The sequence below is a fragment of the Magnolia sinica genome, chromosome 14 (assembly GCF_029962835.1).
Source record: "Magnolia sinica isolate HGM2019 chromosome 14, MsV1, whole genome shotgun sequence".
In the NCBI taxonomy this organism is placed as follows: Eukaryota; Viridiplantae; Streptophyta; class Magnoliopsida; order Magnoliales; family Magnoliaceae; genus Magnolia; species Magnolia sinica.
Window position 1 is genome coordinate 15333932 of NC_080586.1, and position 144179 is coordinate 15478110.

Genomic DNA, 144179 nt, shown 5'->3' on the forward strand with positions numbered 1-144179 from the left:
GCCCGGTTGGGAGTGGTGCGAAATGAGTGATTCCCTGAAGCCCGATGGCTTTCATTCGAAAATTGATAATTTCCAGTCGAATCCCCCAGATTTTCCTTAGAAATATCGATAGGCGCATTGGTGTCATCGTCCAGGTCCGTCCAAGCTTTATTGAGATCTCGTTGAATACGAGATGAAGACGCGGTCATGTTTCTGCTTCCTTGGGCGTAGCGGCCTGTTGCTAGGTCTGAACCTACGATCACCGCTAAATCGTCCATTCGTTCTATTCGTTTACCACGTAATCTTTCTGCTCTCGGATGCGACTACATACAAGGAAGAGAGTTGATAAATAGATGATATTCAAATAGATATAAGTAAGAGAGATAATTATAACAAATGTATGTGGTTGAACTAAAATACGTGTTGTGAACGATCGTAACCTTGAGGTAATCTTCCCAAACTTCGTCAGGTGCTGTGACAACCATTCGCTCACTGTCCCACCCAAAACCACTTGCGGCTAGCATATCTTTTATTTCGTTGTACACTCTTATGATATCGCAATCGGCTTTGGACGTTTTGCCAATTTAAAGTAATTTCAGTCCTCCTAGAAACCTCCTCAGCGGCCGCATGATATGCTTCTCTCTTAAATCCATTATCTGCCTTTCGGCCTAAAGCTATTTGCTCAATCAAGATATCGAACATTATCTGATCCATTGTTCGGGTCCACTTAATTTTTGCGGCTCACGATAGAGGCTCAGCAAGCGATTTCACAGTCTTCGCACGCGGAGAAGAACACGTCGGACAAACCGGAGTTCTCATCGGGGACGGCGTCGATGTTGGTGTACTGCTTACCCAATTGTCAGACATTCCACCTCATTATACATGGACAAATGGTTATTAACAGAAAATAAGTTAATGTGTACAATTCTACTACCAAATATATTCGACATGAAGACTAAACAATTGTATCAAGAAAATATGTTATATCAAAATGACAGGGTGCCAACTCGAATATAATTTCTTATACATGTATACAAAGTGTTTTAAATGACTCTCTCATCAGTCAAAGTATTTATGAAATAAAATTCTCTTATCTATTCCTACTATTTAGTTGGGCGTCCGCCCACATGCGCTCTGCAATTTGATTACGAGCTCTCATCCAGGCATCTTTCTCCCGCTAGGTCACCTGAACTAGCCATTGCCGCTCATCCATTGTTGGTACCTCATTTGGTGTAGGATTACTCTCAGAGTCGCCCACAGATATACCAACATCCTGTAAATCTTGGTCCGTTTCGTCTTCCCGACGAATGAAATTATGTAGCACACAACATGCTACTACAATCTTGACTTGTGTTTCAAATGGATATTACGCGGCTGTCTTTAAAATAGAAAATCTGCCATTCATTACACGGAAACAACGCTCAATTGCATTACGCAATTACGCATGTTGGTAGTTAAATAACTCATTTATATTCATAGGTGCTCTCCCAGTTCGATACTCTTGCAGATGGTATCGAACGCCGGGATAAGGCGCCATGAAGCCAGGTGAGTGAGCGTATCCCGCGTCGACGACGAAATATTTTCCTCCATTATGTTAAAGTTGTGGTTTTGGTATTAGTGTGTTGAGAATGATGTTACGGTGGAAAACATTGCTAACTATTGGTGAAAATTGATTACCTTGTGGGACGAGTAGTGGATCATCACTTCGAGTCAAAGCGTTATGTAGGACCCTTGCATCTGAAGCAGAACCCTCCCACCCAGCTAGCACGTATATAAATGTCATGTCAAAGGAACAAGCAGCAAGTACATTTTGAGACACGATACCCTTCCTGTTGCGAAAGCTTGGGTGCTGAGATGCTTCCATATGAGTGGGAATATGCGTCCCATCAATTGCACCAACACAATCATATCCGGCATTATGTCGAATTTCATTCATAAGACAATATGTAACATGTTAACTTATTCCATAATAACAACGAAAGAGTCCTACATAAAAAATGATACCTGAAAATAAGTAGCCCAGTAGGGATTTGATTGGATCTCAGCGGGGGTGTCAATACCGACCTGTTTATATATATATATATATATGATTTTACTTTTGGCTTTTCTGTGAAATGATCTGGAAAGAAGTAGAAATTCCTATTTATATGAAAGAAACGAGATTGTTTCTCATATGGGCCATGACAGGCAGGGTTACAGACAACAAAATGCCCCATCTGGCACATTCCACAGAAGCAACACCCACCTTTCACAATTCCAAATCTTTCATTCATCTGTTGAAATTAAGAAGTTCCCCAGCAGCCAATCATGAAAATCTGGTTTTTGGCCCGCAAATGAATGGTGGGAAGAAAAAAGAAAAAAGAATAAGAAACCCCAAATCAGTGGTAACGGATGAAGCGGCTTACCTTTGGTTTCACTGATCCTGGTTTCAGCACAAGGAGACCTCTTCTCCCTGTCCACATAACCATTGCCTGTAGGGGTATAAATCGACGAAGGATTCCCGCCATTTCTGCCATTATCCACCTCCATTATCATCTAGGAACTTCACGTCTTGCTGCGGCCATACTCTGAAGACCTATCACTACGGGACGATGGCCTCGAGAAGTCTTCCGAAATCCCTCCGAATCTCGCCCGCTGGATCGCCGAATCCCACCCCCAATCCCGCGCCTCTTTTTAAGGATACTGGAAGTTTAAGCAAAGACGGTGGCTAGGTTGCCCAAATAGATGTGGGATGGAATAGGGGAGGATTTTACAATCCTACCCCTCCTAATCCATTGTAAGCCAAATGCCCAAACAGGCCCTTAGCCTGATTCAAAAGTTCTGTGGCCCCACGAATATTTCAACTGTAGACGTTTAATCTTAACTTTTTCGGCCCACTTGAGTATTTGATGCGGTTCATTTTTGGCCTAATGTTATGAAATGAGCTCAAAAAACGGATGGACGGAGTAGATTTCTCAAAAACATCACAGTGGGCCCACGTAGGATCCCAGCGCAGGAACTTCTTGCGCGTCCAGCATTGGGTAGCCGTAAGACTCCGCTGTTAGTTGTCCACCGTTTAAAAAAATGATGGTGACTTGTTATTCTCTGCTGTGGCAGAGGCACTGATGTACAGATATCCAGATCATCTAAATTGCAGAAGAACGTTGTGGATGGAACATGTATATAAAATTCCATTGATCAATCAATCCTAACCACCCAATTAATTGCTATCAAATGGATGGTTAAAAGTAAGAATGAGTGGTCAAAATTCGAAGGAAAATATAGGAAAGTTGATAATATACTGTCAACGAAATTTCGGTAAAGCTACATCTAGAAGTGCTGGTTCAGCGATTTGGACAGTTTGGATTGCCATGAAATTATGCCACGCGTACATTTGAACAGTCACCACCATTTATAATAAATGGTGAAAGACTTACGGCAGCGTCCGTTGAGCATTAGACCGATTCCCTCTTCCTAACCCTAAAACCCTCTCCTCCAAAACCCCTCCTAAGTCTGAAATACCATTCCTTTTCAGCGCCAAACCAAAAAACGAAAAAAAGGAAACAAACGAAGAACACGAAAAAGCAGAGAATTTCAATTCCTGATTTCAACAAAATCCCAAAGAAAAGAAATGGCCCGTCTCCAACACGTAAGAAACCTCATTCTCTTTTATAAATTTGATTTGATTTGAATTGATTTTTTTTTTTTTTTTTTTGGGGGGGGGGGGGGGGAACTTGGGAGACTGAAACTTATATATTATTCTGTGGTGAATTGGATATATAAGAGGAGGAGAAAGAAGACATTCATCAAACCTGTGGTGAAGAAGCCGAGTGTCGATCACGTGACGGGCGATAAGATCCCGAAGAGCTTCGTCTTCTCCCGAGGAAAGCTCCCAGGCCCGCTGAAGCAGCTCGAATTGGATTTGCGCAAGTTGATGCTCCCGCACACCGCTCTCAATCTCAAGGTTTTATCATTTTGTTTCTATTTTCAATTGTCTTTCACGTTGTTCATTTCGCCATTTTAGTCCATTTGCATTCACGGCTTCGTGTTGTTAAGTTTTTTTTTATTTTTTTTTACATGAATATGATTCGTTTGAGATGTGTTTGGATGGAATATCGGATCGGATTGCAATTATTATTGTAGGGGTTGTGTTTGGATGCATAAGTGGGTTGAATTACGAATGGTTAGTTCAAAGAAGACGAATTGACTGCATTTTGATAACATTTCATAGTATTTATTAGGGGTGCACATGGTTTGGTTCGGTCTGGTTCTGGGGTGAAACCGGAACTGTACCATTCCTAACGGTTCCTGGAAAATTTGAACCAGAACTGGACCGTTTGCACCCTAGAACCGAATCGGAACCGGACAGTAAAAACCGGTTCGGTTCTACGGTTCTGGGCTTTTTATAATCCAGCCCAATTGCATGTTTATTTATTTATGATCCAGCCCATGTCCATTCGTGTTGTGATCCATTTGATTAATGGTCTATATATCGTCTTATAATCCAGCCCATGAGAGAGATGAGAATGGGGGTTGGGCGGTGTGAGGTGCCTGAGTGATTAGAGTTTTTTATTTTTATTTTTTACTTTTTATGTTTAATTTTTTAAAGTATTTATGGACTGGATGGTCCGGTTCCAAGTTCGGTTCTATGGTCCAGTTCACGGTCCAGTTCCAGGTTCGGTTCCTAGTTCGGTTCTATGGTCCGGTTCACGGTCTGATTTGGTTCTACAGAACGCCAAAACCAAAAACCGAACCGAACTAACCGGTTCTTCGATTTTCAAAACTGAAACTGGAACCGGTGCACTTCAAAACCGGACCAAACCGTGCAGTTTGGTCAGTTCCAGTCCGGTTTACCGGTTCTATCGGTTCCATGTACGCCCCTAGTATTTATAGTCATAGTGACAAATGTTGTTCCTGGATAATTCTTGGCCTGGAAGTTTCTTGGGGGATTTTTAAATTTTGAGGTTTTTCTTGGGATATTATCAGATAAATCTTGCCAGAAATTAAAATAATTGAAATATTTATTGTCAATTAATAAATAAATTTACCATTCTTTGAGTTAATATCAGAACAAAAATGCGATATTTTAAAATTTATCATTAGTTTGAAAATCTCATGATAATATTGTGATAACATCGTTTAGTGTATTTTTTGCAATGTTATTGTCATGACCCAGAATGTAATGCATGACCTTGGTTGAGATCATATAATTCTTCGAGCACGCGAGTATGTTATACAAACTCATATATGTCAGGACATGCATGTTCGGAACATGCTTATATGCATGCATGCTCGCTCTCAGGTGTACATGTTCAATGCATCATGACTATGAGTGTGTTAATCACATATCAGTTGAGCTTGGTTTGTGTGCTCAAGGAATAACGGCATCCTTGTTGACTTGGTTCACAGAGGTGGAATTTTTGTCAGTTGCACTCCCTAAGATTTGTTAAGGGAATAACCAAGTAGTGAATAACTGAGTACTAAGCATCTCTTTTGTAAAAAAAAGGGAGACATTGATGAACTTGTTGAATGTGGTAGACGTGTGCGTTTGTATGTTTCTTTCTTTTCGACATTGCTAACCCAAGTTATTGTTGTGTTTGCTTTCCCCTGCCAGGAAAAGAAACGGAATAATCTCAAGGACTTTTTGAATGTCGCGGGGCCTATGGGTGTCACACATTTTCTGATGTTGTCAAAGACAGAAAGTGCACCCTATCTTAGAGTTGCAAGGGCCCCACAAGGACCAACACTTACATTCAAAATACATGAATACTCATTGGCAATTGATGTTGCTCATTCCCAGGCCCGGCCAAGATGTCCTCCAGAGCTATTCAAAAACTCCCCTCTGGTATGCTTTTAGCACAATCATAAAATTTGCTTTCTGTCATGCTTTGCATACATGATGGCATGTATTACATTCACCAAGTTGTAGTCTTTTGCGTTCAGATTTCTCCCCATTTACTGCATATTCTTATAAATTTATGTATCACTGTGTGGTTTGAAGTTCCCATTTCCAAGGCCCAACATGATAATCTAACATGAAATTGCATTTGGGATATGTTTGGGACAATCCTATACATATCTCACATGTGACTTCCGAAAGAAAGAACGGAAATGAAACCTGCATTGTGTAATGCGGAATTCCATTTTCCATGGCACTTCAAATGCCAAGCCTACCTTGTTTGCTCATACATGCCACCGCATGACTTGGTGGTACATCCAAATGCACCATAATGCATTGTTATAAGATGGGTGTGTATTTTCCTGTCATTCTTACATGGTTTTCTGCTGAAACTGTTTGGGAACATTACTTGCAGATTGTCCTTTCTGGTTTTGGGACTGGCGATCAACATCTGAAGCTCACAACAATAATGTTTCAGAATATATTTCCAGCCATTGATATTAATACTGTCAGTATTAGAACAATTACTTCAACAAATACCTTTCTGATTGTTTACTCTCCGCGTTTCTTCTTTGTTATATTTCTGTGCTTTGCATTTCATGACTCTCCTTCTTGAATTGCAGGTCAAGCTTTCCTCATGCCAGCGAATCGTTTTGCTTAATTATGATAAAGAAACTAAGCTCATCGATTTTCGGCATTATTCCATCAGAGTACAGCCTGTGGGTGTCTCTCGTAGGATTAGAAAATTCGTGCTGAACCATCAAGTACCAGATTTGAGGAGTCTTCAAGATGTTAGCGACTTTGTTACAAAGTAAGATCTCTTGCATCCATTGAATATCAACTTCATAGAAGTGAACGTGTGCTGATGTAGTATAGGAAATAAAAAGGATGCGTGGATTCGATGATTTGTGGATTTGATATGATGTGTTTCTAGGGCCCTGCCTTACTAGTGGGGAGCAGCTAAGAATGCTTCGTAGGTCAGTTCATTAGTTGAAATGCCCTTGCTACATTTTAACAAGTGGGGACATTCATTCTAGAATAAAACTATGGCAATTACTTGTATCATCCATTTCGACATTTAGAAAAAGGGTTGGGCCGGTAAACCTATTTTCCACTAGTTCCTAAGTGGTGGATGACTCATCCACCGATGCACATTGAATGAATGTATAATGATTCAGGCTGTCCAAATTGTGGTTGGAGATATCCCAAAACCCACTATATGATTCTAACCATCCAATTGAGGGTTGGTCATCAAATTGAGAGCTAAGAAGTATAAAGATCGGTGGTCCAACTTCAATGGCCAATGTCATGTGATTAAGATCATCCCTGCACTTTGATTTTTGGGCTATGCTCCATCCACAATGTGGCCCACAAGTTGGGGGCCTGAATTGACGAATTTAAGAAAATGATAGAAACACACATGATCGTTTAGCCATAAAAGAGAGTGTGGTAACTGTGATCGTTGTATGCTCCTGTATGGTAGTCGAATCATAAAAAAGTTAAAACCACTTTGTGCGGAGTAACTTGTATGCTCGTATATTGTTACTTGTTGAAAATTATTGAGGACAATCAAACTAAAATTTATGCTTGATCAAATCTTCTATTCTTGCTATCATTAAGATATTTCCCAGTTGGTCTAATGAACATCTTGCATGTTTGCTTTCTTTATGAATAAGAGGCTTGTCGATGCTAACCATGTTTATTTTCATACTCTGGCTTGCATGTATGGTTTTGCCACTGGTTTACAGAGCTGCCCCTCTATTTTAAGTTTCTTTATTGTGGTAACTTATGTTTCTGAAGCAAAATACTTTTGCATTGAGGAATTTGGCATTACTAAGTTCCATCTGATCATGTTACCTCATACCTATGTGCTAACGATGCTCGACTTATCAAAAAATTGCCATGTTGATATGAACACACGTGGACACAACCATTAGGCAAAAACATCTATTTATATTTTTTTCATTGCTGTTTCCTACAATTTGTGTGCTATTTGTATGGGATTTGTTTTACTTCTTTATGTCTGTTTGGTTGCTGCATAAAAATAATTCATCTCATTTTAGTTAACAGTAATTATTGTTAGAGATCATACTCTATATAAATTATGGCTTATCAAGATTATTTTTAACCCTTACCAAAATTTATAATTCATAATTACTGTTTACTAAAATGGGTTCGACTCCCCTCCCTGGCATTACCCGATGCACGTATACCCGATGCACGTGGTTGCGCGTGATTGCGTGCATCCATAGGGAATAGTCTTGCCTCAAAAAGGGGGCCGGGACACCCTTTGTTGTCAAAAAGAGAGAGAGAGAGAGAGAGAGAGAGAGAGAGAGAGAGAGAGAGAGAGCTTGATTTTAAGTGGCAACCAAACAGGACCTTAGATTTTTTTTATTTTTATTTTTTAGAGAGAGAGAGAGAGAGAGAGAGAGAGAGAGAGAGAGAGAGAGAACTTGATTTTAAGTGGCAACCAAACAGGACCGTAGATTTTTTTATTTTTATTTTTTTCTCTATATGGTATGCTTTAATGAGCTAATACTTATGCAATAGTACTTTTGTTTGGACATGTCGGACTGTCATGTTCTCTACAGTCCACCATGTCTGTCCCACACTGGATGTGTTGATGTCCGAGTTATGTGGCCTCATGTCATCTAATGAGCTGGTCTAACTTTTTTGTCCTCCATAAAGGGCTGGTTATGGATCAGAAAGTGAAGCAGATGACGAAGCCGCAACAGTAAATCTGGAAAGTGATCTTGGTAGAGTAAACCGGGCTTCCACAAAAAGTGCGGTCAAACTTCAAGAGATTGGACCGCGGATGACACTCCAACTAATGAAAGTCGAGGAAGGATTATGTTCCGGAGGCATCATATTCAACGAATATGGTAAATTTTTTATTCCTTGTATACTGAATGCAGTTATGCAATTCGTTTTGATTGAGCACCCAAACACTCCCTTAATTATTCAAACACCTGATTATTTGTGGATATGTTATGATTTCACCACATTGGTATTATGCATCCAACGGACCTTGCTTTCTTCTAAAATTTCTCATATGCCACCATACTGCCTTTTCAGGAAGCGGAGGTGCACCAAAGAATCAGGAAGTACTGGAAGAAGATTAGTTCTTGCTAATTAATCATCTTTTCATATCAAGAAAAGCACACACCGCAGGAAAACTGGCAGCATCTTCTTCCATGATTTTTTCCAGGAGTGTTTAGGCATGGCAGCCATGTTCATGTTTTTGAGGAATTGTAGCCATACTCTTCTAAAGTATGATATATCAATACAGATTCATGAACCGATTGGACGCATGGCAGGCAGATAGAATATAACCAAACAGTTCAAATTCTGGGCACTGCGGATGGGTTCGAGCCAAAGATCACATTCATTGGAGGATTGTAACCAGCTGATGGATAGACATTTATGCGCCAAATGTCAGTTGTTGATTGTTTTTTGTTCTAGCCATCCTTCGATCGGCACCAAGCAGACGGCTGTATGTCTGTAGGGCCCACAATTTGGATGGTTGAGGTTGATGGACATCAATGGCAAGGATTGATTGGAATATGCTAAATAGAAATTTTCTATCTTTTATATAAGAGTCTAGTAAATGAACCCCACTTGCTATGCACAAGTGGGAAGGAAGAGATGGGAATACTTTAACCAGGCCCGTGAGTAAGATGGATTAGAAGGGGGCCATGCAGCTCTAGTGCTCTTTGGCATGCGAGATCCGGGCCATTCATCAGACAGGACCTTGGTGAAATGCTCTGGTCCCAAAGTCAGTTGTACGCTCATGGATATGCGAATAGGATGAAGGGATGGTTAGAAATAACCAACATTCCATATTCAATTGACCACAGGCCATTAGATTAGATAATGGACTGCAAGAGTAAAAATGGTCTTACAGTGCATTCAGCAGGCCATAATTTGAATGGCTGCAATCACCCGATCAGGGCAATGGTGGGGCCACGTTCAATTCCTTGTTGGTCCCTCTACCAAGTGGGCCACTGATTATAAAGTACCAAGAATTCACACTGGATCATCATCATCTTAGGGGGGGCATGTTTGGGTGTTAGTGAGAACAGAGTTTCAATGCATTTTTTATCAGGCCCCAATGGCATTAGTGTCTGTGGGAAGCATACCAATAACTGGATATGATATGATATTAAGGTTGTAGCCCTCTCATATGGTTGTAGCCCTCTCAGTGAAATTTCAGTAGAATGAAGGCAATTTGATGGACGGTTTGAATTTTTTAACACGCGGTCGATAGACAGTTGATCTCGGCTTTTGCTATCCCATTCTTTGAAAATAAAAATTGGGATCGATCTCGACTTTGCTATCCCATTCTTTGAAAATAAAAACAAAAATTGGGACAGCAGCTTTCCCTGACAAATAGCACCACCTGCCCATAGGGCTGTACACGAGTTGAGCTAGCTTGAACAGCTTGCTCGACTCGGCTCGAGTCAACTCGGATTGAAGGGCCGACTCGGGGTGAGTCAAGCTCATTTTTAAAAACTCGATTTGAAATTGAGCCAAGTTCAAGCATGGTGCAGATCAACTCGACTCGAAGCTCGAGCTTGAGTATTACACACACACACACACACACAAAACCCAACTGGACACTCTCTTTCCCCCATTCCCTCTCTTTCTTTTACCCAGCCCACCAGTTGCCATCCCATGCCCAACCCAACTTGTCTCAGCCCACTCGGCGACTACTCTCAACCTGCGCCCAATATATAATTTCAGATTTATTGATTTTTTATTTTTGATTTGGGTTGGGTAATGGGTTGGGTTGGGTCGGTTGGGCACTGGGTTGGGTCGGGTTGGGCGGTGGGTTGAGTCGGGTGCGGGTTTGGGTCGGGGGGATCGACTCGACTCGAGGTAAACTCAACTCGAAAGCTTTGGCAAACAAGCCAAGCTTCAATGTTGAGCTCGAGCTCAAACTCGAGTATAGCACGGATGAGTCAAGCTGAGCGTGCCCCACCTCGACTCGACTCGGCTCGATGTACAACCCTACCTGCCCAATTACTAAGGGGACGTTTGGCGTAGGGTATTAGATGGGATTAGGTGGGATAGAATTGCATTTGGTCCTATGCAACTTCCAACCACCATTTGGGGAGGATGAGAAAGGTTGGGATTAGGTGGGATGGAATTGCATTTGGTTCCATGCGGGATTTCCGTGGATTTTCAAATCCACTACACATGTGGGCCCCATATTGATGTATGTGTTTGTCCATGCTGTCCATCCATATACACCATTTACATGTGATATTTTGGTTATATATGTGTACAAGTGAACGACATCCGTTGTGAATTTGGTCCGTTGATTACAATTCCATGGTCCACCAAACAGGATTTTGCTTAATTCAGTGTTTTCCGGTAGTAATAATTTTATCCCAAACATGGGGTTGGATGGCTAAAATACTATGGTATTTCCAGACATGCAATCCTTATGCAATAACGATGTTAATCCCATATAATACAATTTAATACCATTTTATTCCATGGACCAAGCATGCACAAAAAGAAAGAAAGAAAGAAAAAATAAGCCAGACCTCTTCTTTGGTTATATTAATTTTATATTTCTATTTTAACATAACATTTCTATTGAATATTTATTTGAATCTTTCTTTATTCATTTTATCAAGCTCTTGAACCAATTACAAAAAGGCGACGGCCAACACTTTTTCATGACATCAAATATCATCTCAAAGATCTTCTCCTTGGACCTCATTATCAGTAAGTAGAGACACCAACTCCGGATCAATCTGGAGTGGTGGGTGGGATTAAAATCTCCCACCACACACCATGAGCTAAAAGGGTAGTGCATATTAACAACAACTAGACTGCATGGAAAAAAAAAAAAAAAACATTATTCGAATGTCGAACCTCAAAATTCTCTTTCCCCCAGCTTTGCTGATCAATGACTTGAATTCATTGATATTCTTTCTTTTGTACAATTTTACAGTTTTAGCAACTAGCAACTACTTCTGATATAGTAGTTGCCCATGTTTTCTCCTTCAGTTTCCTGCTAGAAAGGGAGCCATCCCTGCCATTTATGGTGGGAGTGTGAAAATCTCCTCCAAACTAAAAAAAAAGAAGCTACATAGGTATTTGTCAACCTTAAGGCTGTGTTTGGAAAGCACTATTGAATTGAATTGCGATAACAAGTTCCAATGCTGAATTGTAAGTCTTAATGAGGCAGTTCATGTACACGCCCACATGTGTGTGCCGTCGTGGAAAATAGAGGTTTGAGATCCGATTCATCCATCAGATGGGCATTACTGGATGTCATGGCCCAAGAATCAGGTCTGGTCTAATAGCTGAGAAAAGAACTTGGTTGAAGTTTTCTATCCTGTCTATCTGATTCTAACATCATGGTGCACCTGCTGACTGGACTGACTTTATTTTTGGGTGAGACCCATCTGATGGACAGCTTGGATATTGCGCCTGTTTGCCACACTGGATTTATTTTTGGGTGAGAACATCTATGTAGTGAGACCCACCTCATGGACAGCTTGGATATTGCACCTGTTTGCCACACTGGAATATGTGGTGGCATGTAGATGTATGCTTAGAAATCACAGAAACTAAAACAAATTATCTTTTTTTTTTGGATTCTTTTCCACAGATTTCCTTATCCACAGTTTCCTCAGATGTTGAGTTTTCCTTCACAAATCTACTTCTTGGGTATATGCACCAATTGAACTAGTTATTGCAATTCAATTGGATAGTGCATCCAAACGCTGCCTAACACTAGATGCATATCAGATAAACTCACCTTGATCAATCCAGTCTCAGTCCCACATAAAACAATGTCGTTTGCGGTGAGTAGACTTGTTATCCTGCTGCCTGCTGATAATCTTCCCACTTTCTGATGCTTTCCTCTCAACCATATCTGATTTCGTATAAAACCGTTTCGAAGACTTGAAAATAAAACACACATACAAACACAACTAATATATCTGATTCTCTAAAAATGCAACTGATGAATCACCTGAACAATGCTTGGTGATGAGCTGCAATTCAAGTACATGAAGTCCTCTGAAACTGACAATGCCAACACATTTTTTTGTTTGGCCGTTGCGGTTGAGACTTGGGCCCCGCCGTGCCTTCTCCATTCCTGCATTCTTTCTCCAATCAGTGCATGAATTGCATCGAATGTCCAGTGTAACAATTTTTTTGAAATGTACCTTGATACGTGACCCCTCAACCATGTCAGTTGCACTGTACAACCAATCTTTGTACAGGAGAATCGAATTGATGGGCCTTTTTTGCATCCACCAGCCCTTTGTGGGCCCTTTGATCTCTCGTGTCTGATCGGTTGTTGCATCTACCTCCTGAAAAAGAGTTGAGCTTCATACACAGAAGAAGTCTGATGGTTACTTGCCCGAATAGGACTTCGAATCCTACTCTCCCCTTAGACAAGAAATCTGGGTTGATCATCCGGTGGGCCCGTGTGTAAAGTGGCCAAAAATAGGATGATCTGGTCATACGTAGCCCATACTGCATAAGTGAAATTGACCTATCATCTACATTCAACATACACATGTGGTCCACCTGATAACTGGACTGACCTTATTTCCAGGCTACAGAAAATAGAATGTGGGGCCAACCTGATGAACGACCCAGGTCTCATGCACATGTGGGCATTGCCCTCATAGCTGGGCTGTCGTATATGGTACCTGAATACCAGACCTACCTGTATGCTTGAATCTGTGCAGCCAAGGTAAATCTTACCCTGAGCCACAGCCATGCAATTCACATGTTTACTCCTACAAATAACTCGGACGGCTCTTGATGCATCACATGCCTGAAAAACAATCGTTCGCCATGTTATCAATGTGTATACTTCAATTACTCTGCACACGGCCCGCCATATGCGAGAAAGAATGTGCATCTCAAACTGGTCATGAAGAGGCTATGACAGCACTTCATGTATGCCTCAATGAAGACCATCCAAATCGTGGGTCCCATTTTTTGTAGAAAATATCCTGGAAATCGCAGTGATCTGATGGTTGTAGCCATCCAATAGGTGGGACACTTAAAGAAGATGGTCAGCTATCCAAATTCAATAGGATAAATATTTGGCTAGATCATCCAGTCAATGTGACTTTTGGGCACTCTCCATCCATGCGGGACCCACAGGTTGCTAGGCCTGGATTGACATACATGTATGCCACATGTATGGTGGACATTTCCATCATTCGATAAATGATGTCCAATGGCCAATGCAGACAAGAGTCTTAGCCCAATCATGGAAAAGGGTCATAGAACAAGTGCAACAACTGATTTCTCTATCACTACATTTGTTCCTTCCTATGTAGAACATCTCCCTTGTTTGGGAATAAGCTGGGGAATGGAAAACCCAGGTAAATGGACAGAACCAAACTCAGTTTCTGGGGAAAGTAGGCAAATGGGTGGTCAAGATTAGCATTCCCCAGCGACAAAATAGCCCCATGCACTTCAAATAAAAGTATACTATGGATTGACGACTTGTCTGAGTTGACTTAGATTCGGTTGAGTCCCATCCAGTTCAGCACCACAAGTCAGTAGTGAAAATAGGCTCGATTCGGAGAAGTCACCCCCTGACTCAGTCGAGTCACGACTCCAAGTCGCCGAGTCTTAAAACCATGAATTACACTGCAAAGGAATATCATCTTACCTTTAGACCCTGGCTCGGCATAATGGCGAAGATTGTTTGGCCATATGTATCTATTCTTTGAATTGGTTCCTTCATTTCTATCACTTCGACGCACTTCAATTTCCTCTTTGCTGTCTTCCAAACCTACAGAAGGAATATAGAGTACATGGATTTGTAAGAAAATTCAAACAAACGACACCTTTAAGTTCTATCATTGTCCAAGAAAGATAGTGAAACTAACTACCTTGATAGTTTTATCTGCAGAACCACTTAAAAGGGCATCTCCTGGCTCATAGAGGGCGAAGCATGTCACCGCCTTTTTATGCTCCTTAAACTCCCATACGAGCTTCGTCGTTTGCCCTTTGATGTCCCACACCTATATAAATTACACTTGAATGTCTAAGTACCATATTTTCCGTAAGACTAAGGGCATGTTTGGATGCATTACTGAATCAAATTACAATTACTAGTCTAATATGGTGGAAGCAACCACATTATAACTTCCTCAGCAGTTGTATTGAGGATTCGGGCTCCAAATTGCAGTTACGTACTTTCAAGTGCGACTTGAATTGAAAAGAGATGCAATTTGTGGGATGACTTCCTTGCCGTGAATACCAGAAACATCATTATTTTTTGTAACCTCCTGACTCGACTGAACACTCGCAATTCAATTCACTTGGGCATCCAAATGGAGCCTAGGGAATGAATTCCAACCAAGCTTTATCGTTCTAAAAAGATGAAACCACAATTGATTTTTGTGATGGGCCAGATGGATGAGGGCACCAAAACATTATTCCATGCTTCTGGTCTAAGTTGCCCGTGAATGGTCATGAGTGTTAGCATCCAACACCAATAGAAAGTGTTTGGCAATCCACAAGAAACAGGATTCATGGGTTCAATATCTTATATGACACTTGGGTTGTAATGGATTATGTAATGGAAAGCTATAATGGGTTAGGTAAATGTAATGTTGTATCTTTTTTATATAAAATGTTTCTATTGAAAAGGATGGGATACAAACTTAGGTAAATGTAGACTTATATCATGTAATATTAATGTAGTGGGTGCATGGAGAACGAGAAAAGATAATTGTCCGCTTCTCAAGAATAGCCCTTAAATTCACAAGGAAAGAGAAAATCTCTAAAATGAAAATACAATTGATATTATTGAATGAAAAATGTTGCTTATAATGTACTTGATGACCTTAAAAGCAAATGAGGCCCTGGACTCCGAGTTTGACTCAAATTAGGAAATTTTCCTGAAATAGTAGAAATTACTAAAATAGTAAAAAGTCATATGATCCTTCCCATACTCATAAACGATTCTAAGATGACGAAAACCTTAAAAATATAAAAATGAAATTTACTAAAATATTAAGTTTTAACTTAAAACCCAATTTTGACCCCTGAAATGATTGAATTTTGTGAAGATATTTAGAGGCTAATGAACCTTGGGTGATTGGCCAAGACAGAGATCTTGTTGGTAGCTTTCCAACAACATATCATACGTCTGAAATGGGTAACGTCACAAAGTTATGGCCTTCAGAAGCTATAATGTGCATTTAGGCCATTTTGCCCAATCAGGGCCCGTCTGGTCAGATTTTGTGCAATCCCGGCTCTCCTTTGAGTTGTCCTTGGTAAAACATTTAGATAAAAAATTTAAATAAAGAAAATGGCGGGATACAAAGTTGTCCAAAATGCATACACTTTTGAATGTTTAGATGAGTCCATTCTATTTGAGTGATTAGACTGCAACGGAGCTCTTCCTTACGCAGGCTTCGGTGGGGTTTGCCACACAATCTTTAAGTTATGAAGATTAAAGAAAGTGCTCTACTCAAACATGTGTTCCATACCTTGATTGAGCCATCTGAGTGTCCACTGTAAAGCTGTCCTTTGTAGAATATGAGAGCATTTGTGGCTCCGATCCCATTGTGGCCCACCTCCAGTATTTGTGTATGGACACAAGACACATGCTGCTCTTACCATTATAACATGACATGGATCACTCAAAAAACTATAATGATGAAGATGTCACAATAACAGAAATAATGAGTGGATGCCTGAAGAAATGATAAGGCGAGTAAATAGACTCACCGATTCCATGGGAAGGAAATAATCTGCTACTTTCAGTAATTCATCAGCCATCCAGGTGATGCCGGAAAGGCGTCTAAGTGATTCCCGTACTGCCTCTGAGACATTCATGAGGCTTTGCATGCCTACATGTAAAAACCCACCCGAAAAATCATGAGGCTGCATTGATATCTTGATCAGATATAGTAGGCGGTGGAACCATATTCCATGTTTGGATGCTCGATTGAATTGAACGATGATAAGTCAATTAAGTAGAAAAGACTAAGTGGTACATAATAAGAAACTAGGCCCCAAATTGCAATTAAAATCATTTAGGCCCACCTTGAAAGGATGGAATGCAATTGTCGTTATGAATTAAATAATTGCAGCCCCATTTAAACCATTCTACTACATCGAATTGGTTTATTGAAATTCGATTCAATGGAGCATCCAAACAAACCATAAAACAATGGAAGCATCCATGTTTACAACAGATCATGTTTTTCTACATATATCGCCTCCAACATGTATAATGTTTTACTATTCCATACATGAGGATGACTCTATATTCACAAATTGACTTTTAGGGCCTGTTTGGGTGCCACTTAAAAATGAGTTCATCTTATTTTAGTTAATCGTAATTATGTATTGGAGATCATGGTTGTTGGTTATCTAACTAATTACGATTAACTAAAATGAGATGAACTCGTTTTTAATTGGCACCCAAACAGTCTCTAATGCAAATTTGCTACTTAAACATTATATTATCAACATGCCATCTTTTAAATGTATCTACTTACCTTTACCAGAAGCATACTTGTACACACATAGACATGCCAGAAGTTTTTCTTCCAGATCCGATCCCGGATGCAGAAAATGCACTATTCCATTCAACAAGGTCTCGCGGACCGAATATCCAAGACAACTTGGATCCATTATGGCAACTTCACATCCAAGCCAGGAAATTGCTATGAGACAATCCCGTGAAACACTCCTTGTATTGCTTCTGAGTCCCTTCTCCAATGTGTGGAAGACCGGATTCCCTATTTTAATAATGCTTCTTGCAACCTTGCTACAGCATGGATCTATTCCAGCATCCTGCAGGAAGTGCTAAGGAATGTAAATGCGATTTATGGGAAACTTCTTCATCATGAATACTAAGGAAGTTTATTATGGTTCGATCATTTTCACTTAAGTGAACTAGTTATCACAATTAAAATCTATGGTGTGTCCAAATGCCACCTAAACAAATAGATTTGATCTACATGGGGTTTATCTAGACGGGAGAATGATCCTATAGGGTCCACTTGAGTTTCACAATGGCCTGATTTTTGGGCTATCCTTTCATCCACAAGGTTTGCACATGATGAACTGTCGCCCCACACACACACACACACACACACACAAACCTATAATGGGAGTCCACTCTCCACTCTTTCCCAACATATGGCCCACCAGAGTGTCTGATCAGCCTATTTTTGGGATATAGGGTGAAGTTGAGGTGGTGCACCTGATGGAAAGAACAGATGTCATACAGATACCACAGTGGGCCCCCACTGATGTCGACACTATGTGATCATTCCCCATCTAGATGATATAGTTAGTGGTAGCTGTTGGCTATAAATTACACTAAGCGAAATCATGCTGCTGATTACCTTTAGGCATTGATCTGACCAATCAATGTTTCTGATCATGTTCTTATGATACATGGACGTTAGACCTGTTTTCTTGAGTAGCCATGCCACTGTGTATGATTCTCCTGTCCAAGCATAAGTCCCTCCAAGATTTGAAAGAATAAAAGCAGATAATGCCTGTGTATCAGGACTTTCTTCAGATGCAACTGACTCTAGGAGGGCCTCTATGGCCTCTTCTCTGAATATACTCTTGCCAAAGGAATCTTCCTGTGAAAACAACAACGACCCGAATTTCCAATGATGTGAATTGAATGATCAGTCTGGGATACTTCATATGTACGATTGGATGGGATTGGCCCCATTGTGGATAGACCATGCCCCAAAAATCTCCCCAATAGAAAACCATTACTCTTCAACTGGTGGCCTGCAAATAGATGTTAAAATGTCCACAATAAGGCCTTGTAGTTTTTTTTTTTTTTAATGGCATGGTCCATCCACAATGAGGCCCATCAAATCAAAGGTCTGGAATGGATAACCAAAACAAAATTGGGTCCCACAAATTTGATAATATTCTCCCTTTCAAGAAAGTAAATGGGCTTGAACTTGTATATTTCAACATTGTCAATCAAATGCAAGATATACTAGGGTAGAGTAAACAATACCATCATGTCTAGTTGAAGCAAGAGATTTGCAGCGAATAGTTGGTGCATCATTTGGGCTTGTTGGATGCAGGCCATCAATGTGTGCATGATGTTGATATTCCCCACTCGTCGTATCTGATGCAATAGGCTAGTAGCCGATGACCTGTAACAAATGAACGATGGATCTCAGAAGGAGATGTGGATGTTTTCTTTTCTTCTTCGCCTCCTCTACACATGCAAGCACACAAATGCACACAAACCCAATTTGCATGGACGTATGTCAGCATCGGGCATGGACACCAGGACTAGACAAATTTGAATGGTAACTCGCAAGGAAAGAGAAAATCTCTAAATGAAAATACAATTGATATTATTGAATGAAAAATGTTGCTTATAATGTACTTGATGACCTTAAAAGCAAATGAGGCCCTGGACTCCGAGTTTGACTCAAATTAGGAAATTTTCCTGAAATAGTAGAAATTACTAAAATAGTAAAAAGTCATATGATCCTTCCCATACTCATAAACGATTCTAAGATGACGAAAACCTTAAAAATATAAAAATGAAATTTACTAAAATATTAAGTTTTAACTTAAAACCCAATTTTGACCCCTGAAATGATTGAATTTTGTGAAGATATTTAGGGGCTAATGAACCTTGGGTGATTGGCCAAGATAGAGATCTTGTTGGTAGCTTTCCAACAACATATCATACACCTGAAATGGGTAACGTCACAAAGTTATGGCCTTCAGAAGCTATAATGTGCATTTAGGCCATTTTGCCCAATCAGGGCCTGTCTGGTCAGATTTTGTGCAATCCCGGCTCTCCTTTGAGTTGTCCTTGGTAAAACATTTAGATAAAAAATTTAAATGAAGAAAATGTCGGGATACAAAGTTGTCCAAAATGCATACACTTTTGAATGTTTAGATGAGTCCATTCTATTTGAGTGATTAGACTGCAACGGAGCTCTTCCTTACGCAGGCTTCGCTGGGGTTTGCCACACAATCTTTAAGTTACGAAGATTAAAGAAAGTGCTCTACTCAAACATGTGTTCCATACCTTGATTGAGCCATCTGAGTGTCCACTGTAAAGCTGTCCTTTGTAGAATATGAGAGCATTTGTGGCTCCGATCCCATTGTGGCCCACCTCCAGTATTTGTGTATGGACACAAGACACATGCTGCTCTTACCATTATAACATGACATGGATCACTCAAAAAACTATAATGATGAAGATGTCACAATAACAGAAATAATGAGTGGATGCCTGAAGAAATGATAAAGCGAGTAAACAGACTCACCGATTCCGTGGGAAGGAAATAATCTGCTACTTTCAGTAATTCATCGGCCATCCAGGTGATGCCGGAAAGGCGTCTAAGTGATTCCCGTACTGCCTCTGAGACATTCATGAGGCTTTGCATGCCTACATGTAAAAACCCACCCGAAAAATCATGAGGCTGCATTGATATCTTGATCAGATATAGTAGGCGGTGGAACCATATTCCATGTTTGGATGCTCGATTGAATTGAACGATGATAAGTCAATTAAGTAGAAAAGACTAAGTGGTACATAATAAGAAACTAGGCCCCAAATTGCAATTAAAATCATTTAGGCCCACCTTGAAAGGATGGAATGCAATTGTCGTTATGAATTAAATAATTGCAGCCCCATTTAAACCATTCTACTACATCGAATTGGTTTATTGAAATTCGATTCAATGGAGCATCCAAACAAACCATAAAACAATGGAAGCATCCATGTTTACAACAGATCATGTTTTTCTACATATATCGCCTCCAACATGTATAATGTTTTACTATTCCATACATGAGGATGACTCTATATTCACAAATTGACTTTTAGGGCCTGTTTGGGTGCCACTTAAAAATGAGTTCATCTTATTTTAGTTAATCGTAATTATGTATTGGAGATCATGGTTGTTGGTTATCTAACTAATTACGATTAACTAAAATGAGATGAACTCGTTTTTAATTGGCACCCAAACAGTCTCTAATGCAAATTTGCTACTTAAACATTATATTATCAACATGCCATCTTTTAAATGTATCTACTTACCTTTACCAGAAGCATACTTGTACACACATAGACATGCCAGAAGTTTTTCTTCCAGATCCGATCCCGGATGCAGAAAATGCACTATTCCATTCAACAAGGTCTCGCGGACCGAATATCCAAGACAACTTGGATCCATTATGGCAACTTCACATCCAAGCCAGGAAATTGCTATGAGACAATCCCGTGAAACACTCCTTGTATTGCTTCTGAGTCCCTTCTCCAATGTGTGGAAGACCGGATTCCCTATTTTAATAATGCTTCTTGCAACCTTGCTACAGCATGGATCTATTCCAGCATCCTGCAGGAAGTGCTAAGGAATGTAAATGCGATTTATGGGAAACTTCTTCATCATGAATACTAAGGAAGTTTATTATGGTTCGATCATTTTCACTTAAGTGAACTAGTTATCACAATTAAAATCTATGGTGTGTCCAAATGCCACCTAAACAAATAGATTTGATCTACATGGGGTTTATCTAGACGGGAGAATGATCCTATAGGGTCCACTTGAGTTTCACAATGGCCTGATTTTTGGGCTATCCTTTCATCCACAAGGTTTGCACATGATGAACTGTCGCCCCACACACACACACACACACACACACAAACCTATAATGGGAGTCCACTCTCCACTCTTTCCCGACATATGGCCCACCAGAGTGTCTGATCAGCCTATTTTTGGGATATAGGGTGAAGTTGAGGTGGTGCACCTGATGGAAAGAACAGATGTCATACAGATACCACAGTGGGGCCCCACTGATGTCGACACTATGTGATCATTCCCCATCTAGATGATATAGTTAGTGGTAGCTGTTGGCTATAAATTACACTAAGCGAAATCATGCTGCTGATAACCTTTAGGCATTGATCTGACCAATCAATGTTTCTGATCATGTTCTTATGATACATGGACGTTAGACCTGTTTTCTTGAGTAGCCATGCCACTGTGTATGATTCTCCTGTCCAAGCATAAGTCCCTCCAAGATTTGAAAGAATAAAAGCAGATAATGCCTGTGTATCAGGACTTTCTTCAGATGCAACTGACTCTAGGAGGGCCTCTATGGCCTCTTCTCTGAATATACTCTTGCCAAAGGAATCTTCCTGTGAAAACAACAACGACCCGAATTTCCAATGATGTGAATTGAATGATCAATCTGGGATGCTTCATATGTACGATTGGATGGGATTGGCCCCATTGTGGATAGACCATGCCCCAAAAATCTCCCCAATAGAAAACCATTACTCTTCAACTGGTGGCCTGCAAATAGATGTTAAAATGTCCACAATGAGGCCTTGTAGTTTTTTTTTTTTTAATGGCATGGTCCATCGACAATGAGGCCCATCAAATCAAAGGTCTGGAATGGATAACCAAAACAAAATTGGGTCCCACAAATTTGATAATATTCTCCCTTTCAAGAAAGTAAATGGGCTTGAACTTGTATATTTCAACATTGTCAATCAAATGCAAGATATACTAGGGTAGAGTAAACAATACCATCATGTCTAGTTGAAGCAAGAGATTTGCTGCGAATAGTTGGTGCATCATTTGGGCTTGTTGGATGCAGGCCATCAATGTGTGCATGATGTTGATATTCCCCACTCGTCGTATCTGATGCAATAGACTAGTAGCCGATGACCTGTAACAAATGAACGATGGATCTCAGAAGGAGATGTGGATGTTTTCTTTTCTTCTTCGCCTCCTCTACACATGCAAGCACACAAATGCACACAAACCCAATTTGCATGGACGTATGTCAGCATCGGGCATGGACACCAGGACTAGACAAATTTGAATGGTCCATAGCAGTATAGGTGTTTATAACTGCTTGAAATTCATACATGATTTCCTAAGATTTTAATGTGTGTGATGTTTCTTGTTGTGAAATGTGTAGCAGTCGTATTTCCGGAAGGGAAGAATGCATATCCGATACATCGGATCAATGCACAATGGTGGAGCTTAATTGGAATACGAATGAGGGCGCAAACTACCAGAGTGACACCATCTTAGTCCAAAATGGTGGAGCTTAATTGGAATACGAATGTCAACTTAAGCCAGTGTTTGGATGCACTATTTTGTGTGTGTGTGTGTGTGTGTGTGTGTGTGTGTGTGTGTGTGTGAATTGCAATAACTAGTTCAATGAAAAATAACTATCAATATTGAGGGGCTACGACATACATCGCGTTGAATTACTTTTTAAGTTGGACTTGAAAGAAATGCAACAGCAATTTGAGGGCTGTCTTTACAATTTGGTTACTCCCACGTAATGAAATATGCTGTGGCAATTCTATTTGATATTGCATCCAAACGCAGCCTAATATCCAGCTCCAACAATATTGGAAGCTTCTGTTTTCTATTTATACCACAATGGAAGGTTCTATATGAAGTAACATATAATCCCATGGCAGGAAGCATTGACACATACCGTGGGATGCGAAGGATTTCATGAAAAAATTCAAGAGCGGCGAACTTGGCGTGCCTCTTGTTGCTTCTTAGGAGATGGAGAAATGTAGCTACAGGAGCAACTTGAGCCAGATAATTCCTACATTTCGCATCGAACCTCATGCAGCTGATGAGAATACCTGCCAAAGAAGCGCCTTCTTCCAAATTCTTGTGTCTTGCAACATTCACGAGTCTGGAAAGAACCTGAGGAGAACTAATCACTTCCAAATGCATGTTGCTCGTTGCATAATCAAGCTTAGTTACCAACGCTTCGATCATCATTATCGATGCTGCAGTAGGTGTCAGTGGAAGTGATATGGGCCCCACGTAGCTGTTTGAATTGCACGCAGCCTCCACCAGCAACGATAGAAGTTCTAAATCTTTTATTTCCGTAGGTGATGGATTTAGCAAGTAGATAAGAACAGCAGCCTCATGAACATTTCGCTTTAGAGCATTGCCCAAATCACACAAGTATGAATTCTTTCTCTTGATGTCTTCGATGATAGAATGGTTTTCCGATATTAGAACCAAGAGTATAGCAATCAATGCCCTTACGATTTTGTCTTCTTTCGAAGTCGAAATAACATCGAGCAATTGGGAAAGGATCACCTCTTTTAACAAACCATATTTCATTCCCGTTTTACTGTTTACTATTTCCCTCACGATCGAAACTTCTAATCCCGCATCTTCACATTTTCTAAGCCCTTCCGAGAAGCACAGGTTCGAAATTGCTTTCTCAAATCTTCCCAGCATTTCCATATGATCGTCATTTCCATGATACAAACTTACTTCACTTGGGTTCTTTTCACTATTTGAAAACTCTGCCTTTTCCCTCGCAGATTTTCGCTGACCACCCAATTTAGACAATCTATAGTCGAAAGATCTGGAACTATTGGATGGTGATCTTTGATGCATGGCCCCATCATCTATGCAGCAACTATGGAAGGAAGCTAAATCTGTATCACTTGGATCCATGAAAGATAGATTTATATCATTCTCAGAACCATGTGATCTGCTAGAAAAGAAATAGCTGGTGTTCAAATCATAGGATTCTTCATGCACTGGGAATCTGGGAGCTTCAGGTGGAGACATTTCTACACACTCCAGCAATGAGATTGATCCATGACCGAGCAGTTTCCTGTACAAGTTCGGCCAACTGAATATAAAGATATGTTTATGGAAGAAATCACTTCAATAGAACTAATGCTTTGATGTATCATGAACATACCTGCTACCAATTTCAGATGCAAGAAGGTTTGCATCCATCGTCCGAATCTTCTCTAACATGTCATTGTCATGAATCTTCTCCTGGTACAGAGAAAGGAACTAGTGATTTTGAGGAATGTTAGTTGTTGAAATAGTCTGAAATGGAAGAATTACGGTTCCTTCAGTTTAACAAGGCTCCCATTTCTATACATATCAGGCCCAAGATCTGGTGATCCAGGCTTCTATCATATGGGGCCCACCTCAGATGGGGGATGCATCTGAACTCCTCCCAAATTGGAAGATGCTAACCACCTTTGATCAGCGACCAAAAAATGGATGGTTATGAGGGAAAAAATACAGCAACTGTCCAAATTGAATGGGGAAATGACCAACAATTGAAGGGTTTGGATCTTCACATTTGAGAGAGTTTTGGAGCATCCCCACCCAACATGGTCCCAATACTTATGGAATTTCAAGCCTCAGCAAACTGAATCTTTACGGAGACTCAAGGCACCAGAATCATCTCTAATTTGTCGCTGCTCCAGAATAGAAATAAACAACTTCCTATCTACAAATATGATCTTATAAAATAAAGAATGTGGATTGCTTTTAATATCATCTTCAAACAATGACCTCAAAATCACTTCCTTCTGCAGAATTGATGCATGAATGAATGGAAATCGATGTATCTGATTGAGACTCCTTCAGCATATCCTGGAGGCATTTGATAATCTTACGCTCTCCGATCGTGTCTGAATGGTACATTTCATCTGATTCTGCATCATGACATTTTCCATCCACCATGAGAAAAGCTTTCTTTTTCTCTGTGACAACTAGTCGATCTTCTTCATTGGTGTTTTCTTGAAGATCCAGACGAGGAATCATGCCAGCCTGCATTAATTCCCAAATCGTCAATTAAAAATAGTAAGACCCCACGACTGCAAATGCTGTAGATATGATGTGGGTGAATACGACAGGAGAAAACCATGATTTTCATTGTGTTCTTATTGAAGAGAACAAGCTTAGACATCCTAAGACGAGAATAAGTAGCAATTTACAGGTCTAGGTAGAGATTGGATGCAGAGCGGAATAGTGGTTTGTGGGACTCATGAGCTAATAAGGTATAATTTGAATTTCGGGCGGCGTGAAAAATGGAACCTGTATCAAGAGGGATCCCATTTTCCAATTTTTGCTATCTGAAATGACAAGAGAGACATATACGGAAGGGTCCTGAAACATATCTTGTTTGTTTTCAATGATAGTGAATCATGTTGAGATTGTGAGCTAGGAACTTCCTAACTGCAATCTGATTTTGATAGTGTATCTGTATCGAAGAAGAATAATTCAATGCTTACATCATGGAAAATCGGCCAGGTGGTTACTTGTTCATCTGAGTCTGAATGTTTAGAGCTTGCTGGATTCTTGTACCTGTTCATGAAACGCAATCGATAATGAGAAATTGTCATAATTTCAGACATTAAATTGGCGCATGCTTCGAGCCAAGATTTTGCTTGAATGAAGAAATTTCAAGTTTTATTTTATTTTATTTTAAATCAGAGCAAATTAAAAGAAGAAATAGAGAAAATGGAGATTGGGAGATCCACAAATCGTCCGAGTTCGAAACTGGTTCTACTTGCAATGTTCTGGTCAAGTTGAACTGTATGGTCCTGAGCAGAAGTCTCCCAACTTCATACATGTGGGGCCCATTGTTTGGTGATCCAGACTGTTGATCGATGCTGCCCACTATTGATGGTGATGTTCCAAATACCTACCAGATCCGAAGATCTGAACACTTCAATCTTTGACCCTTTTCCCCTGGAATGTGTCATTGCCACTTTCTTTCCTGTCTTTTCTAGGCCACTAATCCAAAGATTAGGATCTCCCAACCCCGTAGATTTTTAGGCCATTCGCCATCCAAAGAGGAGCCCATCGGATCAATGGTAGGAATCACCATGGGTCTCACATATGCAGAATCGGACGCCTCAGAAAACTGGACATCTGTATCCACCATGTTCATGAAGCTATCATTCGAAAACCGAATCCCAGATTCAAAAAACTAAAGAAACATTCAAAAAAAAAAGGTGACTTACCAAGAATCAGATGATTCTAATTCATGGGTACAAGCATCTGCACATCGCTGCAACCATTGAGGAGTCTCTCCATACAAAACCACCCGATAATACATCATCCAATCCTTGTATCTCCTCGCCATCTGCTTCGTCAAATCATCGATCGCATCCTCTCGAAATCCCACAACAGACTTTGAGTGAATTCCTCCCTGACCACCCATTTCCTCATTTCCGCCCACAATCCGATTAAGAAAGAGAAATTCCCAAAGCTCAGGTGCAAATTCTCTCCGAACATGGCGCGGCGAAACCAACACCGCCTGCAGAAAGTGCAGCGTCATTTGCCATTCATCCCCTTCAAGCTTCCAAATCAACGAGAGGTAGAAATATGCACAGCAAACCAAGTACCTGTTTGAAATCCCACCCGTGCTTCCGTATTCTTCTAGCAGAGCAGGGATTTGAAGCATTTTCTCTGCATTCTTCAGATATGTAGCTCTGTCTTCTTGGGTCACAGCCCGAATTGCGGATTCCACATTCTCGATGCCCCAGTAAAGATTCGACAGGACTGCTTGCTCGGAGAATTCGAAGAACTCCTGTTTCTGAATCTTGAGCTTGGAATTGCAATTCAATTGGAGACGTTTTTGGGTCTCGGAATCTTCGAGGAATTGAAGGATGTGGCGGTCGACTGAAAGTACTAGAACCCGAATGGAATTGAGATCGAATCGATTTTGGTTTTGGGCTATTGGGGAGATTGAAGTGGAGATGGAAGCCATGGTAGTTGGAGAGATGTTAGTTGCATGAGAAGATAAAGAGAGAGAGAGAGAGAGAGAGAGAGAGAGAGAGAGAGAGAGAGAGAGAGAGAGATTGCAGAAAATGGAGGGAAGAGAACGTGGGTTGGAATGAATTCTCGTGACTACCTTAGCCAAAATCCAAAGATTCTCGGTCCCGCCAAACGGGCTGTTGTTGCAGCTACAGGCCAAAGAAACTGACCGTTGCTTTCATTCAACATTGGATTACTCTGTGAGTTCACCATCTATTAAGTTGTGGTGATTGATCCACTGTATCCCTGCAGCGTTAATTTACGTCAATCCAGACCGTCCAAATTGCATGTATGTGCGGATGGACGGATATCTGATGGAACATTGATAGTACGATTCTAAGCATTGAGCTGTGTCCATCAAATGGACGGTTGGAAAGAAAATGATCAGCGATCTAAATTCAACCGAGGAAGCCAGGTAGTTGATCAGTGTTAGTTTTCGTGGTCTGTCTGCGATTTGAGCGATGTAGATGCATGCCACGTGTATGGTGGATTAGGCACTACCATTTAAGAAGAACGTCCACTACTTTCACATTGGCATAGTTGTAACACAATCCAGACCGTGCAAATCTCTGATCCAACGGTGAACATAACATTAACTTAAAAATTATACTATGAAGAAACTGTTAACCATCTGATTTTTTTCCTTCCAATTTGGACCATTCACTTTCTTCTTTTAATTGGACGGTTAGGATTACATGATCAGTCTGTTTTCAGACATATGCTCCATCAACAATGGGACCCACCACTTTCAAATATGGGACTAAACTAAGATGGGAGCCTCCTCCTTTTCATCTTTCAGCGAATTACTGGGAGTTACCAGACAATCCATCTCCTTAGATGTGGCGCACGTGTGCAAGATCCGGACCGTTAATCTTATATCCCAGACCAATCTGTGAAGATTACAGCGGAAGGATGTTCATAGACACCCATTGGAAGACTTCTATCCATAAAATCCCAACCGCTGGTTATCACATTTTCTAACCATCCATTTGTAATCCGCTTCAATCAGTGGCTAAGATCATATAACTGCATGTTTTAAACCCATCCCTGTAGTATTGAGTAGATGAATGGTACAGATCTATTCCACGTGTCTTCAGAGATGAGAAATGGAGTGTTGGATACAAGGGACAATATAAAACACTTGGGCACTAGGGGTAATTTGGTAATTTTATTGCAAAACTCGGATGGATAAAGCCCACGGGTAACGCGGAGTGATTTGATAGTCCGGGAGCGCATGATGCTTGATACGCAGGCACTCAGAAATTATATATGTCGCATAAATTATCTCGAATTAAAATGTGGGACCCACTGTATATAAATCATAGCCTCAATAAGATCGGTTAAAAAATACTAACCACTTATTCGAGGACACGTGGTTGTTGTGATAGGATCATTGTATGTTATTCATTTTAAACCGTCCAATAAAGGTCCATCAATCCGATCATAAAATAATCAAATGAATGTAATTTTTGGTTAACGGTATATCTAAAGTGGGCCCCGTTATTTGGACGGTTAATTTTGAATTACGTGAATGCCACGATGCAATTTTGAAGTAATTTATAAGTGCACGTGTGTCATCCATTACAGTCCGCAAAAGTTTATTGGATTTGGGAGATGTGGATGGTGGGTAATCTACTCATCACTTTCTGAAAGTCATTGAGGTGGGTCCCACGAACGAAATCTCCTCGGGAAGAGAGGATCCTATGTGTCTGGGGACACGGGAGGTACTGCTCTCAATTTCAATGCTGCACGCATGCCATTCACGGACAAGATCGGAACCATTGATTTGACAGATCTGTTTCAACAATCATAGCCCTTTAATCTGGAGCACACAAAAAGACAGAAGAAAGAAAATACGGCTTGAATTTAGAAAGTTTCAGTTATTAGTATTCTTGTTATTTCACTCTTGTTTCACCTCATTTGTGCCAAATTTGAATACGTGGCTTAATTCAAATCAAATAACTATGACCAAGTGTTAGGATTGGTAAATAGTTAAGAAATCGATTATATATAACCGAGTTCTAATAAAATTAGTTGTGTTCAACCACTTGCCCAATATTACTTAAAATAATTAAGTGATTGTCAAAATGTAGGATTTATTTTCTTAAAATAGATCATACATTTGACTTATGTATGAAATGACTTTTTTTTTTCCTTGGTATGAATGAAACAAGGAAACATTCTTACAATAAGTAATTAATTACAACTGTAGAACACCTTTTTAGATGAATAACTTTGCTTAATACTTGAATTAATTATAACATGTAAGTATAAACTCAAATTATAAATAAAATTAACAACTATTTAACTATTGATACGAATTATATTAAGAAATATAAATGTAAGGTAAAGATAGAAATTACACTAAAGAATGTAAATTACAGATAATTGAAATATAACTGAAAGGTAAATTTGATTTGGTTGTGTTGGTATGAAATGATTTTTTATGTTGAATTTATTTGATATTTATAACTTTAACCTAACCATGTAAATTCTTTTAATGTTTTTATGTTGTGATAATTGCTATAATTGTTTTAGCATTATTGATACTTAGGAGCTTTTTTGGTTTTTTTTTTTTTTTTTTAACTTGCCACTTTTATAAATATCTGCTCCAAGTTTTCTTGTTGGCTTGACCACGTTATACTCGGCCACTATCGCTTTATGGAAGATGTGACATTGCTCGATAAATACTAGCTATATACTCACAAAATCCTTTACAAATATCTCCACAGTTCTTAAATATATTATGCAACTTGTGTAAAATTATATGTCTCTCTTTAATTGATTCTTGGAGGAATGGACAAAAATAGAGTACAACAATTAGATGTCCATAGTCCAATCTACTCAACCTTTTAGTAGTGTCCAATCAACAAAAGAACTCACGGGGGGACATGAATGGCCTGCAGTGCAATATGTGGAGCCACCACAATAATGTACGTCTTATATCTGCACTGTCCGTATGAGCCCAAACATGAGGCGGATCCACAGATCATGTAGACCACACCATAGGAAAATAGTATGGATTGAAGGCCCGCCATTAAAACTTCCTATGGGCCACATAAGTTTTGGATCAAGTTGAAAGTTGTATTTCACTTCGCCCATGTGGTACCTTCATGGGACTCACCTCATGAACAAGTTGGATGGCAAACAATCTTTACTGTGGGTCTTAAAAAGGCCTCAATAAGTGGGCTCACCATCCTATTGTTTCCTGTAGTGTGGTCTACTTGAGTTTTCTTACTACCTCACATCTCATGCCCTAAAATGAGAGGGAAGAATGGACTGCGTGGATATAACATATACATCACATTGGGCCCCACAGAACTTAATGCTACAGGAACGAACACAGATTAGGTGAACCCCCATCCAGCCAGGTGAGTGCAGCCCTGACCATGGGATCCATTTGGATGTATGTGTTGTATATTTGCAGTGTCCATCAGTTTTACCATCTTATATTTTAAGGCATGGTCCAAAAATGAAGCAGATACAAATCTCCAAGACTGAATTATTATGTTAAAAACTTCCCAAGGGCCACAAAATTTTTGGATTAGCCTGATGTTTGGGTTTTCCGTTCATCCAAGTCCGTGTGACCTTATCAATAGGTTTTTTGAGAAGCTTTTAATGGTGGGTGCTCAATGGCCACCGTTGGCGGTGGTGTAATACGCCTGAGTTTTATTTCTTCCTTCATTTTTAGGACCAAGCTCTAAATGAGCTAAAAAACTGATGTACAGCATGTATATATGACACATACATCAACGTGGGCCCACAGTGATTTATGTGTCTTACATCTACCGTGATTTATGTGTCTTACATCTATGCCGTTAATCTGTTTTGATAGCTCATTTTAGGCATGATCTCATAAATGAAGCAGATTCAAATCTCAGGTGGACCATACCACAGGAAACAGTAGTGATGGACAATTAAAAACTTATTGTGGATCACAAAAGTTTTGGATCAAGTTAATATTTCTGTAGTCCATCATCCAGGTCTTTGTCACCTTATCAATAGGTTGGTTGGCGAATAAACATTCCGGTGGCCATCAAGAAGTTTTTAATGGTGGGTATTCAATCACCACTGCTTCCTGTAGTGTGGTCCACCTGAGATTTAGATCTGCTTCATTTTTTTCTATACCATGCTCCAAAATGAGCTTTCAAAAGGACGGACGGCGTGAGTGTAAGGTACATACATCACGGTGGGGCCCACAGTCAAGGATCCACCGTAGCCAAGTCCAATAAATGTAGCTTGTACCCTTGACCCTCTAAGCTGGGCTCTGATATAGATGGGCCAGAGCCCGAGAGATGCACCGATAGGATTCTCCTAGCAAACAAATCATTGGTCTGCAAATGAACGGTGGAAGAAACCTTTTTTCCCCATCTATCCTTTAACTGGTAACCAAATAAAGGGCTAGGATTTTTTACTCGCGCATGCCATTTCCTTTTCTCTTTTTTTATTTTTATTTTTATTTATTTTTTAATTATTATTTATGACAATTATAGAGATGTTTTTTTTTTTTATCTTTTATTTTCTACGTGAGTCATTCGCGCAAGGAGAGATTGAAGATCTGAATTGAACCACGTGCCTACATACCACGTGGACAAGATCCATTCCACTCATTAGATTGGCCCAACCTTCACCACGCCCTAGCCTACAAATCATGCCAATCCATCCATCATATGGGCCACACTAATATGATTAAAACGAGGAACTCTTCAGAGATCACCAACAGCCTACATACGAGCATACCAATGTGGCCCATCTAAATGAAAGGATCTCACACAAGTGGGCCACATTGGCATGTGTGCCACGATTGAGCTCTTCAACCTCTCCCTTTCATATACACGTGGTACTTTTGTCATTTTCATAGAAAGGACGGAATGGACATTTCCACAACCTGTCAGTGAGCGTGACCGAAGGGATGGGACCAATCTATTATTGAACGGTTGTCATTAGTACGAGCAAATATCACACATCCAAAGGCTAAAAAATGACAGACACTAGGCCCTCAAAATATCCAAATTCCATCATGAGAAAACTTTGATTCTCTGGCTCAGCGTCATGGATGATACTCGGGCGCTCAGAAATTACTTAGAAATTGCATGCATGGCATAAAACTAATTCAAATTAAACTGTTCCATACCATGGGCCCCAGTTTTTAGATGTGTCATGAACCAAAGATTAAGATTATTTGACTATCTAATTACCAGATTAGTGGAAATTTATTGGACGGTTGAATTTAAAAATACCCAACGGTCCAATTAAAACAAACGAGGATCCAAGAACGGATCTGACTTAGCGACATTGGGTTCCACAATTTAGTTGGTTTAGTCTGGGTTAACGCATACCACGTGTACAATTTCAGGGTGGCTGAGTATCAAGTGTCATTTGTTGGCAGAGTATTAAATTAATTTCCCTCTTACGTGGAAGCACGTACAAATATTCTGTTACATGATCACATGCATCACCTTTTATACGATTGGTCTTTTCCTCCAACGTGTCACTGGTTCAAGGAATCCAACCCGTGAAAAAGGTAGGTCCCACCATGAAGATATGATCATTGGTTGGGGTGCACTTCTATATTGAAAGACACTGTTAGCCGTCCATTGATTTGTAAATTAGGCCTGAGATGAGTGGATAAATACACAGGAAAGAAAGGGCTGTCACGATATCCGGAAACGGATTGGCTACTCCCCCATGATGTATGTGTTTCATCCATGCCGTCCATCTATTTTTCTTGATCATTTTGTGGTAGAAGACCAAAAATAAGGTACATCCCAATCTCAAGTGGACCACAGTATAGGAAACGGTGTTGAATGAACGTCGACCGTTAAAAAAATTTTGGGGGCCATAAAAGTTTTGGATCAAGCTGATCTTCATTTTTTTCACCTTCATCTAGGTCTGCATGACTTAATCAATATATTGGATGTCAAATAAAAAGTACAGCGGGCCTTAGGAGGATTTTAACGGTGGATATCTAATCACTATTGTTTTCCTGTAGTGTGGCCTACCTAGACTTATATTCCTCTCTTTTTTGGTGCCAAGCCGTAAAATTATTTTTAAAAAATGGATGAACGGAATGGATGAAACAAATACATCATGGTGGGGCCCACGGATCATCGACCATCAGCCACCGGGCTAGTGGCAGGGGGAGTAGACAATCTGTTTCCACAATATCTGTTTGGATTCGTGTATAAGGTGAGATTGTATCATATTATAAGGTTTGATGTCATGTTTGCAATGTTTGGTTTGGAGTGTATATGCGTTGTATCCCATGCGCGCGAATACATATTGTTTCCAAAAAATCGAAACAACGGTATAGTATTGTCAGTTGGCACTGTTGCCATCATTACTCCTGAATCAATGCACTGTATTCGCTTCTCGAGAGACATTTACGATGACTGAATGGAGTTATCTCGCAGGAGAAAAGAAGAGATCTCTACACCAGCGGCCTCTTTAGGCGTTAATATGTGCTGCATGTCGTCATTCCTTACAGTTCCTTCTCCTCCGAAGGCTGATTTCAACTTCCACTGTGCAGTATAACCTTCTTCTTCGTTGCAGATTGCAAATCGTGCCAGAACATCCCATATTGTCCGGTGGAAGGGCGACCCTATAGGTATGAATCTTATTCCTTTGGATGGTACTACGATACATCTAACCTATAACCATGACCGTATCTAGGCAAACCTTTTGTATCGCCCTCTTCGAGTGCGAAAATTCTGAAGGAGGATGGCATGTATACGCTCTGGCGTATACACCTCTATCTGTCAAACCCTTATTCCCTGTCCAGCTACGCCCATGTCGTCGATGGGGAGAAAATGAGGAAAATCTCAACAAGAGAGAATCCTACTTGAAATTTTTGAAAGGACAGGTGCATATCTTCCTGCAACCAGGTAGGGTGTGATGCTATCAGTGGGTTGCTGATATTTTGATATTTCGAATGCTTCTGTTTATAAAAACCTTGAATCGTATCATCTCTTAAAAACCTTCTCTATTTGGAAAATTTTCAGTTCTCCTAAGGCTCTGCTACTTTCGGTTAATCTGTCTAGGGTATAACTCTTCCAAAATCGTTTTTCCGGACATCTGCACTATTTTTTACTGCATATTATGGAGTTATGATGGCCATTTGAAGATGAATCTCTCTTCATGACATTTTTTCCTTTTTCAGCAACATATTCCTTGCTAACTGTCAGGATTATCAATGGAAGATGTTCACTAATAACATTGTTCTATGCATATTTAGAAGTTTGGTAGGAACTCTGATTTGAATCAATTATCCTCTGAGAATATGTTTTTTTTCATTCACCATTTTCTACATTTCTAAATCAAGGCATGCGTGCTATGAGAGCTCAGTTTTAAACTGTCATCTCCTTAATCAAATATTTTTATCGCTGAATCGAACCCTAACCCCTATAACAAATCATGCGCCGATGTAGCCATTATAAGTCTTGCAGCCCTCAGTGCAAAATTTCCAACTCTCTAAGATCTCTTTGTCAGATAACAGGCATGTCATTACTGATTTTGAAATACTGTTTTTATCAGAATGTATAATGTTCATTGACAACTACCTCAATCATATTATTAATATGTATATTAGAATCATTAAGGGCCTGTTTGGATACCTGTAAGTCACTTATAGGTAAGTCAATTATAGGTGAAAGTCACTTACATGGGCCTGTTTAGATGCTTGTAAGTGAGTTACAGGGAAGTGACTTTTCACACCCATCCCCCTGCAGGTTTTTGGTAGATTTGCCTGTGAGTGACTTACAGGTTGTAAACAGATATTGATATGATGTCTGTACGAACTGTGAGGGTGATGCATCTATGCTTGTATATGTTGTAATCAGGGTGATACTTGTTGAAGACCCTGAACAGTTCTGAATTCTAATTTGGATAACTAACTGTAAGCAAATATTCATATATAAAAATCACCATACATGAATATTCATGTGTACAGTAAATAACTATAAACAGATATTTGCCTTTGTTTATTTTACTATAAACATATATTCATGTTTGCTGTCAAATCTGTATTGGGATGGTCACATGATAGCTTAATTATCTGTGAACAAATACTAATGCATCAAGCTCTACAAACAAAGAATGTTGTAAGTATACCTGAAAATGAAGCTTCATGATTGGATGTGTAACTGTATATTAATTGAAACAGAAACTGTATATTAATATTGATATGGTTTGCATAAAAATAGATGCATGATAAACAGTTCAATTTTATCTGTACTGCCTGTCATACATCATTTTCATACATTTAATATAAATTTTACGTATTCATTGTAATTTCCATTAGATAAATTTCATCTCTAATAGTTTTATGGCTTCTGATAGTGCCGAAAATAGTGATGAAAAGTCATCTGCTAGTGAATGGACTGAAAGTGAAGTAGCTGCTGCATTAACAGCCATTGCAGCCTCTGCATGTGTAATGGGCGCAATAGAATATTATCGCTGTTAATGTATTAAGACAAAGTATAAGGATTGTCACATTGAGAGGGATAGATTTGTCAATGACATAATAAGAATAAGCGATGTTGATTGTCTCGCACAACTGAGAATGGGTAGGGACAATTTCTTCGAATTATGCTTATTGTTGAGAGATCGGAAACTCCTATCCGATACCAGAAGATGTAGTATGGAAGAGCAGGTTGTAATGTTCTTACATACAGTTGGACACAATGTACGTAATCGTGTGATTGGTAATCGATTTACAAGATCTAGTGAGACTATAAGCAGACACTTTACTAGGGTGTTGGATGCAATTATCGGTTTGTACCCAAAATATGTGAAGTTTCCACACACCCAAAGAAATATCCCACAATCCTTTATGGAGTGCATACTTTCAGGTAATATTATACAAGTGTTAGATGTCAATGGTAAGAATTTTAATTCGTAAAAAGATTAAATTGATCATGTGGCACACGTTTGATTGTAGGACTGCATCGGGGCCCTATATAGCACCCATATACCGGCTTATTTGTCAAGAGAAACGATCTCAACTTTCAGAAATAGGAAAGGATATCTGTCTCCAAATGTTCTTGCTGCATGTAACTTTGATATGAAATTTGTGCATGTGCTTACTGGTTGGGATGACTCTGCATCCGATGCACGTGTCCTGCAAAATGCATTAATCTGTCACCCTGACTGTTTTCTTATTCCTCATGATAACATATATAGGGGGTGTTAATTTACATTTTAGGAGTTTATGTATGAAACATAACTGAAATCTTGACATGTAATGTGTAGGAAAATATTATGTCGTTGATGCTGGATATGCACATACGCCCGGGTTTATGGCCCTTTATCGAGGTGTGCGATATCATTTGAATGAGTTCCGAACTGGAAGGAAGCCCGCCAATAAAAAAGAACTTTTCAATTATTGCCACGTCCAGTTGCGAAATGTCATAGAGCGGTCTTTTGGGCTTTTAAAGGGCCACTTTCCTATTCTACGTACTCTTCCTCAGTTCAAGTTTAAAACACAAGTAAAAATTGTTATAGCTTGTTGTGTCATTCATAATTTCATCCGTGTTAGTGGTGATGATAGATTGGCTGAGGTACTAGAAGACAGTGGAGACAGTATAGAGGATGTTGCACCATCCCCTGTAGATATATCTGCAATGGAGGAAGGACGAGCTTTATCTCAGGTGACGAACCATTGTCGGGAAGAGTGGGCGAGGAAGAGAGACGAGATAGCTGAGAGAATGTGGAATGACGGTCTTCTACGCACCAGACAATGTATTTAGTTTTCATTGGTTATGTACTCATCTGCTATGTTTATAGCAGGAATATTTCAATACATATTTACTTTTACTGTGAATTTTGTAATAGGATAGCTTATATAATCTTTTCATGTTTCATTATGAATTAATACTTTTGTGGATTAACTGTATGCTCCTGTCATATTGCTATTAATATGTTTTGCTTCAGAGCTACTTGAATCTATTTCTATAGATTTAAACATCTGACCTTGGTGATGTAACATACAGACACTTTCATACAGGCAGCATAATCAATATGTCAATATTTCTTGGTATGTCATCACTCAATATTTGGGCTGAGAAACTGTATGTTTACCAATTGCAGAGAAAATGAAGAAGAGGTTTTACGTAGTGTTTGAGGGAAGAACGCCCAACATATACGAGACGTGAGAAGAGTGCAAAGCTCAAGTTCATGGATTCAGTGGATGCAAACATAAGTCATTCATAATTTATGAAGATGCCATGCTTGCATGGAATCAACACAAGGTTGGATGAAACGTTTACAACTATTCGTAGGTTATAATAATTCGAATTTCCATGATTGATATACATATCTTACAATCATATTATTAAAGGAGATTATGCATTGTTTACTATATTATTCAAGCCACTGCCATCGGTAGATTTGCGGACGAAACAGATGGAACTCGGAATGTTGGTGCATCAACTACTACCGCGACGATGGATAGCGGGACATGTGTAGCTACACCCATAAAGCCAACTGTAATTGGTGACAATGGTTCTGAAGATGGTAATGAAGAAAGGGTGGGACCTGATGGTCCAGGAAACGAACCCGTAATCGATTGTTCGCTTATTGGTTTGCTACTTGGTCTCTTCATATTGTTTGCGGCTGCTGGGGAGTTTTTTTCTCTTTATTTACGTGAATGTCCGTAGAAGCGGATAATCCTTTGCATCTGTATAAATTTTTGAATTGGAGGACTATTTAAAAGTATGTAATTAAAGATATCTCTTTTGGAATTTTCCTTTTTTATATGTAAAAAAAAAATTGTTTTTGTTGTTTTATTTTTTGGAACTTTCAATATCATCTCCTTCTGATCAATGGTAAATTTCAGGGTTCTTTCCACTTTCGTATAATCTCTCCCTTCTCTCTTTAATATTGTATGACACGATAGTGCCCCAGATCATGACCAGTCAATTCTTCAATGAACGATGGGGGGCGTGGATGACATCCGACCTATACATGGGGTCCACATATCATAGATATGGCAATCTCGGTCTGCCACATTTTCATGTCCTTATCTGTATGGAGACGTGGTCGCAGGGTGTTGCCCCACTGGTAACCAAGGTGGGCCTCATTGTCATGTTGATTCACAGTTCAGCGGTGACAATCTAATATGGAATGATGATAAGCTTTAAAATCTTACCACAATTAAGCACCTCGTACTGTTAATACATGAAATGCATGGATGGATGGGTAAGATCTTTCAATGATGGACCTTTTCGATGGAACGGATTGATTGAATCAAATAATGGTGGGTATGAGTTTCTATGATATAACAGAAAAGTTTCATACGTCAAACAGGCCACTTGACCCAATTAAGATTGTACAATATGCAGACACAATACGCCATATTCAAACATTGATCTGTATAACGTATTGTATACTATGCCAAACAATACCTCCTATCCAAATATTGATTAGTATCTGATTGATTTGGATGTATTCTGAAAACCGTTTAATGTATACATAAATAGTACCCAAATATAATACAATATAATACTATACGTGAATCCAAACAGGCCCTTTTGATTTGTGGGTCACAAATAGGTCTATACATAAGTCAAGCTAGCTTAAAAAGCTCGCTCGACTCGGCTCGACTCAACTTAGATTGACTCGGCTTGAAAGGCCGACTCAAGGCGAGTCAAGCTTGTTTATTAAAGCTCGAGTTGAGTTCAAGCTAAGTTCAACCATGGTGTATTTCAACTCGACTCGACTCGGCTCAAGTAATAAATTTTAATAATATATATTATATATATTATATTAATATTATATATATATATATATATATATATATATATATATATATATATATATATATATATATATATATATATTTATATATATATATATTTATTAAAAAAGAAAACTAAATTTTGTAAAAAAAAAAACTACCTGACCCTACCCATCCCCATTCCCTCTTTTTCTTTCCCTTACCCTACCGAGGTAAACTCGACTCGACTCGAACCACTAGCTCGACTCAAGCTCGACTCGAAAGCTTTGGTAAACAAGCGAATCCAAACAGGCCCTAAAGTACATTTCTCATTCACGGGAAAGAAAGCGCTGTAAGTGCAAAGTTCACGTACGCAAAGTCAAATATGGAAGTGGTTTGGGTACAACCCCCGCTTGTACCGAGCTCGGGACAGGCTGGGGCTCTGAGGAGCCACCGTGATGTATGGATTTTATCCACACCGTCCATCCATTCTGTCATATTATTTTAGATTATAAGCCTAAAAGTTAAGTAAATCCATGGCTCAAATTGATCCTAAAATTTTGTGTCCCAGGAAGTTTTTAATGGTTAGCATCATCATCCCTCCTATTTGTTTCTTGTGGTGTGGTCCACTTAAACTTTCGATCTGCTTTATTTTTGGGTTCATCCCTCCTGAAATGAGCTGCCAACATGGATGAAGGGCACACGTTAAAACAAATATATCATGGTGGCACCCACATGGCACCAACCAATAACGACGAAGATACACGCAGGGTTAGTATGCAATCTGCATCATGCAGGCGGGGACGACTGGGATAGATTGGTACTACCCCTCTTATGCAAGACATGGAGTGCACACACAATGTCATGCAATTTGATCAGCTACAGGTAGCTATCAGATATAGGCTCACATGGATGCAGTTTGACTAGTCATCCCAGCACCAGTGGCTGTATAAGTTTTGATGTATGTGTTTTATCCCCACGCTCCATCCACTTTGCTAACTCATTTTCGGGCATGAACCCAAATCAAAGCATATCCAAATCAAGGATAATGGTATTGGATGCGGGTTTTCTTCAAGTGCCTGTCACAGGAATTTCCTGTGCTACGATGCTATTTGTGGTATACTGTGATGTTTGTGAGAAATCCACCCTGTCCATATATTTTGTAAGATCATTTCAGGACATATGACCAAAAATGGGGAGAATTCAAACCTCGAGTGGGTCATACAAGATGGAAGATTGGGGAAAGATTTTTCTACCATTGAAACCTTCCCGGGCTCCATGTTGATGTTTATATGCTATCCAAACCATTTACAAAGTCATTCTTAATGAGATGAAGTAAAATCACAAAAAACTTAGCTTCATAAAAAGCTTTTGTAAATTTTGGAGTAAGAGAAGCTACTTTAGCCAACCAACTCGTCTATATCGGGTCGGCCACGTTGGATTTGTGAGATTCCATCAGATTGACGGTCAAAAGACTTTTATTTTCATTTTTTTTTACTATAAATAGTCAATTTTTATTCTATCATAACTTTTGATCATTTTAGGGGTTTTTTTTTTGTTAGCTTGTTAGTACCCACCACTGTTAGTTCACACATCACTGTTGGCCACCCCCCCCACTAGGGAATCGATACCAAGACCTCAGTGTCAAAACAAGGTATCTTTCACTCAGTCTACCACTTGAGCTATGGATCAATGTGAAAAGGGCTTTAAAAAATTAGGAGAATAACGTGGTTAGGCCAAATTGGACACTTACTATTTTTGGCCGAAAACCATGAAGTCTAGTAAAAACAAAAACAAAATGGATTTTCGATCGTCGACCTAATAGAATCTCGCAAAATAATTAGGTTGGTTGGCTAAAGTAGCTTCTCCTATCCCAAAATGATATATGGCATGTCGAGTAACTCATTCTGGTTTACGAGATACACCAATTTCCAACAACGAGTGGTGGGGCCAAAATGGCGCACCCCCGCCGATTTAGTCCAGCGGGCAGCGGGGCTGCCGCAGAATCGGCGCGACCTCGCCAATTCTGGACATAATTTGGCGGGACCCTATCAGAATTTTCTGCGATTTTTTTTTTTTTTTTTTGTGGTTGACTTCAAAAAATCATTTCCCTCAATATAACTACGATTGGAGTGATTCAAAACCCAGATTGAAGTTAATAAGTCTAGTTTTATATAAAAATAAATAACTAATAAAATAAAAATTTTAATATACTTAATTATAGGATATATTGACAACTGTCCAAAAATCAATAGTTTCAGACAGCTTTTACTTCTAAAATTTTAATAATTTTTCTACAACTCCAAATGAAATGAAATTTTGTGGGATGATTTTAAAATTAATGATAAAATATTATAAAAAATTTAAAAATGACTCAGTAACTAAAAATATAGAAAATATTACAATGAATAGATGCATTTTGGAATTATACAGAAAATCATTAGTTTTGAACAGTTGGTACTTTCGAACTTTTTATAATTTTTATGAAACTTCAAATGAAATGAAATTTTATAAAATAAAAGTCAATTATATATATATATATATATATATATATATATATATATATATATATATATATATATATATATATAGTAACTAAAAATGACAAATATATTACAAACAATAGACGAGTTGGATATGAATTAAAATGAGAACTCTCTTTAACTAAAACCCGAAAGACAATCTTATAAATGTAAAACTCGAACTTCTTAATAAATTTTGATATTTTCCAAATGTCTAGAATAATCGAACTATAGAATTACGGAACCATACACCTGTAAAGCATTCGTAGCTTAATCCAATTCTCATTCCTAGATGACTACCAATGGACTCACTGCTTTGACTGAGCAGAAGGTTAGGATCCACCAGGACTAGAAAGGGATACGTCGAGCCATCTACCTTGGTCAGGTAGATGATTGACGTATCAGATTCAAGCCCATTACAACTGTCTCTCCATGTTGACCGAACACTGAAAACAAATATTTTTACTCTAGATAGAGGGGAACCATCATCATGAATCCAAATCTTTTAAAAAATTTGTAGTAAACCATCTGGGTGAAAAAGTTTTAAGGGGGTTAGACTGCAATAAGCCAGACTAGCATAGTTAGTATATACCCTACTATACATATTAACGTGAAATCAACGAAACTTAGGTGTATGAAATTAAAATATCTTTACCTATTTACATTAGGAAATTTCGAGGACGAAATTATTTTTAAGGGGGTAGATTGTTACGTCCTGAATTTTCACTATTTTGGATTGCTGAAAATCCTTAAATAGGTAAAACTAACCTATGTCATTACTTACTGACCCTTGATGTTCGAGATAAGCCTATACATATGTGATATCAATAAAGAACATTATGAATTCAATTAATCGACCATAGAAAGGTAACAAATCTGCGCAATCACTTAAGCATCGAGTTCAGCCTATGATTTGTTCACATAGGGCACAAATCTAGCCAACCTATCACTGAATAATCAAGATGACCACAACTAAATTAAAGACATAACTAAAACTGAGACAACTAGGGGCGGATCTTAATTAATAAACCAAATCAACCTAATTACTCATTTAACTTAAGAACCAACAGTTTAGAGTGATCATAATTGAATCACCATTTTCGTTAATTGTGAATAGGCCACACTATGGACATAGTTAATCAAAACCCCAATCATTGCACACAAGAAATCTTGATACCTAATTCATTCTAAAAATTTCTTGATTATCCAAACGAGCTAGACCACTCGTTAGTGGGCTACTAGTTTCGAAACTATAGAATAATGTTCATCTCAATAGGATTAACGTCCATCATGAGTGGCAAATTAAGATAGTACCTAGAACCGCACAACTTGAGCCAGAGGCCGAGTGCTTGAAATGCGCAAATACCTAATACTGAAACCTAAAACTTAAGTGAAATGAACCTCCCACTCTTTCACGAAGTTGTGGCTCTTCGACCATTAGATCGCAACCAAACTTGAGGTATGAGTTAAAGATATTTCTCTGCTCATATCCGTATAACCGTGGCCCCGATCGAACACTGATAGTTGTCGATTGCAAGTAGGGTCCCCGCGGTTGACTTCCCGAATTTTCACGACCAGAGTATGTACTCGTGCCCGAGGAAACCAGGTGTTAATATTGTAAAGTGAGAATGTCCCAAGGACTTGCCCTGAGATTTTCTCCTATCGACATCACATTCAAATACACTTTAGATGGAAACCAGCCATAAGAATGATATTAACTGTCTTCCTTATCCCAAAAGAAAATAATCAAATTGTCAAAGGCTCTCATAATAGGAGCACAACATAAATTCCATGAATAGCAGAAACGCAAGTAAAACTAAATTCCTATCCTCTACTTTATTCGTCGTGTTCTTCCTCAAGTTGGTGATCCTTAGGTTCTTCCATCTGTTCGTCACCTGCATCATCTATACGGTTGGGAGAGGGTCAATGCCCTACTCATAGTGATGGTCATCCTTCAAGATTAACAATAATTCAAAAGATTCATAAAAAGAAAATGATGAAATGATACGTCTCGTACTCCACTAATACATGAGATATCAGCATGCGCAATCTGCCTACAAGAGGTGCAATGCCTAGTATAGTGTGTGCGGCTCATCATACATAGTGATCATCACGATGTGAAGTATAATTCATAGGACACCCGGCTCGACCCGCATCCCATAACTACGGATATTCGCCGGCATGGCCAACACTAACGTGGATTTATGCGAACGTCTCAAGGCAACACAACACGCGGTTGGGGGATTTACGTAACACGATGTGTTCATGGAGCGACTATTTGCGACATCCAATCCTGAAAAGTTGATGTAACACATATACCGATTTACATACATCGATTTGTGCACCACGCCAGCCAACCCACGGAATTACGTGCCGACCAAGAGGGCCGCTACCCGTAATGCATTACGTCCATGATAAGATAATCGAATCACTAGTCATGATACCTTACATCACCTGCACTTACAGAAATAAATTGAATTATAAAACATATAACTGAATTTGAATCATGAAGAATATCAACTGAATTATGAAGGTTTTGGAATAACAGGACACATGCCCGTGCCTTAAAGATAGACGGCACAAGGCCAATAAAATAAGAGAAGAGTGACAATGGTCAACTCAAATATAAAGAGGAGTGGCAGAGTCATCTCAAATATAGAGACGAGTGGCAGAGCCAACTCAATAATTGATGAGGCAGGGCAAGGCTTGCATCCATGGCCTCGCATAAATGCAGAGAAATTCTCTTTGTGGTTGACATCATGTCATAATCCCAAAAGGGCCAATAATATAACATAAATTACTTGAGAGGATAATTCCCAGAGGACATGTAAACATGAAATACAGAATAATCCACATTAATTCATATTGTAAAAGGCACTAAAGAGGCCAATAATTGATGGTGAAACATATGACAACGTGTAAGATTCGGGTAATACGAAAAAGGCCAGATTAAATACATGTGAAGGCGAGATCAAAACCATAAAGTTATGTATTAAACTAGGATGAATTTAATAGCTTAAATTAATGTAAGCTCAAAGGATAAAACCCTCACCTTCGATTGTCTGCTCGCTCCTTTAATCCCTACTTAAACGTCCGATCACACTTTATGGATTTATCCTCGTCCTAGTATACATGGTTAGGTATAAATTAGATTTCCATAGCATTGTTTAAGGGAATACCTCATTTTTAAATTCCGATTCTGATCGTGCCATCAGACACGCTGACCCGCCGAGTCGACTCGGTTTTGACTCGGTAAGCCTTTCACACGTATTACCATTTTAGAAACAAGAAAAAAAGAAGAAAATCTGAAAAGGAAGAAGAATGGAAGGGAGTCGGGAACCTGTCTGCTTCTTCAGATTCGGAATGTCTTCAGCAACTCCGAATTCGGCTAGGAAGAAGGTAAATCTCTTTCTTCTGATGGATCTTGCGGACACCCGATTCCTCTCCCGTTTCTTCCTTTCCCTCTCTCTCTTGCTGTTTCTCTTTCCTTGCTTTTTCTCTTCTTTCTTTCCTTTCTTTCCTTTCTTTCTTCTTTCTTCTCTTCTTTCTTTCCTTTCTTTCTTTCTTCTTCTCTTCTTTCTTCCCTGCTGGACGGCAGAAGCCTGTGCGGTTGGAGCTGCTACTCGGCTGACAGATCTCTCTCTCTTTCTTTCTTTATTTCTTTCCGTCTTCTCCCTTGGCTACTGAGATCCACATGAATTTATAGGGTGGGTTGCATGTGACATATCCTTCCAACAAAACCTTCCGCGGGTCGGATTCGCCCCGCACTCTGTTTCTGCGCAGCGTACTATCTTGCGCTTCTCCCGCGTTTGGCGCGGATGGCATGCCAATCCGACCGATCCGACTTCACAGGGACCGTAGGAACTCCCTTTCCCAACGTTTGGTCGGTCTGGATCACCACATTGGTTCCGGTCTGATCCCGTTTCTCGCCGGTTGATTCGGGTTATCCGGACGCACGTTCTAGCGCAGCAAAAAGGCTGTTGTGATTGGCCCGTGCGCGTGTATAGGCGCATGAGACTAGCATGGTTCTGACTGTTCCGAACCCATATACACGATGGACGGTCTGGATTAGCTTCATGGGCCCTGATGGTGGCCCACAGCATCTTTCGAAATGGACAGGGTGCGTCCGTTACGTGCGGCGAAAACAGGGGCTCGGTTTTGATCGGGTCAGCGCTCGCTGACCGATCCTCTTGAGACAGTGCACAACGGGTGCACCATGGTGGTGTACGCGTACACACATGTGGGGTCTACTATGACCACTGTATGAGAGATCTACTCCGTCCATCCATTTCTCCATGTAATTTAGGGCGTTGATCCTTCGATTGAAGTATATCCAAGAGTCAGGTGGCTCCAAAAGTTGATGGTTAGTGGTTGATCTATTGATCAAGCCACTTATGTAATGATTTAAGAGATGAAATTTGGCATGAATGGCTAATTCATGATTCCTAGGCATGCCATAAGACTACACGCTGATCGGATGATGGAGAATTTCATGGTTTGGGATTCAGTGGCCTAGGTCAATGGGAATTAGGTAATTATTGCTGACCTAAGTGCATTATGAAATCTAATAGGTCTTCATGGTAGTAGGCATGTTCCTAAGTAATTCTTAAAATAATTTTCGTCTAATTTACTATTGATAAAGAGTTATTTACTGATTTAGTCAAAAGAAGGTACATGTTATGTTGAATCTTATGGTAACGTTCGAAGACTTTCGATGCTCGAGTATTGAAAAGTTCAGGGCGTTACAGTCGGTCCTTAAGGCATTCAATCTCCACCAAAATTGGACTGATTGCTCATCTACGATGGGGCACCTGCCCCATGACACAGATGAGCTAATGGGCCACTGAAGGAGCCTTGTGGACCAAAATTCAGCCCACTAGGGGCATGTATGTTAAGAAAAGGGCCCTCAGGGCTGTTTCGACATAAAATTCAGACTATTTAAGGCCTAAAATTTCACTCTCTCACTCCCATCCGAATTTCTAATTGCAAGGGAGTGAAGGAGAGGGGAGAAGAGAAGGTGGGAACTCTTTAGGGAGTTGATTTGGGGGATTTTCTCCCTGTCGGAGCCTGCGACCACGCCTCGCCATAGAGAGTGGCTCGACAATGATAAAGAGGTAATCCCCTAACTCCCTTTTGAATTTGAGCTTTGCGGGCTGTCGCATGCGCCCTTACGAGCTAACCTATTCGACACAGGGCATCAATCCACCAATCGCTCGGTCGGTATCCTAGGTGCGGCACAGGAGAATCGTTGAATTTTCCCTAGGTGCAAACCATTACCTTTAAGTTGTCAATTATTAAACCTATGCCGCAAATAATGATTGTGTAGTGAATTTGTGTTCAAATGCAAATCAGTGAACACCCCTTGATTGATTGTCCTCAACAAATTGTCAACCATACTTAGTGTAGCTGAACTTTGAACCAATACTTGAATAGATAGAGCTTACTAAAATGCCTGCCCATGTATTCTACATTTACTCTAATACATGCATTTTTATTTTAATGTTGTAAATTCTGTGATAATTGTGTATTGTAGCCGCATGTCCATTTGATTGTCCATATTAACCGGAATATCCTGAATTTCTGACAAGTATGTTCGCCTATTCCTGAAATAGAATGTGTTTGTAACGTGCCATAAAATTTTAGCATATTTGTCAATTGGGTTAGTTAACAAATTGGAAAAACTCACGAGGACAGCCTTATTGGATCGGCTGCCCTGGATAAATCCGACCGATTCAGTCCGAAGATGGACAACCGGAAGTAGCTGGACTACACGAGACGCTTGCACCCAGTGCTGGTTGCGCCGGAGTTCACCTGAGTCAATTGAATTAGTCCACTAGCTGGCTAACCATGTGTGTTCATCATGTATGATCATGCTGGTTTGATGAGTTCTCATGAGAATTGGTGCACAACAAATTAGAATATATAAAATTGGTGTGTGATATTAGGGTTGAAGGTCAGGCGGGTTGGGTCAGGTTGGTGCTCAACCCTAGTCCAACCCAAGGATCCTATACCTCAACACTAACCCAACCCAACCCAACCTCGGGTTTGGGAATTCTCAACCCAAGCTCAATCCAAGCGGGCTCGGTCCGCTGGATACATGCTAATATTTTCGTTATTACATTAGTTTATTATATTTCAAATTTTCAATGTCTTGTTTTTTGTATCTATAATTTTATTAATTATATATGTAATTATTTATTATAAATAACTTCATTTTTTCTAAACAAACAAGCTAAAATATAGGGCAACTGCTCTAAAAGTCGTGTTATGTAGCACGCAATCTATTTGGGAGAGAGAAATCCGGCGTATCTTGTTAGCTTGAGTCATAAAAAATAATGTGGACCAATGAGACCCGACGACATTGGAATTTCTTGTGCCTTCAACACATATGATCCACACTCAATTATAATTTTAAGTAACTTATATATCCATCGGGTTTGGGTTGGGTCGGGCAACCCGAGACCTTAACCCGAGCCCGACCCAAGTTTTATTAGGTTGGTGTTTGTATAGCCCAAGCCCAAGACTGGACCCGATACATCTTGCCCGAGCCCAACCCAATGTTGGGTCGGTCAGGTTGAACCCGCCCAACTTTCAGCCCTAAGTGAAATTGCATAGGTGGATTATGTTAAAGTTAGCTGGACAATATGAGCAAAATTTCTTGCCCATCTAGGCAATTCAATAGATGGGGACATCTCTTGAATGTCCCATCTACTTCCCAACCTTTTATCGTTATTAACAATTCATATAATGTTCTAAAGGATATCAGCATTCTTTTTCATTTTTGTTGGAAGGTTACCTATCCAAGACGTGAAAAATCTGTTGAGTGTTCCGGATTGATGAGCATATGCATGGATTATGCATGCACACTGGTCACATATTAGACTGGAATCGAATGAACGTGAAATATGGACACTCCTCATCTATGGATTTAATTAGAGCTCAAAATTATGGAGATCTGATTATCCTAACTGTTTGGTCATAATCATATGTTCAGCATAAATTTCTTGTGGTCATCTGATTAAAATACTGCCCCAAAAAATGAATCAGTTGGATTGTTAAAAAACCTTACGGTGGACCTTAGGAAGCTTTTAGTGGTGGGCGTTCAATGACCACATGGTCCACCTAAAATTTGTATCTTCATCATTTTTGGAGACTTCTATGTAGGCTAGGCCTCAGGCGAGAGAGAGAGAGAGAGAGAGAGAGAGAGAGAGCTGGCTGATAAGGTAGTTGTAGTATTTGATGCCTTTTTCTTTTACTCCTTTGCTTAGCCTTCTATTAATAAGCATTTTCTATCATAAGATTAGATGGCTTACAATGATACTTTCAAATATTATGAAGGTTGGCATGCATGTATTCAAATATTGTATACAAACTATATATATCCATAATTCAAGTGGTAGATTGAGTGAAGATAACTTTGTTTCTACGGTGAGGTCTTAATATGATTGTCAAATTGGGTTTGTGCTAATATATTAATCCGAAAAAAAAAAAAAAACACTCTATACAAATGCTAACGATCAACGTTTAGCGCAGAAAAGCAATCCCCCGTATATCGGTTCTTCGGGCAAACCACTGCAAATCATCCGCTGGTTGTCCCGCCCATCAAGAAGAGGGGAGATGATTATGACTGTGGGGCCCACCTTGATAATGTGTTGCATATCCACGCCGTCCATCCGATTTTAAAGATAATTTTAAGACATTACGAAAAAAAATTAAGGGGATCCAAATATCATATGGAACACACCACAGGAAACAGTGGTGATTGAACACCTAACATTAAAAATTTCCCGGGCCAACCGTAAGCATATCTATAATGCTTATTTTCTATCCAACCTGTTGATATTGTCAATCAGATCTGGATGAAGGGAAAATACAAAGATCATCTTGATCCAAAACTTTTGAGGCCTTAAAAAGGGTTTTAAGGTCATTCACCACTTTTTTTAGTGGTGTGGTCCAAGGGAGATTTAGATCAGCTTAATATTTAGGAAAACGTCCTAAAATGGGCTGGGAAAACGGATGGGCCGCATGGATACACAAAATAATTATCAAGGTGGCCCCACACAGTAAGGGTAACGCCTAAGCCGCGAAGAGGGAGGGGAATCCCCACAACGACGGTTGTACGCAGCGTGTACAGCACCCGAGCTATGATGGCCCAACAGTGTAAATTTTGTAACATCCGATACATCCATCAGGTGAAGTCTCATATCTTAACCGTACAGATCAAACAACACGGGTGGGACCCACAGAGGCATTGTAAGTATTTCGATCCAAGCAATGGAAAGGAGCCACGTGGGCATACATCACAGGACAGTCTTCCCGCCAGAGTCACTTGTATAAAATGCAAGCACGAGGCCTATCCTTCTCATCTAGCAATCTAACTCTCTCTCTCTCTCTCTCTCTCTCTAGCAATCAACGGATCTCTCTCTCATCTCTGGAATTCTCAACATCTTTTGGAAGGTCGATCCTTTGCTCTTCTTCTGTTCTCATATCATCCTGCTTACAATCTCTTCTTTGTGATTCTGTGTTTTTCCTTTAAGTCTTTTTCTATCTGCTATCTGATCTTGGAATACTTGTGTTCTTCTTTTATCCTGTTTGAATTCAGTGATCTTTGATGATTTTTACTGATAATCTTCAATCTTTTTGAGCATTTTCAAGCTGTGACCGGTTGATACTAGTTCCGGGTGCACCATGGTGGTGTACGCGTACACACATGTGGGGTCTACTATGACCACTGTATGAGAGATCTACTCTGTCCATCCATTTCTCCATGTAATTTAGGGCGTTGATCCTTCGATTGAAGTATATCCAAGAGTCAGGTGGCCCCAAAAGTTGATGGTTAGTAGTTGATCTGTCGATCAAGCCACTTATGTAATGATTTAAGAGATGAAATTTGGCATGAATGGCTAATTCATGATTCCTAGGCATGCTATAAGACTACACGCTGATCGGATGATGGAGAATTTCATGGTTTGGGATTCAGTGGCCTAGGTCAATGGGAATTAGGTAATTATTGCTGACCTAAGTGCATTATGAAATCTAATAGGTCTTCATGGTAGTAGGCATGTTCCCAAGTAATTCTTAAAATAATTTTTGTCTAATTTACTATTGATAAAGAGTTATTTACTGATTTAGTCAAAAGAAGGTACATGTTATGTTGAATCTTATGGTAACGTTCGAGGACTTTTGATGCTCGAGTATTGAAAAGTTCGGGGCGTTACAGTGCAGGACAAGGATGCCCCTGCATCAAAATTGGACTAATCACTCATCCTACGATGGGGCACCTGCCCCATGGCACAGATGAGCCAATGGGCCCCTGAAAGAGCCCTGTGAGCCAAAAATCAGCCCACTAGGGGCATGCATGTTAGGAAAAGGGCCCTTAGGGCCATTTAGACATAAAATTCAGACTATTTAAGACATAAAATTTCACTTTCTCACTCCCATCCGAATTTCTAATTGTAAGGGAGTGAGGGAGAGGGTAGAAGAGAAGGCGGGAGCTTTTTAGGGAGTTGATTTGGGGGATTTTCCCCCTGTCGGAGCCCACGACCACGCCTCGCCGTAGAGAGCGGCTCGACGATGATAAAGAGGTAAACCCCTAACCCCTTTTGAATTTGAGCTTTGCGGGCTATCGCATGCGCCCTTACGAGCTAACCTATTCGACACAGGGCGTCAATCCACCAATCGCTCAGTCGGTATCCTAGGTGCGGCACAGGAGAATCGTTGAATTTTCTCTAGGTGCAAACCATTACCTTTAGGTTCTCAATTATTAAACCTATGCCGCAAATAATGATTATGTAGTGAATTTGTGATCGAATGCAAATCAGTGAACACCCCTTGATTGATTGTCCTCAACGAATTGTGAACCATACTTAGTGTAGCTGAACTTTGAACCAATGCTTGAATAGATAGAGCTTACTAAAATGCCTGCCCATTTATTCTACATTTACCCTGATATATGCATTTTTATTTTAATGTTGTAAATTCTGTAATAATTTGTATTGCAGCCGCATGTCCATTTGATTGTCCATATTAACCGGAATATCCTGAATTTCTGACAAGTATGTTCGCCTATTCCTGAAATAGAATGTGTTTGTAACGTGCTATAAAATTTTAGCATATTGGTCAATTGGGTTAGTTAACAAATTGGAAAAACTCACGAGGATAGCCTTATTGGATCGGCTGCCCTAGACAAATCCGACCGATTCAGTCCGAAGATGGACAACTGGAAGTAACTGGACTACACGAGACACTTGCACCCAGTGCTGGTTGCGCCATAGTTCACCTGAGTCAACCGAATTAGTCCACTAGCTGGCTAACCATGTGTGTTCACAATGTATGATCATGCCTGTTTGATGAGTTCTCATGAGAATTGGTGCACAACAAATTAGAATATATAAAATTGGTGTGATATTAGGGCTGAAGGTCAGGCGGGTTGGGTCGGGTTGGTGCTCAACCCTAGTCCAACCCAAGGATCCTATACCTCGACCTTAACCCAACCCAACCCAACCCAACCCAACCTCTGGTTGGGAATTCTCAACCCAAGCTCAATCCAAGCGGGCTCGGTCCAGTGGATACATGCTAATATTTTCGTTATTACATTAGTTTATTATATTTCAAATTTTCAATGTCTTGTTTTTTGTATCTATAATTTTATTAATTATATATGTAATTATTTATTATAAATAACTTCATTTTTTCTAAACAAACAAGCTAAAATATAGGGCAACTACTCTAAAAGTCGTGTTGTGTAACACGCAATCTATTTGGGAGAGAGAAATCCGGCGTTTCTTGTTAGCTTGAGTCATAAAAAATTATGTGGACCAATGAGACCCGATGGCACTGGAATTTCTTGTGCCTTCAACACATATGATCTACACTCAATTATAATTTTAAATAACTTATATATCCATCGGGTTTGGGTTGGGTCGGGCAACCCAAGACCTTAACTCGAGCCCGACCCAAGTTTTATTAGGTTGGTGTTTGTATAGCCCAAGCCCAAGACTGGACCGATACATCTTGCCCGAGCCCAACCCAATGTTGGGCCGGTCAGGTTGAACCCGCCCAACTTTCAGCCCTATGTGAAATTGCATAGGTGGATTATGTTAAAGTTAGCTGGACAATATGAGCAAAATTTCTTGCCCATCTAGGCAATTCAATAGATGGGGCATCTCTTGAATGTCCCATCTACTTCCAAACCTTTTATCGTTATTAACAATTCATATAATGTTCTACAGGATATCAGCATTCTTTTTCATTTTTGTTGGCAGGTTACCTATCCAAGATGTGAAAAATCTGTTGGGTGTTCCGGATTGATGAGCATATGCATGGATTATGCATGCACACTGGTCACATATTAGACTGGAGTCGAATGAACGTGAAATATGGACACTCCTCATCTATGGATTTAATTAGAGCTCAAAATTATGGAGATCTGATTATCCTAACTGTTTGGTCATAATCATATGTTCAGCATAAATTTCTTGTGGTCATCTCAGCCTGGCCTGAGAGAGAGAGAGAGAGAGAGAGAGAGAGAGAGAGAGAGAGAGAGAGAGAGAGAGAGAGAGAGAGAGCTGGCTGATAAGGTAGTTGTAGTATTTGATGCCTTTTTCTTTTACTCCTTTGCTTAGTCTTCTATTAATAAGCATTTTCTATCATAAGATTAGATGGCTTAAAATGATACTTTCAAATATTATGAAGGTTGGCATGCATGTATTCAAATATTGTATACAAACTATATATATCCATAATTCAAGTGGTAGATTGAGTGAAGATAACTTTGTTTCTACGGTGAGGTCTTAATATGATTGTCAAATTGGGTTTGTGCTAATATATTAATCCGAAAAAAAAAAAAAAAACACTCTATACAAATGCTAACGATCAACGTTTCGCGCAGAAAAGCAATCCCCCGTATATCGGTTCTTCAGGCAAACCACTGCAAATCATCCCCTGGTGTCCCGCCCATCAAGAAGAGGGGAGATGATTATGACTGTGGGGCCCACCTTGATAATGTGTTGCATATCCACGCTGTCCATCCGATTTTAAAGATAATTTTAAGACATTATGAAAAAAATTAAGGCGATCCAAATATCAGATGGACCACACCACAGGAAACAGTGGTGATTGAACACCTAACATTAAAAATTTCCCGGGCCAACCGTAAGCATATCTATAATGCTTATTTTCTATCCAACCTGTTGATATTGTCAATCAGATCTGGATGAAGGGAAAATACAAATATCATCTTGATCCAAAACTTTTGTGGCCTAAAAAAGGTTTTTAAGGTCATTCACCACTTTTTTTAGTGGTGTGGTCAACAGGAGATTTAGATCAGCTTAATCTTTAGGAAAACGTCCTAAAATGGGCTGGGAAAACGGATGGGCGGCATGGATACACAAAATAATTATCAAGGTGGCCCCCACACGGTAAGGGTAACACCTAAGCCGCGAAGAGGGAGGGGAATCCCCCACAACGACGGTTGTACGCAGCGTGTACAGCACCCGAGCTATGATGGCCCAACAGTGTAAATTTTGTAACATCCGCTACATCCATCAGGTGAAGTCTCATATCTTAGCCGTACAGATCAAACAACACGGGTGGGACCCACAAAGGCATTGTAAGTATTTCGATCCAAGCAATGGAAAGGAGCCACGTGGGCATACAGCACAGGACAGTCTTCCCGCCCGAGGCACTTGTATAAAATGCAAGAACGACGCCTATCCTTCTCATCTAGCAATCTCTCTCTCTCTCTCTCTCTCTCTCTCTCTCTCTCTCTCTCTCTCTCTCTCTCTCTCTCAAGCAATCAACGGATCTCTCTCTCATCTCTGGAATTCTAAACATCTTTTGGAAGGTCGATCCTTTGCTCTTCTTCTGTTGTCATATCATCATGCTTACAATCTCTTCTTTGTTATTCTGTGTTTTTCCTTTCAGTCTTTTTCTATCTGCTATCTGATCTTGGAATACTTGTGTTCTTCTTTCGTCCTGTTTGAATTCAGTGATCTTTGATGATTTTTACTGATAATCTTCAATCTTTTTGAGCATTTTCAAGCTGTGACCGGTTAGATACTAGTTCTTGAAAACAATCTCGATTGATTGATTTTTTTATGCTTCTTTATTATCCAATCTTAGAAGACTTCGATTTGAGTAGTTTCTTTTTTAAAATAATCTTCTATTCAATTCACTGCAGCGATTTTTAGCTGCAAACGATTTGATTACTGTCCTTTCAAACCGAATCCAAGAGAATCTATTGACAGAAGCAATTTAAAGCATCTGAGTTTTCTTGATTTGCCTTCTTGTAAACATAATTTCGAAAACCATTTGCCAGCAATTAGGAATTTCAAAAAGGGGAATCCCTCAGTGGGTAGAGATGTTAGAGGAATCTGCACAAATGACAAATTACCTCATCCTAGAAGTTCAAAAATGTACTGTCAAGTTGTTGAACCAAATTCTTGAGAATCTGTAGAAGCATTTTCTAGCATCTGAATTTTCTTTCTTTCTCTTCTCGTAAACAGAATTTCAAAACCCTTCATAAGATTCTCCCATTTTTTTGGCAATAGTTTCTAAGGTCTGTTTTCTTTACCCAATTGCTATGAAATCAGTAGGCTCTTTTTTAATATTTTGATTTTCTTGGAAATGGAATTTCAAAAATCTTTACAAGATTCTGCTTCTTTATTTATTTACCTTTTTTAAAAAAAAGAAAATGAGTATTAGTTGTTGATAAGCTATGTTTTTATTTGATTTTCTTTTTTATTTTCTCTTTTAAATTCGTTGCAGACTTTTTGTTTGATTTCTTTTTGTGCAATCTCTGGGGTATATCACGCTTTTGTCTGATCTCTCTTAATTTTTGTCTATCTTCTTATGATTTTGTGTTGCTATTTTCAGGCAAACATAGATACATATCTCGTATCAATGGCCAAACATCACATTATATTTCTTCTCTTCACATTCATCTTCTGGGCAGTACTGTTTTCTGAAACATCAGCAGTGACCGATCCTTTGGATGGTAATTTGAATATGTTTATTGCTTCTCTTTTTATTGTTTGTATATATATGTATATATATATTTGTGAAAGTTTTGATAGATCATTTGGGAGATTATCCTAACTTGAAAGGGTGAAAGGCTGGCACTTCTAAAGATTACTGAAATGAAAGCATGTCCTCTGCCTGGGCCATGTGGATCAGTGTAATACCCACTTCACGAGGTAGGCCCATGGCCTGCTCATGGTGAGACCTACCTCTTGAGTGTTGGGCCATTCCAGGCATCCATATGCATCGGTCAATGAATCCACTTGCGTAGTCGAGAAGAATCTCTGGTAGAAGTTCACCACTGTTTTTGAGATAGTAGCAACCAATCCTCCTTAACGCGGCACACATACTGCTATTCCAACCATCCAAACTGTGGGGCACACTATGGTGGAGGATTTCTTGAAAATCATACTATTTGGCAATCCTAGCCATCTGATTGGTAGGTGGTTAAAAGAAACAGAGCGAGTATTACCAATTCAACGACATATATCAGATAGTTATTATCATCTGCTCAGTCTCGTTTACGGTTTTACTCCATCCGAGATCAGCTCAGTGATTTGGCTGGTCTGAATTTCTATACATGTGTATGGTGGAAGAGATCACCATTTTTGAGATGGTAGTGAACTATAACAGGAGTCTAGCCCCTATTAGTCCCGGTAAGGAATCATAATCACCCTCATCTAAGTCTTATCCCAACTAATTGGGGTTGGCTACATAAATCTTGTCCTGCTATTCCACTCTACCAAGGACATATCGTCCAGTCCCAGTAAGGATCTGCTGTGAAAATACCACACAGGTATGCTGGCTTTTTTTTTTGTCTGCCAGAAATGATGATGTGTTGTGGCTCATAAGCCGTTAGTGTTTTTTGCTGCATGTGTATTATGTATCTGGGAAGAGGAACCACATGATACTTGACCCAGTGGAAACCACGGTAGGATTGGGTTTTAGTTTTGTACAAATGGGGAGTTTTTCAGAGATCAAGACTATTGGTTTGTTCTGTCTACAAACTGTAAGATCCTAGCCACCAAACATGAACATTTTTTCAGAAGAATATGCGGGCTGTTTTTGTGTTTGTCCTCGACAGTCTATTTTCAGGCAATAGAATGAAGGTCAAGAATTTAGGATTGTTCCATTTAGGAGGTTTTTGGGGCATGTTCCATACATGGCAGGGCCAATTGTCAAGATTACTAAACCAAGGGCCTTGACCAGGATAGCTGTTTTTTTTTATTTTTTGCCTAGCAGAAGTGGGGTCTGTGGACAAGTTACAAACCAGTTCTGCTGCATTCTGCCATGGACATATCATGGCCCAAAGTCTTCCTAATAGGCAGTCCTAATCTTTGCATTTGTGATTGGCCCATGAATTGCAAAGAAGTGAAATAAAGTAACATTCCACATTCGAGTTTCGACTGAAAAAAGGGTCCACATGGGCTGTCAGGATCTTCCAACCTGAGGGAGATTTTTTGGACATCATCTGTCCAAGATGGGCCCAAATGGACAAATTGACCCCACCGGTACTACTGAACCATGGGCTCTATTTGTGGAAACTGAAATCCTAGAGAATACTGTGCATAATAATGTCTAAAGACGAAATGGAATTCTCACACTTCTTTTTCTTAGTACAGAAATTCTCACACTTCCAATCAGCATATCAAATGGAATTCCTGAGTTACCCCTTCTCTTTTCTCATTGCAGTCGCAACTCTGCAGGGCCTTTACATCTCCCTAAACTTCCCACCCCAACTCACTGGATGGAAATTTGTAGGTGGTGACCCCTGTGGAGAAAGCTGGGAAGGAATCAAATGCTCTGGAGATGCCATCCAATCCATGTAACACATCACCTTTTGTTCTTATCTTTGTCCTCAATTTCTCTTCTTGTGCAAACTGTTTTTACTTCTATTTCCTCAACAGCAAAATTTGTGGGCTACAAATCACTGGAACGATGGCTTTCGAGCTTGCTAACCTCCGATCACTTGAGGAACTGTAAGTGGTTTTGGCAGCAGTTGTATGCAAATCCGTTTCCTTTTGCTCCCAATTTATAGAAATTCATCTTGTAGCCCCGACCCAATACAATTCTAACGTACATCTAATTTCATCTAAAAGTGCGTCTAAGTTCATCCAAGTGTATTTAATATCCTCCATGTTCATCTACACATGTGGGATGAGCTTAGCTTCACTTGGATGAAGTTAAATGCACTTTATAAGTTAAGCCTACCAGGCAAAGCTTTTTATTTTATTTGGTTCCATTTATCTTTACTAATTCAAAAATATTCTTCCCTTGTACAGGGATGTTAGTAACAATAGCATTCATGGCGTAATTCCTTTATTTTTGCCCCCCAGTGCAACCCATATGTAAGATGTCTATAACTTTTTACGGCTTCCTTTTCCTATATAGGATTTAATCTTTTTTATTTTTTTTATTTTATTTGAATCTCAATTCCAAGATATTTTTTTTCTTTCTTCCTGCAATGTAGAAACCTGGCATTCAATCGGCTGAGACAGAATATTCCTTTCTCCTTATCTTCCTTGAAATCTCTCCGTTATTTGTAAGTTCTTGTAATGAGTGAGGGTGTTAAATTCTCTAGTTTATGAGTAGCCAGCTCATATTTGCCAACCAATCTTTTTTCCGAGTGCAGGAATCTGAGTCACAATTCCCTCTCTGGTTCCATTGGGGACATATTTACTGGTCTGGAGAATCTAAAACAAATGTAAGATTTCATTTGCTGACTTTGTTATGTAGATGAAATAGATGGAAATTATTTTGGCCTGAAATATTATCGCATGTATTAATTTTAGAAAAAAAGAATAAAATGATTTCACGAGAAAACTGTTACCCACAGCAGTCAGTTTCGGTGCACTTCTACCGACATAATTTCATTGATTAAACTATAGGGTTAAATGATATTTTTTCTTCGATCCCCACCATACATGTGCCATGCGTACAGTGATTATAACTGTACCCTCCAGTGGGCCCACCGTGGATGGACTAACTTTCAGAAATCACATTAATTGGACAAGCATAACAGCCAGTTTAATTTACTTTTAAACTGTGACCATACATGGCAGGGCCCATTGAGTGTATGGTTCTGATAACATATCCATAGATGGTATAGTGGGGAGTTGGGAGAAGCATTATTCTGGTTGGACTCAGGCAACACCTTAATGGTCTTCTAAAGTGTAAATTATTTTTCAGGGATTTATCCTACAACAGTTTCACAGGAAAGCTGCCCATTTCATTTGTTTCCTTGACGAGTCTTACTGCTCTGTAAGTATGCTAATGGGCTAAGTTCCTTCAATCTATACATTTTTTTATTTTTTTTATTTTGGATTGTGAGTTATATACCATTAACCATCCATGGTTAATTCTGTCAGTGACCTGCAGAACAACCAATTTACTGGATCAGTTAACTTCCTTGCTGGTCTCCCTCTATCATACCTGTATGTCTTGAACTAAGTGTCTTACTTTATATGGATTGTCTATTCTTCAACACTTTTTAATCCTAAGTACACAGTTCTGATTTTAACTGCTCTAAGTTTCAGAAACATTCGAAACAACTACTTCAGCGGTGTTGTTCCTAAGCAGTTTGAACTCATTTCAAATCTCAGGTAATAAGAGTAGGCATTTTATGAATTTATGATGCTTATTTCTTATGTTTCTTTTACGAATCCGATATCCAATCTCCTGTTTCTCACTAATTAATCTCCATGTTTCTTATTAGTATTGAGAGAAATATGTTTGCAACCAACATTGTCCGTCCACCGCCAAATATCACTCCTGATAACAGGCCGAGCAGTCAGAACATCAGTACTTCCACATCAACTAAGAATGATAGCCATCAACAGAAAGGGTTGGGGCGTGGGTCAATAATTGGGGCAACTGCATTCCTAGTAACCTGTGTAGCAGCTCTTGTCATAATACACCTGCATATATCCTGCAAATGTGGGCTTGACTGGCTAGTGTGCTGCTTCAGGTCTCCGCTCTCTCTTCTGATCAGTCCGTCAAATGGTGGTAGGAATTTTTTCCCCTTCTCTTTGATCTTTTAAATGAAAACTTAAATTACTCTTTAAATGTGCCTTGATTCTATTGATTTGTAATGCCTTAGCATTTAGTCTCTATTAAAATTCGTGAATGTTTTTTTCCTTTGAAGGGAAATGTTTGAATAGATAGAATAGCGGTTCCCATCGGTTTTTGTATCTTGTAGCTTCAGTGATTGGCTTCTCTTTTGCAGCACAAACAGAGAGCCCAGAGCAATCATCTGTTGATTTTTCTTCTCTAGCCAGTCCAAGTCCTCTGCCCACCATTCCCTGATTTGTTATTATATAGTTCAACGGCAGGAGATCAGCAGTGTCTGGTGAAGTGGGCTGGTAGCTGCTTGTATGATATTGAATCTCTTAACAGAATGGTCGATCCTGCAATCTAGGGCCAATGCACCTCCAAGTCTTTGTCCCAATTCGCAGATGTCATCAGCTGTTGTATTCAGGTACACTTCAATACCAACTTCTTTCGCAATCCACACCAAGACTCTTGGTGAAAACAACCCTCCATTTTTTTTATATTTTAAAATTCACTCTTATTGACATGTGGTCCTTGTCTCAACCAGCCCCAGCCAGATTTCAGACCTCCAATGTCTCAGGTTTCTGAAATGCTGGTTTGTGTGCTTCACCAAACAGAATCCAGCGGACATGACTGAGATGAGATGCCTTTGATGTCTTCATTGCAGACGGCCCAAATTGATACACCATGTAAGCAATTATACAGTTTTTTAAAGACTATATAAATTTATAGGATGTTGAATTGATGCATCCAACAAAACCAAAATAAAATATACAGTTCAGAGGGTGAAATTTTATGGTGATGTGCCATTTCTTGAATGATTTCAATGGTCTGAATTTTTACCGCGCAAGTTAGATCAATTTGAGTTTATCCTATCTCGTCGACTCTCTATGATGCAGGAATAAAAATGGGTATGTCGCAAGGCAATGCGTTGAGTTGAAGAAACGGATCAAGAGCGTTATAAATAGGTGATTTGATTAGTAGGCCCAGCCTAAGCCAGAAAAGAATTGTTGGGACCTGGCCCGACCTGGCCTGGCTAGAAAACCGAAAAATTCCTCTTTCCCACTTAAATGTTCCTGATCTATCCATTGATCAAGTGGGCCTCACCTGCACAAAGAAATATATACTCAGAGGAATGAAATCAATGGTTTTCATTCAAGTTGCATGGGTTGCCTAAAATTGGGGTGGATTAAATCAGTTGAGCACATGCTTGGCCTGAAAATTAATCGGCCCATCCATGCTAAGTCCCCTTGCCCATAGGCCATGCTAACAGGTCCAAGTCTCATCTAAATCTTGGTTGGGCTCTTTGGATTGCCTGGCCCATTGTCAGTCATATGTAGAAAGCCCATCAGCCTAGCCCGAACCCTCGGTAGGGTTTTCAGTGTTATTTTTTGAATGCCTCATGCACAAATGTCATATTTTAACTTTAACAACAAACCTACATATATATATTTTTTTACTTAGCATACTTTTGTGGCTCAATTGAGGATTGGACTGACCAGGTTTTCTGGACACAATAAATGCGCGAAGAGAACACATGGCAGCCTCTTTTGGATCGTAAAGCACAACCCAACCCAACCCTAGAAGTTACTATGGAACTTAATGTCACTAAGGGGGCGTTTGGATTGTAAAGCTATTTATGCCTCAAGTAGCTTATTTTGATTTATACTTATTAATTTAAAGTGATCAATCAACTTTAAGTAAAAAAAACAAAATTACTTATACTTGATCTTAAACCAAACTTACTTATCTTAAATAAGTTACTTTTTTTTTCTTTTTTCTTTTTTTAAAAACACATGCACACACACCCACATTCACGCCATAGTGGGATTTCACCACCTGTGGATACTCGAACCCTTGACCAGGTGTTGAAACTCCTGAGAGTCTACCACCGGAGCAAGACTAAGGATCCTCTTAAATAAGTTACTTATCTACTAATGTAAGTAAGAAAAGTAACTTATTTGGTGATATCCAAACTGGCCCTAAGTCACTATCCCACAATCCTATTGCTTGAATGGTATGTTATTCTTGGAATTTTAAAATAAAATTTAAAAAAAAAAAAAAAAAAACCCATTGGATATTTTCATTTTTAGCTGTCCAATAAATGTCCACCAATCCAATAGTCAAATAACAAAATAAGCAAAAATTTTAGCATTTTTTATGCAATTTCTAAATAGCTAAGCTTCAGTGTATCATCCATCACAAGCTCGCTTCGTAGTTATTTTAAAGAATAGAGGGATTTTGACATATAAAACCCTCTGTTTTGATTCACTATAACAGAAGTCCCACTTCTATAACTATTCCAAAATGTGCTTCCATTTATTTTAGATATAGTAAAAAAGCACACCAATTTTCACTTTGACTAACAAGAAAGTGACTAAAATGACTCTTGGGGGATAGAAATGGGTATTTTGTGCATGGAAATGATGTTAGGACATGAGCTCAAAAATCAAGTAAATTCAAATCTCAAGGGGGCATTTTGGTCATATACAAAATATGTAACTGATTCGTTTGGCAAACTGATGTAGGGGCTTTTATTACTGATGACACGAAAGATAGGGGCTTATATGGGAATTTCATTATATCAACAAGGGAGGGTTTTTTATGGCAATAGAACAAAAGTTAGAGGGTTTTATGTATAAATAGAAGTGGACCATACCATCATGCATCGCTCGGAGTTCAGCCATGTTATTGGATCCCTCCCCATAGCCTATGGAAAATGCAAAGATGAGGTTCCCATTGGCATCTCTACATATACCACCTCCTCCAGATAGCCCCAGATTCCCTTTTGTTGACCCATCCACATTCAATTTTGTAACGCCCTGAATTTCGGAGGTCGAGTAGTGCCCGACTCTCGAATTTTTGGGTGTCACTTATGCTTCACGAAAGTGAATGATTTGGATTTATTTGGTTGGTGTATGAGCATTCAAGGAATTAATGGATCATGCAAGTATACTGAAGTAAGCGTAACTTAAACCTTAAGATTCGACTAGCAAAATGATGTGCATTCAATCAGCTCACAGGACTGTGTTCCGGCAAAATAAATATAGTCCAAAAAATATACAAAATGTTCCTGCCCTATGACCCTATTGTTGGCCCTAGGGCAAACTATAGCGACCCGCCCAGTAGCTGGAAGTACGAGAGTTCCTCCTCTGAGTCTATGGACGCCTCGTCCAGTGCGTAAGACTCTGTGATAACTACATCTAAGATAGGATCTGGTTGGCGTTTTAAAACACCATCCCAGAGTGGGAGTGAGTGATCAACTCAGTGGTTCCATTAACATCAAGTTACACAAATTATCAAATTCACATGCACAATTAATGAAAATCAACTTAAACATATAGTCCCTAGATACATTTATTAATGCACACGCATGCAATCATGATATGATGCATGCCCTAGCCATCCAACACTCCCTTATAGCGACTCTAACTTCACATTCGCAAATGACCAACACTCTCTCATCATACGACCTTAACTGCCGAGTCGTGACACCTAGCTAATGCAATGCGTCAAATGGTCATGTTAGCCGGGTGTTTAGTTAAGTCCGTTCGTCCAACGAGGTTGGAAAAATTGAGGCACTCCCACGAAATCAAAGGCCCTAACCCGATCACGAGGCCCAGGACTGCTGTGGCGGCCTCATGCCTGCGACCCTTAATCTATCTGGGTTTGTCACTCGCAATTGAGCTCATACGAAAGGCGGGATTGTAGACTGAATTTTGATTGCCTAAATTTCTTGCTTCATATAGGGAAAAAAGTTTGGAGGTTTAGGAGTTTAAATATTTCTGTTATTGATCAATGATACTTGACACATATCATTGTTTAAGATATATGGCATCAGTTAATAATGTGATTGCTGATTCATACCTGAGGCAGTGGACATTGACTGACAAAGACCCGAATTGGTTCAGTTTGATCCATATAGTTCTTTTAAGTGTACACCAGGAAATCTTTGTTGAGTGTATGGACCTCTGTGTACCATGATTAGGATTGTTGATTAGTTGGGCCACCATTTTAATGGGCCATATGCCAAAAAGCAAGGTCATCAGTTGTGATAGCCATCCGATCAAAATCAATAACCTGAAAAAAGGGATTTTTTAATCTAAAAATAAGCGAAGGTCTACATTCATCAGTCGAGACTAACAGCAATTTGAGATGGCATTTCCCTAGTGGCAGTGGCGTCAACTGTGCAATTTGAATAAGACTCTCAATTGGCCTGGCCTGAACAATTCAAAATTCAGGCCCAAGACAAACCTAGGCCTGGCCGATTGACAATCCTTATTTTGAGGTCAGGGCTTCCAACTTCACTTTTCTATCCAGACAAAAACCTTGCGACAATAGGACTAAGAGTTGTCCCATAAACTATGATTTTGCTCTATCAGCTGTCAATGTGGTGATCAAAAGACAAAAGAGAAAAGATGCAAACCACAACACAGATTTGTGTGGTGTGGTTCCCTTTCGGCATGTCCACGGATTCACACCGATCCACTATGCTCAATGGCAAAAACAAAGTAGCAGCTCTCAATACAATGACCTCTCTCTTTCTCGCAACAGAATATATATTACCCCAAGATGAACTAGGGTTTACATAAAACATTGTGCAATTATGAAATTGCCACGACAGTGCAATCTGGATAAGCAATACATCTCTAATGATCAGGCTCCACTGATCCTAACACATGCCATGTGTAGGGTGGTGATCACGTTGCAGGAATTCTATAAAGCATGCGTCATAATAACATTGCTCTAAATGTATAGCTGTATCTACATCTTTTTCTGTTATGTATTTGTTATATTATTTGCCTCATGTGATTATTTGTGTTATCACCTAAGTTATTGGTTGAAGGGTTGTGTAATAATAGACCGTGCAATTCTTATGCAGTCTATATATAAAGATGCAATGACCGGTACTGCATTATAATCACTTACCTACATCTGTCCATATATGCATGTATATATTTATGGACACACAGACAAGTACATAAACTTCCAATGTCTTTCCTTTCCTAATAGAAGATCTTTGCCATCCATGACAGATACAGATGGTTTGTGAAGTCGTGTACATACATGTCCTGTGTCTTGTGGCGATTGCAATTGTTGTAGACAGAAGCTATGTAAGCTATGACAACTATAATGTTGATGATTAAGCCGATAATTTCCTTGTCAATACAAGCAAAAGTTCATCCCCAAACCATGCCTACATGTTTCCTTTCACATGGCTTTCCTTATGCATACATGATACGTCCAGTGTTCGAAATATTGGTATCGCACAATGTATTGTACCCTTGGGATACAGATACGTATTGGTTATCGCACGGGATATATCGTTTGTATCGCATAGTTTATTCCACTTTTTGGGAAACATGGGGAAACATTAGCAAAATGGTTGAATTTTTTTATGAAACTTTAGGGATTATTTAAAAAGACCTTAATGCACACTTTTAAATCATAAAATATCAAAAAAGAAGTGCACATAATAAATTTCCTTTGTATAAGGGACTAAGTTATATTTTATCTGATTAAACTAAGGTAAATATATTTAAATATGATGCATACCATTTATAAATGTATAAAGATTTGTATGAAAATGAGTCACATCCAAATATCAATTGGAATTCATTTTAACATGTCATTTTAGGGCATGGGCCGAAAAATAAGGCAGATCTAAATCTGAGGTGGACCACAACACAAATAATAGTGTTCATTGAATGATTACCATTGAACTATTTTGGGCCTATAATTTTTTTTGGATAAAGCTAATATTTATGTTTTCCCATCCAGGTTTGTCAAACCTCATGGATAGATTGGATGGCAAATAAACATTACGGTGGGCCCTAAAAAGCTTCAATGGTGGACATCATTGCCACCACATTTTCTTGTAGTATGGTACACTAGATCTTTTATCTATCTCCTTTTTGGGCTCATGCCTTAAAATTACTTATGAAAATGGATAGAGGGTGTGGATTGGCTGGTGTACCATACAAAGTATGGGCATGTGTCGTGCCAAGATGGGACGTGGATTTCCTACTAAATCCTTTCGCAGAAGTGGGGCACACTGTGATGTTTGTGAGAAATCTACTCCATCCATCAGTTTTGTGAGATTATTTTAAGACTTAAGGCAAAAATTGAGTAGGATCCAAGACTCAAGTGGGCTGCAATAAAGAAAAAGGTGGGTAGGGAAATTCCTACCGTTGAAACCTTCCTGGGTCGACAGTGATGTTTACATTCCATCCATACCGTTCATTACGTCATCACTACTAGGATGAATTGAATACCCAAATATTAGACTGATTCAAAACCTGTGGCCCCACGAATATTTCAATTGTGGACCTTCAATCCTCATGTTTTCGGCCTACTTTAGTCTTGGATCCGGCTCATTTTTGGCCCTATGTCTTAAAATGTGTTCAAAAACGGATGGACAGAGTGGATTTCTCACAAACATCACGGTGGAACCTACCTAAGTTTTCAGCGCATGAACTTCATGCGAAGCCCAACGTCCACAAAATCAGATTGCGTACTGAGTCACTCTGCGCTTTTATCGTACCAAGTAAACTCAGTTGGACCCACTGTGAATGTATGTGGCTTATCCACACCATCCATCCACTTTTACTGCTAATTTTAGGGGTTTATACCAAAATTGAAGTAAATCCAAAGCTCAAGTGGACCATTACACAGGAAACAGTGTGCAATAATGATTTCCACCGTTGAAACCTTCCTAGGGTCCAAAGTAATTTTTATTTGTCATCCAACCTGTTCATAAGATGACAAAGACATGGATGAAGAGAAACCACAAACATCAGCTTGATCCAAAACTTCTTTGGCCTCCAAAAAATTTTCAATGGTAGAGGTTCAATCAAAATGTTTCCTGTGGTGTGGTCCAGTTGAGATTTTAATTTGCTTCATTTTTGGGATCAAGCCATAAAATTATCTTTTAACATGGATTAGTGGAGTGGATAAAATAAAAAAAATAACAGTGGACCCCACACAGTTTACTCAGTACGCTAGGGGTACTGAGTTACTCAGTACGCAATCCGCTTCCGTAGGAGATCAGAGTTACATGGCCCCACCAATAATGTATTTATTATATCCACACCGTTCATCCATTTGGAGAGATCATTTGAGATCACGAACCTAAAAATGAGTGACATCCAAACCTCAATTGGACCACACCACAAATAGCAGTGAGGACAATGATTCTCACCGTTATAACATTCGTAGGGTCCACCATAATGTTTGTTTTCCATCCAATCTGTTCATGAGGTCACAAAGACCTTGATGAATAGGAAAAACAAATATCATACGATCCAAAACTTTTGCGACCCCAAAAGGGTTTCAATGGTGGACGTTCAATATCGATCCCGTGGCTTTTTTCCAATGTGGTCCACTTGATATTTGGATCTATCTTATTTTTCGGATAAAGCCTTACGAGGAGCTCGCCAAATGGACGAACGGTTTGGATATAATATATACCTCATGATGGGACCCACATAACTTGGTGACGTCAACACGTCAGTGACGTGCGATGCACCAGCCTGTCCGCTTCTTTTGCATAAGGGCTCAGGGCCCTTTTTTTTCGAAGCAGAGAGGGTTCCGGTCCGGAACCCTAAAATCTCTCCCAAATGCCGATTATTTCGACGATTTCGGCGGATTTTGCGGCCAAATCTCTCCAAATCAGAGGCTTCGATTCAAATGGCCCACCAAACACAGCTTCCGATCAGGCGATCTTCTTTACGGGTACCGAAATTTACCGTTGAAAGTTTTTCTTTTTTCTTTTCTTTTTTTTTTTTTCATTTTTTTCGGATAATGATGCTCTCCCAGGTGCGATATCGACGATAATATCGGCCGATATCTGAAGTTTTGGATTTTCGGTATCTTCCGGGGGTTATCGGAGGAGTTTCGTCTCGCTAGGGCCTGATACCGGTAATATCGGCCGATATATCGGCCGATAGTATCGATATTTCGAACACTGGTTGTTCCTTTCGCCCCTCAAAGCCCAAATACCTACAAGCACCTCCTCCCTGCCATGCTAGGAAGAGACTTTCAATGAATTCCAATATCATCCACTCCATCCTAAAGCTTTCTAAGAACCTCACCCACACTTCTCTAGGAAAGGACCATGCACAAAAAAATGGTCAACCAATTCCACATCCTACGTAGACATGACGTGGATATTGGGAATGATTGCTACAACAAAATTGACCTTTACCGGCGGTCAGCGGCCTTTACTGGTGATTGTGCTGGACGCCGCTTCTTGTAAGCACTAACACAAAAAGGGTTAAAAGCTACGGATAAAATCCGTAGGTTATAATTCGTAGCCATTGGTTTCAAAGAAATAGCTACAGATCAAATTTGTAGCTATAGAACGAATCACTACGACTTAAATCCCTCGGGAGTGTGGGAACAACACTAAATGAGACAACTCATGAAATTCCCTAGGTGGCCTGATCCAAAAATCTGGTAGGCCTTGATAAAGTGGAAACTCCAATGCCTTTGATTTGCCTCCCAACACTAATATATACACCACATACACCCAATTTCATTTCAAGTTAACAGCATATAAGCACACAAACATGCAAAGCAACCATATCTCACCTGAACATGAGATTGTGAGTATCCACCATTACCACTGACTTTACTTTGCCAAACACTCCCTGCAACGAAAAGAAAAATATAATAAAAGGACTTAGTGAATAAGAGAAAATGGATACAAACTTTAGTAGGTCCACAAAAGATCATATGAACACAACAGTTGCCAGCATGACATGTATTTTCATTACCCAAGGTTGTGTGCGCGGATTTGATTCTTTAAAGAACAAATGCTTGACAGCCAAATCAAGAACAACAAGGTTCAAGTTGAAACAAAACTTTTGCATGATAAGGGGTGGAAATCTGCCTCTTTAACTTACAAATTTAAAAGAACGAAAAAAAGAAAAAAAGAAAAAAAAAAGAGAGCAATCGAACAAAAAAAAGAAAAAAGAAAAAAAGAAGAAGACCAACCCAGACAGATAATTCTATAATTCTTATAAAGGAAAACTCTAGATACATGAAATTTGAGATTCAATCAGATGTCCAAATGCACCTTACTTCAGAATATTTATGTGATCCTCATTTTTCCTGGAATTGATTTAGGAAGCTGTGAACATCAGTAAGAAAACTAATTCATAGTTCAGAAAAGTACAAGTTAATCCATTTCGCAGTCCTTTTGAAAGATAACTGAGTTGACTAACGAAGGCAATGAACAGTCTTTAAACAAGTGTGAACTTTCATTGATGTAATTTCATGAAAATCAATACCCAACCATCACAAGCTAAATGCCAATTTCGCTCTTCACATGAACTTCTCACAAAAAATTGCCACATTCACAGAAAATTTCCATCATTCGACAAAAAGCCATTGCCTAATTGGAAAAAAGCTAAGTCAATTCGTGTCTATAAGAAATTCCAAAATGTCAAGCCCAGTTCTTAAAAATCACAACCTAAATCCATCATATCATGATTCAAGCATCCACACAAAACACAAAAAACAACAACAGGTGTCAAATCGAAGGGAATGCCCACCATTAGGCAAAATTGAAGAGGACCATTACCAAAATTAATTAAAATTTTCTGCATAAATTTCCATAACAATTGCACAAATTTCTATCTTTAAAAATTTTGAAAAGAGCATTGTGTTTGGCTAACAATTGCCACTATATGAAAGACATTGACAGTATGGAGGCCAAATTCAAAAGGCAATGAGGCCCTTCTAGTATGGAGGTTGTCTTTAAAGATGGCTTAGGCTAAATACAAGTATGTTTCTTGGGCCTATCTTGAGCTAAGCATAATTCAAAAACTTGATAACTTGACTTGAAAGCCTAGTTCATCCATGCATTGGCCTCACCTGATGCACAACTTATACATCCACTGTAAGTGCCAAGTTAGCCAACAGTGCGGCATATGTAGAGGTACTTCTGGGCTCATGTAAGTCTACGTTAATTTCTTTTACATGAATACTGTCCGGATGCATATTAAAATGAATTCAAATAATTAGTTGAATAAAGTGATAACCAAATTGCAAGTAACTTTCTTAGCATTCGTATTGAGGAATTGAGCTACAAATTGCTACCAAATCATTTCAAATCTGACTTCAATGAAACACAACTGCAATTTGAGGCTGCTTCCTATTATGCATACTAAAAAGCATAAACAACATAATTTGGACACCAAAAATATTTATAAAAAAAAAATCACTCTATCTGGCAATCATATTTTCTGTGGAAACACAAATTGGATTACCTGCATACAATGAAACCACCGTGACAACCTGCAGCCTTGCTCAAAGTTCTGATGCATATACCCACATCATTCTCGCAATCAAACTGCTCTGCCACTCCACCATGCTTGCCACAAACTAGTGTCCCATGGGCTTGAAGAAACTCCTAGTAAATGTCAGTGTATCAGATCAATCACTGTTTTGTATGGCACAATCATGCAGCTCTAATTGGAATTGAAAGCCACACTTACATCATCAATGACCAATAAAAATCCATGCTTCTTCCGAAGCTCCACAAGTTCAATCACAGGTGCAAAATCTCCATCCATACTAAACAAGCTGCATAATAAGAAAAACCACAGTAGCTTATATAACAAAAATACAATATACCCATTCAAGTGCCTGTGTCAAAACAGTTACAAGCAAGCATGTTCAATGGGATTTTAGCAAAATCAGACACATAATTGATGTACATAACTGGGAAAACAAGTGCCTGTAAACTGGGTTGAGTGAAGAATACTGATGTATGATAAAGTTGAGATGCATTTTCAAAAAGGAATTATATTACAGATGTGCTGCGTAATAAATGCCATCTTCCACGCATTGTTAGTGCTACAGCATGCAAGTGTGAATGCATGTATGTGCTTGTGCTATATACTATTAATTCTTCATCAAGAGTTGCATCTGTATCAAGACCTACATCTTTTGTGCACTTTTTCCTCCTGCGTTCTTGCTACTTTCTTGATCAAATTACAGTCAAAGAAACAAAGATGTCAAAATTGGGAGACGGAGAAGTTTGTAATTAATATGGGTTAGGCCAACCAGGTTCAAGTTGAGCTAACCCAAGTGGCATCTATACCTGTTGTCGTCTAAGAATCAAGTGCATTATTATAGCAAAGGTGTGTCAAGATAGGCTGAGTACACGAGTCACCTAAAAGTGGCACCCGCTGGAATGTTTTCTGCACAGAACAAGAAAAGATGCATGCGATTATTTGAAAAGAAAACACATTTAAAAAAAAAAAAAAAAGAATTTGAGAAAACAAAGTACAAAACTTACAAACAGCAAGAGCTTGCATGAGTCATATCACTTCTGGAATCTTTCCAGCAAGCTTCTTTCTGTGAAGAGACCTAATAATAGAAAGAATTTAATAATCCAGAGACTCATTAAAATCGCATTGTATTGCATCCAAACAACTTCGAGGATGGAGAATTTGAAAGACAGCCCAAACAATGGACGAAGTCTTTAAAAGCTTCGCAAAGACTTAATGCTCTTTCTTAATATTTAGGAGTCTTTCATAGTTTCCGAGGTCCAAGTCAACCTTCAAAGTGGCTGAGGAGATTTGGGCTTTTTCCCTAGAAAATTTCACTTTATACCTTTTCATCTTTTTTATCTTTGTTCCATAGGGGAGGTGATGAGAAGGTCACCTCCTGCACAATTGCTAGAATCAGATTACGACCCAAAGCATTCTCTAAAGCAGTAGGGGTTAAAAAAAAAAAAAAAAAATCAAAGAAAAGAAAATACAAACAATACAAGATTTACATGGGCTGCATGCAACATAGGGAATGGTGTAAAATCATGCTCTAAATACTTTAAAATTCACATGATTTTGGCCACATGAGTATTAGAATGTCCAGATTTATGGGGAATCCATTAATCCGTAGATGAATTGATTCGATGGCATACAGCACCATTGTGGCCCACATTGATGGTCAAAGTTTGTAGATGTGGTGCCCATGGTTGGTCTCCATTGTGTGATACTCAAAGCACGTGCTAGCAACTTGCTAATTGAATCAGCCTATTTTGACAACCGGTGAGATGTATGCCACATTCTCATGTGTTGGGATGTCTGTTTATCTATTGAATTAGCAAACCTTTACAAGAAGGGTGTAGCCATGAAAGATGAAAGCTCACCTTTCCTCCAAAATGGAAGACGAGAGCCAAGAGAACAACAGTTGGAATTCCCACAATGTAGAAAGCTCTGAGGTTAATGAGAGCACCGGTCTTTTGCCACCCGCATCCTATAACAGGCTATGACTTATTCCAATTGAGAATCTTCACAAACATGAAAGTGAAAATGACTGAAAGCTACTATAAATATAATTGTCATGAGCATAAATCTAGAACTCACTAAGTCTTCTTCTTTTTTTTTTCTTTTTTTTTTTTTTTTGGAGAAGGTGGGCAATTGCCACCGGCATTGTATTGATGAGACAATGTACATCCATTCGAACGAGGCCACGAAGAACAAAAACACGTTTGGGCCCCGACTATCATATATTGAAAGCAAATACAAAGCTAGAAAGAAGGAGAGAGGCGGGGGGCAGCCGCAACTATCCAGTAGATTCAATATATAAGGAAGTGGACGAGGGGCAGGATGGACGGAGGAGGGGCGAGGTTACCCAACTCCCTTCTTAAGTTTTTGGCGTCTGATTTGGCCCATTCCTGTTTTGTCTAGAATGAGGTTCCCTCTAATGAGACAGGGAAGATCTGAGGAGCTAAGATACAGTCTGTCAGGGGCACCACTGCTAGCCAAGTTGGCAAGGCCGTCCGCCACAGAGTTTCCTTCACGGAGTATATGAGAGAAGCAAAGGTTCAGGGGTCGGGATAGCTGGTGTATATACCCTAGGTGATACCAAAGGTTCCAGCCGCATGAAGAGGAAGAGCTAGAGGCTGCGTTCAATAGGGTACGGGAGTCTGTTTCAACAATGATGGAGGATAGCCTCATGTCTTTGCAAAGATGGATGACGTCAACCATGGCTCGCGCTTCCGCGACCATATTGGAAACTTGACCGAACTGATTGTGGAAGGCAAAAATCATATTACCCTGGTAGTTGCAACACATGCCTCCCCCTCCCCCAGCACCAGGGTTGCCCTTGGCAGATCCGTCAACGTTCAGTTTGATCCAGTTCTCAGGAGGTCTAATTCATTTGACAACAGTAGCCATCATAGGAGTAGAGGGAAGAGAAGGAATCGCTCCAAAAACACTGAGGACTAACGTTTGCCATCTTGAATGATCGACGTTAGGGAGGAGAGTACCTATCTCAATAAGCCAATCGGATATTCTGATGATGGTGGCGTCAGCCTTAAAAGTTCCTGTTATTGAATCTAGCCCCATTCTTGCCATTCCAAATTTCTGAGATTATAATGGATGGGGCCAAACCTAAAAGAAGCCGACGTAGGGAGGATGTGGAGGTGGCTGATATCCATTGATGAATTCTAGTGTGTACATATTGGTTCTAAGTGAGTGGCATTGGAAAAGGGAGGCGAAGTGGGTCCAGACTGCAGAGGCAATCTTGTTATGGGAGAAGAGGTGGTGAAGATCTTTGAAATGAGGATCGGGGGGGGGGGGGGGGGGGGTAGCGTTGCTGATGGGGGGAGAGTGATTAGGGTTGGAAGAAAGGGTGGGGTTGGGTAGAGGGGAAACTCTGGCAAGATGGGATGGAGGTTAGATAGGATGGGACCCAAGAAGAGGCCTGGATGGGTGGGCTTGATGGGAATAGTTGCTGTAGGGAGGGCTGACATTGCGGACAGTAGTTGGTTTGGACCATGGGGAGAGGCCGGACGAGGATCCTGCTGCGCGGGAGCTGATGCAGGAGAAGAACTGCTGAGGCTAGTTAGTTGGCTAATGTTAGAGGGATGCTGGCTAGAAGAAGATGGGAAAAGAGGCATGCATGGCTGCCTGACGTTGCTTGTTGTACAATTGGACAGAGAGGAAGGGTTGGGCACTAAATGCAGGGAGTGAAGAGGGAGAGGCTACCGTAGATCAGCAGCAGGTTGCTGAGCAGGAAGGATGCTGGGAAATGGGTTAGATTCTGCACTCAAAGGGGGGAGAGGAGAGGCCTGCTGGGGTGAGACGTAGAGGCCAGAGCATTTGATATATTGGGCTGCGTGCTGACGATTGAAGCCTGCTGGTAGGGAGTTTGAGGGGAGGGATCGACGGCAGGAGAGTTCAGATGTTCACAGCATACGCATTTGGATGCAAGGGTAATCCCAAAGCGCTGGACAGTAGCATTAACTGGAACTGCCATGTGCATGACCTTCCAGTAAAAAATGGCAATATTGAGAGGAATGTACTTGTTCCAGGCCCAAGTGGCCCATCTTTGCTTAGGCTTCGATGCGCAAAGATTGGCCCAGGCTAATTTGAGAGAGAATTTCCCAGCTGAGGAGAGATTCCAACTAAGCTTGTCCATTCTGTCAAATTTGATTATGACGCGTTCTATGATAGATTGGATGGCCTAAGGGGGCAAGAGGTTCGCTGCTTAGGTCGAGTTCCAGCTGCCTGAAGAATCTCAGAAATCGGAGACAAGCATGTCTCTAAGCGGAGGCTAGGGAGGACAAGTAGCCGCACCAATGAGAAGGCCCTTGCCTGTCCAATTTTGAAGCCAAAACTTAACATTCCCGATGCCAATCAGCCATCTAGAGTTAAGGATGCAGAAATGCAAATTGTTGCTGATGTCTTTCCATAGACTAGAACCGCTGCTCCTGCCAGAGCGGAATGAGAGGATGGGAATACATAGATATTTAGCTCAAATAAGTCTGGCCCATTGGGAGTTCCCCAGAATAAGACGCCAAGCCATCTTGCAGTGGAAGGCTTACATGGCGTCACGCATTCGACGAATCCCTAGACCACCCTCTGAGGTTGGGTAGCAAATCGCTTTCCAGCTAACCCAGTGACATCGTTTGGATTCCTCTGAAGATCCCCAGAAGAAAGAAGCCAGGGACTTCTCTATGTGTTGGATGGCTCTTTTTGGGATGTTGACTGCGGAGAGGATAAGTGTGGGCATACTAGCAAGAACATGCTGAATTAAAACCAGCTTTGCGGCCTGATAGAGGAGTTTTTCCTTCCAACCGGTGATTTTGTGTTCGATCTTCTGAATGAGGGGCAGCATGTGGCGAAATCGGATCCTCCCTTTGAGCATAGGGACGCCAAGATATGTGATGGGAAGGGAGGATAGCTGAAAACTAGAGATTCTCTCTATATGCCTGGCTCTATTAGGAGTAACTCTCTTAGGAATGATGAAGTTGCTCTTGGAGGAGCTGATTTTCTACCCCGATGCATTTTCGTAGGATCTGATGAATGCTAGCGGCGAGCAGACTAAGGAAAGCTTGCCATTCAAGAATATAATGGTGTCATCAGCAAAAAGAAGATGAGATACGATGGGGCAGCTTCTTGGGAGATTATAGGGGAGGCATCTCCCCGACTAAAAAAGGAAGTTGAGGCCTCGATTGAGGACCTCCGCCGCAATAATGAAAATGGCTGGGGAGAGTGGGTCTCCTTGATGGAGGCCCCTCAATGATGGGAAGAAACCATGCGGCTTTCCATTGATGATGATGGAGAACCAGCATCCTTCCCAACATTGCCTGGCCAGCTGGACCCAAGTCGGATGAAAGCCAAATTTAAGGAGGACGGCGCAGATGAAGGGTCACTCCATCCTATCATATGCTTTTTCCATGTCCAACCTGATAATGATGTTGCCACCATGGGCTCTACGGTCAATGTCACTGGCCACTTCCGAAGCTATAGAAATACTCTCAATAATGGATCGATTCTTGACGAAGGCACTTTGTTCTTCAGATATGATGGAAAGAAGAATCTTGGACAGCCTGGTTGCTAATATTTTGGATAAGATCTTGTAGATGTAGTTGCACAAACTGATGAGTCGATAATCAGGGAAAGTAGAGGCGTTTTTCTTTTTGGGATGAGGAATAAGGACGAACAACCAAAGGATGTCAGTATGGTGCCTCCCTGGAAGAATTCCATGGTGACATCTTCGATGTCGCCATGGACAATGTCCCAGCAAGAGGAGAAGAATGAGCCCGTGAAGCGGTCTGGGCCAAGCGCGCTGTTGGCTGGAATTGCGAAAACAACCTCGTTTACTTCGTCCAGGCTGGGTGGGCGCAGGAGGATCTCATTCATATGATGGGAAACAAGGGTGGGGATGCATTCAAGAAGGCTGAAAGGAGGTTGGGTGGCCCTGGACTTGAAGAGGTCCGCATAGAATCTGACCGCCTCATCACCGATCTCATTGTCTGAGGAGATGGTGGAGCCAAAGGGAAGATGGATGGACTTGATAGCTAAACTCCTCCTGTCGAGTACGAAGGCGTGGAAGAACTGAGTGTTCCGATCCCCCTCCTTTAGCCTAGAGATTCTGGATTTCTGTTTCTAGAAAATCTCTTCCAGGAGGAGGGCCTTCTTGGGGGACGCTTAGGCTTGATTGAGGTTGATCCTGTCATCCTTCGATCTAGAAAGGAGGAGTTGAGCTTCGGCATAAGTAACTCCGTCTTCCGCCATCTTGACATTCTGAAAGACATTCCCAAAAACCTGGGAATTCCAAACTCTCAAGGTCGACTTTAGCCTTTTCATTTTCAGAAACAGCTTGACCATGGGCGTGGCCTGAATATCTAGCTGCCATGAATCGTGAACTAGGGAAAGAAAGCCATCATGATGAATCCACATATTCTGGAATTTAAAGGGCCTGGGATTGGTACCTGTTGAGTCTTTAAGGGAAAGGAGTAATGGGGAGTGATCCGAGAATACCTGAGGTAGGTGTTTGACTTTGCTGTTTGGGAATGCTTGAAGCCAGGCAGTTTTAAACAACATCCTGTCAAGCTTGGCCCATCAACGATTCTACCCCGATCTATTGTTGCACCATGTGTATTTCGATCCAGTGAACCCGATATCTATCGAACCAACGTCCCCAATAGTTGCTTTAAATTCTTCCAAACTTTTGATATTCAGAGATTGGCTGTCGATTCTCTCATCCAGGCTACTAGTGGTGTTGAAATCACCACAGACTAGCCACAGGCCATGTTGGGAATTAGATGTGGAGATGATTTCGTCCCATAGGTGGATTCTCTCTGATCTGTTGCAAGCAACGTATACGACTAAAAGGAGGATGGATTGGTCGCTGTCTTCGATAGAAATACGGAGAGTGACACACTGATTTGTAGCCGCGATTGTCTGGAGGTGGAACGGGGGGCTGGAGAGAATCCAAATCTTCCCTCCAGCCGAGTCTTCAATTATGGACTGATGGTAGCCCAGCTTAGCTGCAACCTAAGCCTTTTTACCGGGGCGAACCATGGGCTCTTGCAGCAATAGGATGGCTATCTTGTGGATACGGACTAGTCTTCTGAGGTGCCAAAGGGTTGGGGCATTGCCAGCACCACGCACGTTCCATGAGAGGATGTCATGCATTGGATTCCCCTCCTTTGGCAGTGGCCCTTTTCCTAATTTTTGCTAGATTGAAGCTTCGCTTGATCGAATCCTTTCTCTTCTTAATGGTCGAGCAGATATCTGCTAATGTCGGGGAGGGAGCACGTGAATATTGGTTTGGATGCCCATCGATGTCCACCCAAGGCTCTAGCTCCCCCTTAACAATGCAAGTTGGAATAGGAGAATCAGGTGGTTCAGACTGAGAGTTTGAGATGTACTCTGAAAGGGAATTTTCTTCATCTGTTTCTGAGTTTTTGGCTGAGGAGAAGTTATCCAAATTGCAGGGCCAGCTCCACCTCCCTTGATTATCTATCCTGTTATCTTTAGTCCTGCAGATTTGAGCAGAAACCTCCAAGTGCTGGGACATGCTAGCCTCAGCTGATAGATGAGATTGAGTAGGGTGGCGGGGTAAGCTGGGATGTGGTTCTAGCTGGGAGTTGTGAAAATCTAGCCCTACTGGCGAGGTGGCAACGGTGGGAGAGAGAAATGGTTGATGTGGGTTAGGGCCTGGGGTGTGATGAGGCAAGGGTTGGGAGTATGAGGAGGTATGCATTGGCAGCGTTGGACTTACTGGGTGAAGGGTGGAGGGATTTGGGATCATGGGGTCAAGTGGAGGGTATGGAATTATGCATTTAGGTGATCGGGTGCCATGTGGGTTATTGGTGCCTTGCTAGGAGCATCGGTAGATCGGGTTAAAGGATGAGCAGAGGATGGGGATGGGGGAGGCTGTTGGGAATGGTTGGGTTGTGGATTAGCCATTAGGAGGGTTGGACTAGCTAGGTGGGTGGTGGAGGGATATGGGGCCATGGTGAGTACAATGGGGTCGCATTGAGTGGTGGGGGCCTGGCGTGGGACATCTGGATGGAGAGTTGGGTGCAAGTGTTGGTCGTTAGAGGGAGTGGGGTGCATATGGTTGGACTGATTTGGATTGTGATAGGTGGATGTGGGAGCTTGGCTGGCTTGGATGATCGGATGGCCCGGGAGCATGGGTAGAGCATGAGATTGTCTTTCCAGGTTGGGTGAGGCATTGCATCGAACAGCTAGTGGGCATGGTTTGTCCTGGGTAAGTTGATTGACGAGAAGATTTCGGTCGGTTGGGGTGGGGTTGTATGGCTGATGGGGGAGATGAGAGAGTCTTGGGTCAAGGACGGGTGTTCAATGGAGGTGATGATTGGAAAAGATAAGTCGTCGACTTCGAGATCCAGGACCGAAGTGATTGGACCTAGGTTGGGGATGATCTTCACTCGGGCAAACATGAGGAAGGCTGAGGATAGGGAGAGTTGGTCGCATTCCACCACAACTCCATAGAAACCCGCTATCTGTTCAAAGGTGTGCCTGCACCACGCATCGATGGGAATATCCTGGATGCGGATCCAGGTGCCTTTGTTGGTAGAGACTGCCGATGGCACCCAAGGAGATATTGAGCTGAGGCCCATGGAATCATGAAGAGAGGAATCACTCAGAAAATCTAGGGCTTCCTGCCTGGATTGAAAGGTGAAGAGGAAGGTTTGGCTTGAAACCCTGGCCACATCAACCTTCGATGCGCCATATCGGGCTAGTCTTAGGGCATCAATAAGATGGATGATAGAGCAAGAGGGAGACGAGGCCACCCCTATGAGGGCCGAAGCTAGTCGTCTTCTCCCATTGTGGGGATGATAGAACTCACTAAGTCGACTTAGTTGAATTCCCACATTGATGATCAAAGTTTGAAATTCCAATGGAAATAAAGAAGCAGTTGGAAGCTGAAAACTTCAACAATGCTTCCAAAGCATCACCAAAAAACAGGGGCTAGAAAAGAACATTCACTTTGTCTCCAACGCAATGTCTGACATTCAAAAACCAATTTAGAATATCAATATTTTCTTCCGAGCAAGCCACTCTTGTAAAAACATAGAACAAACTGTATATCAAATGAAATGAAACTCTGACAGAACACTTAATAATCTATCTGAAACACATCCTAAGCAAAGTAACTAAGGTCAGGGGTGTTAAGTAAGAATGAATGCCATGTCAGTTGTACCTATTGCAGAAACACCACTGAACCTTTCTTACGGAATAATAGGCGAGAGAATTCTAGGTACTTATGTTAGAGTAATAAAGTCCCTTGATATACATTGATACACTACACTCTGACAGCCTAAGCTTTTAGGAGTAAATGGTTGTTTGAAATGGTATCAGAGCAGAAGGTCCTATGTTTGAATCTCGAGAGCAGCAAATATGCCTCGCTAATATTTTATTCTCCAACGGGGGGTCAGGAAAAATCAGGTCTGGCCCAAGGACCAGGAAATCAAGCCCGGCCTATTTATGGTGTGAGTGTCCCTCCACCCTTCTCAGTAAGTTCCCGTGCGAAGTTCCCACCCCGCACGTGCAGGGGGGTGTTAGAGTAATAAAGTCCCTTGATATACATTGAGACACCACACTCTAACAGTTTAAGCTTTTAGGAGTAAATGGTTGTTTGACAACTTAAATAATAAATCTTGTATTGAAAGAAGCCAAGCCAACAGTTACAGTGTATTTCAGGAAACTTTTTAGCATATGCTGGGTGTTTGGCACTCATATCAGCTGACTTCGGTTATCCTTGATATCAAACCGTAATGTCGTGCATTCAATGAGAGAGAAGTATGCTAGAACTCCCCACAATACATACATTGTGAAATTGTACAATTGATCAATCAGGTGCACAATAGAGAAGCAAAGAGTTAAATTTAAAAAAAGAAATAAAAAATGAGTAGAAATACCGAGGGGGACACCTAAAGAGTAGGTCATCTCGTTTTAGCCGACAATAAATATATATAGAGAGATCTTGATCTCTAATTCATATTGAGTTCATGTTAACAGTATGTATATAAGATTAAGATCTCGAATCCATAATTACTGATAACTAAGATCAGATAATTAAAAGTTTCTACCAAATAGCAATTCAATTCAAACAGGTATCCAAGTGCATCCTAAGCTAATGAAAGCTCCCAAACCTTTGAACTGAAGAGCTTTAACTTCAGCTCCAGGTCACAGTATCACCAGCAAGCTTGCAAGGAACTATGGCTAGATGCACAAAGATGAACTCAATTAAGAGCTAAAGCTTTTCAACCTCTCATTGTGCGGGCATGGTCGTGTGAGATTAGATGAACTCAATTAAGAGCCCTACTCCACTATACCCAACTAGTTGCAGATGGTATCTTTGTCATTTGATACAGATTCTTCTAATGCCTCCTGAAGTAGGGAAAACGGAGGGGAGATCTACAATTGAAAAAACAGGTATCTAACTATTGTGTAACAGAGTAGAGGTAGACCCTGAACTGAATAAAAAATAATATAAGCATGGGTGCATAAATGTGATTTTCGATATATATATATATATATATGGGAAAAGGTACTATGCGCTCGAGCTGATGGGACCGCCCCATGACGTCGAGCTGTTTGGGCCCCACCGTGATGCGTTTCGAACATCTACCCCATCAGTCAGATGCACCATTCCATCGTGGGCCTAGGTCTCAAAAATCAAGTCAATCCGTGACTTGTGTGGGCCACACCACATATAGAAGTGGAGAGGGGCCGTGCACAATTAAAACATTCATAATCATTTTTTGGGCCCACCGAGATGTGGTTTGCAAATCCAGCCCATCCATTATGTGTGTCCCACTTGGATGAGGCTTCAGACCAAGTTTCAGCAGCATTCAAAACTCAGGTGGGCCCCACCAAGTGCTTTTATATGTTTTTGGCATGTCTTCACATGATTTTAGATGGTATGGCCCACCTGAGTTCCGTATACCGCTGATTTTTGGGATATCACATAATTTAGAGGGGACCCATCAAATGCACGGTGTTGATGGTCAACACGCATCACGGTGGGGCCCACACAGCTCGACCTCACGGAAGCTTATCGTGAGTTCGAGTGCATAGTACCTTTTCCCTATATATATATATATATATATATATATATATATATATATATATCGACTTAATTGGACATGCCCATGTATTTAGCTCCTTTTTCCATTCTTAAAACTAGCTTTTGGGTCATGCCTGGTTGGTTGAGCCCAAGCTAATTACAATTAAATGGGTTGGTTGGGCATGGACTTGGTAAATTCTGAACGGGTCGGCTTGGGCCATATTGTAATGGGCTGTGGCTTGGTTGCGGCCTAAGACCAATGCACATCATGGCTAAAAATCAGGACCCAGTTTGGTGGTCCAACAAGCCACTTCCTCTAGGGTCTGTTTGGGTAAAAAATCAGAATTAAGCCTAATCATGATTCTAGCAAACTCCATGCACTTTACATCATACTTGCAGCCATGTTCAGGTTCATCTAGAACTTTAGAAAATGTAATGGAAAAGTGCTACTTAAGCATGGAGAATTTGACATAAAAGGCATGGGTCTAAAAGACTTAAAATCATGTTTTGCGGGATCCCCTGCCAAACAAAGCCTCGGGAAGTAGGCCAATTCCCATTAACGGAAAGTGAGTTCCAAAGTAGGCATTTGGGGGATGACGGTATGTGCGTAGGGCCTCACTAGGTAAGTGTCTTGATCCTCAAATGATGGGCCCATGCAAATGCAGAACCAGATTTCCATCACTCAAACTCCCTTCCGGTGGCTGCTGAGAGCTCTCCGGCAGCTCCTTCACTAGCCGATTCCTATCAATCCCCAAAACCATAACCCTAGACTTACCACTCACTCCAAAATCCTCCAACTCAACCCCTCCATTCCCCTCTGCGATAGCTCTCAGGGCAATCTCAACAACCAAGATGGGACTTGCCTCCCCACCAAGCTCAAGGAGCATCACCTTCTCAACCGGCGTGGCCAATGGATCGCCCTCCAGCTTCCTAAGCACCGCAGTTGAGTCGACTACTGTGAATGGGATGCGCTCCAGCAGGCAAACGACAACCATGGACCAAACAATAGATAGCGGATCCGCATCTCCATCATCATCCAATGGCTTCTTATCACTGTCAGATCACCGGGGTTGCTGAGGTGGATCGGATGAGGGTTTAACAGCAAGGGATTGGAGTTTTAGATCGCGGCGAGGGGTGAAAGGTCAGTTTTCGAAGGCATTTATAAGGTTAGGGTTAGGGTTGGGGTTAGGGTTTGGAGTGTAGGATCGACTGTTGAAGGAAGAGATGAGCTGGAGGGAGAGATAGAAGGAGGAGACGAGGTTGGGAATGAGGGATTGGAGGGAGGAGATGAGGTGGTGCTGGTGGAGCCGTCGATTCTTAATCCGATCCTGGATTTGCTTGTTAGACAGCTCACATGCCTTGTATAACTAGTATACCTTGTATAGTTTATTTTCATAGATAGAAGATTCTGAGTTTATTGTTTTCCTTGTATAGATGTTTATAATCTCTATATATTCAACCCCATTGGGTTGTCTCAAATATAGAAAACCTTTTGGTTTCACAGTTTACATGGTATCAGAGCCCTACTGATCCAAATCCAGCCACCCCATCGTCACCGGCACCACCACCTGTCAGATCCGACCATCCCTGCGTCCGGTCATCATCTCTGCTGCGTCCGGCCCCATCCTTGCTACGTCCGGCCCCATCCCTGCTTGATTGTCCAATATTCCAGATCCAGATCCAGTGCCCCTGCTCGATTTTCCTGCTCCAGATCCAGATCCAGATCCAACGCCCCTGCTCGATTTTCCTGCTCCAGATCCAACGCCCCTGCTCGATTTTCCTGCTCCAGATCAAGATCCTGCAACCCTACTCGATTTTCCAATTTTCCAGATCCAGATCCAGCGCCCCTACTCGATTTTCCAGATCCAGATCCAGATCCAGCGCCCTTGCTCGATTTAAAAGATCAAGATCCAACGCCCCTGTTGCCTCTGTTGCTGATTGCTTCCGATCTCTCTTTTCCAGATCCAAAGCTCCTATTGCTGTTGCTATTCCGCCTTGGGTATCTCCTGCTATACGGTACTTCTACGACCTTCTTCTACTTCAACTCCTTGCATGCTTTACATTACTTCAAATCAATGGACAAGAACTCGTCACGTACAGAGGCCCCACGTTGTAGTTTTGATGGTACCAACTATTCTCTATGGGCCATCCATTTTCAGAACTTCCTCAAGGGTCGTGGTTTGTGGGGACTAATTGATGGATCTGTTACTATCCCCACTTCCACAGATGCCGACAAATTAGCTGATTGGGAAATGAACAATGGACGGATTATTACCTGGATTCTCGATTCTGTCGATCAGTCCATTGTTGTTGGCCTCATACCTCATCGCACTGCTAAGATAATGTGGGAGCATCTCCAGACAATTTATCAACAGAGTAATGCGGCCCGGTTATACCGCCTGGAACAGGATCTCATTAACCTTACTCAGGGTGACGACAGTATTCAATCATTTTACTCCAAAATTGTCACAATTTGGACTGAGATAACCATGATGGATCCAACATTTCCTCATGACTTTAAGATATTCCAAACTATGCGCGAGAGTGCGCTAGTTCGACGGTTTCTTATGAAGCTGTGTCTGGAATTTGAGCATTGTCGGGCTACTCTCTTGAACCGTAGCCCTACTCCTTGATTGAATTCGGTTATTAATGATTTATTGGCTGAGGAACAACAACTAAAAGTTCTCTCTTCCTTCCTCAACCCCGGGATCATCTGATATGGTGCTTGCTGTGTCCACCACTACACTAACACGTGGTTCCAATCATTTGACTTGTCGCGGCTGCAACAAGGTGGGTCATGTTGTCGCTCAATACAAAGAATGGTGTGCTTATTTTCGACGGACTGGTCATGGTATTCAGGACTGCCGTACACGTGCCTATACATCTTCTTTCGGCCGTGGACATGGTGGTCATAGTCGTGGTCGTGCTCTTTCTGCTACTGCTGCCACTATTTCTTCCGAGCCATCTGTTAGTGAATTTACATCTACTGTTTCTACTGAAGGTCTTTCATCTCCGTTGACTCCTGCAATGCTCAAGCAAATCGTTCAGGCCCTTTCTGCGGCCGATATGTCAGGTATATCCCCATCTTCTACATGGTTCTTCGATTCGGGTGCTTCCAATCATATGACCGGTGTTGTACCCATCTTCGTGGCATTCGTCCCTACACCGGCAATCAGGCTATTTCTACTGCCGATGGCACTAGACTACCTATTCAGTCCGTTGGATCATTGACTTTATCTCCTTCTGCTCATCGCCAGTTCACCCTTCGTGATGTGTTTCATGTCCCTAACCTCTCCTCCAATTTAATTTCAGTTGGTCAATTCACATGCAATAACTGCTTAGTCATATTTCTTTCTAACTGTTGTTTTGTGCAGGATCTGGCAACGGAGAAGGTACTTGGGAGGGGTAGGCGGCATGGTCGTTTGTACGTGCTGGATTTTGATCCATCTGTCACTTCGGCTCGTTGTTTCTTTTCTCCATCTTCATCAGATATTTGTTCGGCAAATAAATTGTAGAAACTGTGGCACTTTCGCCTGGGTCATCCACATTCCAATCAGTTACTTCAGTTAATTTCGTCTGGCATGTTAGGGAATATTTCTCTTAATAAAAATGATTTGGATTATTCTTATTATTCCTGTTGTCTTTCAAAAAGTAAGTATATTTCCTTTTCTCTAAGTACTACAAAATCATCTTCTATGTTTGAACTTGTGCATTGGATGTCTAGGGTCCTTCACCAATTATGTCTCTCTCTGGGTTACGATACTATGTTATATTCATTGATGATTTCACACGTTACACTTGAATTTACTTTCTGCAATCGAAGTCACAGGTTTTTGAAAAATTCAAGTTATTTCACTCTATGGTGGAGACTCAATTTCGGGTTCCAGTTCAAACTCTCCACTTTGACTCAGGGGGGAATATCTCTCAACCGATTTTTGTACATTTCTTCAAGGGCATGGGATTATTCATCAGACCACCTGTTCTGATACTCCACAACAGAACGGGGTGGCTGAACGAAAAAATCGTCATATTGTTGAAACTGCCAACACCTTGATGACAGCTATGAGTGTTCCTCGTTCTTTCTAGGTGGAAGCAATGTTACATTCCGTCTACTTGATTAACCGAATGCCAACAAAAGTTCTGAACAATAAATCTCCTTACTTTGTCCTCACCGGCTTATCTCCTGCATATTCCACATTTTGTGTTTTTGGTTGTATCTGTTATGTTCACCTGGCTTCACGTAAACGTAACAAACTATCTCCAAAATCAGTCAAATGTATGTACTTGGGATTTGGGGAAACTCAGAAGGATTTTTAATGTTATGATCCGGTTTCTCGTCGTGTTCAGGTTTCACGAGATGTTGTTTTTCTTGAACACATTGCATTTTATTCATCTCTTCCTCTTCCGCACACTCCAAACTCTCCTTATCTAACCGCCTTTTCAGAAATTTCGTTTGCCTCAAGTACTCTCCCTCGTCCGTTGCAGGTTTACTCACGTTAACTACGTACAGATCCACCACCTATTACTCAACCCGAACCTACTATACCTATCGCAGATCCCGAACCTACATCAATACGCAGTTCTGTTCGTGAACATCGAGCGCTTGATCGCTTGATATGCTCTATGTCTGTCATGAATGCTACTCTGGATACTGTTTCTATTCCTACTTCATACTCTCAGGCAGCCACTCATGATTGTTGGAAGAAAGCTATAGCAGAAGAACTTGCAGCATTGGATGATAATCATACGTAGGATATTGTCACTCGACCTGCTGACCAATAGCTAATTGGTAGCAAATGAATTTATTCTGTCAAGCTCAAGTCTGATGGATCATTGAATCGATACAAGGCTCGACTTATCGCTCAGGGCTACAAACAGGAATACGGAATTGATTATGATGAGACTTTCACTCCCGTGGCCAAGATGAAAATTGTTCGTACTCTTCTGGCTATATCTTCTATTCACTCGTGGCCACTCGCTCAGATGGATATGAAAAATGCCTTTCTTCATAGAGACCTTCAAGAAACCGTATATTTGAAACCTCCTCATAGCTCTTTAATCCCTAACAATAAGGTATATCGCCTAAAGAAAGCCTTGTACAGCCTCAAACAGGTACCTCGGGCATGGTTTCAACGCTTTCACGATGTTGTTACGGGTGCTGGCTTTACTCAAAGTGGTCATGACCCATCCTTATTTTTGCACACCACTGCTCACGGAATTGTCATTATTCTGGTCTATGTTGATGACCTCCTCCTGACTGGTAGCGATGCTACTGGCATTTCGGCTTTAAAGGAAGTTCTGCAATCATCCTTCAAGATGAAAGACCTCGACCATCTAACATACTTTCTTGGACTTGAATTTTCACGTTCCAACCGTGGGATCCTGGTTAGCCAGTGTAAATATACCAAGGATCTTCTTGCATTGGCATCATTGACAGATCAGAAGACAGTTCAGACTCCCTTAGAACTTAACGTTCACAATGGTCGTAACGATGGTGATCTACTTGCACAGCCTGACTTATACCGCCGTTTGGTTGGGAGTCTAGTTTACTTAACTATGACTCGCCCTGATATTGCCTATGCTGTCCAAGTTGTCAATCAGTTTGTTTCTACTCCTCAGACTCTTCATATGACTGCGGTGTTGCGCATCCTTCGGTACCTTCGTGGAACTCTAGATCGATCCTTGTTCTTCTCCTCCACGGCAAGTCTGGACCTTCGTGCTTATTCGGATGCTGATTGGGCCGGTTGCGCTCTCACACGAAGATCTGCCATTAGCTATTGTGTCTTTCTCGGAACTTCTCTTATCTCTTGGAAGTGTAAAAAGCAAGCCACTATTGCCAAATCGAACACAGAAGCTGAGTATCGAGCGATGTCCGCTGCGTGTAGTGAGCTCGTCTGGTTACGTGGACTTCTTTCAGACTTGGGCATTCCTCTACAGAATCCTACTCCACTCCATGTCGATAATCTCAGTGCCATTCAGATTGCCTCTAATCCAGTTTTTCATGAACAGACGAAGTATATTGAAGTTGATTGTCACTTTATCCGCGAGAAATTTCAGTCTGGGCTCATTTCTCTTCTACATGTTGCATCCCATGATCAGATTGCCGACATTCTCACCAAGTCCCTCACTTCTGCACGTCACTCATTTCTAGTTGGCAAACTATTACTTGTCGATGACCAGCATTAGTTTGTGGGGAGATGTTAGACAGCTCACATACCTTGTATAACTAGTATACCTTGTATAGTTTATTTCTATAGGTAAAAGATTCTGAGTTTATTGTTTTCCTTGTATAAATGGTTGTAATCTCTATATATTCAACTCCATTGAGTTGTCTCAAATATAGAAAACCTTTTGGCTTCACAGTTTATACTACTGACCCGTGTCCTTGAGGGAGAGGAGATCGTCCTAAAGCTGCTGCCGCATCAGTTTCAGAGTCTTTACCATCTGGCTAAAATGACTCCATTGCGTCGTGGAGTTGCAAAGAGAGAGAGAGTCGGGGCGGGAAGAAGGAGAGGGTGGGGGCTGGGATCGTAACGAGAAAGTAGGGTTATTTATTTATTTATTTATTTATAGAGATGCTTTGCCGGCGCATGGTTTTACTTAGTGCCAGCAAAGGATCCCCCAAAGTGCCAGATAAGCTCTATTTTTTTGTAGTGGATCATCTTCCTCTTATGAAGATCATGATGCAGATATTGGGAACGATCATCATATCCCTAATTGCTATTTATTTGATCTCATGACTGATCATGAATAATTAGTCAGGTTGTTGATATGGATAATTTCCGACTATCATATTCAAGGGCTGATCAATTATGATTTGCTATTTCAGGTGGAGAGATTGGGAAGGGAATGCTTCATCTTCCTTTCCGAGTCATTCCCGTTCAACGAATCAACGTTTGGGGAGTTCTCTAACAGAAACAGCATGAAGAAACCACTGACAGTGTCGAGGCCCGTTTCGTATGTTTTCAATATGCAGCCGCCGACCGACCTGCAGTTTGGGGATTACTCTTCTGCACTCAACAAGTGTCTATACAATAACCAGTGAGTACATCTACATCAATTTTCACATCTGTGCATAGGAAGTATAGTATGTTACGGAATCGATGTTCATGACACTGACATAAACTAGCCCGTTGACGGCCAATTATAGAGGTCTATGTGAATATGGAATGCAGGTCATGGAAGAAACTACTGGGAGCTTTTTATGTCAGCTCCCTTCATCTATAGGTTGTTGCATGTGATAATAAAAGGGGTATAGAAAACCTGCTAGTAATAGAGTTGTTAACGGGTAGGGTTCGGATCAGGTCTCATAGTACCGTACCTTGGCTAATTGGGTTCAGGTCTAATTCTTGAGGACTCGAGCCCAGATCTGATTGGAATTGGGTTCCCATTTGGATTCTAGGTTTTGAGTTGGGTATGGAACAAGTGAAAACATTTACACAGTTCAGCCCACCCAATGGATGAAGTAGATCTCACACACTCATACCACTTTAACACGTTAACAGTGGGTAATTGGTGGTCATGCTTGTGGCTTAGGGAACCTGATTTGTTGCTAGAATCATCAATATATGTTAGATACATAATTATACTATAACCCGACCCACAGCCCAGCTGACCCGACTTTAAGTGGGTCTGTGATGTGGACCTGACCCAAACCCAATTAGACCTAATTTTCAACTAGGTCCAAAAGGTGAGACCCAAACCTGATCTGATATCGTAACGGCTCAAAAAAGATGTGATAGACCCATTAAAATCGGGTCAGGTACATAGGGATACCAAGGGCTCTAGATACACATTAGAGCCCTAGTTAGAAATAAAAAACAAGGTCTTCTGGGCTAGGGGATGATAGTTCATCTTGGTTTTCTTATGACAGTGATGCTTCAGCTGTGCATGTGTGGGAATCTGGACTATCCGAATTGTGGGTCATCTCATGGATGGAGCATAGCCCAAAGGTCACATCTAATTGGCAGAGATCAAAAGGCAGTTAAAAAATCGTTATTGTTGATGGTTGATGGTCCAAATTCAACAGACGGAAACAGATGGTTTAACATTACCCCATGAGTGTGATTACAAACTCATGTTCCATCTGCAATAGGGCTAACGATTTGGACAGCTGGGTTTCTCTTACATTAATAGAGCTGTACACGAGTCAGCTTGGCACAGTTCGGCCAGCAGCTAACTCCAGTTTGAACTCGGCTCAGTTCGGCCAGCAGCTAACTCTAGCTTGAACTCAGCTCGGCTCGGGCCAATTTGAGCCCAGTTCTAGCCTGTGCGACATTTTATCAAACACAGCTGAAGCAGCATAAAAAACAGTAATGCCACTTTACAGGTATTTCATCAAACACTAATCACCTTTGCTTCGGTGATTAGCTGAGTCGAGTCGAGTCGAACAAGCTGACCGAGCTAACTAGACTGGGGTACAGATCTACTTACATATCCGTAACCACCATTTTGAAAATGGGTAACTCTCACTTGTCTAGCTGCAGAGCAGAGATCTTCTGTGAAGAAAACCATATGTGAAAGATATGCTACTGAAAAAGCAAATGATCGCGGGCTGATGGGTCCACCAAAGCATATGAAACAACATCAATCACCTTTGCTTAGGTGGGTCTCTTTGCTTAGATGGATGCATGAGTAGACACTTTGATTGCCTTTTCCTCTATACTGAACGGTAGTATGTAGTGTTCAAAGGAGAAATAGAACTCTACCTTCTGACCACCATATTGTGGCCCGCCTGTCGCGGCCGTAGCTATGATGCGCGTACGGTAATTCTAACCATACATATGTGGGCCATGGCAATTTGACTGCCTGCCCCACTGAAGGCACCTGCAAACGGATGGTGGAAACAAACTTCTTTCGTTCTTGTTTTGTCAATCTTTTTGTGGGCCACTAATTGGATGGTTATGATTGTCTGATCGTTGAATGTATTAGACAGGCCACATACCTTGCCTTGTATAGCCGATTCTATACATAGACGATGTATAAATAAAAGATTTTGTATTTATCATTTTACCTTGTATAGTCATTGTAGAACTCTATATATTCAACCCTTCGGGGTTGTCTCAAATACACAGAAAAGCAAAAGAGAATCATTTTCCTCAAAGCCTTCATTGTTTTTGATTTGTTTACATGGTATCAAAGCAATATCAATCCTAATCCGGCATCTTCTTCATCACCGGCACCACCGTTTGTCAGATCCGGCACTCCCATGTCAAATCCGGCTCCTCCCCTGTCAGATCTGACCCAAGCTCTGTCTGCACCAAGCTCTGTCCTCACGAAGCTCTATCCGATTGTCTCCTACACACCAAGCTCGTCCGATTGTCCCAGGCCTGTCCGCACACCCCGGCTATATGTCCCCTATGCACGACCCTGTGCACACACCTGCTACACGTCCCTGCGTACGCACCTGGGCACGCATATCCTTGTTGCATCATCTCCAGCTACACCCGCTCCCTACTCCCTATTCTTCTCCTGCTGCATCTGCATCATCTCCTGCTGCATCTGATCCCTACTCCCTATTCTTCTCCTGCTGCATCCGATCCCTACTGCATCATCTTCTGCTACATCTGCACCCTACTGTCGCATCTCCTGCTACACCTACTGCTGCACGTCTTGATCTGTTGGTCTGTTGCTCTTTTACTGGTTGTTGTTCTGATTTGTGGTTGCAAGGTACTTTCTTCTTGAGCATCATTTTATCTCATCCTATCTATGGATAAAGACTCCCGTACAAAGGCCCCACGATGTAGTTTCGATGGCACCAACTACAATCTATGGGCCTTCCACTTTCAAAATTTTCTCAAGGGTCGAGGTTTGTGGGGACTAATTGATGGATCTATTACTATCCCCACTTCCACCGATACCGACAAAATGACTGATTAGGAAATGAAAAATGGACGGATTGTTACCTAGATTCTTGATTCGGTCGGTCAATCAATCAATAGTTGTTGGCCTCACGCCACATCATACTGCTAAGGCTATGTGGGATCATCTCTAGACAATATATCAACAAAGTAATGGGGCTCAATTTTACCGCCTGGAATAAGATCTGGTTCACCTTACTCAGGGTGACAAAAGTATTTAAATTATTTACTCTACAATTGTTACAATTTGGATAGAGATGGCTATGATGGATCCAGAATTCCCAAATGACTTTAAAATATTCCATACAATGCGGGAGAGTGTGCAAGTTAGACAGTTTCTTATGAAACTACGTCTGGAATTTGAGCATTGCAGGGCTGCTCTTCTGAACCGTAGCCCAACTCCTTCAATGAATTCGGTTATTAATGATTTATTAGCCCAGGAACAACGACTGCAGGTCCTCTTTCAGGGGACATCTCAGGGACCATCTGACTTGGCACTTACTGTATCCACCTCTACACTAAACCGTGGTTCCACTACTTTAACTTATCGTGGTTGTAACAAAGTAAGACATGTCGTCGCTCAGTGCAAAGATTGGTGCGCGTATTGTCGAAGGACTAGTCATAGTATTCAAGACTATTGTTCACGTGCCGATGCATCCTCATTCGACCGTGAACGTGGTGGTCGAGGTCATGGTCGTGGTCATGCTCTTTCTGCTACTTCTGTGCCTACTTCTTCCGAGTCTTCTGTTAGTGGTACTACTTCCACTGGTTCTGTTGAAGGTTTTTTCTTACCTTTAACTCCCACGATGCTCCAGCAGATCGTGCAGGCCCTTTTCTGCGGCCAGTATGTCAGGTATCACCTCATCTTCTCCATGGTTGTTCGATTCCGGTGCTTCAAATTATATAACTGGTGATGTATCAGATCTCCACAATACTCGTCCTTACATTGACAATCAAGCTATTTATACTGCAGATGACACTAAACTATCCATACAGTCCGTTGGTTCCTTAACTTTCTCTCCTTCTAACCATCTCCAGTTTACCCTTCATGATGTGTTTCATGCCTCTAAACTCTCCTCAAATTTAATTTCTATTGGTCAACTTACATTCAATAACTGTTTGGTCATCTTTCTTCCAAATTGTTGTTTTGTGTAGGATCTGGCAACGGGGAAGTTACTTGGGAAGGGTGGGCAGCATGGATGTTTGTACGTGCTGGACTTTCACCCATCCGTTACTCCAGCTCATTGTTTCTTCTCTCCCTCTTCCTCGGATATTTGTTCGGCAAATAAAATGTGAAAACTCTGGCACTTTCGCCTGGGTCATCCACATTCTGATCGTTTGATTCAGCTCTTTTCTTCTGGCATGTTAGGGAATATTTATCTTAATAAAAGTGATTTGGATTATTCTTATTCTTCCTGTTACCTTTCAAAAAGTAAGTGTATTCTCTTTTCTCTAAGTACTACAAAATCATCACGTATGTTTGAACTAGTACATACGGATGTCTGGGGTCCTTCCCCAATAATATCTCTCTCTGGACTACAATATTATGTTATATTCATTGATGATTTCACCCGTTACACCTGGATTGATTTTTTGCACTCTAAGTCACAGGTATTTGAAAAATTCAAAATATTTCATTCTATGGTGGACATTAATTTCGAGTAAAAATTCAAACTCTCCGCTCTGACTTAGGGGGAGAGTATCTCTCCACAAATTTTCGTACATATGTTCAGGGTCATGGGATTACTCATTAGACCACTTGTTTAGATACTCCACAACAGAATGAGGTGGTTAAACGAAAAAATCGCCATATTGTTGAAACTGCCAATACCTTAATGATAGCTATGAGTGTTCCTCGTTCCTTCTAAGCAGAAGCTATAATGCATTCAGTCTACTTGATTAATCAGTTGCCAACCACGGTCCTGAATAGTAAATCTTCCTACTTTGTTCTCACCGGTTCTCTTGTTACATATTCCACATTTTGTGTTTTTGGTTGTGTATGTTATGTTCATCTGGCATCACGTGAACATAACAAACTTTCCCCAAAATCAGTAAAATATATATGCTTGGGATTTGGAGAAACTCAGAAGGGTTTTCATTACTATGATCCAATCTCTCGTCGTGTACGGGTATCACGACATGTTGTTTTTCTTGAGCATATTGTCTTCCATTCATTTGTTCCTCCTTTGCCCACACTAGTCTCTCTTGGTCTTACTATTTTTCTTGACATTCCGGTTGCATCGATTACACTTCCTTGTCCCTTGCGGGTTTATTCCCGATAACCACATATAGATTCATCACCTACTACTCTTCCTACTGTACCTGTAACTGATCCAAATCCTATCTTGGTACGTCATTCCACTCTTGAACATCGACAGTCTGATCGCTTGATATACTCTATGTCTGTCATGAATACTACCTTGGATACTATATCTATTCCTACTTCATACCATCAGGCAGCCAGTCATGATTGTTGGAAGAAGGCTATGGCAGAAGAACTTACAGCAATGGATGATAACCATACTTGGGACATTGTTACTCGACCTCCTGACCACCAATTGATTGGCAGTAAATAGATTTATTCTGTGAAACTCAAGTCTGACGAATCATTAGATCGATACAAAGCTTGGCTTGTCGCTCAGTGATACAAACAGGAATACGGAATTGATTATGATGAGACATTCACTCCTGTGGCCAAGACGAAAACTGTTCGCATTCTTCTAGCAGTATCATTAGTTCGCTCCTAGCCACTCACTCAGATAGACGTGAAAAATGCTTTTCTTCATGGAGACCTTCAAGAAATAGTATATTTGAAACATCCTCCTGGATCTTTAATTCCTGTCGATAAAGTCTGTCGCCTAAAGAAAGCTCTATACGGTCTCAAACAAGCCCCTCGAGTATGGTTCCAACGTTTTCATGATATTGTTATAGGAGCTGGTTTTACTCAAAGTGGTCATGATTCATCTTTATTCTTACGCACCTCTGAGCATGGAATCATCATTGTTCTCGTTTATGTTGATGACTTACTTCTGACTGGTAGCGATGATACTAGCATCTTGGCATTAAAGGAAGTTCTGAAGTCATCCTTCAAGTTGAAGGACCTGGGTCATCTAATATACTTTCTTGGACTTGAATTTTTGCGTTCTATACATGGAATCCTGGTCAGCCAGCATAAATATACCAAGGATCTTCTCGCATTGACTTCCTTAACGGATCAGAAGACAGTTCAGATTCCTTTGGAACTTAACGTTCAATATGGTTGTGACGATGGTAAACTCCTTGCAGATCCCACATTATACCGCCGTTTGGTTGGGAGTCCGATTTACTTAACAATGACTCGTCCTAATATTGCCTACGCGGTCCAAGTTGTCAGCTAATTTGTTTCTGCTCCTCGCATTATTCATATGATTGCAATATTGTGCATCTTACGGTACCTACATGGAACTCTAGATCGATCTTTGTTTTTCTCCTCCACGGTCTCTTTGGATATTCGTGCTTATTCAGATGCTAACTGGGCCGGTTGTACTCTCACCCGCAGATCTACCACTGGCTACTGTGTTTTTCTTGGCACTTCTCTCATCTCTTGGAAGTGTAAGAAACAAGCCACTGTTTCTAAATCAAGCACGGAGGCCGAGTATAGAGCAATGTTAGCAGCTTGTAGTGAGATTACCTGGTTACGCGAACTTCTTTCTGACTTGGGCGTTCATCTACAAGATCTTACTCCACTTCATGTAGATAATCTAAATGCCATTCAGATTCCCTTTAATCCGGTTTTCCATGAACGGACAAAGCATATTGAAGTTGACTGTCACTTCATCCATGAGAAGTTTCAGTCTCGGCTCATTTTGCTACCACATGTCGCTTCCCATGATCAGATTGCTGACATTATCACGAAGTCCCTCACTTTTGCACGACACTTATTTCTATTTAACAAACTATTACTTGTCGATGACCCGCATTAGTTTGAGGGGGGATGTTAGACAGGCCATATGCCTTGCCTTGTATAGTCGATTCTATAGATAGACGATGTATAAATAGAAAATTTTGTATTTATCATTTTACCTTGTGTAGTCGTTGTAGAACTCTCTATATATTCAACCCTTGAGTGTTGTCTCAAATACATAGAAAAGTAAGCAAAGGAGAATCATTTTTCTCAGAGCTTTCATTGTTTTTGCTTTGTTTACCGAATGTAGTTTGGGATCGAGGCCCATAAACAGCAATCCACCCAGCCTATTCATTACCTTATGTTGAAACTCGTTTGAGTACTCACCGGAGCCGTCTTGGGAAGAAGGTCACAAATAGTAAAGGATGATGTAAAAACACCAGCATGGCTGCAGCGAGCATCTTTGAAGGTACAATGGTACTAATGGTGGAATTTGATTGACCAACGGATTGCTGTGGTTGGTAACTTTCAAACATGTTTTGGATTGCTGTGGTTGGTAACTTTCAAACATGTTTTGTATTGACCTTACCTTTAACAGCTATGGGCCCGCCTAGTTTAGTCCAAATAACTTTCTAGCCCACACGAGCTAGCTAACTAGTGTCAAAGCTATAGGGGCCTTGCAATAATGTATGTATTTTATCCACACCGTCCATCCATTTTGCCAGGTGATTTTACAGCATAAGGCAGATAACAAATCTCAAGTAGACCACACCATAGGAAAGAGAGTGGATTGAAGATTGAACGCTTACTATTTAAAACTTATTGGTGTACAAGCTGATATTTGTGTTTGCCCTTCATCCAGGGTTACATGACTTTATGAACAGGTTGGATGGCAAATAAACATTGGTGCAGGTCATAAGAAGTTTTACACGCGCACACACACCCACAAACTCTTGGGAGTCTACCACCGGCACAAGAGTAACACTATAAGGAAATTGTCATTTACCGGCGGTCAAAACCACCGGTGAAGGCCATAAAACCGCCGGCAAATATTTTGCCCGCGGTTACCTAACAGCCAGTAAAGCCTCAGTCGGTAAAGACTTTACCGGCGGTCAGGACCTTTCCTGACAATTGTATTGGACGCCGCTAAATCGTCAGCTTTTTATTGAAATGCTATCAATAGCTACGGTTATAGTCCGTAGTATAACCGTAGCTATATATTTAAAAACATATGGCTACGAATTAAATCGGTTGCTACAGAACTCATGGCTGCCGATAACTCGTAGCCATAGAGCAAATCTTTTTCGTCAGCAAGACAAAAAAAAGCAGAGAGAGAGAGAAGAAAAGAAAAGGTGACACTCATTTATCCATAGTATTGATCTTGTAGCTTACACTCCCCTAACCAGAAATCCTTCAAAAACTGAGCCCTCATCCCATTCCGCACCCAAAAACCAAACGCTCATCCCGTTCCAAATAACCATAGACTACACCAACAAACTACCATCCCAACTTTGAAGAGTTTGAAGTTAAAAACTGATGTAGAAATAAATACCAAAACAAAGATCGCTGTTTCTTCACAAATCATTATGAATGCTGCAACTTCCTTAGAAAAAGTGTGTGAAGAAAATTAACGGTCTTTCAACAAGATGATATTCTAGTCAAGAAAATCAGGAAATATACCAAATAGCAACAGTAAATACACATTGTAATGTTTTGTAAGCAGTGTTCAGAGTATCAGTACCATTATGTATCAATGACCGAGGATACAGAAACATGTATCATCAGGACATGTTAAGAGACACATGTTTAGACATGTAAAAATAAAAATATCGTAAAAGACAACTATATATAATAAGTTTCCTGCACTTGTCCAACCTGAATCTTCCTTTATATATTTATTAAATCTTCGAGGCTAGAGTATGTGTTTCAGTTTTCATAATTTTCCATTTCTATCGGTAGCTCATCCTAACAGGTTCTATAAATCTATAACGGTTAAATAAAGGAAGATATATCAAATGGAGCATGGTTTTCACAATCTAATTTCACAAAAAACAGTATATCCTTGCATGTGGGCCCCATCAGGCCACAATCTAATTTCACAAATCATGCCAAACCAAGTCAACAAACAAAGTTGGCAGTGAAAATCACCTTGAAACATAACAAGGCGAAGATAGTTACACATTCAACTTATCTGCCCAAGGGTTAATGAGAAAAGAAAAGTAAATGAAAAAGAAATCAATGAGACTGAAACAGACAAGGGTGGTTAGCATTCAGCTAGGCAAAAGATACAGATATCGTAAGGCTTTAAAAATTACTTTGTAAAATTTCCATAGACTTAGCATTATTTGACATCCTTCCAAGAATCTGAACACTCCAAAGATAGTGATTGACCAGAAGAAACTGCAGACAAGCTGGGTATGTGACCAATTTCTATTTAATTCTAAATCAGTTTTTATTTTTTTCATAAATGAGTGGCCCACCTGATGAGTTGTCGTACTTGTTTTTGTTATGATCACATATGCATTAGAACCATCATCTGGACCGCTCGTCATGAAATCCATTGTTTTGAGTACATTGTTATTGCAACATGACATCTTAAAAGACAATTTAAGGGCATGTTTGGATCAAATTTAATTACGATTACTAGTGTAATGAATGGATTTTAACTTGAAATTACCAAGCTCTGAAAGCAGGGTAAAAGCTGTTCAAGGGAAAATAAAAGATTAGACAATGGCAAAAAGACTCTGTTACCTTTTTCTAGTGATGATGATAAATTTTAGAAACACATTGCATAAGAGAAAATAGATACTTGCCTGAACAAGGTAAGTTCATCCACATGATATTTGTAACGAGAGGTTTCCTGAGAAAACAGATAACAAACTGTTATTCATCAAAATTATAAAGAGCAAAGGCTAGGAATGATTAAAAACACTATCAATATCCTCATCCTTAATATCATATAGGCTCAGAATCTTGCAAAATGCAACACATAGAAGGCAAATTTGTCAATCTACTTTCATGAAACAACAATTTTCATCTAGCATAGAAAAGTGAAGAAGATAACAATGATAAACAACTACAGTAGAAAGAAGTGCCAAAAAACTTCCACATAATAAGCTAAATGATCAATGCAAGTCATAGTATAGAAACTAACAAAAAGAAAACCAAATTGAGGAATGGTGCAAATTCCTGGACCAAAAAGATCACCAAAAATGAATTTTGCATGGACCAAAAAGTTAGAGAAAGAAAAAAAGAAAAAAAAAAATGAGAAAGAGCAAAACAAGCTTACCAGCTCTAAAGAGTTACATTCCAACAGGGAAGCACAAGGATTGAAGCAGAATTGCCAAATCAGGTAACCATACTTGACCTGACCAATTCCAACCAGGGGGTCAGCCCAAGCCCAATCCAGCTTAAAGAGGACCTAACTGCAATTTTACATTCATGAAGAAGTAGCACACATTAGCAGTTAAAATTAGCTCACACTCCAAATCACCATTCATTGTGTTTCAGACCACCAAACAATGATTGTTGATTTGTCGGGAAGTTGTCCCGTGCAGTCCGACTTTGCAATATGGTGAAAACAAGCTGGCTGATTCCAGAATGTGATGAGACATGTTCAGAGTTAGTTCAAAGAACACAAGAGATACAGATATTCTTATAGAATTCTCTAAATACAAAGTATCTACTACATAGCTTGTAATGATACACATCTGATAAATTACAACTTTTAGCTGTTTAGAAATCCAGATTGTCCAAATTGCTAACCCAATTGTAGATGAAGCTATACATCACTGTCAGATCTTGTGGATTTGGTGGTATCATAGGTCCCCACAAAAGAAAAGAAAACTAGGGGAAAAGCGATAAAGCTTTTGATTACTTGCTGTCACCAACAAAGTCAGTGAAAACCACATCATCTTCAATTAAAAAACAATCAGTTGGTGGCCAAATATCAAGTTATGAGCTTACCTAGCAATATCAAGAGAAAATCTCAGAGCTTTAGAAGGCTGTAGACATCCTTTCTTTTAAAGGTAATTTGCCAAATCTCCCTGAAATCCACCGAAGTACAAGAATCCATATGGTTTAATGACATACATAAATGTTACCTAGACAATGCAGTCTTCAAAATAATATTTTAAGTGATGCCATATGTATTATCGACATCGATGTAAATATAGAAATAAATAAGACAGGCCACAACAAGTGCCACCTGATGTCTAGTAAAATCGCAACCTGTTAACAGTTTGTAATATGGCTGAAATATGTACTGGCAAAGCCTTATGTAATAGAAGGTGATGAAGAACCTGTGTATATGTTCCAATCTAGGGTGAGGCTTTTTATATCAGACAAAGAAAATTATAAATCTAATCATGCAATAAAATAAGCACCTTAAAAATGATAAGAATAACAATTGTTTGTTCTTCAAGAGCTGCTTTGCTCAACCATGTTGCTAAAATCATCATACCACCTTTGGTCAAAAACATGAAAAATAAATTTTAGAATGACTACATTCAGATAAGGGAACCAACTTTCTAACATCATCAACTAAAGCTCAAAAACAAGGGATGTAAGTACAAGGGAAGAAAATCTCAAGCATAAATACAGTGGTAAAAGTGTTGGAGCTGGCCTTAAAGGTAAATGACTCCATGTACTCTGTTTGGAATTTTGCCCTTCTATATACTAGTAATATCCTTGTAATTTATTGTCTGATTGTGCATCTAGATTTTTGCATATGCATGTGGATCAAGTCAACGAAAGTTAGCATCATTCCACTATGGTAGCTCACATGTACGCACACATGTTCAAATGCAAATGCATATGACCATATGGGGCCCTTTAGTGATGTGGAAAACCTAATTACACTCAAACCCAAACCCACTGGCAATAAAATCAAACCAGAAGATGATAATCCAAACACCAAATTCAAAATTTGATCTGTTTCCTATAGTGTGAATTGGATCTACTTCATTTTTGGCCTAATACACTAAAATTATCTGGCAAAACGGATGGACGGCATAGATTTACAATAAATATATTAAAGTGGGCCCCACAGTAAGGACCGAACCTAATCCGCTCATTATATCCACCTTTTTTATGGATATGGGTCCAAATCCAAAAATGTGCGAGTGTGGGTCATGGTAGAGGAGGACTACCAAAATAAATACTCTTGCATATGCAGGCATCTCAAAATGCAGAAAACACCCATACACCGAACCGAAATTGCATAAAATAAAAAAATAAATAAATAAATAAATAATAGAGATTCAACACTAACACTCCGAAATCTCAGTGTATGATGGGTTTGAATCCGAAAAATTAAGATAGGAGAAGGTCATGTCAGAAGTGGACTACCAAACATAGTCATGCGCATACAAAAACCAAATTACACAAAATACCCCTTACTGCAGAACCGAGATTCATGCACATACACCGAAAATTCAGTGTATATATCAGCACCTTAGATGGAAATGAGGTTTGGATAGCAAGAACGCCATCCGATGATGGAATCTTAGCTGCAATCTCTCATCGCTCTGTTGTCTTAGATCTGCGAACGGAGAGAGAGACTGAGAGAGACAGAGATGGCAGAGAGAGGGAGACTGTCGGTGATGAGTTCGAGAGTGGAGAGAGAGGGAGAGAGAGGTATAGAGAGATCGAGTGGAGACGGAGAGGTGCAGAGAGAGAGCGGAGAGTGAGATCAGGTGCAGAGAGAGAGAGAGAGAGAGAGAGAGAGAAATGAGGCGGCCGGTTAGGGCATTTGCGATTTTGATTAGGGCATTTGTGATTTTAATTAAATAGGAACACTTTGCCTGCAGTCGGCTTTGATTTCCGCGGGCAAAGGGTTCCACCAAGTGTCGGTTCTGCCCTCCTTTCTTGTAGTGTAAGGATCCTTAAGCTTTGGATCTGCCTCATTGTTGGGCCCATGCCCTAAAATGAGTTGGTAATATGGATGTACGGTGTGGATAAAACAGATTCATCATGGTGGGGCCACAAAGCTTTGACACAAGCTGGTTGGTGTTGGGGTCATAACTTTCTTTCATGCATTGCTTGGGCCCGGATGCAGTTTGGTTGGCAACCCAACACTAGCTAGCGGCTGTTGTCAAAGCTATGTGAACCCCACCACGATGTTGTATGTGTTTTATCTGGGCCATCCATTCATTTTAGGGCGTGAGACAAAATGAGGCAATCCAAAGCTCAAGTGAATTACACCATCTACATGATGGGAAACATTCCGGGCAAGCTGATATTTGTGTTTTCCCTTCGTTAGGTCTTTGTGATCTTATGAACAGGCTTGATGACAAGTAAACATTGTTGTGGGCCCAGGAAAGTTTCAACAGTAGACATCCCACCATTTTTTGGGGTGTGGACAAACAGAATCCCTTCATTAGGTCTTTGTGATCTTATGAATAGGTTTGATGACAAGTAAACATTGTTGTGGGGCCAGGAAAGTTTCAACAGTAGACATCCCACCATTTTTTGGGGTGTGGACAAACAGAACAGAAAATTAGTGTCTCATTTTCTGTATGCCCTAAGCCTACTTGCTATTTATTAATTGCACTGTATACCGGGAATGTGCTTTTTTTTTTCTTTTTTTTTTTTAATATCTAAAATTCACACACACACACACACACACACACACAGAGAGAGAGGAAAGATCACCTAGGCACGTCATTACGTGCATACCTTGATGTTCGTCATATATACGGTTTGGATGAAGGGGCGATAAAGTGTGAGTTTGACAGTAAGTTTCCGTACTCCGCAGAGAGAGACGCTCTCCCGCTTGCACGCCTGTGGGTTTCTTGTGAAAGCCTTTTGTAGGAAGTTACTGAGTTAGGATGCCAGGAGGGGTCCACCATGATGTTTGTGAGAAATCCACCCTGCCCATCTATTTTGCGGGATCATTTTAGTACATTAGACCAAAAATCGGAGTAGATCCAAAACTCGGGTGTCCTATACGAGAGAAAATAATGGGGACTCAGTGACTACCGTTGAAATATTCATTTGGCCATAAAAGCTTCTTATTATGTTAAATTTTTTGTGATTTTACTTCATCCCATTAGAAATGATTTTATAAACAGTTTGGATGGCATATAAACATAAACATAATGCCCATGAAGGTTTTAATGGTAGGAAAGTATTTTACCAGTTTCTCATCTTGCATGGCTCACTTGAGTTTTCAATCTGTCTCATTTTTGGTCTATGTCCTAGGTTCTCTCTCCGTGAGGTGCGCTCTCAAATTCGCACTTTATTGTGCCTTCATCCAAACCGTACATAAGATCCTATGGTTGATATCAAGGTTCGCTTGCATATGTGATCTTTCCTCTCTCTATATATACATATAGGAATAATGAAAACTTTTTGATAACTTAATTCCAGTAATATAAGCTCAAAATCTGAACAGTCCACTTGATGCACCACCCCATGAAACCCTTAGGGCCCAATTTTTCATCCTAATTCAAATATCTGGTGGGCCATAGCATAGAGAGATGCAAATCAATGGAGGAAATTGTTTTCTTTTACCATAGCCCACCAAGGTTTTACATTATGGTAAAAGTTAGGATGCGGGGGTTTCATGGGGTGATTGGAATATATAGAATTGGTGTGAAATTGCATAGGTGGACCATGTTAAAGTTAGCAGGAAAATGAGCAAAATTTCTTACCCATGTAGGCAATTCATCTGGATTGTCTGTTGCCCCAAAATCTTGCTGAATGTCCCATCTACTTCCAAACCTTTTATCGTTGTTAACAATCCATATAATTTTCTACAGGATGTTAGCATTCTTTTTCATTTTTGTTGGAAGGTTACATATCCAAGTTGTGAAAAATCTGTTGGGTGTTTTGGATTGATGAGCATATGCATGGATTATGCATGCACAATGGTCACATATTAGATTGGTATCGAATGAATGTGAAATATGGACACTAAAGGTGATAAACTCATCTATGGATTCAATTAGAGCTTAAAATTATGGAGATCTGATTATCCCAACTGTTTGGTCAGAGTCATATGTTCAGCATAAATATCTTGTGGTCGTTTGATTAAAATACTGCCCCAAAAATTGAATTGGGTTGTAAAAAAATATAACGGTGGACCTAGGAAGCTTTTAATGGTGGGCGTTCAATGATCACGTGGTCCACCTAAAATTTGTATCTTCCTCATTTTTTGAGACTTATATGTAGGCTAGGCGTCCGCCTGGCCTGGCAGAGAGAGAGAGAGAGAGAGAGAGAGAGAGAGAGAGAGAGAGAGAGAGAGAGAGAGAGAGAGAGAGAGAGAGAGAGAGAGAGAGAGAGAGAGAGAGAGAGAGAGAGAGAGAGAGAGAGACCATTGGATGAGAGCTGGTTGATAAGGTGGTTGTAATATTTGATGCCTTCTTCATTTGCTCTCTGGCTTAGCCTTCTATGAACGAGCATTTTCTATCATAAGATTAGATGGCTTACAATTGATACTTTCAAATATTACAATGCTTAACATGCAGGTATTCAAATATTATATACATGATATGCATTAAGCTAATTTAAACTACATATATCCATATCTCAAGTGGTAGACTGAACGAAAATAACCTTGTTTCAAAGGTTTTAATATCAATTCCCAAATAGGGTCTCTGCTAACATATTTATCCAAAAAATAAAAAATAAAAAAATCTACACATCCAAAAAAGCGGCACACATCAATGCACACACATCAACATTTTTCCAGGACCTGGATCAATGTCCAAGCATACCATGTGTACGTTTGAAAAGTCGTTAGCCGGTATCATTTTTTTTTTTTAAATGCTGTTAAAACGTTGATACATGAGAAATTTACCAATGTGCACCCCACGTTTTATTCAGTTGGTTTTATGATATGAAGCAAAACAAACTTAATATACCAACTTGGACTTGCACGTGCAGAGACCCAATTTGAGGACGAAAATACCCCTCCTTCATTGCGTTGCTTTCATTGCCCTTTCCACTGCTGCTTTCACTGCCGTTTCTTTCACCCTCTGTTCTCACTCCGTTTCCAGTAAGAAAGACAAAAAACCCATTTTCTGGGCCCTCATTCCTTATTAACATTTTGTCTTCTTCTGAAAATGGTCAGTCCAGTGAAGAAAGCACGCACCACAGGTAAATTTTAAACTCAATTGGGCCTACATTGAATGTATGTAGTATATCCACGCCGTTCATCCGTTTTTCCATCTAATTTAAGGGGTTGAGGTTGAGCCCCAAATAGAAGCATATCAAAAGATCAAGTGGATCATACCACAGGAAAACAGTGAGGAAGCATGATTTCCACTGTTGAAACCATTGTAGACCCAATAGTGGTGTTTGTTTGTTATCAAACTTGTTCATAAGATCATACAGACATGGATTAATAGAAAACACAATTATAAGTTTGATCCAAAACTTCTATAGCCTCTAAGAAATGATCAACAGTAGAAGTTCAATTCAAAATTTGCATGTGGTGTGGTTCATTTGAATATTGGATACGTTTAAATTTGTGGGCTCAAGCCATGAAATTATCTGTTAAGTTTGCCCCGCTGATTTTCATGTTTCCCCCTCTGATTTTCTAGTTTGCCCTGCTGAATTTCATATTTTCCCGCTGATTTTCTAGTTTGCCCCGCTGAATTTCATGTTTACCCTGCTGATTTTCTAGTTTGCCCTACTGAATTTCTACTTTGCTCCACTCAATTTCATGTTTGCCCGGCTCAATTTTTAGTTTTTTCCACTGAATTTCATAATTTGCACTGCTGAATTTTATGTTTCTCCCGCTGAAAATCAAGTTTGCCCCTATCAATTTCATGTTTTTCCCGCTGAATTTCATGTTTCCCCCACCCAATTTCATGTTTCCCCCGCTCAATGTATAGGTTCCCTTCCTCAATTTCTAGCTTGCCTTGCTAAATTTTCATGCTTCCCTCGCACCATTTTTAGTTTGCCTTGCTCAATTTTCATGATTACCTCGTTCAATTTCTAGCTTGTCTCGTTGAACTTTCATGTTCGTCTTACTCAATTTTCATACTTGCCTCACGCAATTCCATGATAGACAACGTAGCTAAATTTAGCGAGCACCACATGAAGTCATTCGTATCTTTAAAACCCTGATCCATATAAGCTTAATTCATTGCTTACTCTTTATTTTCTAAAGAACAATATCATTCTCATGTATTGTGGAACGTGAGTACTTGGTCCTCTATTATTTAATCAAATTATGTATTATGGCAAGTTTACACGTACAATTTCCAGTTTGCCTTGTTGAATTAGATGTTTTCCTTGCTCAATTTTCAGTTTGCCCTGCTCAATTTTATGTTTGCCCTGCTCAATTTCATGCTTGCCCCGCTTAAATTTTAGTTTGCCCCGTTAAATATCTAGTTTGCCCCCGCTCAATATCCTGTTTGCCCAGCTTAATTTGTAGTTTGCCTCACTCAAATTCTAGTTTGCTTCGCTTTATGTTGATAGTTTGTCTCGTATAATTTTCGGTATTTCCTCGCTCAATTTCTATCTCTATTTCATATGAAGCTTGTTCAAATTCATGAAATGCTACATTTTCGTCAATTATGTCTAATTTTGTACACTATATTTATCTTGTGAATTTTATGTTTGATATGTTTTTCAATTCATTTTTGTATGTGATGAATATTATGTCGTAACCCCCAACCCAACATATAGGTTTACACTAACATGATGGTTTGAGAAGGTGAAGGGTGGAGTGGAGAAGCATGATAGTCGGCTCAATTTGTTTAGCCAATTTTCATTTTCATTTCTATTGCATGTTACATCCTTTAGACTTATAGGGGTTCTATTTCACCTTCTTTTTTAACAATATAAAGATGATCTAATGTTTGAGATCAAGGAGAGACGATTGTAATTTACTAAGATGGACTTCACCTTGGTTACGGTGGTGACCCTTATAACATACAAATGATTAATTGTATGGAAATCCAAACGATTCAATCGCTCGAACCAACCGTGGATGACGGTAAATCAAAACATATCATTGACAAGCTAATATTAATCATTTGATTTTTCCCTTCAAAAAATACTAACCATTCATTTAATTGTCATTAATTGGATTATTATGATTTCTTTATTAGTGGAATTTGAGATAAATGCTCCATCGACAATTGGAACCACAACTTGAGTGGTTTGGATGGCTCTAAATGGGTGTTACATGCGAAGATTAGGATTCACCACCATTTGAAGGTGATGCAAACTAACGTATCAGAGTTAACCCCGATGAGATTGTCATGTCATGCTTAGAGCGAGAATATGCTAGAGCCATCTTACTACAGTACACGTGGCATGATAGATGTTAAGAAGTTATTAGGCCAATCTTGACGGTCCATCTAGTGGATCCCACTATGAATATAACAGTGCCCTTTAAAGCAACGGTAAAGAAGAAAAACAGTTAACAATCAACGTTTAGTGCAGAAAAGCAATGACTATGAGCATCTGATAAGAATGATTTTTTGAAACATAGGCCATCCAGAATGAGGGTTACTAGATGGACAGTCCTGATCGATCCTGCCATGAGAAATGGCTACCCCGTATATCGGTTCTTCAGGAAACCCCGCCCATCAAGAAGAGGGGAGACGATTATGACTGTGGGGCCCACTTTGATAATGTGTTGTATATCCACGCCGTTCATCCGATTTTAACGAGAATTTTAGCACGTTATTCAAAAATTTAAGAAGCTCCAACTACTAGGTGGACCACACCATAGGAAACAGTGGTGATTGAACACCTAACATTAAAAATTTCCCAGGCCCACCGGAAGCATATCTATATTGCTTATTTTGTATCCAACCTGTTGATATTGTCAATCAGACCTGGATGTAGGGAAAATACAAAGATCATCTTGATCCAAAACTTTTGTGGCCTAAAAAAGGTTATTAATGTCATTCACCACTATTTTCAGTGGTGTGGTCCATCGGAGATTTCGATCTTCTTAATTTTTACTAAAACGTCCTAAAATGGGCTTGTAAAATAGATGGGCGGCATGGATACACAAAATAATTATCAAGGTGGCCCCACACGGTAAGGGTAACACCAAAGCCTATGAGAGGGACAGGAATCCTCGACAACGACCGGTTGTACGCAACGTATACAGCACCTGAGTTATGATGGCCCAACAGTGTAAATTCCCTGACACCAGCTCTGTGACTGGTGTTCGGTGCTCTGTGGGCCCTACCATGATGTATGTGTTTCATCCATTACATTCATCCATTTTTAAATATCATTTTATTGCTTGAACCCAAAAATGAGACGTATATAAATCTCAGGTGGACCACACCACATGAAAACAGTAGTGATTGGATATCAACCATTAAAATCTTCGTAAGGTCCACTGTACCGTTTATTTTGTATCCAACCTGTTGATATTGTCAATCATACCTGGATGTAGGGAAAATACAAAGATCATCTTGATCCAAAACTTTTATGGCCTAAAAAAGGTTTTTAAGGTCATTCACCACTGTTTTTAGTGGTGTGGTCCACAGGAGACTTATATATACTTAATTTTTAGGAAAAAGTACTAAAACTGGCTAATAAAACGGATGGACGGAGTAGATATACAAAAAATTTATCAACGTGGCCCCCACACGGTAAGGTTAACACCTAAGCCACTAAGATGGACGGGAATCCTCGACAACGACCGGTTGTATACAACGTATACAGCACCGGAGTTATGATGGCCCAACAGTGTAAATTTTGTAATATCCGATACATCCATCAGGTGAAGTCTCATATCTTAACCGTACAGATCAAACAACACGGGTGGGACCCACAGAGGCATTGTAAGTATTTCGATCCAAGCAATGGAAAAGAGCCACGTGGGCATACATCACAGGACAGTCTTCCCGCCAGAGTCACCTGTATAAAATGCAAGCACGAGGCCTATCCTTCTCATCTAGCAATCTCTCTCTCTCTCTCTCTCTCTCTCTCTCTCTCTCTCAAGCAATCAACGGATCTCTCTCTCATCTCTGGAATTCTCAACATCTTTTGGAAGGTCGATCTCTTGCTCTTCTTCTGTTTTCATATCATCATGCTTACTATCTCTTCTTTGTTTTTCTGTGTTTTTCCTTTCAATCTTTTTCTTTCTTCTATCTGATCTTGAAATACTTGTGTTCTTCTTTCATACTGTTTGAATTGAGCGATTTTTGATGATTTTTACTGATAATCTTCAATCTATTTGAGCATTTTCAAGCTGTGACTGGTTAGATACTAGTTCTTGAAAACAATCTCGATTTATTGATTTTTCTTATGCGTCTTTATTATCGGATCTTAGAAGACTTCGATTTGATTAGTTTCTTTTTAAAAATAATCTTTTATTTGATTCACTGCAGCGATTTTTAGCTGCAAATGATCTTGGTTACTGTCCTTTCAAACCGAATCGAAGAGAATCTATTGACAGAAGCATTTTAAAGCATCTGAGTTTTCTTGATTTCCCTTCTTGTAAACAGAATTTCGAAAACCACTTGCCGGCAATTAGGAATTTCAAAAAGGGGAATCCCTCAGTGGGTAGAGATGTTAGAGGAATCTGCACAAATGACAAATTACCTCATCCTAGAAGTTCAAAAATGTACTTTCAAGTTGTTGAACCAAATCCTTGAGAATCTGTAATTGCATTTTCTAGCATTTGAATTTTTTGCATTTCTGTTCTTGTAAACAGAATTTCAAAACCCTTTACAAGATTCTCCCATTTTTTTGGCAATAGTTTCTAAGGTCTGTTTTCTTTACCCAATTGCTACAAAATCAGTAGGCTCTTTGTTAGTATTTTGATTTTCTTGGAAATGGAATTTCAAAAATCTTTACAAGATTCTGCTTCTTTATTTATTTACTTTTATTTTTTTATATTGATTATTAGTTGTTGATAAGCTCTGTTTTTATTTGATTTTCTTTTTTATTTACTCTTTTAAATTCGTTGCAGACTGTTTGTTTGATTTCTTTTCGTGCAATCTCGGGGGTATATCAAGCTTTGGTATGATCTCTCTTGACTTTTGTCTTTCTTCTTACGATTTCTTGTTTCCAGTTTTCAGGCAATCATAGATACATATCTCATATCAATGGACAAACATCACATTATGTTTCTTCTCTTCACATTTATCTTCTGGGCAGTACTACTTTCTGAAACATCAGCAGTGACCTATCCTTTGGATGGTAATTTGAATATGTTTATCGCTTCTCCTTTTATTGTTTGTATATATATGTATATACATTTGTGAAAGTTTTGATAGATCATATGGGAGAATATACTAACTTGAAAGGGTGAAAAGCTGGAACTTCTAAAGATTACTGAAATGAAAGCATGTCCTCTGCCTGGGCCATGTGGATCAATGTAATACCCACTTCATAAGGTAGGCCCATGGCCTGCTCATGGTGAGACCTACCTCTTGAGTGGCGGGCCATTCCAGGCATCCATATGCATCGGTCAATGAATCCACTCGCGCAGTCCAGAAGAATCTCTGGTAGAAGTTCACCATTGTTTTTGAGACAGTAGCGACCAATCCTGCTTAACGCGGCACACATACTGCTATTCCAACCATCCAAACTGTGGGGCACACTATGGTGGAGGATTTCTTGAAAATCACACTATTTGGCAATCCTAGCCATCCGATTGGTGGGTGGTTAAAAGAAACACAGAGTATTACCAATTCAACGACATATATCAGATAGTTATTATCATCTGCTCAGTCTCATTTACGGTTTTACTCCATCCGAGATCGGCTCAGTGGTTTGGCTAGTCTGAATTTCCATACATGTGTATGGTGGAAGAGATCACCATTTTTGAGATGGTAGTCACCTATAACAGGAATCATAATCACCCTCATCTAAGTCTTATCCCAACTAATTGGGGTTGGCAACATAAATCTTGTCAAGCTATTCCACTCTATCAAGTACATATCGTCCAGTCCCATTAAGGATCTGCTGTGAAAATACCACACGGGTATGCTGGCATTTTTTTGTCTGCAAGAAATGATGATGTGTTGTGGCTCATAAGCTGTTAGTGTTTTTTGCTGCATGTGTATTGTGTATCTGAGAATGGGAACCACATGATACTTGACCCAGGGGAAACCTTGGTATGATTGGGTTTTAATTTTGTATAAATGGGGAGTTTTTCAGAGATCAAGACTATTGGTTTGTTCTGTCCACAAACTGTAAGATCCTAGCCACCAATCATGAGCCTTTTTTCAGATGAATATGCGGGCTGTTTTTGTGTTTGTCCTCAACAGTCTATTTTCAGGACATAGAATGAAGGTCAAGAACTTAGGATTGTTTCATTTAGGAGGTTTTTGGGGCATGTTCCATACGTGGCGGGGCCAATGGTCAGGATTACTAAACCAAGGGCCTTGACCCAGGATAGTTGATTTTTTTTTTTCCTAGCAGAAGCGGGGTCTGTGGACAAGTTACAAACCAGTTGTTCCTCTGGATTCCGCGATGGACATATCATGGCCCAAAGTCTTCCTAATAGGCAGTCCTAATCTTTGCATTTGTGATTGGCCCATTAATTGCAAAGAAGAGAAATAAAGTAACATTCCACATTCGAATTTCGACTGAAAAAAGGGTCCATATGGGTCGTCAGGATCTTCCAACCTGAGAGAGATTTTTTGGACATCATCCGTCCAAGATGGGCCCAAATGGACAAATTGACCCCACCGGTACTACTGAACCATGGACTCCATTTGTGGAAACTGAAATCCCCAGAATACTTTGCATAATAATGCTGAAAGACCAAATGGAATTCTCACACTTTCTTTTTCTTAGTACAGAAATTCTCACACTTCCACTCAGCATATCAAATGGAATTCCTGAGTTACCCCTTCTCTTTTCTCATTGCAGTCGCAACTCTGCAGGGCCTTTACATCTCCCTGAACTTCCCACCCCAACTCACTGGATGGAAATTTGTAGGTGGTGACCCCTGTGGAGAAAGCTGGGAAGGAATCAAATGCTCTGGAGATGCCATCCAATCCATGTAACACATCACCTTCTGTTCTTATCTTTGTCCTCAATTTCTCTTCTTGTACAAACTGTTTTTACTTCTATTTCCTCAACAGCAAAATTTGTGGGCTACAAATCACTGGAATGATGGCTTTCGAACTTGCTAACCTACAATCACTTGAGGAACTGTAAGTGGTTTTGGCAGCAGTTGTATGCAAATCCGTTTCCTTTTGTTCCCAATTTATAGAAATTTATCTTGTAGCCCGGACCCAATTCAATTCTAACGTACATCAAATTTCATCTAAGTGCGTCTAAGTTCATCCAAGTGTATTTAAGATCCTCCATGTTCATCTACACGTGGGATGAGCTTAGCTTCACTTGGATGAACTTAAAAGCACTTTGTAAGTTAAGCTTAACATATAAACAAAGCTTTTTATTTGATCTGGTTCCATTTATCTTTACTAATTCAAATATCCTTCCCTTGTACAGGGACGTCAGTAACAATAGCATTCATGGCGTAATTCCTTTATTTTTGCCCCCCAGTGCAACCCATATGTAAGATGTCTATAACTTTTTATGGCTTCCTTTTCCTATAGAGGATTTAATCTTTTTATTTTATTTTATTTTATTTGAATCTCAATTCCAAGATATATTTTTGTTTTCTTCCTGCAATGCAGAAACCTGGCATTCAATCGGCTGAGACAGGATATTCCATTCTCCATAGCTTCCTTGAAATCTCTCCGTTATTTGTAAGTTCTTGTAATGAGTGAGGGTGTTTAATTCTCTAGTTTATGAGTAGCCAGCTCATATTTGCCAACCGATCTTTTTTCCATGTGCAGGAATCTGAGTCACAATTCCCTCTCTGGTTCCATTGGGGACATATTTACTGGTCTGGAGAATCTAAAACAAATGTAAGATTTCATTTGCTAACTTTGTTATGTAGATGAACTAGATGGAAATTATTTTGGCCTGAAATATTACCGCAAGTATTAATTTTAGAAAAAAAGTATAAAATGATTTCACGAGAAAACAGTTACCCACAGCAGTCAGTTTCGGTGCACTTCTACCGACATAATTTCATTGATTAAACTATAGGGTTAAATGATATTTTTTCTTCGATCCCCACCATACATGTGCCATGCGTACAGTGATTATAACTGTACCCTCCAGTGGGCCCATCATGGATGGGCTTACTTTCAGAAATCACATCAATTGGACAAGCATAACAGACAGCCAGTTTAATTCATTTTTAAACTGTGACCATACATGGCAGGGTCCATTGAGTTCATGGTTCTGATAACATATCCATACATGGTATAGTGGGGAGTTGGGAGAAGCATTATTCTGGTTGGACTCAGGAGACACCTTAATGGTCTTCTAAAGTGTAAATTATGTTTCAGGGATTTATCCTACAACAGTTTCACAGGAAATCTGCCCATTTCATTTGTTTCCTTGACGAGTCTTACTGCTCTGTAAGTATGCTAATGGGCTAAGTTTCTTCAATCTATGCATTTAATTTTTTTATTTTTTTATTTTTTATTTTTATTATTTTTATTATTATTATTTTGCAATGTGATTTGTATACCATTAACCATCCATGGTTTATTCTGTCAGTGACCTGCAGAACAACCAATTTACTGGATCAGTTAACTTCCTGGCGGGTCTCCCTCTATCATACCTGTATGTCTTGAACTAAGTGTCTTACTTTGTATGGATTGTCTATTCTTCAATACTTTTTAAGCCTAATTACACAGTTCTGATTTTAACTGCTCTAAGTTTCAGTAATATTCGAAACAACTACTTCAGCGGTGTTGTTCCTAAGCAGTTTGAACTCATTTCAAATCTCAGGTAATAAGAGTAGGCATTTTATGAATGTATGATGCTTTATTTCTTATGTTTCTTTTATGAATCCGATATCCAATCTCCTCTTTCTTACTAATTAACCTCCATGTTTCTTGTTAGTATTGAGGGAAATATGTTTGCAACCAACACTGTCTGTCCACCGCCAAATATCACTCCTGATAATAGGCCGAGCTGTCAGAACATCAATAATTCCACATCAACTGAGAATGATAGCCATGATCATAAAATGTTGCCAAATATCACTCCTGATAATAGGCCGAGCAGTCAGAACATCAACAATTCCACATCAACTGAGAATGATAGCCATGATCATAAAATGTTGGGGCGTGGGTCAATAATTGGGGCAACTGCATGCCTAGTAACCTGTGTAGCAGCTCTTGTCATAATACACAAGCATATATCCTACATCAACTGAGAATGATAGCCATGATCATAAAATGTTGCCAAATATCACTCCTGATAATAGGCCGAGCAGTCAGAACATCAATAATTCCACATCAACTGAGAATGATAAATGAAAACTTAAATTACTCTTTAAATGTGCTTGATTCTATTGATTTGTAATGCCTTAGCATTTAGTCTCTATTAAAATTCGTGAATGTTTTTTCCTTTGAAGGGAAATGTTTGAATAGATAGAATAGCGGTTCCCATCGGTTTTTGTATCTTGTAGCTTCAGTGATTGGCTTCTCTTTTGCAGCACAAGCAGAGAGTTCAGTGCAGTCGTCTGTTGATTTTTCTTCTCTAGCCAATCAAGTCCTCTGCCCACCATTGATCTGAATTTATAGGATGTTGAATTGATGCAACAAAACCAAAATAACGATACAGTTCAGAGGTTGAATTTTGATGGTGATGTGCCATTTCTTGAATGATTTCAATGGTCTGAATTTTTACTGTGCAAGTTAGATCAATTTGAGTTATCCTATCTCCTCAATTCACTATGATGCATGAATAAAAATGGGTATGTCGCAAGGCAATGCGTTGAGTTGAAGAGAGGGATCAAGAGCCTTATAAATTGGTGATTTCATTAGTAGGGCCAGCCTGAGCCAGACAAGAATGGTTGGGACCTGGCTCGACCTGGCCTGGCTCGAAAACTGAAAAATTCCTCACTCCCACTTAAATGTTCCTGATCTATCCATTGATCAAGTGGGCCTCACATGCACAAAGAAATATATACTCAGGAATGAAATCAATGGTTTTCATTCAAGATGCTAGGCCTGAAAATTAATCGGCCCATCCATGCTAAGTCCCCTTGCCCATGGGTCAGGCTAATAGGTCCAAGTCTCGTCTAAATCTTGGTTGGCTCTTTGGATTGCCTGGCCCATTGTCATTCATATGTAGAAAGCCCATCAGCCTAGCCAGAGCCCTTGGTAGGGTTTTCACTTTTCAGTGTTTTTTTTTTTTTTTTTTGAATGCCACATGCACAAATGTCATATTTTAACTTTAACAACAAACCTACATAAATGTCCACCAATCCAATAGTCAAATAACAAAATAAGCAAAATTTTTAGCATTTTGTATGGAATTTCTAAGTAGCTAATCTCCAGTGTATCATCCATCCTAAGCTCGCTTGGCAGTTATTTTAAAGAATAGAGGGATTTTTGATATATAAAACCCTCTGTTTTGATCCACTAAAACGGTAGTCCCACCTCTATAATTATTCCAAAATATGCTTCCATCTATTTTAGATATAGTAAAAAAGCACACCAAATTCCACTTTTGTCTAACAAGAAAGTTACTAAAATGACTCTTGGGGGATAGAAATGGGTATTTTGTGTATGGAAATGATGTGGCCCATCCATGGCGGCACCAATACATGTTAGGACAAGAGCTCAAAAATCAAGCAAATTCAAATCTCAAGCAGGCCGTACAGTAGTAAATGGTGGTGATTGGACATCCAACATTAGACCTTATAGCTTAGGGAGGTTTTGGATTAGGCTAGTTTTCCTTTCATCCCGATGGGAATAACCTTGTGAAAGGGGAGATTACGTGATGGGCATTTTGGTCATATACAAAATATGTAACTGATTCGTTTGCCAAACTGATGTAGGGGCTTTTATTGCAAATGACAGGGAAGGTAGGGGCTTATATGGGAATATCATTATATCAATAAGGGAGGGGTTTTTTGGGAAACGGATTGGCTACTCCCCCAGCCACCAGCCACGGTCGGTGCTCTGTGCTCTGTGGCCCCATCATGATGTATGTGTTTCATCCATGCCGTTCATCCATTTTTACAGATCATTTTATGGCTTTCATTCAAAAAAAAAGAGGAATATAAATATCAGGTGGACCACCCCACAAGAAAACAATAGTGATTGGATATCCACCATTAAAATCCTCCTAAGGCCCACTGTACTGTTTATTTGACATCCAATATGTTGATTATGTCATACAGACCTAGATGAAGAGAAAAAACAAAGATCATCTTGATCCAAAACTTTTATGGCCCTTAAAAAGTTTTTAATGTTCGACGTTCATTCAACACTGTTTCCTATAATGTGGTCTACTTAAGATTGGGATATACCTCATTTTTTGTATCATACCATAAAATGATCTATTAAAATATATGGACGGCATGGATGAAACACATACATCATGGTGGGGGCCACAGAGCACCGACCATCAGCCATTGGCTGGTGGCAGGGGGAGTAGCCAATTCGTTCCCGGTTTTTTAAAAAAAAAAAAAAAATTTATGCCAATAGAACAAAAGTTGGGGGGTTGTATGTAAAAAAAAAACAAAGCTTAAAAAGAGAAAAGAAAGAGAGGGTCATTTGATATTCTGTGTGACGCTTGATGCACGTGAACTCAGAAAACTGTATGCATGGCATTCATTATAAATTCCATTGTATTATCAAACTTGGAGAGTATATGCTATGTATGGAAACAGTAGGTACAAAGGCTATACATAAGTTACCATACATGCTATGTATGGAAACAGTAGATACAAAGGCTATACATAAGTTACCATACAACCATTTCATCGTATGTGTAGAATATCCAATCCTTGTAAAGTATGACAAAAAAAAATAATGATGATCACTTGATATGACAATCAAGCTGCATTAGGTGGGCCACACGAGTACAATGAGTCATAGCAGTTGATGTCCATTGATTTAGCTGTTGTGTCCCACTTTATAGTAACTTTCGGATACAGCCCTGTATCTGATCATTTCTCAGTGTATAGTCAACATAGAAAGAATCTCGCTGATAGGAGATCATCGCCTTTTTTAAAAAAATAATAATAATTAAAACTACTTTCATTCCTTGATGCCTCAAATTTTACAAGACATCGGTGGGCTCCAGAAAGCAAAAAGGAGATATGGGCGGCCTATCATGTCCATTTACAAATGTGCGCCATATGTAAGGTCGCCTTGTTCCCCGCTCAAAACTCTCTAATAGACCCCAGCCCCACCTTATCTAAAGACAGGCCCTGACAAGGAGAGGTAAGTAAGAGGCCTTCGTGAAAACACGAATTCCCTGACTGTCGCTACCTTCTCTAGCCAATCCATCTGTCGGGCCATTTCCTTCTCTCGGAACGTGAGTGACTACGAAACATCCCCTCTTTATTACCCCTTCTATTCTGGTTAACCAGTACCTCCATTTGCATGCCAATTGGGACCGCTCTTTCAAGGCTTCCACCACAAATTTGAGTCCGATTCGACAACCACCTTAGTTAGCCTGCGGTTCACGCAGTGGGCCATACCATCGTGCATCGCTTGGAGTTCAGCCCTGTTATTGGATCCCTCCCCATAACCTATGAAAAACGCAAATATGAGGTTCCCGTTGGCATCTCTACATATACCACCTCTTCCAAATAGCCCCGAATTCCCTTTTGCGAACCCATCTACATTCAATTTAGCCCAGCCCATCCCTGGCCTGACCCACTTCACAACAGCGAACTTCTTACTAGGAGTAGGAGGATGGGATATCCCCAAATCTAGGTAGACCAAGTTGTGGATCAGTGGCTGAGATCTGGGAGTTGGGATCCCATTGCCCGCCCTCCCCAACCGCCACCTGACTCGTTCCACCACTACCAAAATAGGGGGCATGCTCCCGTCGAATCTCGCTGCATTCCTGGCTCTCCAGATTTCCCACACTATGAGACAGGGAGTTAGGTGACGCAACATCAAGGTGATGCCTCCAAGAAGGTGTGGCTACCACCAACAGTTCAATCTCTCCTGGACCGAAAGATGAAGGGGAAGGGGAAGCCCAAAAAGATCGTTGAAGTACCGCCATACCTTGGCAGCCAAGCTACCTTTAACAAACAGATGTGTCAAAGATTCTGAGTTAGGCTTGAGATCTGGCTCTTAGATCCTGTCATCAACCGGAATTGCCCCTTGCAACAACCTCCATGCAAATGTGGCTATCTTAGGCGGCATTTTAGAGTGCCACACCCATTTAGCCTAGCCCCTTCGATACCCTCCTTCTCTACACACCTCCCAGGCTGATTTTACCATGAAACTACCTGACGGTTTGTAAGGCCAGAAGCAAGAGTCAACTTCCTTTGACGTGTAGAAACCTCCATTGTGACCATATCGTCGCCGCTATTCCAACGACGCGTCTTGTGTGTCCATCCGATGTGTGGATCATAAGTTGTGTGCATCTCATTTGTAGCCTTTGAGCATGATCATGTGGCCCACCTAGTGTGGAGGGCACATTTTTCAAGGTGGCCACCCTCTTTTGTGCAAATTCCAACACACACTACCCATACACTACCTAAACCCCCCATATCCTACACCACCCACCACCCACACACTACCCATCCCTACTCTAGCCTAGCAACATAGTTTATATCACCATAGGCTATGATGATTTTTCTCTTATCTAGGAGAGAGAGTGATGATTACTTTCCCTCTCTCTCTTTTCTAGCAAATTTCCATACTCTCCCTCTCATTTCTCTCTACTCTCTTCTCTCTTTCTTTCTCTCTTACAAAAAAATTCAGCCCCATTTTCCCTCTTCTCCAGCCCCTTCTCCCTCAAATCCTCTCCCATCTAACCTTCAACAATCCATCTCACCCATTGAAACATGTCCCTTGGAGCATGAAGAGAAGATTAATGTAACTTTGGAGTGGGATCCATTAAGGTGGGTGATTACAATTTTTTATCTTCTTTTCTACCCTTTGATCTTATTTTTCTTCTTAAATGGATCATCTAGGACCCACCAATTCATGGTGAGGATCCCATTTGATCCCATGGATGTGGCCCTTTGGCCTATCCAACATGCATGTCATGATCTATGATGGGGCCATTCTCCATAGACCCTATCATGATGTATTTAATGATCCACTCCATCTTAAGGTAATCTAGACCCTAAGGATCATGTTGGGATGGCATCCTAACTATCCATATCAATTATAGATCATGCATGTAGTGATTTTATATTGCATGTATAATTAATATAGTTGTATGGGTATGATTCATTCTTGGGAGCGCCCATTAGTGGCGGGGCCCTACCCCATGCCCAGATTGTGTTTCTTCTCCATCTTTTCTTTCCTATTTTTATGGTAAATATGATGTATGTGTGGCCCACTTGATGTGCCATGTAACTAAGCCCAAGTGATTAGATGTGAAGGCCCACCTTGTTGCCCCATATTCTGGTCATGTTTTGGACAGCATTTGGGCTTAATATTATGGGTGATCTTGGAAGGGGCTTAGGTCTGAGATTTGTGTGACCCATCTAGGTAGACCCCACCCTAAGGAAATGGTGATTTATTTCCCTTTTAATTATCTTTTGGGGTGGTTTGGACAGCAACATGTTGTCCAAATCTGTCTGGACAGATTTTTGGGTCATCTTGAGGCCAGATTTTTGGGCATTTAGAGGGGTGTTTGGTCCCATGTAATATATGTTTATTGAAGGTGTGTACTCCACCTACAGTTATTCTAAATTTCAGCCCCAAATGACTCCATTTGGTTATCCAAAAGGGTGGGCCAAGAGGGGTGGTCAGCCTGATTTTCTGCTGTGCAGTCCAGCAATGTAGACTGTTGTAAACTGAAATTCATAAATTATTTTGATGATGGTGGGTAACCTTTTTGGGTTTTCTCTTATTTTATAAATGCTGAGAGACTTTGGCCCTCAATTTCTAGAATTTTGGAGGCCCATGACCCACCCATTGGAATGGCCCAAATTCAGCACAGTCATATTCCAGCAATACTCCACCCTGTACAGATTGTATCCTTCAAATTAATTAAAATACTTTTGGGTATCCTAAAATCATGAAAATTTATAAAGAGGTGTTCCACCCATGTTGTGACCCATCCACAAAATTTTAAGGCCAATGGACACCTGTATACACCATGGTGGTGGCTAGACCGGCCCATTACAATATGGTGTCCAGATCAGTCCGATTTTCTGGACAGTCTGTTTCATTTAAATAAATTAAAATAATTTTAAGTGTCTAAAACTTTTGAAATTTTGTGGAGGTGTGACCCATTTATGTATGTGTCACTCTGCAAAATTTTAAGCCCAACGGACATTCGAGCTGACTGTGGTGCGGCCTGCAAATTTGGGTCAGTTTCGGCCAAATACCCAGGCCCATATGGGACGCCCCATGTGGGCTACCTGCTGGACCTTGGTCTAGCAGTGTGGCCCACCTACTCTCTTATATCGTATGATGTAACCCTATGTGGTGGGGCCCTCTGACTTGATAGCTGGACCACTTGGGCTGATGTCCTAATCAAATGAAACAATTACTGGACTCCAATAGGCCCATAAACCTGTTGGGTTAAAAATCCAGCAACTTGTTATAATTATGCTTGGCCTTTGGGCTGAAATTTTGAGGAGTGGGGCCCACCACATTGTGAAGATCTTAGAGGGAATAATTTATACCTTTGGTTCCTTAAATGTTGGGCTTAATAAATGCACTTTTGAGGCCCACCACAGTTGAATTTAATTGGGTCCATGAATGTAGCTAGTTGTTGAACTCTTTAGGCCCAATTGGGCTGGAACTTTCCAGATAGGCCCATTGAACTCTTGGGCCATTTTTACCATACTATTGTGTTGGGTTAGTGGGCCGGATTACACAAGTAGATGGGCCCTTGGTTGCCCACCAAATCAACTTTAATACTTGGGCCGGGTTGTAGGCCCAACTTACTTGACTAAGAGCATGACATTTGCCCATGTGGTTTGAGCAATGGGTTGCCCACTAGGCCACCACAATATATGGGATTAGTGGCCTTTATGTTGGGCCCTAACCTTTCCCCTATGGGCCCATAGTGGTATATATGGGTTGGGCTATGTGTGTTTCCCTTGGACCCATGTTTTGGATAGGCCTTGGGCCGCCTTTCTGAAGCCCAACATGAGTGTTTGTGGTATGATTATGGCTGCCCGTTTCTTATTTCTGATGTTGCGTGGGCCTTGGGCCTTGATCCATGATCAATTAGAGATGGGCTACCTCTTGGGGACCAATTGTGGTTGGATGCCCACATTGGTGGCCCTAAGGTAGGCCCATAGGCTTCTATGGGTGGTTAAAGGCCCACCATAGACCCTTACTAGGCCCGTTTCATCTATTTAGGCCCATACCATTGTTCTCCTTAGTCTCGTGGGCTACCCCAGGTATATGGGTCCGTCGTATTCCTTATAAGGAATTGGTTAAGTACCTAGACCCTTCATGGTTAGGTAAAGAGTTCATCTTCACCTCATTGACACCCCTATTTATCTTCATGGCCCACTCCCATATGCATCATATGCATGCTTGGTTGAGGTATGATTGGCCATGGTTGTGCCATTGTGTAGGACATGTTGGTTTCTTCCCGAGAGATGGATGGGTGATTGTGTGATTCATGCATCTGGCATTACATAACTTGTGGATATCCACCCTTCATTAGGGCCTTACCTCCACAGGGGTATTTGTGGATGGCCTTATATATTGACACCGAAAATATTAGTTGAGCATACCGGGTGCATAGGATGCCCATGGGTGAAATTCTCAAAACTTCTATGGTACCAAGGATTTGCTCCAACGCCGTGACCGAGTGGAAACTATGAACGCACGAGGGCCTTATACCGTTAGGCCGTGACTCCCACTGTTGTGTAGTCGGTTGGATAGGGGTGTGGCCTTACCTCCTAGTGTGAGGAGGCATTACTAGGCCGAGTCTGACCGACTCGTAAATGGGTCCGCTACCTTCCGGCCTTGTTGGTGATTGGTTGTCCACAAAGCGGGTAGTGAGGTCTCTTATGCTCGTTTGACTATGCGGTCTGCAGAGCGGCATCATTCAGCAGTGTAATAGACCCGTGATTTTCTTATGATTGAAAATGTATTTGACTTATGGTTTGGATATGAGCACGGCATTACTTGCATCACATTAGCATTGGTTGTACAAGCCCCCCTCCCCCCTTCATGCGTAGCCTTGGTATGGCACCCATTACTCATTGCATCGCATTCATGGTAAGCCTTGGTAAGGCTAGTGATATGCTTATTGATCATGCTTCTCTCCTTATACCTCTTACTATTCTTCTATGTACCACTGTCACACACTTACACCACCCTCTAAGCTTCTATAAGCTTATGCACGATTGATGCGTGTAGGAGACTCTAGGTAGGCGCCGTAGTAGCAGAGCGTGGAGTAGGGTTGAGCAGTGAGGATTCCAGTGTTGCTGATTTCTCTCTTTTCCTTTTATTCTCATGTATGTCCTTTTGGACCTTATGGATGATGTAAAAGTTCAAATTTTTAGTGGATTTTGTGATGTGTGCCTTTGTTATTCTCAGATGTACTTGCTGTGATCTTAGCCAAGCTACCTTTAACAAACAAATGTGTCAAAGATTTCGAGTTAGACCTGAGATTCGGCTCTTGGATCCTGTCATCAACCGGAATTGCCCCCTGCAACAACCTCCATGCAAATGTGGCTATCTTAGGCGGCATTTTAGAGTGCCACACCCATTTAGCCTAGCCCCTTCGATACCCTCCTTCTCTACACACCTCCCAGGCTGATTTTACCATGAAACTACCTGACGGTTTGTAAGGCCAGAAGCAAGAGTCAACTTCCTTTGACGTGTAGAAACCTCCATTCCTGATGTGGTCCAACACCCCTTAAGGGAGATAATTCAAGACCGACGACAAAAGAAGCAAGCCCTCTGCACCAAGAAGATCATGCACTCTAAGCTCCTGTAGCTCCTCAAGAATTTGCAGGGAGGCAAGCTCCTCCAGCGGACCGAGACCCGTCCAGTTTCTATGCTATAGGCTGCAGCTACCTTACCCCACATGCCATTACACCTTATTGTCCAACAATGAAAACAACTTCTTAAGGCTTTCAGAGGTTTCCTGGATATCCACATACTTGGATCTCATAAAATCTACCCATAAACTGCATTCCTTACTGAACTTTACTACCCAAGCCATCTTGAGTCTCAGGGCTTTCATGACCTCCTTCAACTTTCTGACTCCAAGTCCACCTTCAGCTTTAGGCCTTGCGATTTTGCTCCATTTAAACCAGTGAAGCTTCCTCTTTCCTTCCTGCCAACCCCATAAGAACTTAGTGAAACTCCTTTCCATATCTGTCATTGCCTGCCCCGGGAGAATAGCAACTACCATTGTGTGAACAGGGATACTGCTTAGCACATGGGTAATCAGGGTTGCCCTCCTAGCCCAGGATAGATTCCTTGCATTCCACCCTTGGATCTTCACTGCCATTTTATCTAACATAATTAGTTGAAAGACACCTCTTCTAACCCTCCCTTTAACAATTGACACCCCTGAATAGATTATCCCTGCTGCTGAATTGGATATCCCGAGGATTCTCTCGATGTCCCTAACCCTGCCAATGGGCAGCTTGGAAGAACAGTGGAAACAACTTTTCCTGAGAATGATCTTCTGTCCTAATGATGTTTGGTAGGCTGACAGGAACCTGACTACCGCTTTCAGCGACACGCAACCCCCATTTAAAAACAACAATGTATCATCTGTGTATAGCAAGTGAGAGATTTGCGTGCATCCCTGTTTTAGCTTAAAGGGTTGACATAAGCCGTTGCTCACCAACGCCCTAAAACCTCTGCTAAGTACATCTGCTCCCAGAATGAATAGGCTGGGAGAGAGAGGGTCCTTAATGCAATCCTCGAGATGATTTAAAGAAACCCGCTCCTTCTCCATTGATAAGCACTGAGAATTAGTTATTATTTCAGCATTTTTCCACCATATTCATCCAGTCAGGGCTGAAACTGAAGTGCGATAGAACCTTTTTGAGGAATCCCCACTCCACCCCGTCATACACCTTCTCCATATCCAGTTTTAGCGCTATGTTCCCACCTCATACCTTTCTTTTCTATATCCCTGAATAGCTCTTGACCGAGGGCGATATTTTCAACTATACAACAACCCCTAACAAATGCTCCTTACTCAGGGGATACAAGCTTTGGGAGCACCTTACCTAACCTGGCAGCGATGATTTTGGCGAAGATCTTATAAACGCAGTTGCACAGGCTGATAGGCCGAAAATCAAAGAATCTGGTAGGGGCTGACATTTTAGGAACTAAGCAAATGAGGGATGTTGTAAACGATATGGGAAAACTCCCTCCCTGGAATAGGTGCACCACCGCTTTGAGAATGTCTGTCCCCACTATGTGTGCCAGCAACCGGCGAAGAAAGCCCTTGAAAAACCATCTGGACCTGGAGCTCCATCTTTCGGGAGCGCAAAAATCACTTTCCTCACCTCGTCTAGGGATGGGATCTCCATGAGATGATCATTGTCTCCTTCAGACATGAGATGCAGGATGAACTCTAAGAGGTTCGCTGTTGGCGGACATGCTTCCGACTGAAACAAAGTGGAGAAGAACTTCACCACTTCCTCTTTTTATAATAACCTGATCTGATATTTTTTGCCCTGATTCAAGTTGAATCTCCCTGATTCCGATTCTTCTCACCCTCTGTGTGGCTGACAAGTGGAAGAATTTTGTGTTTCTATCCTGTTCCTCGAGCTAGCTGTTACGGGCCTTCTGCTTCCAGAAGATCTCTTTTGCAAGTTCCATCTGAGCCAGATGATGCTTAGCTTCTTTGAATTCTTTAGGACTGATCAGTTCCGGGGATGTCTACCCCCGACTTTCTAGCTCCTCCAGGTCCTGCTCTACTGATTTTAGCTGCTGGAATACATTCCTGAATACATCCCTATTCCATACCTTTAGCCTTTGCTTCACATTTCTAATTTTCAGCATCAAGTTTACTATGGGCTGAGTCGACATCTCTTCTTCCCATGCTTCCTCAATCACTTGGACAAAAGAGTCGTGCATCAGCCACATTCTCTAGAATCGGAATAGCTTGGCGATTGTCTGGGCAACCCCGGGGAAAGCCATCAGCAAAGGGGTGTGGTCTGAATTCATTTCACAGCAGATGATTAACCTTAAATCGGGGAAAATGATTCACCCAATATCCATTGCACAGGACCCTGTCGAGCCTGGCCCACACTCGAGTGTTTCCAGCTTGGTTATTACACTGGGTAAACCTATTCCCGATGAACCCCGCATCCATCAAACCTACATTATCAATGGCATCAGCGAATTCTACTGAGCTACCGAGATCCTGATTCCTGGTGCCTCTGCTTTCCATGTTGTCCAATACTGCGTTAAAGTCACCACATACTACCCATGGCCCGTGAGTGCATCTTGCCACAACTACCATGTTGTTCTAGAGATCCCTCCTTTGGATTCTTAAACACTTGGCACACATAATGGAGAGAAGGAAGGAGTTAGGGGAATTCTGTAAACATACATTCAAAGATAGCATTTAGTTAGACATATTTGCAACAGAGACTGTTAACAAACTCTTGTAGAAAAATCAAAATTTCCCCCCTGCTTCTACATTGGAGAATGAGGAGTGGAAGCTGTAAGTGTTGTGTACACTTTTGTTTGATTGTAAGTGTTGTGCATACTTTTGTTTGTCAAATTTCGATGAGACAAAACATCTTAAGTGATGGAAAGTTCACCGTCAAAAAAGATGGAAAGTTCTTCAAGAACAAACCTTGAAGATTGGATAGTGCAAGAACAAGTTCAAGTCATGGATAATTCAAGCCAAAGAGTATTCAAGTTCTACTACTTTTATAGTAGAAGATCAAGCTCCACCTTCAAGTAGAAGATTCAAGCTATACACTTCAATGTCTAGCTTTCTCAGGTATAAATGACCCTAGAAAGGCCTTAGACTTAGGTGCTTTTAAATGTTAAACTTATACGGGTTTATATACTTTGGTTAGGCTTTAATTCGACTAATCTAAGCCTTAGTTTGACTAGTCTAAGCTATGGCTCGACCAGTCTATCTTCAACCAGTCCGAGATTCAAACTCAAAAAACGGATATTTCTGGTGGTTTCTCGACCAGTTGAAGGGTGCTCGACTCGAAGTCCAGCAACTTAATTTTAGCACCCTCGACCAGTCGAACAGGGCCCTCGACTAGTCGAGCAGGGCCTTCGACCAGTCAAAGAACGGTTTTATCCTATCCCGCCCAAAATTTGAAATTTGGTTGGATCTTAGACGAGTCAAAGGAGACCTTAGACGAGTCAAAGCAACAGCATTTCAACCTATAAATAAATGCCTTCTCTCATTCCAAAATTACCAATCCAAGCTAAGAAAAGCCTTCATTTGGAAAGAGAGAAGTCTCCACTATCATCAAGCTATTGCGCGGTATTTTATATTTCTGTTTATATAACTTTTGTTTTGATTCTTTGATCTCTTATTTATGAATCTTACTTTTTAAAGAAAGAGAGTAATCACTCTTCTTTTGAGATCTAAAGGATTCAAACAAGTAGTCTGAGGTTTGAATTAATTTAAAATCAATTAGAACCTAGAACCATTGATTGTATTACTAGACATTGAATATTCTACATCAAACGAAGCGGTTCTACGGGGTACATCAAAAACATCTTCAAAGAAGAAGATAAATATCATTCTGTACTTTTGTTTTTAGTTTCTTTAAGATATCCAGAAAATCTCATGTATTAGTTTTGACTGAGATAGCCAAAAAACCTTAGCGTGGGGTTTTGTTTGTGATAGCCCATCTAAAAACACAACCGTATAAGTTTTAAGGTGAACCTGTGAAAACCTTGTTTATTAGTGAACTCCAATATCATGTGTTGTGATTATTAGGAGTGGAGTAGGTGTGGTTGTTTGAGAACAGTTGGTGTACACACCGAACCACTATAACTTCTGGTGTTTGTGGTAAATGGTTTAAATTTTTGTATATGTGATGAATGTTTGTAATTTTTTTATACTTATGTAGTGAATGATTGTAATAGATAGCTCTCTGTTATCTCTTGCTTAGTTTGTGATCTTGATCTTTACTACGTTCATGAAATCAAGTTGTCCTATATAAAACTCTGTTTTTGGTGTAAGGTTGTCCTATAAACAAAGTTTGAATCAATTTCTCGATACTACTGCTATTGAGATTAGTGATTTATTCTGATTTATTTATTATTTCAGTAACTTGAAATTTTTATTTGGCATAGTCCTATTCCCCCCCACTAGGACTGTTAGCTCGACTGTTTCAAGTGGTATCAGAGACAGGTTGCTCATTTATTTGGATTAAGTTCCTTAAGTTTAAAGATCTAGAGCTTTCATTATGTCAAATTTCGATAGCTTGTCTATTACCAGGCCACCACCCTTTGATGGCTCTAACTATACATATTGGAAAGCCGGAATGAAGATTTTCTTAAAATCCTTAAATGAAAGCATGTGGCAAGCCACGGTAACCAAATGGAAACCACCCGTGTCTGAAGTTTTAGGCAGTGATAGAACCAAGTCCATGAAAGAAACTCCATTTTATTTATGGATTACACCTCAGAAAAATGAAAGCAGTGCAAATGCTAAGCCTTAAATGCAATTATTTGTGCTCTATCACCTAATGAATTCAAAAGAATCATTTCATGTGATACAACTAGACAAGCCTAAGATATTCTTGAAATGACACATACAGGAAATACTATAGTCAATAAATCTAAAGTTCAAATCCTCACTACAAATTTTGAGGAAATTCGTACGGAATAAAATGAAACCTTCATGGACTTCTATACGAAATTAAATGATATGGTAAATTCCATGTGGGGTCTAGGAGATGGAATCCCAGAAAGCAAGGTCTGTGCTAAAATACTATGATCTCTTCCTGAGAGATTTAATTCCAAAGTAACTGTCATTCAGGAATTAAGAGACAGTGATTTAATGAAGGTTGAGGAGTTAGTTGGTTCTTTTCAAACATATGAGTTAAATTTTAAAGCTCCTAAAGGTAAGTCCATTAATCTTAAGTCATTCAAATCTACTTCAAAAGATAACTGTGTTAATTCTAATGTTGAACATACAAAAGATAATATAGCTTTACTTGCTAAGATATTTTACAGGATTTTCAAAAATAAGAAAAGATCTGATTTTCAAAAACCATCTGATAAAAGAAAAGAAAAATCTAAAATGTGGAAATCTGTAAAAGACAGTCAATATTTCAACTGTCATGAATACAGGCATTTGGCAAATAAATGTCCTAAAAATGATAAGTCAAAAAGAAAGGGTATGATTGCTACTTGGGATGAATCATCCTGCTCTGAAAGTTCTTCTGAGTCAGATGATTCAGAACAAGAAATTTCAAATGAAGTAAAAGCCCTGATGACTATAGCCAGAGTCACCTCTTCAGATAGTTGTAATTTATCTGATTATGAGAATCTCAGGAGTGACCCTGAAAATGAAAATAAAGATAATCTTCAAGACACATACAATGCCCTATATAGGGAAAGTTGCAAAATAGCTGTCACACTAAAAATTCAGAAGGAAAAATATCTTAATCTAAAAGAACTTGAAAAAAATATTTTGAAAAAAATCTCTTCTTTCTGATTGTTTTGAAAAAGTAAAACTTGATTTAAATTTCAAGACCTCTGAATTAGAAAAACTCAGAATTGAAAATGAGAATTTAAAACTCGAAGTTTCTTCTCTTTTGAATTCTAAGGATAATTAGAGATATGCTCATGGAAACCCTAAGTTGGAAAATTGATTAACCGCATCCAGAAAATGTGGCGATAAATTGGGTCTGGGCTATATCAAAGATAGTTCAATGAAAAATAAAAATGCATCTCCTATATTTATAAAAGGAGAATCCTTAAACTCAAAAGGTAAGAATTTGAGAAATTATAACCAAAACGATTTCAAAAATCCGAAACATTTTCAAGCTTCTAAGATTAATAACATCAGCTATAGAAATCAAAGATATAATCTTTTAGCTGAAAAAATAGTGGACTTACTCAAAGAACTTCTTAAATCTAACTCTAATGAAATCGAAGTTAATAGACAGAAATTTCAACTCTCATAAACAGAGAAAAACTAATGGAACTCCTAAACCTAGAACTATAATGAAATGGGTTCCAAAAGTTACTTGTCTTGTTGCCCACACTGCCTTCAAAGCTTCTAGCCATTCAAAATGATACCTGGATAGTGGATGTTCAAAACATATGACAGGTGACAAAGAGATATTCACCAACTTCAGAGAAATGAATGACGGTTCAGTTACTTTTGGTGATGGAAGCAACTGAAGAATTATAGGCCAAGGTATTGTTCAACTTTCTAACCTTCCTCCTTTTGAAAATGTTTTATATGTTGAAGGACTTAAACATATAATCTTCTAAGTATATCTCAAATCTACGATAACAAATACAACGTGAAATTTACTAATCACGGATGTGAGATAACAAATGAGAAAGGTTGTGTGATATTAAATAGTCGTAGGACTTCTGAAAATTACTATATTATCAATGAGTCATGCTCTTCTAACTTCTCTTATTAAATGGTCTAAACAGACGAAATAGAATTATGGCATAAACGTCTTATATATGTTAACTACCGAAATCTTTATACATTGAGCAAAATAGATCTTATTCGAAGTCTACCCAAATTAAAAAAGGATGATAAAATATGTGGCGCATGCCAAATTGGCAAACAAACAAGGAGTAGTCACAAGAAAGTGAACTCCTTAGCCACAACCAAACCTCTTGAACTTCTCCATATGGATTTAGTTGGACCAACAAGAATGGAGAGTGGAGATGGAAAGAAGTACTTTTTAGTTATCGTTGATGATTTTACCATATTTACTTGGGTAGCCTTCATGAGAGAGAAATTTGAGACTATTGATGAAGTCAAAAGAATACTGAAACAAATTCAGATTGAAAAAGAAGTAAATATTATCAAGATCAGAAGTGATCATGGTACTGAATTCGAAAAAAGCAATTTTAAGAAATTTTGTAAAGATCATGGCATATCACATGAGTTCTTTGCTCTTAAAACACCTCAACAAAATGGAGTTGTTAAAAGGAAGAATAGAGTGCTACAAGAGATGGCTAATGTTATGTTAAATAACATGAATTTACCAAAAAACTTATGGGCTGACTGCATACTACATAATAAATTGCGTGTATATAAGAAAATCAAAAGATAAAACAACTTATGAGTTATGGTTCAATAAGAAACCAACTGTCAAATACTTTCAAATTTTTGGAAGTAAATACTTCATATTACGTGACCGGGAAAATTTAGGGAAGTTTGAAGCTAAGAGTGATGAGGGAATATTCTTGGGTTATGCTCTGAATAGTCGAGCATATCGTGCTCTTAATAAAAGAACAGGAGTGATCCAAGAATCTATTAATGTTGTAATTGACGATCACCTGATCACATTGACATCAAGTCTAGATGACGATGAAGTCAACTTTATTGAAAAACCAAACTCTTCATCTAATCCAGTTAATGCTAAACTAAGATTAGTCAAAGACCATCCTACTGATCTAATATTAGGTAATCCTCTTACTGGAATACGAATAAGAAAACAGTTAAAGAACATCTGTAATTACATTTGCTTCACTTCTCAAATTGAACCGGCTAATGTAAAAAAAAGCACTTACCGATGAAAATTGGATAGTAACCATGTAAGAAGATTTAAATCAATTTTTAAGAAATGATGTTTGGTATTTGGTGATAAACATATAATTGGAACCAAATGGATTTTCAAAAACAAATCCGATGAAATGGAAAATAAAATTAGAAACAAGCTACACTGATTGTACAAGGATACACTCAAATAGAAGGAATCGATTAAGATAAAACTTTTGCACCAGTAGCTCACCTTTGGTCCATCAGATTGTTTATATATCCATTGCATGCTTCAAAAAATTCAAGATATATCAAATGGATGTTAAAAGTGCGTTTTTAAATGGTGATTTACATGAAGAGGTTTATGTTGAACAACCTAAGGGTTTTGAGGACCATAAACTCTCAAATCATGTATATCATCTTAAAAAGACACTTTATAGTCTAAAACAAGCTCTCAGGGCATGGTATGAGAAATTGACTAAGTTCTTACTTAGTCACAACTTTATCATGAGAAGCGTTGATAAAACTTTATTTGTCAAAAATTATAATGAACACATATTGATTGTACAGATCTACGTTGATGATATTATCTATGGGTTTACAAGCACTAACTTGTCCATTGAATTTGCAGAGCTTATGAAATCCAAGTTCGAAATGAGTATAGTTAGAGAATTGAATTACTTTCTAAGTTTACAAATAAAACAATAGGAAGATGGTATTTTCATTTCTCAAACCAAATATGCTTTGAATTTGGTAAAGAAATTTGTATTCGAGAATGGTAAAAAGTTTAATACTCCTATGAGTACAACTCTCAAACTTTCAAAGGATAAAATAGGTAAAAGTATAGACTCTCGCTTATATCGCAGCATGATTGGTAGTCTCTTATACTTAACTGTTAGTAGACCAGATATTACTTTTAATGTTTGAATCTGTACTACATATCAATCTGATCCAAAAGAATCTCATCTTATTCCTGTTAAATGAATAGTCAGATATGTAGCAAGTACAACTAATTTCGGACTATGGTATCTGCATGATACATATGTACAACTTATCGAATATACCGATGCTGACTGGGCAGGAAACATTGATGATAGAAAATCTACCAATGGTGGATATTTCTATGTTGGAAATTGCTTAATTTCCTGGCACAGAAAGAACAGAGTTCTGTATCTTTATCTACAGCTGAAGCTGAATACATCACGGCTAGTAATGCTTGTACCCAGATGGTTTGGATGAAAAGAATGTTAGCTTATTACGGAATTATGCAAGATACAATGATCTTGTATTGTGATAACTCTAGCGCAATCAATATTTCAAAGAATCATATTCAACATTCTCGTACAAAACATATAGACATTAGATATCATTATATTCGAGAATTGGTTAAGGATAAAAGCATTTCATTGGAATATATCCAGATTGAAAATCAGCTTGCTGACATTATGACTAAACTGCTTGACAAGAATAAATATTCCAAATTAAAATATGATATTGGTATATGTATTTCTAATTAATTAAATCATGTTACATATTTATTATTTTGTTTGCATATAAATAAAACTTACAAAATATTTAAAAAATAATAAAAATAAGATCTTTCTCCATTTGCTTGACGGGTTGAGTAGGTCCTCGACCAGTCGACCCTCGATAAGTCGAGGACAGCACTTGACCAGTCATGGACCGCGAGATGACCCATTAAAAGAGGGAAAAAACCTTTTTTCATGTCATTTCTTTCATCTTCCTCGACTAGTCGTGGCTCCATTCCTCAAACTCATCTTCATAGAGTCATTGTAAGTGCTTTATTTTTTATTTCCTTCTAGATTTGGGTTCTTGTATGCTAGTTAATCTTCATTTTGTAGTTGATTTGAGATTTGCATCCTTTCCATAGAGGATTTTTGGGCAAAAATCTGATTTAAACCAAACCCAACATTTACATCTTCTTTTGCAAACTCTATATGGAGCATCGGTGTAAGAGGAAGGCTTCTCGCAAGGGCCCTAGTAACTCCTCCCGAACAACTCCAGTTAGGGTGAGAACCCTGATAGCTCCCGAATAAGATTTGGAGCATGTACGGGATTTCCGTACTAGAGATATAATCATAGAAATGACTGTAAATCTTGATCACATTGCTCCTTTCAAACTCTTGCCCATCTTGTCTACCGTCGATTAGGAAAATATTCTGGGTTAGGGCAAAACGGCATACCGCTCCATAGCTTATGCCTCCATAGGAGAATCGTGTTCACAACCCCAAGTGTAGGGTCGCGATGTAGTAATAATCTCGGTAAGACCGATGTCAAATCCACAGGGACTGAACCTTATACGTATTCTGAAAGTAACTAAAACTAGAACTAGAAGTAGGTGTAATCTAAATTAAAAAAATTGAAGAGAATAATGGTGAATTACTTTAACTAAAACTTGTAAAATTTAAAGGGGAAACTAGGGTTTCCAAGGATCCACTTGTAGAGATCAGGGAGTTTTATGCTTGATTCATGAACACAACTGGGATCAGAGTCCTATCTTCATCCAGTTGGAAAATATAAAATTAAAAATCAACTATGAACTTCCTTTGATCTAGTTATCAATGAATAAGAGGTATGAGAATTAGAATTAATTCCATCACAAGGCCATGCCCATGAGACAAAGCAAATAATAGAATTTAACCAATCCACAACCAATCTGAGAGAATTATGGATCACACCCCTAATATAGGGTTGTGATGTAGTAATAAACTCGGTAAGACCGAGGTCGAATCCACAGAGACCGAACCTTATACGTATCCTGAAACTAGGTAGAAATAGAACTAGCCTAAGATGTAATCAAAATCGAATGTAAGTTTAAAGAATAATTGTGGACTAATTATCTAAAACTTAAGTAATTCAGAGGAAGGAAACTAGGGATTCAGAGGATCCACTTGTTGAGATCAGGGAGATCTTATGCCTGCATCAAGGTTTATGGAATTCAAACTGAACTTACTTGATCTGGTTTTCAAGAGATGAAAGGTATATGAATTAGAATGGATTCCATCATCTAACCATGCCCAGGAGACAAAGCAAACAACAAGATTAAACTAATTACCAACCAATCCATAATGCATGAGAGTTAGGAAGGGTACGATCATCCAACCATGCCCAGGAGACGATGGTGAACAACAGGGCTTCCTGACGTCATAAACATCAAAAGGAGGAAGAAATACTCAAAGCCATCGCAGATCTATTGTAATTTCAGTCACAACAAACCATTAAATAAAACTGAAAGTATTCCTTTTAATTGAACTAAAAATCAACGTCAGTAAGGCTAAACAATGGGGCACAAGCAAAGTCTCTCCCATCAGACTACAAGCTTCACCTCTTAGCCCTAGCTAAGAGGTTTAGCCTAACATAATTATGATTGGGCTAAATCTCAAAAAGAAAAGAAAAGAAGAAGAAGAAAAAAAAAAACTAAAGAGAACAAACAAACTTTCTCTCCCGTGAAGGCTTCCCCTCCTTCAATCCTCAAAACCGAGACTTGTCCAGCCTCTACTCCCATTCCAGCCCAAACCCAAGCCACCTCCACACGCTGCCATTGTGCAGCAGCCAACCTAAACCGAGCACAGCTCCCACGTCCAGCCTTCCTCCGTTTTCCTCCGTTTTCCTCCCCTTTTACACTTTCTCTCTCTCTTTTTTTATAGCACCCTCGTCGGCACCCAATTTCCGTCCTCCATGGGGAAGTTTTTCGCATAAGAGATTGTGTTGGAGTCGGAATAGAAGAGCTTTCGCAGCAACTGAGTTCGTCTGCGCAGTAAAAACGCAAAACGACTTACGTTTGGAGTGTCTTTGCGGCGTGATATCGACCTACCTGACAATTCTGAAAGCTTGGCTAGGGTATTGGCCTCCCTGTGAACACAATGGACGGTATGGATCACTAAAAATATCGATGACCGTGGCCCACTATCGTCCGCAAATCCCGGTTTTCCCGAACGCGCGTAAGGCGTACGCAGAGGCGCTGACGTGTTCGGTGGGCCCCACAGAGGTATTTTCTAGAAAATTCACCCCGTCCATTGGATTCAGGACGAAATTTCGGTTAAGAATGGGTGGTCTTGAACGTCCATTGATGCGGCCCAGAGAAGAAATCACCCCAAAAATCGTTTTGAACGTCGCAGGACCGCCTGTTTGTGGCCTTTGTATCGCGCACATGTGCATGCATGGGTGTAAAAGTTTAACATGGGTTTGAAGAACTCATGACCCTCTACACGATGGATGGTTTGGATTTCCTACTAGAGCAATGTGTGGGGCCCACTAGCGTCCGCAAAAATGGACCGCGTCCGTTCGTCTCGCCGCGTGAAACGAAAATTCCGTTTTTGGGAAGAAGATGCGGGTCAGCGCTGCTGACCCGCTTTAGCTTGTTTGGTGCAGCTCGGGTACGTGTGTACCTCATATACACACGTTGTATATGTGGGGCCCATTGTGATGTTCTATCAAAATCCAAACCATCCATTTGTTTCCTCATCTTATTTAAACCGCCGAGACCAAAGTTGAGACAGTTCCAGATATCAGGTGGGCCCAGAATCAATGGTTTATGGGCTGAATTGTCAGTTGGGGCACTTCCATAGTGATCCGATGGCTGAAATTTGATATGTACGGATAATTTATGGCCCTCAGGCCATGTATAAAGTTTTGAGCCAATCAGATGGCGGGAACTATGTGATCTTGCATTCTTCACCAATTTCGGGCCTCTTTAATGTGAATGGCCTGATTTCCTCGGATCCTTGATGCATAATTCCATCAATCTTCGTCCCCTGGAGTCCGTCCCTTGCCTTGGGTATCATCAGAGCGTTAAATCCATGGTTTAAACACCCTTTTTCAGTTCATGCTTGTAAATATACTCTGCATCACAAATACAATTAAATCAGGCTATTAAACGATATCATGCTTGTAAATCCATGCAATAAATGGGTCTGATATGCAATATTTGACCCTCAACATAACCCCCAACCAGCATTTTGCTAGTCCCGAGCAAAGTATGCGAAAAGTAAGTTGAGAATTACAGAATAATTTCTACAAACTCGAGAGATTTATGAAAAACAATTCAGATATTCGAATTCTAAGATTTATGAATGTTGGCATTACTTTCTCAAAGAATCAAACTCACGGTACTTCATAATCAAGCTCAAATATTAATCCATTAATTAGAACAATGCTAAATATTGAATTCCATAGATGTATAGTCTAATCTCGACTTGTCAACATTAAGTTTTACCTCGATATTTAAGGATATCATTGGTAACAACTAAGAGAATTCACGATAACCCAACTTGGCTTACACATTATCTTTTTATTCTTTTATTTTTGATTTTTTTTTTTTTTTCATTAGAAGTAACACCAAGAAGAGGGAGCAGATCCTCACCTATAGGGAGCAAACCTAAGGTAAAGACTGTACACCCAACTTTTTCACATATCATTCATAGGGAATCGAATCCTCACCTATAGGGAGCAAACCTATGGTAAAGACTGTTCGCCTAATCCATTCAATTTCTCAAGTTGGTTCCTTTCATGTTTAGTGATTACCAAGTTAATCCGTTAATATCAAACTGAAACCTTAATATGCAAGTGAGATGTGTCCTGCGAATTCATGACTCAATCAATGTTTACAAATTCTAATAATGGATTAACAATTCAAACTTAGCTGTGAAATTTAATAGATGACTGAATCCAAGAGTCATGAAGTACCAACATCACGCATCTTGAAATTCTAAGTGCCCTAGATGGCCGTCAAAATCACTTCAATTTTTTTTTTCCTGAAAAATTAAAAATTTTCACAACTTTTTAAAAATTTTCACAACTTTTGCTCAAGACCAAGAAATACTGATTAGGAAACCTAATCTCCCACCCCCAACCAAAAATCTACATTGTCCTCAATGTAAAAGAAATAAACATGCAATGCACATGGGACAAAATAAGTAAATGAGAAGTGATAGGAAGATAATACCTGAAAGAATCAAGAGGCTTTCCATAGCTATTTACGTAAAAGGGGGTCAGTACAAGAGAGAAACCATCAAAAGTAAAGACAAAATCCTACCTATACCACTTTCGCAGGTGCTCTCGATTGCATTTAGCATATGCAACAAGCCTTTAAACCCCTAGGTTGCCCCTAGTGGACGAGTTGTAGTCTCGTGAGGGTTTGCAGTAATGTTACCCACAAACATTGAACTAACTAATGATAAAAACGAAATGAAATGAAGAGTCGGGTTGCCTCCCAGGAGCCCAAGTTTACCGTCTTTAACCAGACAAATAAAGCAACAGCTCTAGTCCTATGAAAGTGATAAACCTACCTATCAAGCCGCAAGGTTCCTCTTTCGGCCAATATCTTGATAAGTTTCTCAGTAAGTTCCTCAATAGGATCATCCAAAAGCCCTTTTTGCAATAGGCTTGGACGCCTTGGACCATGACCTTCCATAGAAACTTATGTACCTCGTTAAAGTTTTGCTGTTGATTCGCTTGAGGTATCCAAAATATATATGATTCACCTGTGTCAGAAAAAGTTGCAAAGTTAGTATCCCATGGTGAATCAGAGACTACAAGTAGATCAAATTGAGAAAAATTTTCAGGAAGTGGTGTAGTCTCAACACATTCCAAAGTAGCAAACTTCAGTTCAATTTTCAGCTCCTCCTCTCCTAATGGTAAACATTCAGGGTCTGTGGAAGAAGGTGCTTCAGAGTAAGGGTTCTCTTGGTTAGTGATGACTACCGAGATGTTGTCTTGCAAGGCATTCACTATGTCTCTTATCATGGGATCATTTGAATCTGCAAAGTGTGCCAAACAATCATCAAAAGAGTTGGGACATTCAGCTGAGGGTGACTTATTTTCCACATTAAAGCTTGTGATGATTTGCCCAAGGAATCCATTGTCTTTAAAGGTAAACGGAGGTGTGCTCTCTTGCTCCAGCCCTACACAGATAGATTGAAAATTAATAGGGGAAGCATCGATGTGATTACTTTGTTCATTGAAACTACTCAATCGAGGTGTTGAATTGTCAAACGTGTACAGCTCAGATGGTGGCCTCAACTTAGTGGTTTCAATTTCCAAGGTCGTAGCGAGCAACTCATCCTTCTCCCGAATCACATCATCATTTAATTCAGAGGAGTGGTCCAAACATGTTTCACAAGAGTTAGAAGGGTCGATTGTAAGGGGCTCATCCTCCACCTTAAAATCAGACATGTCAGGTGAGGGGAGTGACTCATTATGACCGACCACTTCATGTACATCTTGATCATTGACCTGAACCAAACTTGAGATTGATTCTAGGGGACTTTGGACTGTATATTCATGATCATCATCCCGATAAGCATCATTGTCTAATTCCGTGCAGTACACACTTGGGATGGGGTCGCTTTCCTCACATTCTACACCTAAGTTCGGTTGAGGTTTGAAAAAACTAACCTCTTCGTCATCATTGAGATCCTGTGTGTCATGTGAGGAAAGTGTGTCATCATCACTGTATTTGAAAGATACACACGCATCTTGACCATTCCTTTGAACAGTCATTGAGATCAACTCATCAGGAAATTGAACCATATGCTCATTGATAGAATCCAACTCCTCATTTGTAATTCCAGAGTTCTTCCAAAGCAAGTTAGGATCACTTTTCTCGCATTGTATTTCTGGAATGAATTGTGGTTGAGATAACCGAGCCTCCTCTATCTTATCAAGGCGCGAATTAAGCGCTTCCAAAGATTTTCTCATTTCCGTGAGATAGGCCAGGCTACGCTGAGCTAAATCCTCTTGGATTGTTTCTGGTTGGATATCAATGGTAGGGTATCCAAGAGGATAATCATTATAACATATAGTTGGTTCATCTTCCAAATTTTGATGTTTCCCCTGGTAATAGTCATATTGATCATACATGGGAGAATATGATGGTTGATAATAATCCTCGTTTCCATAATTACGATCATATACGGCCCTATTAACAGATGGAACATAATGTTCTAGTCGGTTCTCAATGTCTGCTCTTGATGGAGAAAAATCTTGAGGTATACATTGAATTCCACAACCCTCAGGCATTCCCCAATATCTCTTATCCATCTCGGCATATGCATGTACCCACGCTTCCATGGTAGAACCCTAACTCTGAGTCTAATCCTAGAAGAAAGAAAAATCCTACAGAAGTATAGAAAGTAAGATGAGGAGAAGTTAGAAAGAAGGTACCAAATGAGAAGTTCCTATGTTAAGATCCTGTAAAAGAAAACAATAGAAAGTTAGTTTCTAAAAAGAAGACCTATAATTAGAAAGTTTCTAAAATAGAAAATCGAAGCCTAGAAAATAAAATAAATGAAAGATGAGTTAGTTTCTACAATTAGAAAGAATTTCTAAAAAGGGCAATAATTAACCTAGTTTCTAAAAACAAAAGATGAAAGTTTAAAAAATAAACTAGTTCCTAAAAATAAAAAAATAAAAAAATAAAAAAAAAATAAAGAAAAATAAAAAAAATACTAGAAAATAGAAAATTTTCAAGACTCAAATCCTAAAAAAAATAAATAATAATAAATAAATAGAAAAAGTAGAGGAATTAGAAAGGGATTACCAGTTTAGAAGTTATTTCAGGAACCTAAAAATAAAATAATAGTTTCTAAAAATAAAATAAAAACTTTTAACCTCAAGTTAGTAAAATCCTAATCCTAACCTAATTCTAAAACTAATTAATTTCAAAAAAAAACGTAACCGTCAGTCCCCGGCAACGGCGCCAAAAACTTGTTCACTCCCCAAGTATAGGGTTGTGATGTAGTAATAAACTCGGTAAGACCGAGGTCGAATCCACAGGGACTGATACCTGTACGTTTCCTGAAACTAGGTAGAAATAGAACTAGCCTAAGATGTAATCAAAATCGAATGTAAGTTTAAAGAATAATTGTGGACTAATTATCTAAAACTTAAGTAATTCAGAGGAAGGAAACTAGGGATTCAGAGGATCCACTTGTTGAGATCAGGGAGATCTTATGCCCGCATCAAGAATCATGAAAATTAAACCGAACTTACTTGATCTGGTTTTCAAGAGATGAAAGGTATATGAATTAGAATGGATTCCATCATCTAACCATGCCCAGGAGACAAAGCAAACAACAGGATTAAACTAATTACCAACCAATCCATAATGCATGAGAGTTAGGAAGGGTACGATCATCCAACCATGCCCAGGAGACGATGGTGAACAACAGGGCTTCCTGACGTCATAAACATCAAAAGGAGGAAGAAATACTCAAAGCCATCACAGATCTATTGTAATTTCACCACAACAAACCATTAAATAAAACCGAAAGTATTCCTTTTAATCAACATTATGAACGTCAGTAAGGCTAAACAATGGGGCACAAGCAAAGTCTCTCCCATCGGACTACAAGCTTCACCTCTTAGCCTAGCTAAGAGGTTTAGCCTAACATAATTATGATTAGGCTAAATCTCAAAAAGAAAAGAAAAGAAGAAGCAGAAACCACAAAAAAACTAAAGAGAACAAACAAACTTTCTCTCCCGTGAAGGCTTCCCCTCCTTCAATCCTCAAAACCGAGACTTGTCCAGCCTCTACTCCCATTCCAGCCCAAACCCAAGCCACCTCCACACGCTGCCACTGTGCAGCAGCCAACCTAAACCGAGCACAGCTCCCACGTCCAGCCTTCCTCCGTTTTCCTCCGTTTTCCTCCCCTTTTACACTTTCTCTCTCTCTTTTTTTATAGCACCCTCGTCGGCACCCAATTTCCGTCCTCCATGGGGAAGTTTTTCGCATAAGAGATTGTGTTGGAGTCGGAATAGAAGAGCTTTCGCAGCAACTGAGTTCGTCAGCGCAGTAAAAACGCAAAACGACTTGCGTTTGGAGTGTCTTTGCGGCGTGATATCGACCTACCTGACAATTCTGAAAGCTTGGCTAGGGTATTGGCCTCCCTGTGAACACAATGGACGGTATGGATCACTAAAAATATCGATGACCGTGGCCCACTATCGTCCGCAAATCCCGGTTTTTCCGAACGCGCGTAAGGCGTACGCAGAGGCGCTGACGTGTTCGGTGGGCCCCACAGAGGTATTTTCTAGAAAATCCACCCCGTCCATTGGATTCAGGACGAAATTTTGGTTAAGAATGGGTGGTCTTGAACGTCCATTGATGCGGCCCAGAGAAGAAATCACCCCAAAAATCGTTTTGAACGTCGCAGGACCGCCTGTTTGTGGCCTTTGTATCGCGCACATGTGCATGCATGGGTGTAAAAGTTTAACATGGGTTTGAAGAACTCATGACCCTCTACACGATGGATGGTTTGGATTTCCTACTAGAGCAATGTGTGGGGCCCACTAGCGTCCGCAAAAACGGACCGCGTCCGTTCGTCTCGCCGCGTGAAACGGAAATTCCGTTTTTGGGAAGAAGATGCGGGTCAGCGCTGCTGACGCGCTTTAGCTTGTTTGGTGCAGCTCGGGTACGTGTGTACCTCATATACACACGTTGTATATGTGGGGCCCATTGTGATGTTCTATCAAAATCCAAACCATCCATTTGTTTCCTCATCTTATTTAAACCGCCGAGACCAAAGTTGAGACAGTTCCAGATATCAGGTGGGCCCAGAATCAATGGTTTATGGGCTGATTTGTCAGTTGGGGCACTTCCATAGTGATCCGATGGCTGAAATTTGATATGTACGGCTAATTTATGGCCCTCAGGCCATGTATAAAGTTTTGAGCCAATCAGATGGCGGGAACTATGTGATCTTGCATTCTTCACTAATTTCGGGCCTCTTTAATGTGAATGGCCTGATTTCCTCGGATCCTTGATGCATAATTCCATCAATCTTCGTCCCCTGGAGTCCGTCCCTTGCCTTGGGTATCATCAGAGCGTTAAATCCATGGTTTAAACACCCTTTTTCAGTTCATGCTTGTAAATATACTCTGCATCACAAATACAATTAAATCAGGCTATTAAACGATATCATGCTTGTAAATCCATGCAATAGAATTTAACCAATCCACAACCAATCTGAGAGAGTTATGAATGTTAGGAAGGGTTCCATCACCCAACCATGCCCATGAGACGATGGTGAACAACAGAGTTCCCAAGTTCACAGTCTCTATAATGAAAAGACCATAGTCAAAGCTATCGCAAATCTATTGTAATTTAAGTCACAACAAACCATTAAACACTAAAATTATCTCTTATAATTAAACTAAAATCAAAGAGAGTTCAACTCAAACATGAATCAAAGCCATAAAAATGATCTCATCACGCTACAAGCTTCACCTCTTAGCCCTAGCTAAGAGATTTAGCTCATCATAGTCATGATTAAGCTAGAAAATAATATCAAAGAAAAAGAAGAAAACTAAGAAGAAGGAAGAAAAGGAACTCCTGGCCAGCCACGATCTCTCTCCCTCTCTCTCCTCTCTTGCTCGTTCCTCTCACATCCTTCGATTTGATGCCCTCTCCACGTCTCCACCCTCCCCTTTTATAGCCACAAGGGTCAGTGGAGAAAAGTCGGTGAGAAGGCTGTTTACGCAGCAACAAGGACTGTGTGCGCAGGAAAACGCAAAACGACTTGCATTTGGTGGCGATTTTAGTGTGCTGATCGTGCCAAACTTCTTATTTAGCTCCATGTTTGGGTTAGTGTCCCTCTCCTCTGTCGTTTGGACGGTCTAGATCATGGATTCGACAATGATCTTGATCACGCGATGGCCCACTGTGGCTAGATCTGTCGGACGCACGGCCTTGCGTAGGGGACTGCGCTGGAATCTCGGTGGGCCCCATAGTGATGTAAGTCCACCCCATCTATTGGATTACTAGAGAGATTTCGGTCGGAAAGGAATGGTTTTGGTCAAGTTTTGGTGCAGTCCACTGTATCAAATCACCTCGCCGTTCATCCTATGTTTGACGGCGATCTACATGTGTACACGTGCGTGGGACCAAAAGGAGTTCATAAGTATGGTCGGCCTCACCCCTGAACACAATGGACGGTCCGGATCGTCCAAATAGACGATCACGATGGCCCATTACACGTCCCAATGGGACCATGTGCGGATGTTAGATGCGAAGCCGGGATGGGTCGGGTCAGCCCGACTTTCACAGGGCTGGCCGGTGCGGTGTAGGAGTGCACCGCCAATGCACTCCCTCGTTCCCATGTGGGGTCTACTGTGATGTTTATGAAAAATCCACTCCGTTCATCTATTTTTTCATCTCATTTAAAGAGTTCATACCAAAATTGAAGCATATCCAGATATCAGGTGGGCCCCAGATGAGTGATTTATGGGCTGATCTATCCGTTGGGCTACTTTCACAAAGATCAAATGGCTAAAATTCGACATGTACGGTTAATATAAGGTTCTCAGGCCAAATATAAAGTTTCGAGCCAAACGAATGGTGGGAACCCTGTGATCTTGAATTCAGGATGACTTTCAGGCCTCTTTATCGTTGATCACTTGATTTTCTCAGATCTTTGGTGTGTAAATTCTTCGATCTCGATCCCCTAAGATCCGTCGCTTGCCTTGGTGACTCTTGAGCCTCAAATCCATGCTTTTAGCACCCTTTTTCTGTCCAAGCTCTTAAATTTACCTTGCAAAAAAAAATACGATTATGGACGCTAAACAGTATCATGTTCATAAAATCAAGTAATAACTAGGGTCTAATATACAATATTTGACCCTCAACAAATTATCTCTTGAAAATCTTACATTCTCTAATAACTTTAGAGAAGAGACATTTCCAGTTGATAGGCACCTGATCTCAGGATTGCTTGATGTAAATGTAAATAATGAAGGCATACCTATTCCTCCACTTGTTGATAGAATGTATGAGTCTGAGCGTCGGGAGATTACCCGAAAACTATGTCGATTTGATGTCGAATGGAGTTCTGGTAATGCTCTTCGTGCCACCCAGATGATTCCTAGATTAAGAGTACTTCATCACATTTTTACTTCAAAGGCTGTGCTCGACCAGATAGATGGGCTTGATGAGGTTGATCACCGTCTTCCTTAAGGATAACTACTTCGAATCCACGGAGCTTCTCTGGACTCCTCATAGAGACTTCTCGAATCCACGAGGAAAGAAAGCAAGAAGAATAGAAATAAATTCTAATAAATTCGTAATTTAATTGATTTAAATAAATGGTTCACAACCCTTTAAATAGGGATACCAAGTAATGAAAGAGAAATCAGAAGCAAACTATACTAAAACTCCCTAAAATTCATAACTTACTATAAATAGTAAATTTACTTTTATAGTAAGTGTCATGTGTGGCTTAACTACGTTATTCTCCTAATTATTCTAAGCACTTTTCATGTAGGACACAACTCCTAAAGCCGAACGGCTGAAGAGTTATAATCAAACTAAAACTTACTATTTATAGTAAAAACAGAACTAAACATAGAATTTGGCCATCGATATGATGAAATATCGCACATTCGGCGTGGGTAACCCTCCATAGGCGGGTTGGTTAGCTAAAGTAGCTCTTCCTACCCCAAAATCAAATATGGTACGTCAAGTAACTAATTCCGATTTGCGAGATATGCCTGTTTTAAGGTTTTGACGGTCTTGATGACTTTTGCCTTTGATCGGGCCTTCTTTGATCCATCTTGAACATGAAAGTGCTCGCAACCCACTCTATATAAATCCCCTCCACTTCAAAAGAACTTATCCTTGAGTTCTCGTGCTGCTTCGGTTCATGATACTCGGTCTGTTGCGTTGTAACAATACCCAGATCAAAAGTTATAATCAATTTACGGTCCACCTTCTTTTGGTCCAACCATGCTAGGAATGTATCTGTGACAAGTTCTACATCAGACCCCTTCGCTTGGAAAAACTCGTCCTCGAGTTACTGGACTTGGTTCATGATTCTGAGATAACTTTTGATGTCGATGTTTATTAGTCATTTTCTTGTATTTGACATTAGGCTCTCGAGCTGACACAATACATGTACTCATGTTTTCCTTGACTTGACTAATATCAATCAAATCCTTCACTCATGCCTTCAAGATCTGACATTCTTTCTGATAATGTGGGCAATTAGGCAAACTTATCCCTATGAGAAGATCACTGTGGTTTTGTATATCTCGTATGGGTTGCAATTTATTAGGGAGTTCATTGAGCACAATCGCCTTTAAATTCATTCAGGAAAGACTTTAAACTTGGAGGAATGTCTAAGGGTTTCGATTATTCGCCCTTTACCACTACGGTGTATACCTCATCGTCGTCCTTGGATTCCTCCACGAAACCTCGAATGGTCAAGAGGGACCTCTCCTCCACTTTAGAAGCTTCGGGGTGTTTCTCTGGTGTCATAGGGGCAAGGATTATCTTTTGACCGTCCTTAATAAAGATGTAAACATTGTCTCGTCTTAGGTGGGTTGCATCATAGTCTGACTGTCATGGTCGACCGAGTAACATATGGCATGCTTCCATGTCTACCACGTCACAAAGTATCTGATCTTTATAAGTTTTACTAATTGAAAACGAGATAGTGCATTGTTCAATTACCTTGGTCTCGTTCACCCTTTTAATCCATCTAATTGAGTAAGGGGAAAGACGTTTTGTCATAGGTAGCTGTAACTTATCCACCATCACTTTTGAGACGATGTTCTTGTTACTACCACTGTCTATAATCACATCACAGACCTTACCATTGACAATGCACCACGTGCAGAATATATTATGTCATTGTGGATGTAATTTTTTCCGTGGGGTGTACATTAATCGCCTCACGACTAGAGATTCGCCACGATCCTGGACCGTCAACCCATCGCCATCTGCTCCTTCCTCAGTGATT

General features: G+C 40.1%; 3 protein-coding genes and 2 long non-coding RNA genes across 6 annotated transcripts; 3 read left to right on the forward strand and 2 right to left on the reverse strand.

Moving 5' to 3' along the window:
- The first annotated feature begins 3429 nt into the window (after nucleotides 1-3429).
- LOC131225472 (peter Pan-like protein) lies at nucleotides 3430-9155 on the forward strand. Its single transcript, XM_058221000.1, has 7 exons — nucleotides 3430-3607; nucleotides 3743-3922; nucleotides 5573-5803; nucleotides 6273-6365; nucleotides 6481-6668; nucleotides 8546-8739; nucleotides 8933-9155. The coding sequence occupies exons 1-7, from the start codon at nucleotides 3590-3592 to the stop codon at nucleotides 8977-8979; spliced, it is 951 nt and encodes a 316-aa protein (XP_058076983.1). The 5' UTR covers nucleotides 3430-3589; the 3' UTR covers nucleotides 8980-9155.
- A 2237-nt stretch (nucleotides 9156-11392) lies between these two features.
- LOC131225342 (putative E3 ubiquitin-protein ligase LIN-1) lies at nucleotides 11393-27480 on the reverse strand. 2 transcript variants are annotated; one of them, XM_058220866.1, is made up of 17 exons: nucleotides 26655-27472; nucleotides 25920-25992; nucleotides 25198-25455; nucleotides 24587-24666; nucleotides 23342-24496; nucleotides 22414-22555; nucleotides 21774-22019; nucleotides 20919-21216; nucleotides 20143-20264; nucleotides 19902-20021; nucleotides 14743-14874; nucleotides 14520-14642; nucleotides 13557-13667; nucleotides 13048-13194; nucleotides 12852-12977; nucleotides 12636-12752; nucleotides 11393-11903 (listed from the first exon to the last, which is right to left on the reverse strand). In XM_058220866.1, the coding sequence occupies exons 1-17, from the start codon at nucleotides 27401-27403 to the stop codon at nucleotides 11886-11888; spliced, it is 4017 nt and encodes a 1338-aa protein (XP_058076849.1). In that variant the 5' UTR covers nucleotides 27404-27472; the 3' UTR covers nucleotides 11393-11885. The 2 variants fall into 2 exon arrangements, with proteins under 2 accessions (XP_058076849.1, XP_058076848.1); XM_058220865.1 differs by lacking the exons at nucleotides 11393-11903; nucleotides 12636-12752; nucleotides 12852-12977; ... (2 more) ...; nucleotides 14520-14642; nucleotides 14743-14874 and having other exon boundaries at nucleotides 19621-20024; nucleotides 26655-27480.
- Nucleotides 27481-50119: 22639 nt separating this feature from the next.
- On the forward strand, nucleotides 50120-113035 carry LOC131224892 (protein STRUBBELIG-RECEPTOR FAMILY 2-like). The gene is made up of 11 exons (XM_058220337.1): nucleotides 50120-50142; nucleotides 55561-55681; nucleotides 57397-57529; nucleotides 57612-57683; nucleotides 111247-111312; nucleotides 111435-111506; nucleotides 111597-111668; nucleotides 112158-112229; nucleotides 112372-112437; nucleotides 112540-112605; nucleotides 112720-113035. Exons 2-11 carry the CDS (start codon nucleotides 55588-55590, stop codon nucleotides 113033-113035), a joined length of 1029 nt encoding a protein of 342 aa, XP_058076320.1. The 5' UTR covers nucleotides 50120-50142; nucleotides 55561-55587.
- LOC131225448 (uncharacterized) lies at nucleotides 60029-60629 on the forward strand. Its single transcript, XR_009161355.1, has 2 exons — nucleotides 60029-60181; nucleotides 60302-60629. It is a non-coding gene; the product is annotated as an uncharacterized LOC131225448 (long non-coding RNA).
- LOC131225449 (uncharacterized) lies at nucleotides 71562-80478 on the reverse strand. The gene is made up of 3 exons (XR_009161356.1): nucleotides 80189-80478; nucleotides 78883-79041; nucleotides 71562-72034 (listed from the first exon to the last, which is right to left on the reverse strand). It is a non-coding gene; the product is annotated as an uncharacterized LOC131225449 (long non-coding RNA).
- Nucleotides 113036-144179: the final 31144 nt, after the last annotated feature.

Coding starts and splice junctions, on each gene's coding strand:
- LOC131225342 (XM_058220866.1), bottom strand. CDS start 27,403: ATGGCTTCCATCTCCACTTCAATCTCCCCAATAGCCCAAAACCAAAAT. Junction 22,020..22,413: donor TGCTTCAACTAGACATGATG/GTATTGTTTACT, acceptor TTGTTTTCACAG/GAAGATTCCTTTGGCAAGAG. Junction 20,265..20,918: donor CAAGTATGCTTCTGGTAAAG/GTAAGTAGATAC, acceptor TTTTACATGTAG/GCATGCAAAGCCTCATGAAT.
- LOC131224892 (XM_058220337.1), top strand. CDS start 55,588: ATGGCCAAACATCACATTATATTTCTTCTCTTCACATTCATCTTCTGG. Junction 112,438..112,539: donor GGTCTCCCTCTATCATACCT/GTATGTCTTGAA, acceptor TCTAAGTTTCAG/TAATATTCGAAACAACTACT. Junction 112,606..112,719: donor GAACTCATTTCAAATCTCAG/GTAATAAGAGTA, acceptor GTTTCTTGTTAG/TATTGAGGGAAATATGTTTG.
- LOC131225472 (XM_058221000.1), top strand. Junction 5,804..6,272: donor TATTCAAAAACTCCCCTCTG/GTATGCTTTTAG, acceptor CATTACTTGCAG/ATTGTCCTTTCTGGTTTTGG. Junction 6,366..6,480: donor CAGCCATTGATATTAATACT/GTCAGTATTAGA, acceptor CTTGAATTGCAG/GTCAAGCTTTCCTCATGCCA.